This window comes from Neoarius graeffei, chromosome 4 (assembly GCF_027579695.1).
Source record: "Neoarius graeffei isolate fNeoGra1 chromosome 4, fNeoGra1.pri, whole genome shotgun sequence".
In the NCBI taxonomy this organism is placed as follows: Eukaryota; Metazoa; Chordata; class Actinopteri; order Siluriformes; family Ariidae; genus Neoarius; species Neoarius graeffei.
The window spans coordinates 67,567,676-67,692,055 of NC_083572.1; the positions used below are offsets into that span (position 1 = coordinate 67,567,676).

A 124,380-nucleotide genomic window follows, 5' to 3' on the forward strand; every position below is an offset into this window, starting at 1 on the left:
AGACTACCCGAACACAAAAAAGGTGGTTCGGGAAGAACTTGAGACCATGCTCGAAATGGGCATCGTCGAGGAGTCCCACAGTGACTGGAGCAGCCCGGTGGTCTTGGTACCCAAGGCCGACGGGTCGGTCCGGTTCTGTGTGGACTACAGAAAAGTCAACGCGATGTCTAAATTCGACGCGTACCCAATGCCTCGTATTGATGAGTTGCTCGATCGACTCGGCACTGCTCGCTTTTATTCGACGCTGGATTCGACGAAGGGATATTGGCAGATCCCCTTGACTCCACTATCCCAAGAAAAAACGGCCTTTTCCACACCGTTTGGTTTACACCAATTCATCACCCTTCCGTTTGGGCTGTTTGGGGCGCCCGCTACGTTTCAGCGGCTGATGGACAGAGTCCTCCGCCCTCACGCCACTTATGCGGCGGCTCATCTGGATGATATCATCATCTATAGTAATGACTGGCAGCGGCACCTCGAACATCTGAGGGCCGTCCTTAGGTCGCTGAGGCGAGCGGGGCTCACAGCCAACCCAAAGAAGTGTGCGATTGGGTGGGTGGAAGTACGGTATCCGGGCTTCCACTTGGGCAACGGGCAGGTGCGTCCCCAAATTAATAAGACGGCAGCAGTTGCGGCCTGCCCAAGGCCCAAGACCAAAAAGGGGGTGAGACAGTTCCTGGGGCTGGCTGGCTATTACCGTAGGTTTATACCTAATTATTCGGACGTCACCAGCCCACTGACTGATCTCACTAAAAAGGGGGCACCAGATCCGGTCCAGTGGACGGAGCAATGCCAGCGGGCTTTTTCGGAGGTAAAGGCTGCACTGTGTGGGGGGCCACTTTTACACTCCCCTGACTTTTCTCTCCCCTTTGTGTTGCAGACCGATGCGTCGGACAGAGGGCTGGGGGCGGTTTTGTCCCAGGAGGTGGAGGGGGAGGACCGCCCTGTCCTGTACATCAGCAGGAAGCTGTCAGTGCGTGAGGGGCGCTACAGCACGATAGAGAAAGAGTGTCTGGCGATCAAGTGGGAGGTCCTCGCCCTCCGTTACTACCTGCTGGGGCGCCCTTTCACCCTCTGTTTGGACCACGCGCCCCTCCAGTGGCTCCACCACATGAAAGATGCCAACACGCGGATCACCCGTTGGTATCTGGCACTCCAACCCTTCAATTTTAAGGTGGTCCACAGGCCGGGGGCGCAGATGGTCGTGGCGGACTTCCTCTCCCGTCAAGGGGGGGGGAGTCGGCTGCAGGCCGGACGGCCGCCCGGCCTGAGTCGGGCGGTGGGGGTATGTGGCAGCGGGTGCGTGGTCAAGCGCTGGTCTGTGACAGGAGGGCGGAGTCAGGGAAGGTAAGTGGCAGAATCACTACACCTGACTGCAATTAACCTGTTTGTGTGTGTCTTCCCAGTGACCGCGCCCTATTTAGGGAGGGAGAGCAGAGAAGCTGTTTCCGAACCAGACGCTGAGCGTGTGTGTCTGCAAAGTGCATACGAAATTGTTATGCTGAAAAGTGTGGCAATAAAACGTTCTGTCAAACCTGATCTCTGTCCTGCCATCCTCTGTGCTCCACCCACGAACACTGAACCGTTACAACCATGTATACCATCTGTCATCATGGGAAACGTAAGATCTCTCCCTAATAAGATGGATGAGCTAATGGCGCTAACCAGGCTGCAGAGGGAGTACCGGGAGTGTAGCCTTATGTGCTTCACAGAGACTTGGCTGAATGAACTCTCACCGGACTCACACGCCACTCTGGACGGATTTCAACTCGTGAGAGCAGACAGGAAAGCCAAGGAGAGCGGTAAGAGGAAAGGAGGGGGTATAGCGATGTTTGTGAATGACAGATGGTGTAACCCAGGGCACATCAGGGTAAAGGAGCAGTATTGCAGTAAAAACATTGAACTGCTAGTGGTTAGCATTCAGCCATATTACCTCCCGAGGGAATTCTCGCACATTATCGCGATAACTGTGTACATCCCCCCCAGCAGCCGATGCTGCTGCAGCCTGTGAGCTCTTACACACTACAGTGTCAAAGCTTCAGACATCGCACCCCCAGTCCCTGCTACTAATCTCCGGTGACTTTAATCATGCTTCCCTGTCCTCCACTCTCCCAACTTTCACTCAGTATGTGAAATGCCACACCAGAGACAAGAGAACTTTGGATTTAATGTATGTGAACACCAAGGACACATATAGTTCATCACTCCTCCCCCCGCTGGGTCGTTCTGACCACAATCTAGTTCACTTGTCCCCTACATACATACCTATGGTGAATAAACAACCACCCACCAAGTGGTATGTACGGAGCTGGTCTGAGGAGACCAATATGGCACTGAGGGACTGCTTTGACACCACGGACTGGGATGTGTTGTGTGAACCTCACGGGGATGATATTGATAGCCTGACAACCTGCATCACGGATTACATTAATTTCTGTGTTGAAAACACTGTGCCAGTCAGGAAGGTACGGTGTTTTCCCAACAATAAACCCTGGGTGACCTCTGAACTAAAAGCCCTATTAAATGAGAAGAAGAGGGTTTTTAAATCTGGCAACAAGGAGGAGATGAGGAGAGTGCAGAGGGAGCTGAAGAGAGGGATAAGGAGAGGCAAGGACAGCTAAAGGAGGAAGCTGGAGGAGCACCTCAAGGGGAGCAACACCGGAGAGGTATGGAGAGACCTGAAAACCATCTCTGGCCACACAAAGGACAGTGGGAGAGGCCCTGTATCTGGGGGCCAAGACTGGGCAAATGAGTTGAATCTCTTTTTCAATAGATTTGACTGTGCCACCCCACCCTCCCCCACTCACCATAGTCCTGACCGGTCTGTGATATCACTCCACCACCCCCCCTCATAATACCTCTGACACCAACAGCTCCCTCCTCACACCACATCACCCCCCTCAGATCCCTGCCAGACCAATCCACACATTCCACCCCCGACCTCACTCTACAGGACTCACACCTTGGCTACACCCCTCGCCTCTCCATAACAGCTGATCAGGTGTTGAAGGAGCTGAGGAGGATCAAGACAAGGAAAGCTGCTGGCCCTGATGGTATCAACTCCAGACTGCTTAAGGACTGTGCAGATCAGCTCTGTGGGATTCTTCTGTACATTTTCAACCTGAGCCTCAGTCTGGAGAAAGTTCCACTTCTGTGGAAAACATCATGTGTGGTTCCAGTTCCCAAGACTTCGCACCCCAGGGAGCTCAACCACTTTCGGCCAGTAGCTTTAACGTCTCACCTAATGAAGATCATGGAGAGGATTGTTCTCTCCCACCTCCGACACCTGGTGAACAGCGCATATTGACCGGGCATTGGTGTGGATGACGCTGTCATTTACCTGCTACACCGGTCACTTTTGCACCTGGAGGGCACTGGGAGCACTGTGAGAATCATGTTCTTTGACTTCTCCAGTGCTTTCAACACAATCCAGCCATCACTGCTTAGGGGGAAGCTGGAGGGAGCTGGTGTCGACTGCCACCTGGCTGCATGGATCATCAACTACCTCATTAACAGACCGCAGTATGTGAGGCTCCGCGACTGTGTGTCTGATGTGGTAGTCTGCAGCACAGGGGCTCCACAGGGTACAGTGCTCTCTCCTTTCCTCTTTACACTTTACACATCTGACTTCAGCTATAACATGGACAGCTGCCGCCTCCAGAAGTTCTCAGATGATACAGCCATCGTTGGACATGTGTCAGAGGGGGACGATCTGGAGTACAGAGAGGTCATCAACTTTGTCACCTGGTGCGAGCTGAACCACCTGCGCATCAACGCCAGCAAGACAAAGGAGGTGGTGATCGATTTCAGAAGGACGGTTCCTCAAATTGCACCAGTGAACATCCAGGGTTTGGACATTGAGATCGTGGAGGAGTACAAATACCTGGGTGTTCACCTCAACAACAAACTGGACTGGACTAACAACACAGATGTCCTGTACAAGAAGGGCCAAAGTCGTCTCCACCTCTTGAGAAGACTGAGGTCTTTTGGTGTGTGCAGGACACTGCTTAGGACTTTTTATGACTCTGTGGTAGCATCAGCGATTTTCTACGATGTGGTCTGCTGGGGCTGTGGAAGTTCAGAGAGGGACAGGAAGAAACTTAATAAACTGGTCAGAAGGGCTGGCTCAGTCTTGGACTGTCCTCTGGACTCCACTGAGGTGGTGGGTGAGAGGAGGATGTTAGCCAAGCTGACCTTAATCATGGATAATCCCTCTCACCCCCTACATGAGGCTGTGGGGGCTTTAAGCAGCTCTTTTAGTAGTAGACTGCTACACCCACGGTGTAAGAAGGAGAGATACCGCAGGTCATTCATACCTACTGCCGTCAGACTGTATAACACCCACAACTTGTAACGTAGCACCAATAACCTCATCTCATCTCATTATCTCTAGCCGCTTTATCCTATTCTACAGGGTCGCAGGCAAGCTGGAGCCTATCCCAGCTGACTATGGGCGAAAGGCGGGGTACACCCTGGACAAGTCGCCAGGTCATCACAGGGCTGACACATAGACACAGACAACCATTCACACTCACATTCACACCTACGGTCAATTTAGAGTCACCAGTTAACCTAACCTGCATGTCTTTGGACTGTGGGGGAAACCGGAGCACCCGGAGGAAACCCACGCGGACACGGGGAGAACATGCAAACTCCACACAGAAAGGCCCTCGCCGGCCACAGGGCTCAAACCAGGACCTTCTTGCTGTGAGGCGACAGCGCTAACCACTACACCACCGTGCCACCCGCACCAATAACCTGTTTGTCGTTATATTTGCACTACTTCACTACTACCTCTGCCATCTCTCATCGATGCAATTATTATGTGCAATAATATAGGCCTTAAACTATTTTTATGCATACTTATATATATAATTTATGTATATATGTGTATATATACAGAGTCTACCTGTAATGTACAACTTTTATGATGCCTCTCAATAAGACAATTTTTCTATACTTTTTCACGGTAGATAATGCAAATAGCCCTCTGTATTTAATCCTTCATTTGTCTAATTTTTATTTCAGTTTGATTTGTTATCTGTTTGACATTTTCTTGCTACTGTAACACGTGAATTTCCCCGATGTGGGATGAATAAAGTGAATCAAATCTAATCTAATCTGTTAACCATTTTAATACCGTAATTACGTGATAACGTTGAAGAAATTTGCAGAAAACCACCAGGTTGTTTTCTCATAAACAAACCAGCACTGACGTAGGATTCAGAAGGAGGCGTCCCGCAGATGACGTCACGAAAATCAATGTTTCCTGGGAAATTCAAATGCAAAGTTTTTTCAGAGGCATACCAATTCACCTCAAATGGCTTGATTTCAACTGAATTTTTCTGGTATTGCGCAAGGTAAAAAAATTGCAGAGAATGCAGAATGTTACAGATATTTGACCAAAGTTTAATATAAAATAGGATAATTACATTGATCTTGGTCCTGAATTTACCCTTGATATGCCCTTTAAGTACCTTGCTCAAGGGCACTTCAGCCCAAGGCCACCCCATGTTAACTTAACTGCATGTCTTTGAACTGTGGGAGAAACCGGAGCACCCGGGCATCTGGTATAAAACCTATTCCAAATCAAATATGCAGAAAAAAGATCCACTGTAGCGACCCTGAATGAACGGGAGCAGCTGAAAGAAGATATTGAACTGATAAACTGTGGAACTATTTTTGATTAATTTTGGGGATGTTTGTCTTGGCAAGCCACACCTCCCAGCACAGTAGACCATAAGAGATTAAAGCAAAATGTTCAAAGATGATGCATATTGTAAGTAGGGCTGAATGTAATACAAAGGGGTGGTGCAGTGGTTAACACTGTTGCATCATAGCAAGAACATTGTGGGTTTGGACCTCGTGGCCGACTGGGACCTTTGTGTGTGGAGTTTGCATGACTGGTGTACCCTGCCTCTCGCCCAATGTCATCTGAGATGGATGGTGGATGGATGGGCTAGTTTTATTTTGTAAATAAAGTATGCATTTATTTTATGCATATTTAATAAGACGACGCCTCATTTGCATATGTGCATTACCTATGAACCTGTCATGTGTTGCCTTAAGCTTGGTTTAAATGTGATCACCTTATATACCCACCTGATATTCCATCCATCCATTATCTGTAGCCGCTTATCCTGTTCTTCAGGGTTGCGGGCAAGCTGAAGCCTATCCCAGCTGACTATGGGTGAGAGGCGGGGTACACCCTGGACAAGTCACCAGGTTATCGCAGGGCAGACACAGAGACAAACAACCATTCACACTCACATTCACACTTACGGTCAATTTAGAGCCACCAATTAACCTAACCTGCATGTCTTTGGACTGTGGGGGAAACCAGAGCCCCACCTGATATTATGACAAGAAAAGAATCAAATTGATGCTGCCCTCAAACACCATTTGTAAGCACTGAGCTCTATATAAAATCTGGAGAGCTCATAGGCTCCTCAGAGTGACGTCAGCTGGCTGCCATCTTACCACTCGCATCGCAGAGCGGAACGGTCATTTAGACTTCTGGAAGCTACACAAAATTGGACAAGTTATTGATGTCGTTGGTGAGAAAAATTAGAAGAAAAATGCCTACATTATTCATAATTATGATAAAAGTTGCATTTTTTTTGTCACAGTGTTAGCCAAATTATATTTCTCATTGCATTTGTTCACCACATTAAAGGTTACCCCATTTGCTAAACACTGTGTGGTCTTAAAAAGAAAAAGCACCAAAACTGAATCGTTTGTGTCCAAAATGACAATGAATTATGTGACCAATAAATACTGTTAAGACATGACTGTGAGAATGAAGTGAAAATGGCAAATAACATGCGAAAATAATCCTGTTTCAACAACTGTCTGAAATAGAAAGAAGTATTATACAGCCTTTATGTTGGTATAATAATTAAAGTAAGTAAGTAAATAAAACACACACACACACACACAGGGTGTTTCAAAAAAATTGATATCATTTCACAATTTAATAATTTTGCCAATTCTCGTTCAATTGACCTCAAATTTTAACAGCATGTGTGGAAATAGGTCAAAATTTTATGTTTAATATTTTTTTGTTTTTATCCTTTTAGGTATAGAAGTGCCATTCACTGGAAAAGAAAAGGCGTTTTGTGTGTTAGAGTACACTTGAACACAGTCGAACAAGACTGTGCAGAGTGCATTTATGAGAGAATTCTCTAAAAATACACTGTTACCAGAGAAGACTGTTACCAAAGACATGCTGCAGCGTGTTTGGCAGGAGCTGGACTACTGACTTGACGTGTGCCGTATCTCAGGCGGCACGCATATTGAAAATTTGTGAAATCGTTCATGGAATCCACATACCTTTGAATTTCTCATTCACGTTTTGAGGAATAAATCTTATATTGCTCAACATTAAGCCTGTTCAGTTTCATTTGCTTAGACTATGTAGTTTCTGGGATATTTACAGTTGTATGCAAAAGTTTGGGCACCCCGGTCAAAATTGCTGTTACTGTGAACAGTTAAGCAAGTTGAAGATGAAATGATCTCCAAAAGGCATAAAGTTAAAGATGACTCATTCCCTTTATATTTTAAGCAAAAAACAATTTTTATTTTCATCTTTTACATTTTCAAAATGACAAAAAAGGAAAAGAGCCCAGAGCAAAAGTTTGAGCACCCTGCATGGTTAATACCTAGTAACACCCCCTTTGGCAAGTATCACAGCTTGTAAACACTTTTTGTAGCCAGCTAATAATCTTTCAGTTCTGACCTGGGGGATTTTCACACATTCGTCCTTGCAAAAGGCTTCAAGTTCTACAAGTTTCTTGGGCTGTCTTACATGCACTGCTCTTTTGACATCTATCCACAGATTTTCAATGATGTTTAGGTCAGGGGACTGTGAGGGCCAGGGCAAAACCTTCAGCTTGTGCCTCTTGAGGTATTCCATAGATTTTGAGGTGTGTTTTGGATCATCATCTTATTATAGGACCCATCCTCTTTTTAACTTCAACTTTTTTACAGATGGTGTGATGTTTGCTTCCAGAATTTGCTGGTATTTATTTGAATCCATGATTCCCTTGACCAGTGAAATGTGCCCTGTGCCACTGGCTGCAACACAACCCCAAAGCATGATCGATCCACACCCATGCTTCAGAGATGGAGAGGTGTTCTTTTCCTGGAATTTGGCACCCTTTTTTCTCCAAGCATACCTTTGCACATTGTGGCCAAAAAGTTCTATTTTGATTTCATCAGTCCACAGGACTTGTTTCCAAAATGCATCAGGCTTATTTAGATGTTCATGCAAACTTCAGACGCTGAATTTTGTGGCTAGGACGCAGGAAAGGTTTTCTTCTGATGACTCTCCCATGAAGGTCATATTTGTTCAGGTGTCGCTGCATAGTAGAACAGTGCACCACCACTCCAGGGTCTGCTAAATCTTTCTGAAGGTCTTTTGCAGTCAAACAGGGGTTTTTATTTGCCTTTCTAGCAATCCAATGAGCAGTTCTTTCAGAAAGTTTTCTTCATCTTCCAGACCTCACCTTGATCTCCACTGTTTCTGTTAACTGCCATTTCTTAATAATGTTACGATCTGAGGAAACAGCTACCTGAAAACACTTTGCTATGTTCTTGTAGCCTTCTCCTGCTTTGTGAGCATCAATTATTTTATTATTCAGAATGCGAGGGAGTTGCTTGGAGGAGCCTATGGCTGTTGATTTTAGGGACAAGTTTGAGGAGTCAGAGAATTTAGACAGCTTTGAAATCTGCATCATCTGACCTTTCCTAATGAAGAATTTGAACAAGCCACAGCTCAATAAGCTAATTAAGGTCTGGAACCTTGGTAAAAGTTATCTGAGAACTCAAATGTATTGGGGTGCCCAAACTTTTGCATGGTGTTCCTTTTCTTTTTTCACTCTCCAATTGTACAAAACAAAAATAATACACAAATCTTGCAGAAAACAATGAAAAGAAATGTGTCGTCTTTACCTTTATGCTTTGGGTGATCAGTTCATCTTCTGCTCACTTAACTATTCACAGTAACAGACATTTTCAGTAAGGGTGCCCAAACTTTTGCATGCCAATCTCATCTCATCTCATTATCTCTAGCCGCTTTATCCTGTTCTACAGGGTCGCAGGCAAGCTGGAGCCTATCCCAGCTGACTATGGGCGAAGGGCGGGGTACACCCTGGACAAGTCGCCAGGTCATCACAAGGCTGACACATAGACAAAGACAACCATTCACACTCACATTCACACCTACGGTCACTTTAGAGTCACCAGTTAACCTAACCTGCATGTCTTTGGACTGTGAGGGAAACCGGAGCACCTGGAGGAAACCCACGCGGACACGGAGAGAACATTCAAACTCCGCACAGAAAGGCCCTTGCCAGCCATGGGGCTCGAACCTGGACCTTCTTGCTGTGAGGTGACAGCGCTCCAGCTTGCCTGTGACCCTGTACAGCATAAGTGGCTACAGATAATATATATCTCATCTCATTTCATGATCTGTAGCCGCTTTATCCTGTTCTACAGGGTCGCAGGCAAGCTGGAGCCTATCCCAGCTGACTACGGGCGAAAGGCGGGGTACACCCTGGACAAGTCGCCAGGTCATCACAGGGCTGACACATAGACACACACAACCATTCACACCTACGGTCAATTTAGAGTCACCAGTTAACCTAACCTGCATGTCTTTGGACTGTGAGGGAAACCGGAGCACCTGGAGGAAACCCACGTGGACACGGGGAGAACATGCAAACTCTGCACAGAAAGGCCCTCGCCAGCCACGGGGCTCGAACCCGGACCTTCTTGCTGTGAGGCGACAGTGCTCCAGCTTGCCTGCGACCCTGTACAGCATAAGTGGCTACAGATTTTATATATATATATATATATATATATATATATATATATATATATATATACTAGTGCATCTCAAAAAATTTGAATATTGTGAAAAAGTTCAATATTTTCCATCAGTTATTTAAGAAAGTGAAAATGTTATATATTATAGACTCATTACATATAAACTAAAATGTTTCAAGCATTTTTCTATTTTAATTTTAATCAGTATGGCATACAGTACAAAAACTTAAAAAAAACCCATCTCAAAATATTAGAATATTTCATTTCGAGTTTGAGTAAAACAGTAGGGGCGACATGGTGGTATAGTGGTTAGCGCTGTCACCTCACAGCAAGAAGGTCTGGGTTCGAGCCCCGTGGCCGGCGAGGGCCTTTCTGTGCGGAGTTTGCATGTTCTCCCCGTGTCTGCGTGGGTTTCCTCCGGGTGCTCCGGTTTCCCCCACAGTCCAAAAACATGCAGGTTAGGTTAACTGGTGTCTTTAAATTGACCGTAGGTGTGAATGTGAGTGTGAATGGTTGTCTGTGTCTATGTGTCAGCCCTGTGATGACCTGGCGACTTGTCCAGGGTGTACCCCGCCTTTCGCCCGTAGTCAGCTGGGATAGGCTCCAGCTTGCCTGCGACCCTGTAGAACAGGATAAAGCAGCTAGAGATGATGATGAGATGAGTAAAACAGTATGAACACAGTGTATCTCTCGATCTAGTTCAGTACACACAACCACAATCATGTGGAAGACTGCTGACTTGACTGTTGTCCAGAAGATGATCACTGATGCCCTCCACAAGGAGGGTAAGCCACAAAAGGTCATTGCTGAAAAGGGTGGCTGGAAAAGGTGCACAAGCAACAGGGATGGCCGCAGTCTTGAGAGGATTGTCAAGAAAAGTTGATTCAAGAACTTGGGAGAGCTTCACAAGGAGTGGACTGAGGCTGGTGTCAGTGTATCAAGACCCATCACGAACAGACATCTTCAAGAAAGGGGATACAACTTTCACATTCCTAATATCAAGCTACTCCTGAGCCAGAGACAATGTCAGAAGTGTCTTATCTGGGCAAAGGAGAGAAAGAAATGAACTGTTGCTCAGTGGTCCAAAGTCCTCTTTTCAGATGAAAGTACATTTTGCATTTAATTTGGAAATCACAGTTCTAGAGTCTGGAGGAAGAGTGGAGAGGCACAGAATCCAAGGTGTTTGAAGCCCAGCGTGAAGTTTCCACAGTCTGTGATGATTTGGGGTGCCATGTCATCTGCTGGTGTTGGTCCACTGTATTTTATCAAGTCCAAAGTCAACACAGCCATCTACCAGAAGATTTTAGAGCACTTCATGCTTCCATCTGCTGACGAGCTTTTTGGAGATGCTGATTTCCTTTTCCAGCAGGACTTAGCACCTACCCACAGTGCCAAAACTACTACCAAATGGTTTGCTGACCATAATATTACTGTGTTTGATTGGCCAGCCAACTTGCCTGACCTGAACCCCATAGAGAATCTATGGGGTATTGTCAAGAGGAAGATGAGAAACACTCGACCCAAAAATACAGATACGCTGAAGGCCACCATCAAAGCAACCAGGGCTTCAATAACACCTCAGCAGTGCCACAGACTGATCACCTCCACGCCACACCGCATTGATACAGTAATGAATATAGAATATATGAAAGTTTACCTTTTTGAATTAAATTATGAAAAAAGGAACTTTTTCACGGTATTCTAATTTTTTGAGATGCACTAGTATATATAAAGAAGAAATATATGAAAGAGAACGGTTCACTGTATCAGAGAAAAACTGAAATAATCTCCATAAAAAAAATTATAGTCTAGTAGTAAAAAAAAAAAAAAAAGAGCCGTTCAAAAAAAAAAGAGATGTCATCTCATCGGAAAAAAAACAATAACAGTGAAGGGGAGCACGTCAGCCAAATACACGCGATGGGAGTGGTAATATGGCGGCCAGATGGCTTCACTCGTCTCTACAGCGGGGAATAGGCTATGAGTCTCCAGATTTTATAAAGAGTTCAGTGGGAATAGGCTATGAGTCTCCAGATTTTATAAAGAGTTCAGTGGGAATAGGCTATGAGTCTCCAGATTTTATAAAGAGTTCAGTGGGAATAGGCTATGAGTCTCCAGATTTTATAAAGAGTTCAGTGGGAATAGGCTATGAGTCTCCAGATTTTATAAAGAGTTCAGTGGGAACAGGCTATGAGTCTCCAGATTTTATAAAGAGTTCAGTGGGAATAGGCTATGAGTCTCCAGATTTTATAAAGAGTTCAGTGGGAATAGGCTATGAGCTCTTCGGATTTATAAAGAGTTCAGTGGGAATAGGCTATGTGCTCTTCGGATTTATAAAGAGTTCCGTGGGAATAGGCTATGTGCTCTTCGGATTTTATAAAGAGTTCAGTGGGAATAGGCTATGAGTCTCCAGATTTTATAAAGAGTTCAGTGGGAATAGGCTATGAGTCTCCAGATTTTATAAAGAGTTCAGTGGGAATAGGCTATGAGCTCTTCGGATTTATAAAGAGTTCAGTGGGAATAGGCTATGTGCTCTTCGGATTTATAAAGAGTTCCGTGGGAATAGGCTATGTGCTCTTCGGATTTTATAAAGAGTTCAGTGGGAATAGGCTATGAGCTCTTCAGATTTTTAAAAGAGTTCAGTGGGAATAGGCTATGAGCTCTTCGGATTTTATAAAGAGTTCAGTGGGAATAGGCTATGAGCTCTTCAGATTTTATAAAGAGTTCAGTGGGAACAGGCTATGAGCTCTTCAGATTTTATAAAGTGTTCAGTGGGAATAGGCTATGAATCTCCAGATTTTATAAAGATTTCAGTGGGAACAGGCTATGAGCACTTCAGATTTTATAAAGAGTTCAGTGGGAACAGGCTATGAGCCCTTCAGATTTTATAAAGAGTTCAGTGGGAACAGGCTATGAGCTCTTCAGATTTTATAAAGAGTTCAGTGGGAATAGGCTATGAGCTCTTCAGATTTTATAAATAGTTCGGTGGGAACAGGCTATGAGCTCTTCGGATTTTATAAAGAGTTCAGTGGGAACAGGCTATGAGCTCTTCAGATTTTATAAAGAGTTCAGTGGGAATAGGCTATGAGTCTCCAGATTTTATAAAGATTTCAGTGGGAACAGGCTATGAGCACTTCAGATTTTATAAAGAGTTCAGTGGGAACAGGCTATGAGCTCTTCAGATTTTATAAAGAGTTCAGTGGGAACAGGCTATGAGCTCTTCAGATTTTATAAAGAGTTCAGTGGGAATAGGCTATGAGCTCTTCGGATTTTATAAACAGTTCAGTGGGAATAGGCTATGAGCTCTTCAGATTTTATAAATAGTTCGGTGGGAACAGGCTATGAGCTCTTCGGATTTTATAAAGAGTTCAGTGGGAATAGGCTATGAGTCTTCAGATTTTATAAAGAGTTCAGTGGGAACAGGCTATGAGTCTCCAGATTTTATAAAGAGTTCAGTGGGAACAGGCTATGAGCTCTTCGGATTTTATAAAGAGTTCAGTGGGAACAGGCTATGAGCTCTTCAGATTTTATAACAAGTTCAGTGGGAATAGGCTATGAGTCTCCAGATTTTATAAAGATTTCAGTGGGAACAGGCTATGAGCACTTCAGATTTTATAAAGAGTTCAGTGGGAACAGGCTATGAACTCTTCGGATTTTATAAAGAGTTCAGTGGGAACAGGCTATGAGCTCTTCAGATTTTATAAAGAGTTCAGTGGGAACAGGCTATGAGCTCTTCAGATTTTATAAAGAGTTCAGTGGGAACAGGCTATGAGCTCTTCGGATTTTATAAAGAGTTCAGTGGGAATAGGCTATGAGTCTCCAGATTTTATAAAGAATTCAGTGGGAAACGGCTATGAGCACTTCAGATTTTATAAAGGGTTCAGTGGGAACAGGCTATGAGCTCTTCAGATTTTATAAAGAGTTCAGTGGGAATAGGCTATGAGCTCTTCGGATTTTATAAAGAGTTCAGTGGGAATAGGCTATGAGCTCTTCAGATTTTATAAAGAGTTCAGTGGGAACAGGCTATGAGCTCTTCGGATTTTATAAAGAGTTCAGTGGGCACAGGCTATGAGCTCTTCAGATTTTATAAAGAGTTCAGTGGGAACAGGCTATGAGCTCTTCGGATTTTATAAAGAGTTCAGTGGGAATAGGCTATGAGTCTTCAGATTTTATAAAGATTTCAGTGGGAACAGGCTATGAGCTCTCCAGATTTTATAAAGAGTTCAGTGGGAACAGGCTATGAGTCTCCAGATTTTATAAAGAGTTCAGTGGGAATAGGCTATGAGTCTCCAGATTTTATAAAGAGTTCAGTGGGAACAGGCTATGAGCTCTTCAGATTTTATAAAGAGTTCAGTGGGAACAGGCTATGAGCTCTTCGGATTTTATAAAGAGTTCAGTGGGAACAGGCTATGAGCTCTTCAGATTTTATAAAGAGTTCAGTGGGAACAGGCTATGAGCTCTTCGGATTTTATAAAGAGTTCAGTGGGAATAGGCTATGAGTCTTCAGATTTTATAAAGATTTCAGTGGGAACAGGCTATGAGCTCTCCAGATTTTATAAAGAGTTCAGTGGGAACAGGCTATGAGTCTCCAGATTTTATAAAGAGTTCAGTGGGAATAGGCTATGAGTCTCCAGATTTTATAAAGAGTTCAGTGGGAACAGGCTATGAGCTCTTCAGATTTTATAAAGAGTTCAGTGGGAACAGGCTATGAGCTCTTCGGATTTTATAAAGAGTTCAGTGGGAACAGGCTATGAGCTCTTCAGATTTTATAAAGATTTCAGTGGGAACAGGCTATGAGCTCTCCAGATTTTATAAAGAGTTCAGTGGGAACAGGCTATGAGTCTCCAGATTTTATAAAGAGTTCAGTGGGAATAGGCTATGAGTCTCCAGATTTTATAAAGAGTTCAGTGAGAACAGGCTATGAGCTCTTCGGATTTTATAAAGAGTTCAGTGGGAATAGGCTATGAGTCTCCAGATTTTATAAAGAGTTCAGTGGGAATAGGCTATGAGCTCTCCAGATTTTATAAAGAGTTCAGTGGGAATAGGCTATGAGCTCTCCAGATTTTATAAAGAGTTCAGTGGGAACAGGCTATGAGCTCTTCGGATTTTATAAAGAGTTCAGTGGGAATAGGCTAAGAGTCTCCAGATTTTATAAAGAGTTCAGTGGGAATAGGCTATGAGTCTCTAGATTTTATAAAGAGTTCAGTGGGAATAGGCTATGAGCTCTTCAGATTTTATAAAGAGTTCAGTGGGAACAGGCTATGAGTCTCCAGATTTTATAAAGAGTTCAGTGGGAATAGGCTATGAGCTCTTCGGATTTTATAAAGAGTTCAGTGGGAACAGGCTATGAGCTCTTTGGATTTTATAAAGAGTTCAGTGGGAACAAGCTATGAGTCTCCAGATTTTATAAAGAGTTCAGTGGGAATAAGCTATGAGCTCTTCAGATTTTATAAAGAGTTCGGTGGGAACAGGCTTTGAGCTCTTTGGATTTTATAAAGAGTTCAGTGGGAACAGGCTATGAGCTCTTCAGATTTTATAAAGAGTTCAGTGGGAACAGGCTATGAGCTCTTCAGATTTTATAAAGAGTTCAGTGGGAATAGGCTATGAGTCTCCAGATTTTATAAAGATTTCAGTGGGAACAGGCTATGAGCACTTCAGATTTTATAAAGAGTTCAGTGGGAACAGGCTATGAGCCCTTCAGATTTTATAAAGAGTTCAGTGGGAACAGGCTATGAGCTCTTCAGATTTTATAAAGAGTTCAGTGGGAACAGGCTATGAGCTCTTCAGATTTTATAAATAGTTCGGTGGGAACAGGCTATGAGCTCTTCGGATTTTATAAAGAGTTCAGTGGGAACAGGCTATGAGCTCTTCAGATTTTATAAAGAGTTCAGTGGGAACAGGCTACGAGTCTCCAGATTTTATAAAGAGTTCAGTGGGAACAGGCTATGAGCTCTTCGGATTTTATAAAGAGTTCAGTGGGAACAGGCTATGAGCTCTTCAGATTTTATAAAGAGTTCAGTGGGAACAGGCTATGAGCTCTTCAGATTTTATAAAGAGTTCAGTGGGAACAGGCTATGAGCTCTTCGGATTTTATAAAGAGTTCAGTGGGAATAGGCTATGAGCTCTTCGGATTTTATAAACAGTTCAGTGGGAATAGGCTATGAGCTCTTCAGATTTTATAAATAGTTCGGTGGGAACAGGCTATGAGCTCTTCGGATTTTATAAAGAGTTCAGTGAGAACAGGCTATGAGCTCTTCAGATTTTATAAAGAGTTCAGTGGGAACAGGCTATGAGTCTCCAGATTTTATAAAGAGTTCAGTGGGAACAGGCTATGAGCTCTTCGGATTTTATAAAGAGTTCAGTGGGAACAGGCTATGAGCTCTTCAGATTTTATAAAAAGTTCAGTGGGAACAGGCTATGAGCTCTTCGGATTTTATAAAGAGTTCAGTGGGAATAGGCTATGAGTCTCCAGATTTTATAAAGATTTCAGTGGGAATAGGCTATGAGCACTTCAGATTTTATAAAGAGTTCAGTGGGAACAGGCTATGAGTCTTCAGATTTTATAAAGAGTTCAGTGGGAACAGGCTATGAGCTCTTCAGATTTTATAAAGAGTTCAGTGGGAACAGGCTATGAGCTCTTCAGATTTTATAAAGAGTTCAGTGGGAACAGGCTATGAGCTCTTCAGATTTTATAAAGAGTTCAGTGGGAACAGGCTATGAGCTCTTCGGATTTTATAAAGAGTTCAGTGGGAATAGGCTATGAGTCTCCAGATTTTATAAAGAGTTCGGTGGGAACAGGCTTTGAGCTCTTTGGATTTTATAAAGAGTTCAGTGGGAATAGGCTATGAGCTCTCTAGATTTTATAAAGAGTTCAGTGGGAACAGGCTATGAGTCTCCAGATTTTATAAAGAGTTCAGTGGGAATAGGCTATGAGTCTCCAGATTTTATAAAGAGTTCAGTGAGAACAGGCTATGAGCTCTTCGGATTTTATAAAGAGTTCAGTGGGAATAGGCTATGAGTCTCCAGATTTTATAAAGAGTTCAGTGGGAATAGGCTATGAGCTCTTCGGATTTTATAAAGAGTTCAGTGAGAACAGGCTATGAGCTCTTCGGATTTTATAATGAGTTCAGTGGGAATAGGCTATGAGTCTCCAGATTTTATAAAGAGTTCAGTGGGAACAGGCAATGAGCTCTTCGGATTTTATAAAGAGTTCAGTGGGAATAGGCTATGAGTCTCCAGATTTTATAAAGAGTTCAGTGGGAATAGGCTATGAGTCTCCAGATTTTATAAAGAGTTCAGTGGGAACAGTCTATGAGCACTTCAGATTTTATAAAGATTTCAGTGGGAACAGGCTATGAGCTCTTCGGATTTTATAAAGAGTTCAGTGGGAACAGGCTATGAGCACTTCGGATTTTATAAAGAGTTCAGTGGGAATAGGCTATGAGCACTTCAGATTTTATAAAGAGTTCAGTGGGAATAGGCTATGAGCACTTCGGATTTTATAAAGATTTCAGTGGGAACAGGCTATGAGCTCTTCGGATTTTATAAAGATTTCAGTGTGAACAGGCTATGAGCTCTTCGGATTTTATAAAGAGTTCAGTGGGAACAGGCTATGAGCTCTTCAGATTTTATAAAGAGTTCAGTGGGAATAGGCTATGAGCTCTTCAGATTTTATAAAGAGTTCAGTGGGAATAGGCTATGAGCACTCGGATTTTATAAAGAGTTCAGTGGGAACAGGCTATGAGCTCTTCAGATTTTATAAAGAGTTCAGTGGGAACAGGCTATGAGTCTCCAGATTTTATAAAGAGTTCAGTGGGAACAGGCTATGAGTCTCCAGATTTTATAAAGAGTTCAGTGGGAACAGGCTATGAGCTCTTCAGATTTTATAAAGAGTTCAGTGGGAACAGGCTATGAGCTCTTCAGATTTTATAAAGAGTTCAGTGGGAACAGGCTATGAGCTCTTCAGATTTTATAAAGAGTTCAGTGGGAATAGGCTATGAGCTCTTCAGATTTTATAAAGAGTTCAGTGGGAATAGGCTATGAGCTCTTCAGATTTTATAAAGAGTTCAGTGGGAACAGGCTATGAGCACTTCGGATTTTATCAAGAGTTCAGTGGGAATAGGCTATGAGCTCTTCAGATTTGATGTAGAGCTCAGTCGTTGTGAGCCGTGACTTTTATCAAACATAGACCCGGAAGTAAATCTTCCTCACTGTGTCGGGCTACAGGAAGCTCACTGGAGCAGGAAGTTTTGAATGACGAGTTCAGATTTAAAGCTCGGTGGAGCCGGTAGCCTCGGTGATTGTTTGAAATTCCTGTTCATTAGCAGTTTATTACGTTGAATGTTTTAATCTCAGTTAGTTGTCCTCTTATGAAAAGAAAGACCAGAGTGGTGAATATTTCTTTAATAAGTGCGCTCAGTGTTCATACAGTAGCCAGGCTGGCTGTGCTATATGTGCTAACTATCTAGCATGGAACTGTGCGAAACTGGCCTGAGTTTCCCAAAAGCATCGCAGCTCAAAGATCATTGTTAAATGGTAGAGTGAGCAGCACAATGAACGCTCTCTCTCTCTCTCCTAGTTAAGATGCTCTTAGCTTTAAGAGGCTTTTGGGAAACCCACCCCTGAACTGTAGTGCATAAAGAAAATAGTTCATAAGTGCGCGCTAATATCTGTATCTTTACACGCTGATAGTTGGCACTGTAATAAAAGTGATGTCTGGACACAAACAGAAATGATGCTTTCTGATCATACCCTGTATTTTGCAGGACAGAAATGGCAGAAGTGTGTGTGAATGAAGGAGAGGAGGCGCTCCAGTCCCTCACTGTTACTGTAGGAGCCACTGTACCTACAGGCTTTGAACACACTGCAGCTGAGGAGGTGCAGGAAAAAATAGGAGCCAGTGCCAGAGTTAGCAAAGATCGAGGCAGAATTTATTTCGAAATAACTACGGATCATCTGCAGAAGGTTAGTGTTTCACAACTAACAGTATCAGCTTTTCAGTCCGTGGCTGGTTTTTCCCCATTAATCCTGGCCTTATTTAGCCTAGTAAACTAGACCCACCCGCCTAGTGGCCAAAAATACACTGCTCACAAAAATTAAAGGAGCACTTTAAAGAAACACATTAGATACATCAGATCTCAATATGAAGTTGGATATCTATACAAATATCGACAGGGCAATGTCTTAGGAACAAAAGGATGCAAAGTCTTTTAATGGAAATAAAAGTTTTCAGCCTACAGAGGGCTCAATTGTGTAGACACCCTAAAATCAGAGTGAAATGAAGATGTGGCAGGCTAGTCCATTTTTTCAAAAACTTAATTTCTGCAACTCAAAATGCTTTTCAGTATCTTGTGTGGCCCCCACGAGCTTGTATGCATGCTTGACAACGTCGCGGCATGCTCCTAATGAGACGACGGATGGTGTCTTGTGGCATTTCCTCCCAGATCTGTGTGAGGGCATCCCTGAGCTGTTCTACAGTCTGAGGAGCAACTTGGCGGCGCCTAATGGACCGAAACATAATGTCCCACACATGTTCTATTGGGTTTAAGTCAGGGGATCGTGAAGGCCATTCAATTGTTTCAATTCCTTCATCCTCCAGGTACTGCCTGCATACTCTTGCCACATGAGGCCGTGCATTGTCGTGCATTAGGAGGAAACCAGGACCTACTGCACCAGCATAGGGTCTGACAATGGGTTGAAGGATTTCATCTCGATACCTTATGGCAGTCAGAGAACCATTTCCTAGGCAGTAGAGGTCTGTGCGTCCCTCCATGGATATGCCCCCCCAGACTATCACTGACCCACCACCAAACCTGTCATGTTGAACGACGTTGCAGGCAGCATAACGTTCTCCTTGTCTTCTCCAGACTCTTTCACGTCTATCACAGGTGCCCAGGGTGAACCTGCTCTCGTCTGTGAAAAGTACAGGGCGCCAGTGGCGGACTTGCCAATTCTGGTGTTCTTCAGCAAATGCCAGTCGAGCTCCACGGTGCTGGGCAGTGAGCACAGGGCCCACTACAGGACGTCGGGCCCTCAGGCCACCTTCATGAAGTCTGTTCCTGATTGTTTGGGTAGAGACATTCACACCAGTGGCCCTCTGGAGGTCATTCTGTAGGGCTCGAGCAGTGCTCAGCCTGTTCCGCCTTGCACAAAGGAGCAGGTATCGGTCTTGCTGATGGCTTGAGGACCTTCTACGGCCCTGTCCAGCTCTCCGAGAATAACCACCAGTCTCCTGAAATCTCCTCCATGTTCTGGAGATTGTGCTGGGAGACACATTAAACCTTCTTGCTGCAGCACGTGTGGATGTGCCATCCTGGAGAAGTTGGACAACCTGTGCAACTTCTGTAGGGTTAAGGAATCGCCTCATACTGCCAGTAGAGATAATTACTCAAGCCAAAACCAGCACGAGTGAAAAATCAGCCAAAAAAGATCAAGAGGGAGAAACTTGAAATGACCTCCACATGTAAAACCAGTCCTGTTTTGAGGGTTTTCTGATTGTTGCCACTGTGGTGCACCTGTTGTTAATTCCATGAACACCAATACAGCTGAAAGTGATTAACGATGCCCTCAGCTGCTTAACCAACCAGAAAATTATCAGACAGGTTTAACTGATTTCATGCCAGGCCCAATAAAAAAAGTGTTCCTTTAATTTTTGTGAGCAGTGTATTTTTTGCCTGCGAGTGGGTCTAGCCTCGCACCATATCAACAAAACACCCCGGGCATCAAATCGTGCCCGCCAATCACAACGCAAGGTTTTTGTTTGGATTCTTTGGGTGGGCTTTTGCAGGAGTGACGACAAAGCTGCGCGACACTGGAGAAAGCACAACAGGGAAGATGGCTACGGGCTAGTGAACAGCGCACGTTTGACTCCGCTTTGGAATCAGTTTTAGAAGAATTAGACTTGGAGTTTTCGTTGAAACATGAGCAGGAAGAGGCTCTCCGCTCATTTCTTTTCAAGAAGGACGTTTTCGCTGTTTTGCCGACTGGCTATGGCAAAAGTCTGATCTACCAGCTGGCTCCGCTCGTAGCCAAAAGGATGGGCTAGTTTGTGCAGTACGAAGAATTAATAAACAGCTTTGAAACATTACTTTTTGATTGTTTCTTATTTTCCCATTATTTTAAATTTAAGGAAATTATTTCACCAAACACCACTAAATAAAAATAAAAACTCTCAAAAACAGTTTAAGCAAACCCTTGAAAAACACTTGAAAAAAATAAGAGTGTATGTTAAGTATGTGGTACAGACTCCAAACTTGTGGTCATTATCTCCAAACTTCTTAATATCTAGAACCTGTTTATTAATTAATACGCATTTTGAAAAATTATTTATTTCAAGGCCTCCCCCACTGCTTTCTGTTGCTCTGACTACGTCACAGTCACTGTTGCGCTGATTGGTCAGAGCGTTGGCCTATACGCACAGAGACAGTTTGAAAGACAGCGGGTTGTTCCTCCCACACCCTTCGGAAATGTCTACGAGCAAGGCCAGACTAAATATTCACATTTAGGCTACGTTTACATTAGACCGTATCTGTCTCGTTTTCTTCGCGGATGCACTGTCCGTTTACATTAAACCGCCGGGAAACGGGAATCCGCCAGCGTCCACGTATTCATTCCAGATCGTGTCAGCTCCGGTGCTGTGTAAACATTGAGAATACGCAGATACGCTGTGCTGAGCTCTAGCTGGCGTCTCATTGGACAACGTCACTGTGACATCCACCTTCCTGATTCGCTGGCGTTGGTCATGTGACGCGACTGCTGAAAAACGGAGCGGACTTCCGCCTTGTATCACCTTTCATTAAAGAGTATAAAAGTATGAAAATACTGCAAATACTGATGCAAATACTGCCCATTGTGTAGTTATGATTGTCTTTAGGCTTGCCATCCTTCCACTTGCAAGTAGTAAGTGATATGCGCTGGGATCACACACACAGCGGCTCAGTCCCGAATCACTGCTAGTGTGCTTCACTCACGCGCTGTGTGAGCTGCGCAGGACCGGAGTGCGCACCCTCCAGAGGGCACTCGCTGTTCAGGGCAGAGTGATTTGGAGCGCAGGATGCCTGCGGAGCCGAGCGTATCCGTGTATTGGCGTTGCTGTGTGCACGCAAATCGTGTATTGGTGTTGCTGTGTGCACACTAATCGTTTTAAAAACGTTAATCTGATGATCCGCTGATACGGTCTAATGTAAACATGGGCTTAGTCTGGCTTGCCAGGCTAGGCCTTATTGCTTTCGGCCAAATTCCAACTGGAACTCAAAATGCATTACTGTTGTACAACCCCAATTCCAAAAAGGTTGGGGCAAAGTACAAATTGTAAATAAAAACGGAATGCAATAATTTACAAATCTCAAAAACTGATATTGTATTCACAATAGAACATAAACAACATATCAAATGTCGAAAGTGAGACATTTTGAAATTTCATGACAGCAACACATCTCAAAAAAGTTGGGACAGGGGCAATAAGAGGCTGGAAAAGTTAAAGGTACAAAAAAGGAACAGCTGGAGGACCAAATTGCAACTCATTAGGTCAATTGGCAATAGGCAGGGGTTAAATTGGGATTGGTTATGTGGGGGGGCTCTGCCTCGTACCCGCCCCTGCCCCCGCCGCCCTGCCCCAATATACTTTTTGGAAAATAACCCTCTAATTTGATAACCATATCATATTGCACAGAGATATACACCTTATCTGTGTGTTGTAGGCCTATGTGTGTCTTGTAGTGCCCCCCTACACATTATGGCAGTTTGAATGTAGATTGGTTGGCCAATGTAACAGATTGTACAGGTTGTTGTACATTGGTTTGAAGGAAATGATTAGTGGGGGGTCTGGGGGTCCTCCCCCAGAAGTTTTTTATTATCATACATGTTATTTGCTGAATTCTGGTGCATTTTAATAAGTTGTTAGCTGACTTTACAGAGGTAGGTTGAGCAATATCATGTTAAATCTTGTCACATGCCTACAGGTGAAAAATGTGAAGGAGAAATGTTCAGTGAGAAAATTTGAAGGCTTGCACAATCTTAAACCAAAACAGTTGATTTATTTTGGAGGATAAATGTTAAATATGCCAAAACACTGTCAGTCAAATTGTCAATCAAATATATTCATGCAGTGAATGCAACCAAATACAAACAACACTATAACATTGGAAGCATTTATTATTATTGTTATTATTATGTATTCAATTATTTATTTGGCATGTGGTGCTTTTTGTATTGTCTAGAACATACATAAGATGAGCATATTATAGCAGCAAAATAGAAGCACAATCATTTGAATGCAGCATTTTGCTGCATTCAAATGATTGTGCTTCTATTTTGCTGCTATAATATGCTCATCTTATGTATGTTCTAGACAATACAAAAAGCACCACATGCCAAATAAATAATTGAATACATAATAATAACAATAATAATTACACTAATAATACACTAATAATATTAACAATAAATAATAATAAATTAACATTAAATATTAACAATAAATAATAAAACACTAATAATATTAACAATACAGTGAACATAATCATTATCATATTTTTTATTATTAAAAACAAAATATCAAATAATACTGAAGAGGGGAAAAAATAATACTGATCTAAATATGTTGTGTTTTTATTTTTAGACAGTATGTGTTTAGCAAAACACATACTGTCTAAAAATAAAAACACAACATATTTAGATCAGTATTTTTTCCCCTCTTCAGTATTATTTGATATTTTGTTTTTAATAATAAAAAATATGATAATGATTATGTTCACTGTATTGTTAATATTATTAGTAGTAGTTGTAACAGCAGTAGAAGTATGTGACTGTTTTGTAGCGTACTATCACTTCCAGGAAAAATTCTGATATGCAGGTAAAAGGGGAGACGGTGTACGGAGAAAATTATAAACAAGTCACAACGCTGAAACACAAGCCCAAAAACCCGCAAACCACGACTTCTGATTTTTTTTTAAAGCGAGCTCACAAAAAAAGAAACCCCAAAGTCGCTTATAAAAAGCGGAATTGGCAACCCACGCAGTGTTCCAGAAACCAGAATCTCTGATCGCAAGTTCTGTTCTAAATAGCTTTGACAGGTCGTCTTGTTATCAGGAAAACTATGATCTATCTCATAAACGTCATGGGTTTATTGATTAATAAAACGATATTTAATTATTCAGAACTGAAAATCGTGAAAAGGGTTTGTTGCTTTTTTTTTTTTTAAGATATTTTTTTTGGGCTTTTTTGCACCTTTATTGGATAGGACAGTGTAGAGACAGGAAATGAGCGGGAGAGAGAGAGACGGGAAGGGATCGGGAAATGACCTCGGGCCGGAATCGAACCCGGGTCGCCCGCATTCATGGTATGGCGCCTTAACCACCTGAGCCACAACGCCCCCAAAGGGTTTGTTGCTTTTGATGTGTGCGTGATCATATGCCATCCGCTCCGAGCTTATGTGCCGGGGCTCAGCCCCAGCCAGCCCCGGCCCAATTTAACCCCTGGCAATAGGTCATTAACATGACTGCGTATAAAAAGAGCATCTTGGAGTGGCAGCGGCTCTCAGAAGTAAAGATGGGAAGAGGATCACCAATCCCCCTAATTCTGCGCCGACAAATAGTGGAGCAATATCAGAAAGGAGTTCGACAGTGTAAAATTGCAAAGAGTTTGAACATATCATCATCTACAGTGCATAATATCATCAAAAGATTCAGAGAATCTGGAAGAATCTCTGTGCACAAGGGTCAAGGCCGGAAAACCAGACTGGGTGCCCGTGATCTTCAGGCCCTTAGACGGCACTGCATCACATACAGGCATGCTTCTGTATTGGAAATCACAAAATGGGCTCAGGAATATTTCCAGAGAACATTATCTGTGAACACAATTCACCGTGCCATCCGCCATTGCCAGCTAAAACTCTATAGTTCAAAGAAGAAGCCGTATCTAAACATGATCCAGAAGCGGAGACGTCTTCTCTGGGCCAAGGCTCATTTAAAATAGACTGTGGCAAAGTGGAAAACTATTCTGTGGTCAGACGGATCAAAATTTGAAGTTCTTTATGAAAATCAGGGACGCCGTGTCATTTGGACTAAAGAGGAGAAGGACGACCCAAGTTGTTATCAGTGCTCAGTTCAGAAGCCTGCATCTCTGATGGTGTGGGGTTGCATTAGTGTGTGTGGCATGGGCAGCTTACACATCTGGAAAGACACCATCAATGCTGAAAGGTATATCCAGGTTCTAGAGCAACATATGCTCCCATCCAGACGACGTCTCTTTCAGGGAAGACCTTGCATTTTCCAACATGACAATGCCAAACCACATACTGCATCAATTACAGCATCATGGCTGCGTAGAAGAAGGGTCCGGGTACTGAACTGGCCAGCCTGCAGTCCAGATCTTTCACCCATAGAAAACATTTGGCGCATCATAAAACGGAAGATATGACAAAAAAGACCTAAGACAGTTGAGCAACTAGAATCCTACATTAGACAAGAATGGGTTAACATTCCTATCCCTAAACTTGAGCAACTTGTTTCCTCAGTCTCCAGACGTTTACAGACTGTTGTAAAGAGAAAAGGGGATGTCTCACAGTGGTAAACATGGCCTTGTCCCAACTTTTTTGAGATGTGGTGTTGTCATGAAATTTAAAATCACCTAATTTTTATCTTTAAATGATACATTTTCTCAGTTTAAACATTTGATATGTCATCTATGTTCTTTTCTGAATAAAATATGGAATTTTGAAGCTTCCACATAATTGCATTCCATTTTTATTTACAATTTGTACTTTGTCCCAACTTTTTTGGAATTGGGGTTGTATATGTGCATTAAATTGACACATCTGATTGACATAACATACCAGCTGGATGTAGTTTAAAGTATAAAGTCTGTTGGTATGTACACTGGAGATCAAAATTAGAGAACAACTTATAAAAACTTGAATAATTTTGAAATAATACCATCTTCACTGCTCAACAGTTTAAGGACATTTTGTTGTGTCTATACCATGCTACAACAACACTTTTTCACAAAATGGATAACGCATTTCAACAAAAAACCTGCATTTTGCAAAAAATGCACTGATCAAAATTAGAGAACACTTTCAGGTGCCTCCCACTTAATGGTGCTAATCTAGCACATGGTGCTAATTTCCTTGATTATCAGTCAACCCCTATTTAAGTGGCATTCTAACTGCCAGTTTCATTGACTTTGCAAGATGGTGGGTCGTTCTAAAGTGACTGAAAGCCTCCGGCAGCAGGTTGTCCAGATGAAAACCAAAGGGATGACCCTATCAGCCATAGCAAGACAAGTTGATCGTTCCAAATCTGTGACTTCAAGAATATTGAATCTTTACAAAACTACAAACTCATTCAAGTCGCCCAAGAAGGCTGGTCGTCCACGGAAGACAAATGCAAGAGAGGACAGGTCACTGCGAAGGATGTCAATGGGTAATCGTTTCCATACTGCAGGTGGAATTGCTCGCCAGTTCAGTGCTGAACATGGTAAGGATCTGTCTCGCCATACAGTGGCTCGCCGTTTAAGAGCATTTGGACTGAAGGCCCACACTGCAGTGACCAAACCTCTCATTAGCAAAAAAAATCAAAAAGCTAGACTGAGCTTTGCTGAGGAGCATGTTGTGTGGACAGAGGAGAACTGGTCCAGGGTTCACTTCAGTGATGAAAGCAAATTTAATTTATTTGGGTCTGATGGGAAGCATTATGTTCGGCGACACATTGGAGAAAGACTAAACCCAAAGTGTGTAAAGAAGTCAGTGAAAGGTGGAGGAGGAAGTGTCATGGTTTGGGGCATGTTTTCTGCTGCGGGAGTTGGGCCTCTTGTACAGCTACATGGCCGAGTGAATGCAAATGTGTATCAGAACCTTCTTCAACAGCACATGGTTCCTTACTTGCGTTCATCGCCCAATCAGCCTGCAGTCTTTATGCAGGACAATGCTCCATGTCACACAGCAAAACGGGTAAAGAATTTCCTTGAAGGTGAAAACATTGAATTAATGGCATGGCCTGCCCAGAGTCCTGATCTCAACCCAATAGAGAACCTCTGGAAAATCCTTGGTGACAAAGTTATGGTCAAGAAACCCTCTACAATCACCGAACTGTGGAGGAGGCTGGAAGAAGAATGGACCAAAATCACACCAGAGCAGTGTGAGAGACTAGTGCTATCCTGTGGCCGCAGATGTGCTGAAGTCATTCACAGCAGAGGCCTGTACACTTCTTACTAATTGCTGACTGTTGTAACCTTCAGATTTTTGTTCCAGATTGTTGTTCTCTAATTTTGATCAGTGTGTTCTCTAATTTTGATCAGTGCGTTTTCTGAAAAATATTTTTTTTTGTGAAATGCCTTTAGTCATTTTGTGAAAAAAATGTTGTTGAACCATGATATGGACACAATAAAATGTCATTTAACTGTTGAGCAGTGAAGATGGTATTATTTCAAATTATTCAAGTTTTTATAAGTTGTTCTCTAATTTTGATCTCCAGTGTATTTACATAAAAAAGGGGCAGGATAGATGTCCAGTACTTGTTAGCTACATGAGCCTTTTAGCTCCAGTACAAAAGCAGAGAAGGATCAGACACTTTATATGTGCTGTGGAATCTTTAATATCGTCTCGCCCCCAAATTGTTGCCATAACCAAATGGTTTGTGTCCGACCATATTTGACCATATTTGACTTGAAATCATCTGCTATCTGATATGACAGAAATGTGTTTGTTTTGTGTGAAGACATTTACGAGGCAACTCTTTTGTGTGTCTGTTAACTGGCGTCAAGGATTAAGTCCACCGTTTATCAAACCATGTTAAACAATTTAAAGTGCTGTTTTGTGAAAATATTTACAAATATTTTCCAGGATGTGTGTTTCTTAAGGCAGAGATGTCCACAAGTACTGGCAACGGGTGGTTTTCTCCGCCTACACAGATGGTCTGTGCCGGCTACTCAATCCCAGAAAAAATTAAAAACTTGCCTTTCAATATTCAAGCGATTTATATTGTCTTCTGCTGCCCATAATTTCCTGCAAATCCAATTATTTCACCACGAAATTGTCTTCGATTCAGGTCTAACATGACTGGAAGCGACGCCATATCTGTTGATCGATTCTCGCACTCCGATTGGCTGAGCCAGATCATGTGACCACACTGTAGCAGACTACTTAGCAGTAAAGACACACTTGGTTGTTGTTGCAGACAATTTCACTCGGCTTTCACAAAATGCCACCGAAGAAGAAACTAAAACCTTCCGTGGGCCAAATAAATATAAAGTCCATGTTTTCTGCAGCTTTGTACATATAAATCATAATTAATATTTTCATATCTAAGAATTGTTATTTTCATGTCCAGAAGCTAGCCGGAGTGCCCGAGTTCCCATAGAGATGTCTGGTCCTTTAGCGAAGGCTTCATACTCAAAGTGCAAATGCAAATAACTAATTGTGTGCAAATATTTATGCTGAAATTAAAACTATACATAAAACCACACCAGAACGACATCAAGTCCATTATACACGCACCAAATAAGCTCACCATGTAGTTATGTTACAGAGCCAAAGTCTGCATTCTATCACCTAAAAAACATTTCTAAACTCAGGGGTCTCATGTCAAAACATGATCTAGAAAAACTTATTCATGCTTTCATCTCCAGTAGGGTTGATTACTGCAATAGCCTTTTCACAGGTTTTCCAAAAAAGACCATCAAACAGCTTCAACTAATCCAAAATGCAGCAGCAAGGGTTCTTACAAGAACAAAAAGGGTAGTCCATATCACTCCAATCCTAAGGTCTCTGCACTGGCTCCCAGTGAGCTATAGAATTGACTTTAAAGCACTACTTCTTCTATTTAAAACATTAAATGGGATGGGACCCAGCTACCTACTGGATATGTTTCAATTATATGCACCAACTAGGTCTCTAAGATCACAAGAGAAAAACTTGCTAGTAATACCAGCTGTCAAAACGAAGTGTGGTGAAGCAGCCTTTAGTTGCTATGCTGCTAAGCTTTGGAACCAACTTCCAGATGATATCAAAAATGCTCCTACTGTTGTTAGTTTTAAATCCAGGCTCAAGACAAAGCTGTTTTCAGATGCTTTCACTTGATTAATTTTTACCTACAGTGGTGCTTGAAAGTTTGTGAACCCTTTAGAATTGTCTATATTTCTGCATAAATATGACCTAAAACATCATCAGATTTTCACCCAAGTCCTAAAAGTAGATAAAGAGAACCCAGTTAAACAAATGAGACAAAAATATTATACTTGGTCATTTATTTATTGAGGAAAATAGTCCAATATTACATATCTGTGAGTGGCAAAAGTATGTGAACCTTTGCTTTCAGTATCTGGTGTGACCCCCTTGTGCAGCAATAACTGCAACTAAACGTTTCCGGTAGCTGTTGATCAGTCCTGCACACTGGCTTGGAGGAATTTTAGCCCATTCCTCCGTACAGAACAGCTTCAGCTCTGGGATGTTGGTGGGTTTCCTCACATGAACTGCTCGCTTTAGGTCCTTCCACAGCATTTCGATTGGATTAAGGTCAGGACTTTGACTTGGCCATTCCAAAACATTAACTTTATTCTCCTTTAACCATTCTTTGGTAGAACGACTTGTGTGCTTAGGGTCGTTGTCTTGCTGCATGACCCACCTTCTCTTGAGATTCAGTTCATGGACAGATGTCCTGCCATTTTCCTTTGGAATTCGCTGGTATAATTCAGAATTCATTGTTCCATCAATGATGGCAAGCTGTCCTGGCCCAGATGCAGCAAAACAGGCCCAAACCATGATACTACCACCACCATGTTTCACAGATGGGATAAGGTTCTTATGCTGGAATGGAGTGCTTTCCTTTCTCCAAACATAACGCTTCTCATTTAAACCAAAAATTTCTATTTTGGTCTTATCCGTCCACAGAACATTTTTCCAGTAGCCTTCTGGCTTGTCCACGTGATCTTTAGCAAACTGCAGATGAGCAGCAATGTTCATTTTGGAGAGCAGTGGCTTTCTCCTTGCAACCCTGCCATGCACACCATTGTTGTTCAGTGTTTTCCTGATGGTGGACTCATAAACATTAACATTAGCCAATGTGAGAGAGGCCTTCAGTTGCTGAAAAGTAACCCTGGGGTCCTTTGTGACCTTGCCGACTATTACACGCCTTGCTCCTGGAGTGATCTCTGTTGGTCGACCACTCCTGGGGAGGTAACAATGGTCTTGAATTTCCTCCATTTGTACACAACCTGTCTGACTGTGGATTGGTGGAGTCCAAACTCTTTAGATATGGTTTTGTAACCTTTTCCAGCCTGATTAGCATCAACAATGCTTTTTCTGAGGTCCTCAGAAATCTCCTTTTTTTCATGCCATGATACACTTCCACAAACATGTGTTGTGAAGATCAGACTTTGATAGATCCCTGTTCTTTAAATCAAACAGGGTGCCCACTCACATCTGGTTGTCATCCCATTGATTGAAAACACCTGACTCTAATTTCACCTTCAAATTAACTGCTAATCCTAGAGGTTCACATACTTTTGCCATGCACAGATATGTAATATTGGATCATTTACCTCAATAAATAAATGACCAAGTATAATATTTTTGTCTCATTTGTTTAACTGTGTTCTCTTTATCTACTTTTAGGACTTGTGTGAAAATCTGATGATGTTTTAGGTCATATTTATGCAAAAATATAGAAAATTCTAAAGGGTTCACAAACTTTCAAGCACCACTGTAAGTAATTAATTTCCTTTAACATAATTTCTTTTAATTTTGATTTTAATGATTTTACTTTCTTTATTTTAATTTCTTTTTAATCTTGGATTTTAATGATTTTACTTTTACTTTAATTCTTTGTTACTGTGATCCTCGTAGATTTTGTCTGCCGGACGATTTTTGGTGATCCTCATAGATTTTGTCTGCGGGACGATTTTATTTGGTGATCCTCGTAGATTTTGTCTGCGGGACGATTTTTGGTGATCCTCGTGGAAGAGCCATGGGAAGAGCGCGCTTTATGTGATCCTCGTAGATTTTGTCTGCGGGACGATTTTTGGTGATCCTCGTAGATTTTGTCTGCGGGACGATTTTATTTGGTGATCCTCGTAGATTTTGTCTGCGGGACGATTTTATTTGGTGATCCTCGTGGAAGAGCCACGGGAAGAGCGCGCTTTATGAGTTAAACCCATAATAATAATTAATCTCGAGGCTGATTCCTTTTTTGAACTTTATTTCATTTTATTATTTTATTTCTACTATTTTTTAATTATTATTTTTCTTTCCCAATTATTTTATGTAATTTTATTTTCTATTGTTTACTGTTCTGCTTTTACTTCTGTAAAGCACATTGAACTGCCACTGTGTATGAAATGTGCTATATAAATAAACTTGCCTTGCCTTGCCTTGCCAATTCGCATTTCTCAGTCAGAGAGTAACTGAGAAAGCCAGGCACACACACACATCTGGAGGGAATTTTCGTAAATGTTTTTGCAAGTATTTTACAGGGAAATGGTTAAGAATCCATTAGCTGCAAATGCACCAGAAAGCATGTAAATTTCACAATTTTTTGGAAGCGCATTAGCGTGCCAAAAAAAAAATAATTTGCAGCGGCTTCGCTGCTGCAAATTCCAGACCCACCTACGACTTCTTTTAGCTGCCTATTTCTGATTTTCTGGTGAACCCTGAAAGGCTATTGAAGTTACATGATTCATTATAATGTTTAACTGCATGACCTTCCATAATAGTCATAGTTTTCTGTACTCTTATTCAAGCTACAAACAAACAAATAAATAAACTCATGCAAAACTGTTTTTCCCCCCTAATCAATTTTATTAGAAAGGAATGAGCTCTGTTTCATTTTTTAGGTGCACCATTTAAAGTCTGTGGACAATCTGTTTGTCGTAGTCAAGCATTATGACAAGTATCAGTTCAAAGAAGCAAAGGTAAGCATTTCATGATTGTGATTACTGGATATTAAATGTGCTTATATGTATTAAGCAGTTTATGTCTTGAAAATATAACATTTACAAGTAATTATTGTATCTTGACTTAGGATGTGATGCCCTTCATTGATAAATACTTTTCCCAATAGGAAGAAGCTTTATTAGACCTGCAGCAGCTTGCTCCTCTGTTGCCCTGGAGCAGTGCTTTGGAGGTGTGGAACATAAATAACTCGCTGAAGAAGAAAAGGAGCCGTAGGAGAGGAGCTGCGAACCCCAAAATGAAGTCTAGCGATGCCCCTGAACCTGAGAAAGACCAAGCAGAGTCTGATGCGACACAACAAAACGAGAGGCCTGGAAATGCCTGTCCCATGCAGGAGCCCTGTCCTGAAGGAGAGCAGGACTCTGACATTCAGGCAACAGAAGCTAAGCCTCTAAAATTCCGTGTGACTTGTAATCGAGCCGGAGACAAGCACAGCTTCACTTCAAATGACGCAGCACGGGACTTTGGTGGTGCTGTGCAAGAGTTCTTTCAGTGGAAAGCAGACATGACCAGGTTTGATGTGGAAGTAAGCCTAAAAGTCCATCTGTTACACTCTGTAGTGGTCTTGTTTAGCTGATTAACAGTTGCATTCACTTGTAAGGAATGCTTGTAAATCCATATTTTCCATAAATACAGTGCTCAGCATAAATGAGTATACCCCTTTTGAAAAGTAACATTTTAAAAAATATCTCAATGAACACAAACAATTTCCAAAATATTGACAAGACAAAATTTAATATAACATCTGTATAACTCCCCTCCTAGAACTGCCACCTTATTGTGGTGGAGGGGTTTGTGTGCTTGAATGATCCTAGGAGCTATGTTGTCGGGGGCATTATGCCCCTGTCAGGATTTCCCAAGGCAGACAGGTCCTAGGTGACAGGCCAGACCAAGAGCAGTTCACCAAAACCCCTAATGGAGCAACAACCAAGGACCGAGACGTCGCCCGGTATGGCGCAGCCGGGGCCCCACCCTGGAGCCAAGCCCGGGGTTGGGGCTCGCATGCGAGCGCTTGGTGGCCGGGCCTTTGCCCATGGAGCCCGGCCGGGCTCAGCTCGAAGAGGTGACGTGGGCCCGACCTCCTGTGGGTTCACCACCCACAGAGGTAGCAGTAGAGGGCTGGTGCAGTGTGGATTGGGTGGCAGTCGAAGGCAGGGGCCTCGACGACCTGATCCCCGGACACAGCGGCTAGCTGTTGGGACATGGAATGTCACTTCGCTGGGGGGGAAGAGCCTGAGCTTGTGCGGGAGGTTGAGAGGTACCAGCTAGAGATAGTCGGGCTCACCTCCACGCACAGCTTGGGCTCTGGAACCCAGCTCCTCGAGAGGGGCTGGACTCTCCACTTCTCTGGAGTCGCCCATGGTGAGCGGCGGCGGGCTGGTGTGGGCTTGCTTATGGCTCCCCAGCTCAGCCGCCATGTGTTGGAGTTTACCCCAGTGAACGAGAGGGTCGCCTCTCTGCACCTTCGGATTGGGGAGAGGGCTCTTGCTGTTGTTTATGCCTATGGGCCGAATAGCAGTGTAGAGTATCCAGCCTTCTTGGAGTCCCTGGGAGAGGTACTGAGGGGTGCTCAGACCGGGGACTCCATTGTTCTACTGGGGGACTTCAATGCTCACATGGGCGACGACAGTGACACCTGGAGGGGCGTGGTTGGGAGGAACGGCCTCCCCGATCTGAACCCGAGTGGTGTTTTGTTATTGGACTTCTGTGCTAGTCACGGTTTGTCCATAACAAACACCATGTTCAAGCATAGGGGTGTCCATAAGTGCACGTGGCACCAGGACACCTTAGGTCGGAGGTCGATGATAGACTTTGTTGTCGTTTCATCTGATCTCCGGCCCTATGTCTTGGACACTTGGGTGAAGAGAGGGGCTGAGCTGTCAACTGATCACCACCTGGTGGTGAGTTGGATCCGCTGGCAGAGGAGGAAGCTGGACAGACCTGGCAGGCCCAAACGTATGGTGAGGGTCTGCTGGGAACGTCTGGCCGAGCACTCTTTTGGGGAGGTCTTTAACTCCCACCTCCGGGAGAGCTTTTCCCAGCTTCCGGGGGAGATGGGGGACATTGAGTCTGAGTGGACCATGTTCTCTACCTCCATTGTGGACATGGCTGTTCGGAGCTGTGGCCGCAAGGTCTCCAGTGTCTGTCGTGGCAGCAATCCCCGAACCTGGTGGTGGACACCGGAAGTAAGGGATGCCGTCAAGCTGAAGAAGGAGTCCTATCGGGCCATGTTGACCTCCAGGACTCCTGAGGCAGCTGATGGGTATTGGCAGGCCAGGCGTGCTGCAGCTCGGGCAGTTGCGGAGGCAAAAACTCGGAACTGGGAGGATTTCGGGGAGGCCACGGAGAAGGACTATCGGTCAGCCTCGAAGAAATTCTGGCAAACCGTCCGGCGCCTCAGGAGGGGGAAGCAGTACTCTGCCAACACTGTTTACAGTGCGGGGGGGGGAGCTGTTGACCTCGACTGGGGACAGTGTCGGGCGGTGGAAGGAATACTTTGAGGATCTCCTCAATCCCACCGTCATCTCTTCCATTGAGGAGACTGAGGCTGATGACTCAGAGGTGGACTCGTTCATTACCCAAGCCGAAGTCACTGAGGTGGTTTGCAAGCTCCTTGGTGGCAAGGCACCGGGGGTGGATGAGATCCACCCTGAGTATCTCAAGTCTCTGGATGTTGTGGGGCTGTCTTGGTTGACACGCCTCTGCAACATCGCGTGGCGGTCGGGGACAGTGCCTATGGAATGGCAGACTGGGGTGGTGGTCCCTCTTTTTAAGAAAGGGGACCGGAGAGTGTGCTCCAATTATAGGGGAATCACACTTCTCAGCCTCCCAGGGAAAGTTTACTCCAGGGTACTGGAGAGGAGAATTCGACCGATAGTCGAACCTCGGATCCAGGAGGAACAATGCGGTTTTCGTCCTGGTCACGGAACACTGGACCAGCTCTATACCCTTCATAGGGTGCTCGAGGGTTCATGGGAGTTTGCCCAACCAGTCCACATGTGCTTTGTGGATCTGGAGAAGGCATTCGACCGTGTCCCCCGTGGTATTCTGTGGGGGGTGCTTCGGGAGTATGGGGTTCGGGGCCCTTTGCTAAGGGCTGTCCGGTCCCTGTACGAATGGAGCAAGAGTCTGGTCCGCATTGCCGGCAGTAAGTCAGACCTGTTCCTGGTGCATATTGGACTCCGGCAGGGCTGCCCTTTGTCACCGGTTCTGTTCATAATTTTTATGGACAGAATTTCTAGGCACAGCCAGGGGCCGGAAGGAATCCTGTTTAGGAACCACAGGATTTCATCTCTGCTTTTTGCGGATAATGTTGTCCTGTTGGCTTCTTCAAACCAGGACCTCCAGCATGCACTGGGGCGGTTTGCAGTCGAGTGTGAAGCGGCTGGGATGAGAATCAGCACCTCCAAGTCCGAGGCCATGGTTCTCAACCGGAAAAGGGTGGCTTGCCCTCTTCAGGTTGGTGGAGAAGTCCTGCCTCAAGTGGAGGAGTTTAAGTATCTCGGGATCTTGTTCACGAGTGAGGGAAGGATGGAGTGTGAGATCGACAGGCGGATTGGTGCAGCCTCCGCAGTGATGCGGTCACTTTACCGGTCCGTCGTGGTGAAGAAGGAGCTGAGCCAAAAGGCGAAGCTCTCAATTTACCGGTCGATCTACGTTCCGACTCTCACCTATGGTCATGAGCTTTGGGTAATGACCGAAAGAACAAGATCGCGGATACAAGCGGCCGAAATGAGTTTTCTTCGCAGGGTGGCTGGGCGCTCCCTTAGAGATAGGGTGAGAAGCACAGTCACTCGGGAGGAGCTCGGAGTAGAGCCACTGCTCCTCCACATCGAGAGGAATCAGCTGAGGTGGCTCGGGCATCTTTTTCGGATGCCTCCTGGACGCCTCCCTGGGGAGGCGTTCCAGGCATGTCCCCCCGGGAGGAGGCCCTGGGGAAGACCCAGGACACGCTGGAGGGACTATGTCTCTTGGCTGGCCTGGGGACGCCTCGGTGTTCTTCCCGAGGAGCTGGCCGAGGTGTCTGGGGAAACGGAAGTTTGGGCTTCCATGCTTAGACTGCTGCCTCTGCGACCCGGTCCCAGATAAAGCGGATGAAGACTAGACGAAACGAGATCTGTATAACTTATAACGGGAAAAAGTAAGGTTAACTAGAAAAGCACTCGGAGAGCGCAGACCTCCACCAAGAATCCTTTTAAAAAATTCCAGGATCCAGACGGTGATCTGGATCACCGTCAAAATTTAATGGATTGTTACTTGTGCCCAGTCACACCTCTGGAAAAAATTTCAGAGCAATCCGTTCATAACTTTTTCCGTAATGTTGCTAACAGACAAACCAACAAGCAAACAAACCAATGCTACTGAAGACATAACCTCCTTGGTGGAGGTAATAATATAACTTAGATTACACATTTTTTCAGTTTTACTCAAATTAGGGTGGTGCAAAAATGAGTACACCCTACAACAAAAACTACTACATCTAGTACTTTGTATGGCCTCCATGATTTTTAATGACAGCACCAAGTCTTCTAGGCATGGAATGAACAAGTTGGCGACATTTTGCAACATCAGTCTTTTTCCCTTCTTCAACAATGACCTCTTTTAGTGACTGGATGCTGGATGGAGAGCAATGCTCAACTTATCTCTTCAGAATTCCCCATAGGTGTTCGATTGGGTTCAGATCAGGTGACATACTTGGCCACTGAATCACTTTCACCCTGTTCTTTCATTCCTTTATTCTTTCATTCCTTCATTCTTTCATTCCTTTCATTACACTTTCATTCCTCTGCAGTGTATGCCGTATTGTGTCACAGGAAATAGTCACCCCAGTTTGGCTTTCTACTTCTTTAGATAACTGCAGTGAACTTGCATGCCGATTTTCTTCAACCCTTCTCATCAGAAGACGCTCCTGTCAAGGTGTTAACTTCCGTGGACGACCTGGATGTCTCTGTGAGATGGTTGCAGTTCCATCTTTCTTAAATTTTTGTACCACTTTTGCTACAGTATTCTGACTGATAAATAAAGCTTTGCTGATCTTCTTGTAGCCTTCACCTTTGTGGTGAAAAGAAATTATTTTCTTTGGGGAATTCTGAAGAGACAAGTTGAGCATCACTCTCCATCCAGCATTCAGTCACTAAAAGAGGTCATTGTTGAAGAATGGAAAAAGATTGATGTTGCAAAATGTCGCCAATTTGTTCATTCCATGCCTAGAAGACTTGGTGCTGTCATTAAAAATCATGGAGGCCATACAAAGTACTAGATGTAGTAGTTTTTGTTGTGGGGTGTACTCATTTTTGCACCACCCTAATTTGAGTAAAACTGAAAAAATGTGTAAAGTTATATTATTAACCTTACTTTTTCCCGTTATAAGTTATACAGCTGTTATATTAAACTTTGTCTTGTCAACATTTTGGAAATTGTTTGTGTTCATTGAGATATTGTTTAAAATATTACTTTTCAAAGGGGGTGGACTCATTTACGCTGAGCACTGTACTTCCAGTGTCTTGCACAAGTATTCATCCCCCTTGGTGTTTGTCCTGTTTTGTCGCATTACAAGCTGGAACTAGACTGCATTTCCGCAGAGAAAATGCAAAGCGTGCTTGCTGAGCTGTAGCAGAACAGCTATCATGTTAGCATGCTAAAAGCTAGCATGCCAACATGCTAATGCTAACAACTAGCATGCTAACAGTTAGCATACTGACATGCTAACAGCATACTAACATGCTAAAAGCTAGCATGTTAACATGTTAATGCTAACATGCTAATAGATAACATGCTAACAGCTAGCATTCTAACATGCTAATGATTAACATGCTATTTGTTAAAATTCTCACACTTTAAGGTTAATATGCTGACAGCTATCATGCTAACAGCTAACATGCTAATGGCTAGTATGTTAACTTTTAGCATGCTAACATGCTGAGGGTGACATGCTAACAGCTAACATGCTAACAGTTAGCATGCTAACATGCTCAGGCGAACTCGCTAACAGCAAACATGCGAACTCTGCATGCTACCATGCTAATCCTAACATGTTAACAGCTCTCATGATAACATGCTAATGGTGAACATGCTAACAACTCGCGAGCTAACAGCAGGCATGATATCGTAATGGCTAACATGATAACAGCTAGCATGGTAACACGTGAATGCTTATATGCTAATTGCTATCGTGTGTCCGTGTAAGTATTCCTAATAAAGTGGCCATTGAGTTGAAGTTGATTTGCTGTCAAAGTCTCAAATGAGCAGATCCTTGCCAAATGCATCATCACCTAGAAGGGAGGAATGATTCAGTCAAGCTTCCATTGATTAGCAGCAAAATGGAGAAAAAATGGACGGATGAAAGGCAAGACAAAGACGAGTGCGGTCAGAACCGATATCGTGTGTGATGGGTGATTTGGCCTGAGGTGCCGTATGAAGTTTGGTGGATGTGTGGTGAAGTGTTAGTGAGCAAAACTCCATTCATTTGAATGGGGCCAAAATCAATGGAAGCCTATGGAGGTAAAAAGAGATGCGTGAAAACCAAGGAAAAGATGAGTGCAGGTCTCAGATGAGGGGATGGATTTGTGCGGGGACTTGGCCTGAGGCATCAAGTGAAGTTTCTTGAAGTTTGGTCACTTGGTTAAAAAAATTGATGGAGAGTGAAAGGTTTTCTCCTGAAACACCATTCATTTTCAATGGGGCCAAAAATCAATGCAAGCCTATGGAGGAAAAAGGGATGAGCAAAAAGAAAGGAAAAATATGAGTGCGGGTCAGAACCGATTGCACGTATGTGTCGGGGGAGTTGGCCTGAAGTATCACATGAGGTTTGGTGCATCTGCGATGGAGCGTGTCCGAGTAGGACAATTCGATTCATAAGCCCTCTTCATTCTCTATGGGAAAAAAAAAACAAAAGAAAAATGACAAGAACAAGAGAATGGGCGTATTGATCCAAAAGCTGTATACAAGCATACTACACCACTTCGGGCCAGACGTCTCAGAGTTGGAATGGTGTCTCTATCTCGAACGCCCTAGGAGGAGTAGTGGATCCAAAAAACGTGTCGGAATAAGGCAGAATAAGTAAACTTAAGAAGAACAATAGTGTGCTTGCCTTTGGCAAGCACACTAATTAAAATGGATTTTTGGGAGGTTAGCACCATTTGATTTACACACCACCATTTGATTCCTTACAAATGAACCTACCACTTTAAAGGTGAAAATTTTTGTTTTATTGTGACACAAACAATAATTAAGATGAAAAAAAACAGAAATCTGGAGTGTGCATAGGTATTTGCCCCCCAAAGTCAATACTTTGTAGAGCCACCTTTTGCTGCAATTACAGCTGCAAGTCTCTTGGTGTATGTCTCTATTAGCTTAGCACATCAAGCCACTGGGATTTTTGTCCATTCCTCAAGGCAAAACTGCTCCAACTCCTTCAAGTTAGATGGCTTGCGTTGGTGTACAGCAATCTTCAAGTTATGCCACAGATTCTCAATTGGATTGAGGTCTGGGCTTTGATTAGGCCATTCCAAGACATTTAAATGTTTCCCTTTTAACCACTCCAGTGTAGCTTTAGCAGTATATTTAGGGTCATTGTCCTGCTGGAATGTGAACCTTCATCCCAGTCTCAAACCTCTGGCCGATTCAAACAGGTTTTCCTCCAGAATTGCCCTGTATTTAGTGCCATCCATCTTTCCTTCAATCCTGACCAGCTTTCCTGTCCCTGCGGATGAAAAACAGCCCCACAGCATGATGCTGCCACCACCATGCTTCATTGTAGGGATGATGTTCTCAGGGTGTTAGGTTTGCGCCACATGTGGCATTTCCCATGATGGCCAAAAATATCAATTTTAGTCTCATTTGACCAGAGAATCTTCTTCCATGTGTTTGCGGAGTCTGCCACATGCTGTTGGGCAAACTCCAAACATGTTTTCTTAAGCAATGACTTTTTTCTGGCCACTTTTCCATAAAGCCCCGGTCTGTGGAGTGTACGGCTTAAAGTGGTCCTATGGATACATACTCCCATCTCCGATGGGGATCTTTGCAGCTCCTTCAGTGTTAATGCCCTCCTTGCCCGGTCTGTGAGTTTTGGTGGACAGCCTTCTCTTGTCAGGTTTGTAGTGGTGCCATATTCTTTCCATTTTGCTATAATGGATTTAATGGTGCTCCATGGGATATTCAAAGTTTGGGATATTTTTTATAACCCAACCCTGATCTATACTTCTCCACAACTTTGTCTCTGACCTGTTTGGAGGCTCCTTGGTTTGAATGTTGCTTGCTTAGTAGTGTTGCAGAGTCAGGGTCCTTCCAGAACAGGTTGATTTATACAGACATCATGTGACACTTTGATTGCACACAGGTGGATCTTAATCAACTAATTCTGTGACTTATGAAGTGAATTGGTTGGACCAGCTCTTATTTAGGGGTTTCATACGAAAGGGGGTGAATACCTATGCACACTCCAGATTTCTGTTTTTTTTTTAAATCTTAATTATTGTTTGTGTCACAATAAAACAACAATTTGCACCTTTAAATTGGTAGGCATGTTGTGTAAATCAAATGGTGCTAACCCTCCAAAAATCCATTTTAATTCCAGCTTGTAATGTGACAAAACCGGACAAACACAAAGGGGGATGAATACTTTTGCAAGACACTGTATATATTTGATAGAGTACAAAAATGTTTGAAATATTTTTGTATGATTTCATGTAAAGCCCTGTTCAAACAGGATTAGTTATACATGGGTACTACTTGATGATTTTATTCCTCTTCAGATTGGCAATGCCTGACTTGTTCTCTCTTGTCCCATTTGATGATGAAATCAGCTGTTTTCTTATCATTTGTTATCACCCACATTTTCTGAAGTATGACGCTGCTGCTCCCTGCCATTTCTCCCCGTTCTGACAATCAAAAAATCATGTTATTGGCCATTTATAATGACAGCTACAGCCTGTATAAAGCTTTACTTTATGTTCATATACTGTATCGTGATTGTGGTTTGATTTAAGTAAGGAATAAACGCGAATATAACACATTAAATTCATGGACAGTGGATCATGCTTTTTTAATCTCTTATTTTTTTTTATAGTTACATTTAATGTTGTGGAATGTCTGTGGGACAAGTTAATCGCTGTAATCACTTAGCAGATGTACTGTAAACACAACCAGCTTTTATTTTTTTCTCTCTCTTGAAGTTCGTAAAGCAAACCGACAGCAATTGCACAAGTTTTTCCTGTTCCAGAGAAACCAACAAACTTGCCCTTGATTCAACCCTACCCATCTGGATATTATCACAAAGTTGTGCAGGCATTTTATATTACAGATGTTGTCATTTGTTTCAGTTTCTGTAGTCAGTTTTGTTGAAATGTATTTTATGTCCTTCTGTGTTAGGTGCTGTTGAATATCCACAACAACGAGTTGGTGGTTGGCATTGCTCTGACAGAGGAGAGTCTGCACAGAAGAAACATCACTCACTTTGGCCCCACCACTCTGCGCTCCACCCTGGCTTATGGGATGCTAAGGTTTGACGAAAGCAATTAATGAGACGGATCACTCATCATTTAGAATCTGTTGATCCTACGAAATTGTAAATGTCTGACCTTAGATAGCAAACACTTTCCTTAAAGCTGACAACCTGGCATTTTTAGCCATCTCGGGCTGTTTCAGGTTGCCAGTGCCCTCAGTCTATTTTATTAAAACTTATGAAAAATTTATGTTAAAAAAATGTAAACGTTGCTAATAAGGGGGTAATAAAGAGATTGTTGGATGTGTTTAATATGCAGTGGTGTGAAAATTACAGGTTATATTATAGCCGTTAATGATATTTTCTCTTTTTGTTTATAGACTTTGCAAACCACAGATATCAGATGTCATAGTAGACCCCATGTGTGGCACTGGAGCCATACCTTTAGAGGCGAGTAGAACATTGAACTGCTTTTGTGAATGAATGTGTTTTATTTGCAGTATTGTTTTGCAATTCATAAGACCTCACCATTTTAAACCAGCTTGATCATCTTAGGGAGTCATTGAGTGGCCAAATTCATTCTTCCTTTCTGGAGACAACAATGACATGGCCATCGGTCGAACAGTTAATAACATCAACCACATTGTAAAGAAAAAGCAAGATGGTGGCAGGTAAGCTTGCAAACACGATCCTTTCACATGTTATTTCAAATTATATGTGAAGAAATCCATAAATTAGGTATTAGCTAATTAGCATTACCAACTGTCATGAGACAATGCAGCATACTTATGTATGCGGATGATACTGTTTTGTTTTGCTCTGGTTTAACTACGTCTATAATTGAAGGAAAGCTTAATGCTAATCTTGAGCTTGTTGGATCATGGCTTGCTGAAAACAGTGTTGTCCACACGACAACGGCAACGAGATTTTATTAAAAAAAAAATCGCGTCCACATGGGCAACGGATCAGTAAAATATCAGGTACATATGGCAACGCAACGCTTGCTGAAAACGATGCAATGCACATGCCACACCTCTACGTGCGCTGTAAGACGGTCCCATCGGAGACACCAGAACAATAGAAGAAGTAGGACGCATGCGCGTAAACCCCTTCTTCTACCCGGCGTGAAGCACTCACAGGAACAAACACACAACAAGAAGAAGAAGATGGCTGCGACTACGCGAGGAAATCATGCCTTCTGTGTGTACAAATTAGTTTTATTAGTGTGCATAGTTTTATATAACTTAATTTTCTTATTGTGTGTGAACATTTTGAAAAGCATTTTTATACAATTTATATAACTTTTTATATTGTGTGTGAACATTTTGAAAAGCAGTCTTATCCAATAAAAAAAAAAGAAATTCAAGAAATGGTTCAGTTACTTGTTTATTTAAAAGAAAAGCTGTATACAAAAGTGAATGCAATGCAGTGGTTCATACAAAACAGCGAGAGTGCTGCTTGTTCTAGTCATGTGGTTGTGACGTCATCGTAAACAAATCCGTTCTACTCATCCAGACGACTTCGCAACGGCGCCGTTGCCAGATTTTTCCACTCTGGAACCCGTTCTCAAAAAATATCGTTTTGGGGCACCCAAAACGCTGGTGCTGTGTGGACGCCATGCCAAAATGATAAACAATTTTATCAGATTCACCTGAATCCGTTGCCGTGTGGACAGGGCCTAAGTGCCACTAAAACTGAGTCTATGTTATTTGAAGCTCATATTAAACTTTCACAGGTTTCTGATTTGAATATATTATTCAGTGGTCGCTCCATTAATCACGTGTTTGAATTTAAATATCTTGGAATCATTCTTGATGAATGCCTTTCATGGAATTGCAATATCCAATATATAATATCCAGTGTTGGGAGTAATGCGTTACAAAAGTAATGAATATGCATTGCTTTTTGCAGTAACGCGGTAATGTAAGGCATTACAGAAAAAAAATTGGTAATATTTTACTCGGTACAAATGTCAGTAACGCGCGTTACAATGCATTTTTAACCTGGAATGAAGTGGTGGGGTTTTTTTTCTTTCATACAAATTCGCCAAAATCACCGCGAGATCAGCAGAGGTGAAATGTCCGCGCAAAATGTTTCACTTCCTTTTCCTTTAGGCTAGTCAGACAGAAGAGAGAGATGAGTGAACCTACAGCTGATCTAATGTCGGATAGCACATTCTCCAGATGGGCATACGCCCATTACTTTAAGTTTGTGAAAAATAAGGATATGAAGAACATCGTAGTCAAATGCACTTTGTGTGCTAAACCTAAAGAACTGCCCACTTCCCGAAATAGCACCAGTAATTTAACTAAGCTTTTACAGAGGTGTCACAGTAACATGAAGTTAGCAAGGAAGCAAGCGGAGGATGAGAGTGGCGATAAAATCACAAAGCAGCCAAAATTAACGTTCTGCCGCTCTGAGATAATTCAGCCTCAAGAGATTAGGAGACTTGTGGTGGAGTATGTTGTTGAAGATATGCTGTTTGTTTACATTTTTGTCCTGTATAACTGAGTTTTTTTTCTGGTCAGAAATCAGACTAAAGTGATTGAGCTGCCTTTCCTTCGAGGGCTAATATGCCTAAGCACTTCAATATCATTAAAAGCACTTTGATTTTGTTATTTCTAATTCTGTTTTTCGAAATGTGACTGGGTAACCTCATCTAGCTAATAGTCATTGTCTAGCTGTGATTTAAAAGGCTTGTGGGTTTTTTTCAGGCCAGTTTTATTGTAGGCTACAATTTGCCATAATATGTTCATTTTTGTCAAATTTCTGAAATGGAGTCATATCCCTTAGGCCTAATCTTTTTTTTTTTTATGAAGCATAAACTATGCTTAATGCTGTAAACTTGAAAACAATAAAAGCATAGAAATGCTAATTTTGTATCATGTCATATCTTTAGACATTATGATACAATACAGTTCAATTAATGTTAATATGAATAGGCCTAAAGTTACAGTATTTCTATCACAATTTGCCAGACTTTCACCTTTTGTCTGTTCTTGCAATGATTGTTCCTTGTATTGTGCCATGAGCCATCACTGTGGCTATTATATTCTAGTGTTTTAACCATAAGCCTAGCTCAGTCAGATACCACATCACCTTCCACTGGATGTGTGATGAGCTAATTGAGCGTCTTGAGCTACATTTAGATTGCCAAATCCATACTTCCAGTTATTTTGGTGAGAGTAACTTAAAAGTAATGCAATAGTAGTGTACGTAATGCCTTACATTTTAAATACAGTAATATTGTAATGTAACTAATTACTTTAAAATGACAGTAACAAGTAATAAATAATGCAAAACAGTTTTGAAGTAACTTGCCCAACACTGATAAAATCTAGAGCTGGCAAAAGACTAGGTATGCTGGGGTACATTAGGGATGATTTAACGTCGCATTGTGCAAATATTATTTACGGTATACGTCCTTTATTCGTCTTGTTCTTGAATACTGTGACACTGTATGGGGGTGCTGTGGTACAGGAAATGCTAAATCTTTAGAGAGACTCCAGCGGAGTCCTGCAAGGATAGTTACTCGAATAGGTGAGAGTGATAGAGCCTTAGATGTAGTTAAGTGGCATACTCTACAAAGTAGGCGGGATGATGACGTGTTCAAACTTGTTAAGGAATGTATTAATGGGAGTTCCCCACAATTTTTCAAAAATTATTTTACATTCAATAACGCTATACACAGCAGAATTACTAGACAAAGCAATATGTTACATTTACCAAGAGTAAGAACCAAGTTGGCCAAGAAATCCGTTTTTATCATGGATGTACTGTTTTTAATAGATTAAGCGTATAATTTATAGTTCATATTTTGTATTTTATACACTACTGTGTTTTGTTTGTGTAGTTTTTTTTTTTATCCCCTGCTGGCTGAAAGGCCTGAAGGGGGATTATGTCATGGCGATGTCCATCCGTCCGTCCATCCGTCCCAGGAAGGGTATTCACTTTCTGAAATCAACTCCTCTCACAATTTTTGGAGGAATTTCACGAAACTTGGCAAAATGTTTTGTTATCTATCGGTAATACACATATTGCAGTTTCGTTCAGTTCAGTCGCATTTTACCAGAGTTATGGCATAGTTGCCAGCGGGGGATATTGTGCTGTCAGAGCACGCTTGTTTTGTCTTTGTAACTAATTTGAATCTATTGCATATGTTACATATTGTGGATATTGCAATTTGTTATTGATCATAACTAGTTTCTTTTTTAGTTTCTATTTATTGTGTGTTGTATATGTGTATCATCATCACTAGTTCTGTGGACATCATCACATATGTGTACCTTTTGACAGCAGAGGCCACTGATTGGACTACCCTCTTGTTTTATTTAAGTTTAAATAATGGAGGAGAGAGATAGCTAGATATCAGATATTAGCAGAAATGTTCTGATGATCACATGACACTGTACATTTGTATAGGTCTCTAGTAGGAAAAGTAATGCTTACAATGTTCCCTGTTTTCATTCAGCACTTCTCCAGGTTTATCTATAGACACTGCACAATGGGACCTGTGCCATTTACCCTTGAGGACTAGTTCTGTGGACATCATCACCACTGACATGCCCTTTGGAAAGAGGTACAGTTCCAGTCTGTGTCAACCAAATGTGTTTTTTAGTCAATGTCTATTTCCTGTACAAACTCTATGACAGCACTCAACGTCCTTGGTGCAAAAAACCCTCAGCGTGCAGCTTTTTTTCCTGCCACGCTCAGGGCACATTTAGTTGAAAATAGTTCAACTTTTGGAACACTGCCAAGCTTGTCAGTGTCACCAATCAAATCAAGAAGGAAGCAGGACTAATGATTTTAGCACTGTCAACTTTCTTGCTCGGTTTATCTCATGCACCCAGACTCTTCTTTTCAAAGGTACACCAGTTCCCATGTTGAGAGCTGCTGCCAGTGCCAGAATGTGTTTTCAGAATGTTAGCTTTACATAACTAACATTTCTTTTTTTTTGTTATTTTTTGTAATGTAGCAAAAATAAACCCTTGAGAGAAGCACTCTGGAAGCGCTCTGCAAATGAGGTCGTGGTTGTTTCCAGTGCAAAAAAATGCATCTGGTGGACACAGACGCTTATACCATATAACCAAAGCTGTATATGGAACTTTTATATAGGTGTTTTTATGTATTTAATTTTATCTTACAAGATCACAAAACAAACACATTTTTAAGTTGTTCACATTGTGACATTGAGCTTTTTGGGAGAAAAAGATTGAAAACAAGTGTTTTTTTGCATCCTTCCTTAAAAGTTATTAAGAACAGATTTATTTGAAAAAAGTAGAACACGGGTATCCAGTCTTATCTGGAAAGAGCCAGGGTGGGTGCAGGTTTTCATTCCAGCCAAGAAGCCACACCTGTTCTACTGAAAGCCAAGATCAACTCATTGAACTGTGGGTGGTAAAAGAGAGCAACTGGACTTGCTTGAAAATTCTTGACGCTTCACCTCTCATCCGAAAGGCTTCTTCAGTTCTGTCTGACTGGTAGAGAGCATCAGGTATTTATCCTCTCATGGATGAAAAGCTCATCTAAGGCTACATCCACACGACAACGAGATTTAAAAAATATATATATCGCGTCCACATGGGCAACGGATAAGTAAAATATCAGGTACATATGGCAACGCAGCACTTGCTGAAAACGATGCAATACACATGCCACACCTCTAGGTGCGCTGTAAGACGGTCCCATCGGAGACACCACAACAATAGAAGAAGTAAGGATGCTTGCGCATAAACTATTATGCGCGAGACTTCATATTAGTCACAAAGTCAGAAAAATCTGTTCGTAAAATTACGTTATAATGACCAAATACAATGAAAAGTATTTTTCCAGTCTCACCTGTGAAAGGTAATCGACAAACGGAAGCTTGTAGTTTATTTGGGACTGTTTACATATCACATTTAACATGGCGGCGAGCGATACAAACCAAACTTTCGATCAGCTTCTCTCATATTTGTCTTGCACAAACGGCAGTAATCGTTTGGTGCCATTGTTTTCCTATTTTTGTTTTGCCTTCTCTTTCTCTTTCCTTCTCTTCTTCGCCTCTTCGTCTTCTTTGTCGTTCTAACTACGTCACCGGGTACAACTGCCATGATTGGCCATGGGCTACGTATACGCCAAACGATAGACATTCGCAACGTCCAATAAACGGCCGTTGACAATCGTAAACCACACCTCCCCTACGAGAAATTCAATAGGCGGATTCCAGACCATATTTCACTTGTGATATGGTCTGGTGTTAATGTTGTGATGTACACATTAGACAAGACGGAAGCCTGAGCATCGAGGTCTACCGGAAACCCACACACACATACCAGTACCTACTCTTTGACTCTCACCACCCACTGGAACACAAATTGGGGGTCATTAGGACCTTGCAACACAGGGCTCGGAATATCCCTACAATGATAGAGGGAAAAGAGAAGGAGCAGAATCACATCAAGAAAGCACTTCAGAACTGCAGGTATCCCAACTGGTCTTTCCTCAAGAGCAGAAAAAGGAACAGAACGGACAAGGAGGATAACAGGAACAAACGCAAGAACATTGTCATTCCCTACATTTCTGGTCTATCTGAGAAACTCAGGAGGATCTTCTACAAACACAACATTCCGGTACATTTCAGACCCAGTAACACTCTGAAGCAGAAACTGGTCCACCCTAAGGACAGAATACCCAGACACAAACAGGACAACGTAGTGTATGCCATTCAGTGCAGTGAGGAATGCATGGACCCGTATATTGGGGAGACAAAACAGCCGTTTCACAGGCGCATGGCTGAACACAGGAGAGCCAGTTCCTCAGGCCAGGACTCTGCTGTCTACCTTCATCTTCACAACAAAGGACACTCATTTCAGGATTGCAGCGTACGCATTTTAGCCAGAGAGGATCGTTGGTATGAGCGAGGAGTTAAAGAAGCCATTTTTGTCAACCTGGAACGGCCTTCACTGAACAGAGGTGGGGGTCAAATGGCCCTTTTCCACTACCCTTTTTCAGCTCACTTCAGCCCGACACGGCTCGCGTTTCGACTACCAAAAACCAGCATGACTCAGCTCGCTTCAGCCCTGCTTATCCCCTAAAACTCGCACCGTTTTGGAGTGGGGCTGAAGCGAGCCAAACCGAGCCGAGTGAGGCTGGGGGCGTGAGCAGACACTCCCCTGTGCACTGATTGGTGAGGAGGAGTGTCCTCACATGCCCTCACACTCCCCGCCAGCACGCTGGGATCTGTAAACACCGTAAACCCGGAAGAAGAATAATTACGAATTACGAGAATTTCTGAAGCCTTATGCGCCTCGCCTCATCTATACGCTCTTGCCAGTATCTGTCCGCGTTGTCGGTGACAAGCCACAGCACCAAGACCAGCAACACTAATGACTCCATGTCCTCCATGTTTATTGTTTACTCTCCGGGTCGTGAGACTACCGCTTAAAAGGTCACTGATGTCACTGTTTGCGCTGCTTAACGACATCACCTGACGTCCACCCACTTTCGCTAACTCCACCCAATGTGTCCACCCACTTCCAGCCAGCACGGTTCAGCACGGTTGTAGTCGAAATGCAACTCTAACAGCCCCGCTCAGCCCGACTCAGCACGGCACGGCTCAGCCCGACTCAGCCGCGTTTGTAGTGGAAAAGCGGCATAAGACATCATTTATCAGCCACCTATGATGCAGTCCTTGGTACACTTCCCAGACAACTGAATGCACACCAAAACCCAGCTGTTTTCAGTGACTCACAGGAGGACAGAGAGAATCAGCATTCCATTGATCACCCTAACAGGCAATCCATTGATCATCCTAACGACTCTCGAGGCCGTTCACAACCAGCCCCCAGTGACCCACACCAACAGGATGACTCAATCACTACGTTTACATGCACATAGAGAGAATCGAATTTCTGCCGTTGCTCGACTGAAATCGAAGTTCAAAATGCCATGTATACACCTTAATTCGGCTGAAATTGAACCGAACTTGATTTCTCGGAATCGAGCTACACGACCTAGTTTATGCGATTTCTGCCGAGCTATTTTGCGCATGTATACCCTATCGCGCTAGTTGTCGAGCTACTTCCGGAAGTGACGAGTGACGAGACCACAAGCGGGAAACACAACAGCCTCGGTCGGCATGACAACGAATCATGACAACGGCATGAATCTTTTCTTTTTGTGGCATTGTTTGCACTGTTAAAATTTAGCTCACTTACTGTATCACCAAATACATCTGTACAGCTGTTGCATAGCTGTGAATTGTGTACATAAGTCATTGTATTTGTGTGTGTGTGTATATATATATGTCCAACATCTGAAGAATGTCAATAAAAACAAAACAACTGAACTTTTTGTGTTTATTAAGACATAAGTTAAATTGTAAGCAAAAAAAAATATTTTTTTTGTAAGCAAAAAATGGACTTTAGAAAAATATTATTGTGCAAAATAAGTTTTCTTACAAAACAGTGGTCTGCGCCGGACAGTTTGTAGCCATAGTCTGTTAGAGCAAGCATAACAGCTTGAACACGGAACCTAGTGTTGCCAGATTGGGGGTTTTAAGTGCATTTTAGCGTATTTGAACATGTTTTGGACTGGAAAACGTCAGCAGTATCTGGCAACACTATAGCTCTTCTTCATGACTACAACCGGAAGTGTACCAACACGATGGGGCGTGTAGCGCCACATGTGGCTCGGGTGCACAATGCACCTTGCACAATAGCCCGATTTCACTTGTGCATGTAGGATTGGATTTCTCTGGCACCCCTGCTGGGACCCTTTGCTCGATTACCAACAGCAGCTCGATTTGGACGTGCATGTAAACGTAGTCAATGACACCTTAGATGAGCTTTTCATCCATGAGAGGATAAATACCTGATGCTCCCTACCAGTCAGACAGAACTGAAGAAGCCTTTCGGATGAGAGGTGAAACATCTTCAAGAATCTTCAAGCAAGTCTAGTTGCTCTCTTTTACCACCCACAGTTTACCATGACCTGGATGACTGAGAATCTTCACAGACATCAACTCATTGAAAAGATATGTCTCCTTCTTGATTGGAATGAAAACCTGCACACACACACTGGCCCTTTGCAGATAAGACCAGACACCACTGAGGCAGTGGTAGAATTTTCTTTTAACATAGGCAGTTTTTGGTGATGTTATTGATGACATGTAGTAGACACTTAAGAGGATGCTAGAAGTCTGGCATGGAAAGCTACCCTGTTAATAGCTACAACTAGTCTGCATCCATAATAGCTCATTATTCATGGATCATTATGAGGCATGTAACAATTCATGAAATTGACAATTTGATTCGATTCACAATGTTGGGTTCACGATTCGATTTTCCCAAAATATGTTTAAAAAAATAAATGAAGAAAATTTTATTACCAAAAAATGCAACATTTATTTTCCTATTCTTCATCAATTTAAATATTCCTTGTGTTAACCCCCCCCCCCCCAAAAAAAAACAAAACTTTTGTTTCATTTTCTTAATAACAAACAACAGTAATTTACACATATTTGTAAAGGTTGGAGTAAAATATAATAGCCTATTAACTAAAAATTCCTTTTATTCAAAATAAAAAAAAAATTAACAAATAGACCTTTTCTTAATAAACTTTTATGAACATTTCTACTACCTCCATTTCTGTCTCTTAACTTTACGGCAATCTGTAAAAAGAGGGCTCTGATTTCTTGTTAAATCTATTTGTACAGTCAGTCGCACAACAGCTTTTTCCCATTTTAACTCTGGTTTTTTTTTTTTGTGTGTGTGTTTTTTCATGGCATTACAGCTGTGTTACTTCAGCCTAGAGTGAAGTCACGTGCATTCCCACTGTTTAAATAATATTGGCTGGCTTTTTTTCATGGTATATCAGATATATTTAATTCAGCTGGCATGATATTTAACTCGTCTTCGACTCGTTCGATATCATGCTAGGTGAATGGAATATACTTGATATACCACCAAAAAAAGCCAGCCAATATTATTATTATTATACATACACATTCCTTTCGGGTGTTCAGCGTGTCGTTCTCTTTCAAAATTCTCTCAGCATCTTCTGTATTTAATGAACCAAACCTGGCGGCCATGTTTGTTTACAAATTGTCACCATTGCTCGCGCGTAAGTTTTACATCTCTGACGTGTGTCTTTTCCAGTTTTTCAATGTCTGTTGGTATGTTTTTCTTTTGTAAATATGCGTGAAGAATATCTCATGAAGTTTTGGTAGCCTTTCGGGTGTTCAACGCATCTTTCTCTTTCCCAGCAAACAAAGAAATACTTCTGCACATCTGCAGCAGAAAACTTTCTCATTGAATATCCACATCAACTCTGACGTGCGATGTCATGTTGTCTTGACAGCCATGCAATATCGTAAACCATATTCACCGTTCATTCTCCATTGGGTAGAGTGACGTAATACACATAGGATAAGCGATATGCTAACAATATTGCATGGTATTGAACCAAATGAATGAAACCCGCAAGAAAGGAATAGAATATGTTTTTAATTCCATCGAAAAAGTGTCCTGTATGTATAATAATGTACGCTATTTTACCCTCTGCTGTCTGAACGATTCAATTACAGCTAGGAAAAGCGAATAGATTATGCAGCCTGATTTATTTCATTGACTTGAATCGTCACAAATTTGTACTGCGAGTGCGACCTATTGTTGCACGATATATTGTTACATGCCTAGTAATGACTAGTATAATGATACTGCTGCTGTTTCAAGAAAATGTTAATATATAATCTCAGGCCAATAAATGATGATAATCTGTGGATTATTAATTATTTGTAAATGTATTGTCCTAAAAGAATGGGCTCAAGGAAGAAGAACTGGGATCTGTATCCTTCTTGTCTTCGAGAAATGGCACGGGTCTGCAGGCCAGGCACAGGACGGGCTGTATTGCTCACCCAGGACAAAAAATGCTTCACTAAGGTACGATACACGTACATGTTTGTACAGTCGAGGCCAAAATTTTTCATGGATATAGGCTAAAGACATTCAAAATCAGTGTTGCACACATTTCATGCTACCATACATTTATTTTTTTGTTAGTTAATTAGGGCAACTACTGTGTTCACCTGAAATGTCATTTTAAAGCAATTGAACAGAGACAGATTTATTTAAATTTTATTTGACTATATTGCAGGGGGCAAAAGTTTACATACACCAAGCTGACTCTCTCTTTATTTAAAGAGTCTGGAAGATTCCAGAAATCGCTGGAATTACTTTTTTAGAAACTTCGTTGTCATAAGCAGAGCCTAATCTAGGAATTTGAAAATAGGGGACAGATCCCTCACTAGTTGTAGAAACAGGGGACAGAAAATATTAACATGGGTAAAAATATCCCTCATTTGTTCCAGTTAGTGGGGACAGAAAAATAAGTAATACATTGGTAGATATTTTCAAGAGTACATCTATAAACAGAACAGTTTTATTAATGAAACTAAATACATGTAACAAACATTCATATCAGATGTTAATCTATATAATATCATAATTATGGCACTATACATATCCTTTAATACAGTGATATGAAAACCATATCAGCAAACACTTATCCACAGTTTATAGTATTGCACAAACATTATGATCAGATCTGAACTTTAAAAATGTAAAGATTTTAGATCAAAAATTATATGAAGAATTATATACTGCAAAACCTTACAAATATGACTAGTTTTCTGTTATATGACTAGGTTACTGCTTTACTATACACTACTGTTCAAAAGTTTGGGGTCACCCAGACAATTTTGTGTTTTCCATGAAAAGTCACACTTTTATTTACCACCATAAGTTGTAAAATGAATAGAAAATATAGTCAAGACATTTTTCTGGCCATTTTGAGCATTTAATCGACCCCACAAATGTGATGCTCCAGAAACTCAATCTGCTCAAAGGAAGGTCAGTTTTATAGCTTCTCTAAAGAGCTCAACTGTTTTCAGCTGTGCTAGCATGATTGTACAAGGGTTTTCTAATCATCCATTAGCCTTCTGAGGCAATGAGCAAACACATTGTACCATTAGAACACTGGAGTGAGAGTTGCTGGAAATGGGCCTCTATACACCACGGGCGATTGCGCTAAGACAACGAGGGAGGCTCAGCCTCCTCTAAAAATGACGAACATTGTGTAGGATGAATTGCGCTAGGCTTATGTTATAGCCGACCTTATAACATTGCTATTTCAGATCCAGAATCATAGAAATATATGTGCTCAACCCAACTACAGTGCGAAATCATTCCGTTATAACTTTCCCCAGTTCGCCTAATGTGTGCGTGAGTTTTTCCCCCTCGACAGCATGATGCAGCCCAGCCTCAGTGCACTTCAATGGCATTTGGGAGCTATGCGCGTTTCAATATCAAAATGCAAGACGATTATTGGACAAATACTGCGAAAACGCCCGCCCACGGAGTCTCACGGACTCCCAGCCTCAGTGGACTTCAATGGCATTTGGGAGCTATGTGCTTTTCAATATCAAAATGCAAGACGGTTATTGGACAAATACTGCGAAAATGCCCACCCACGGACTCCAAGCCTCACAGTGGGAGGGACATGGCAGTTTCCGCGAGGAGACTGGTGATTGGTGAAAGCGTCCGGATATTTTCTTTGATTGACAGCTCGTTTCAAATATAGACAGGCAGCGGTGAATTTCAGTTCAGTCCCATGCGGATTCGCAAGTGCTGTGGTGTATTGTAAGAGATCAGCTTACATTTCGATTTCATTCATTACATACGGTTTCTACCAGCTTTTTTAGTTTGTATATATTTTCATTGTAAATAAAATGTAAATATAGTGTTGTCAAGTTTGCTATCTTAGTTCCAGAAATTTCATTTATTTGAGTGACTGAACTTGAACTTGAGGGGGCTAGTCAGCTAGCAAGAAAGCTGCGCACGGATGCCAAGCATTGCTGATTTAATTTTGGCGAAGCCATTTGCCAGTCTTCCTTTCGAGGAAAAAATTAAAATTAAAGAGCAGGGTAGACCAACACCTCAAATTGACTTGGTGAAAAAGGTAGGGAATAATACTCGTTCCTTTCAGCTCTCCTGGTACAAGAAAGTGAATTGGCTAACAGCAAGTGACCCACATCAACAACAGTAAATAGGCTACTTTAGTAATATGTCATGGATGGACCAAAAATATAGAATCTATTTAAAATGTTTATGCGGAGTATATTATATTGGAATATATATTTTTCTGGATATGAATTAAACACAGCTACAATTTGGAAAACATTTTTAAACAAAAACACAGCCGAGAACATTTCACACTACAGACCTGGATTAAAGTGACGGGTTATCAAAATTGTCAATAAAACATTTCTCAGTCAAAATAAGTAAAATATAGGGAAAGTGTCATTGAATGAAATGTGTGACACCCAGCTCTATGTTTGGCTTCCCAAGGTCAGTGCTTGTGCCTATTCCAGAACACTCTGCTGTTACTGCTGAGGTTCCTGACAAAGAGCTGCTTTCAATAATGATCAATTTTTAAACAACATGCCTAAATTTTAAAATATAAAATATTAAAATATACACACACACACCCAACACCACCATCATGTATATTGGACAGTAGGCTAATGGGCCAAAAGAACCTGTTATTTCACAGTTTGTGACCCTGCCAACAATCAGCCAGATCAGAGGCAAGAGTATGGGCAAAATTGATGTTTTTTTCTTTTAAAATCTGGAAATATCGTAACCGACCAGCCTCCCCTGTTTGAAAGACTACCAGCCGCCACTGCTATACACCTATGGAGATATTGCACCAAAAACCAGACATTTGCAGCTAGAATAGTCATTTACCACATTAGCAATGTATAGAGTGTATTTCTGATTAGTTTAAAGTGATCTTCATTGAAAAGAACAGTGCTTTTCTTTCAAAAATAAGGACATTTCAAAGTGACCCCAAACTTTTGAACGGTAGTGTAAATCATGTGACTAGCCTATTTTTTACCAATTTGACCACCAGTAGTATAATGTTGCATTTCAAATATGACTAGGTTAATATTGCATATCAAATATGACTAGGTTAATATTACATCATTTGATGTAGTTAAGTCTAAAATCCACGTAGTCTTGCCACTATTAATTAATAATAAGATGAAAAATCTGACTTTCTGAATAAAATAAAATCACTACCAAATATTTAAAAATGCTATCATATTTGTTTTGTTCAGACCACCTTTCATGAAAGTGAAAAACATTAAACAATCTACCTATGTTTAAACTAGATTTTGACATAAATGACTGGAGATAATCTCAAAATTCAGACTTCCTAAAAAGTATATAATCTCTATCATTTACAATCTTACAGTACCTACAATTACACAAGAACAGATTAAATATATTTCATAATATTTTTAAATAAAACTTACATAATACCAAACATTATCAAACTAATTGTATATTGGCATTCGGAAAATAATATCAAATTCAAACTTCAAAAACCATTATCAATCAGAATCAAATGACTTAGTATGTCTTCACACTGTCATATAATTACTCTAAGATCATATTTGTACACAAACTTATATATGTCTTATATACGTATCAACTAAGCACCTTTATTATTTGAATATGATTAATAACATAATACTAAACTGAATTAAACAAATTACTCCCAAACAAAAAAAACAACAAACAAACAAAAAAAAAAACTAGCATTCACGTAGAACTTATCTTTAAACTAGTTTTTGACATAGATGACTAGAGATAATCCCAAAATTCAGACTTCCTAAACAGTATATTATCATGATAATCTCTTATTATTTACAGTAATGTTACAGTACCTACCATTATACAAGAACAGATTAAATCTATTTCATAATATCTATGTAAAACTTCTATAATACCAACCATTATCAAACTCGTATCTGCCTGGACTGTCACTTCGGTGGTAATATCGTCGACTTCGGTTTCATATTTAGTTTTCTTCTTGGTTGGTTCATCGGTAATACTTGTATCGGGTTATGTAATGTCGGCTGGATTAGTATCTGTCACTTCTGTGTCTTCGTTTTCTTTCCTTTTTTCTTTTTTTGTCCAAAGGTCTTTCAACGTGACCACACGTTTTGACATTATGTTTGGATGAGATAGAACGATATGCCATGTGCTTTTGGGTATTTTTAAAACACTTCACACGATTGGTTGAGATACACTGTCTTCCGGTTCAGTGACCAATGATATAATAGTTCACAAAACTGTTTTACCCGCTAAATAAACCATTCGGAATATTTCGGTCCTTTCCGATATTTTCCAATTGGTGTGTGAACAACGCTATATTTACCGCAGTGCTTGCTAGCTGGTGCTGACAAATTGATACGCACAAGATTCAGTAAAACGCGACTACACGCTCTCTACTTATAAATGCGCGACAAAATGAATAGATACGCGATATCACTCTCGTGCCCAAAAAGTGGATGTGGGACAGACAGATAAAAAAGCGCGTATTATCGCGTATTACGCACCCTAGATTAGGTTCTGATAAGTAGGGAGTAACACATGGCAGATTATACTGTTATTTGAAAATAGTCCACGCCAGGGTGGTGTGATATGGCACGAAGCACAAGCAAAGCTACTCCTGAAGTACATTATTTTCATATAACAGCATGGTCTGGAGTGTGTTATTCCACTTCTACCTTTTACCACAATGATTTGCCAGAGATTATAATGTTTCATTTATGAATGAACAACATGTCGCACGTTTTGACGGTTTACATCTCGTTTCGACATAACTCTGTACGTATGCGAGGCAGCCAAAGTCCATTCATTCCGATGGGAACCTCAGTGATCGCCGATGTGTTAGCAAAACAACTCCTTCTGTTTTTTTTTTGGTCCGGAATTTGTCTCATTTGAAAGATTTTAACTTTGACATTGAATTTGGGAGCGATCATACATACAGAAAGTTAGCGTTGGAAAGACGAATTTTGCATTGCAAGATAGCATTGGTAACAAAGTTAGCATTGGAAAAATGAATAGCTAAGAAGCTATTTCCTTCAATTCAGTTGCATGACAGTGTTGACTATTCTGTAATTGTATAATTAAAAAGAAGCTAATTTAGCTAGTTTAACACCTTTTGAATCTGAGTAATTTTATTTTGCTAAAGAAATATGGTTAGCCTATAGGCTACACCACTTAAATTGAAGGTAAGTAAAAGTGGGAGAGTTCATTAAACATAGTTTGAAGAGAGAATCTGCGTACTCAGACATCCTTTTGAAACGGACAAAATTTGCTTCTCACCCATGGCTGCATATGATATCATGGCATTTCAATTGCATAAATTATGCAAGTGAAGAGAATAATGCATAAATTATATGGAATTATGAACACCATACAAAATTGTGATGAAATGACGCAATATAATAATATTTAATGTTGTGAAACATCCAAGAGACGGGATAGTTCCTATGTTAAAGCTGCGATAAACAGTCATTTGCTCCTTTATCCTGAAGACTTTCCTAAGAACAAAACACTTACAACCGAGACTCCTTTGCTAAAGTTTAAATAAAACTCTCCTAAGAAAAATCTTACTGCATCAAAGACTATATATTTGATTTTGTAAAGCAACAACACATAAAAACACCAGTTTATTATTAGTTTTGTATTACGTGTAGCATCTGCCATACAATTACCTGTGTATGTTACAGCAGAAAAATAATGTATTTAATATCAATATGGAGGGGATTATAGAAAATTGCGTACGCTTTAGATTCTTTAAAGTAGCCAATGTTTACCTTAATGACTCTTTGCACACTATTGGCATTATCTTAACCAGCCTCATGAGGTCGTCACCTGGAATGCTTTTCAATTAACAGGTGCCTCGTCAAAAGTTAATTTGTGCAATTTCTTGCCGCCTTAACGAATTTGAGATCAAATAGTAAATAATAAAAATACAGTAACTAGCCCTATTTCAGGGCGGCACGGTGGTGTAGTGGTTAGCGCTGTCGCCTCACAGCAAGAAGGTCCTGGGTTCGAACCCCGGGTCCGGCGAGGGCCTTTCTGTGTGGAGTTTGCATGTTCTCCCCGTGTCCGCGTGGGTTTCCTCCGGGTGCTCCGGTTTCCCCCACAGTCCAAAGACATGCATGTTAGGTTAACTGGTGACTCTAAATTGACCGTAGGTGTGAATGTGAGTGTGAGTGGTTGTCTGTGTCTATGTGTCAGCCCTGTGATGACCTGGTGACTTGTCCAGGGTGTACCCCGCCTTTCGCCCGTAGTCAGCTGGGATAGGCTCCAGCTTGCCTGCGACCCTGTAGAAGGATAAAGCGGCTAGAGATAATGAGATGAGATGAGCCCTATTTCACAACTGTAGTGATCCATATTATTTCAAGAACCGCTCAACTAAGTAAAGAGAAACAACATCCATCATTACTTTAAGACATGAAGCAGCTTTAATGAATTAAAAAATAAAGAAAAACTTGAATTAGAAGGTGTGTCTAAACATTTCACTGGTACTGTAAAATACGACTCTTAACTATTATTTTAAAATGACCTCTTATAGAAATAACGCCAATTGACTACTTTCACATACCCATCATGCCTTGCGCCTTGGGGGGTAACCAGGGACTATATTTGTTTACTAAATCAGATAACCTCAGTCATGTCTTCGAATTCACATGGGGGGAAAAAAATCACTTTTACTGATTTAAAGCTTTATAGAATACCTAAAGAGGCTAAGCGTCGAAAAGCGCGGTTAGACAGAATTCACTGTCAAAACTTTACACCGACAGAAAACATGCGAGTGTGTTCTGCACACTTCAGTGGTGGAGTAAAGTCTGATGATCCGAGTCATGAAGCCTACAAACCCCTCTGTCTTTGTGTTTAGTCATAAAAACTGAAAAACAAGGACAAGTCAAAGAACTGAAAAGGATGACTTTATTGAAGGATTAACTCCCAAAACAAAGTGCAAATGATGCAGTGTAAATAAACTGACATGTCCTTCCCTTTTTAGTGTTTCTGTAGGTAGATCGAATGTAGTGTTTGACTCTGTAGTCCTAACAGCTTCCTCTAACAGCCCAAAGATTGCCATAATCTGGTAGCATATGAGCTCAAGGAAAATCAGAGTGAAGGAAATCAAAATCAACTTAAACTTAAAAAATAAATTTGACAGTTCTGCTGTGTTTACAGTACTTACTTGACTGAGTGAATTCCGTGCTGGTGTTCCCGTGCACGAAGCGTTTTGTGTTTTCTTATGGCTTTCTCATCATAACCAGCACCCAGGAAAAACCATTTCACTGTGGATTCTTCTATGATCAGTGTTGATCTTTCTCAGCCCTTCTGCCAATCGTTTAACTTCTACAGGTCAGTAATTGTTGGAACACCCATGCTGACAGACGAAAAACTGCTGACTGTCGAAGAAGGCTGCTGACTGTCACCCGAAGTAGAGATGTTCAAAGTGTTCGATATGATATTTACAAGTGTTTTTTTACCGATTGATTTCTCGAAGTCCACAGAAAAGGCTTTGCAGATTTCTTTAAAGGAGAACTGAAGGCAAATTTTTTATTATCAAAATTCTATTTCACTCATTTTATGAAATATAGGAATGCATTTTTGATAGCTATTTTGTCGCTGCTATAGCAAGTTATGAGTGTTTGAAATATGCTCTGTAATATATCAGTCCATGTGTCAAAGCAATGGCTGTAAACGAGATTCGTTGAGACCCATGCGAGACATCGTAGGACGGAAGTAAAACATACAGCGGAAATCAAAGTGACCAACATGGGCGTAGCTGAGGGGCGTCCTGGGGTGCCAGTGACACCCCCCTTGTCGGACCATACATTTTTTCAATAGCCGCATAAGAATGTTAGAAAAGTGTCCACTGTAATTTTTCTAAAAAAAATTTTTAAAACTAGATTGTCACCTCAGCCTCATTAGGGTTTTTATAACCTTGTATGGACTTCCTGTGGTTTGGGCACGAAAACCCAGTTTGTCAGAGTGTGTGCAGGAGAGGCAGATGTAAGTGCAGATATGTTAAATAATACACAGTGTGATATGAGCATAAAGTGCGTAAAACGTATGCAACCGGCAAACAGTCCGAAACAGCAGGCAAAGTCGTAATCGAGGAAACAGGCAGGAGGTCAATCGAGGCGCGGACAGAATATCAGAGGCAAAACTATATAAGATCAAGGGGCGAGAAACAGGAGTCGAAAAACCAGGAGGTCGACAAGGACAGGGCCAGGAAACAAGGCTCAGTAAGGCACGCTAGACGCGGCGTAATACTTCGCATCGTCCTTGCATGGGCGCAGTCCTTAAATAGCCCAAACACAGTTCATTGATTAAAGACAGGTGTTCTTTGTTAACAGCGCACTAGAAAGCATGGTCAAGCTGCAGTCTTTTTAGTTGCGAATTACAAGTATTTCCTCGTGTTAATAATTCACCATGTCAAAACAAGCGAAACTTTCCTCCTTCTTTTGACGTGAAGAGAGGTAAGCAATTTATTATATATTTTTTTCCATCAAAGTTGCATTTTGTGGCTTCGAAGCTAAGTTTTAGTGTACCGTTTCTAGAACACATCATCAAGAAAACGTGGAAGAAACAGCAATAATGGAAGAGCCGGTTTCTAAGCTACCTAAAACTAGCAATGGTAATTATTTTTTATTACATAATGCACTCAGGCTGCCAGTCAGTGTGTGACCCCCCCCTTTGAAAAATCCTAGCTACGCCCCTGCAGCATCTGCCAACATCAAGCCGGAAGTTTTGTTTGTTTTGAAAGCAATCAGGAAAGTTTGAAAAAAGTAGGCAGTAATCGTCATTTAAACTCGTTTTTGTGCAATATTTCGTTTGGAAAACGGTTTTCAAAATGGCGGCACTGACACCTGGCTGACACTTCACGTTTTGAAGTCTCGCACAAGTCTCGTGAAGATCGCACGGATAAGCGACGCCTGCCGTGGACCAAACGAACTAAATTCAACATGGCTAAAAACCGAATAGGCCGATAAGTATAATATTTAATTGCAATTAGTTGCCAATACGAGTCACGATATAAGGTTACTAAAACTGAAAACGTAATTGAATAACACGTTAATTAAGAAATAAAGTAAGTTTAAAAATGACTTCAGTTCCCCTTTAAACTTTGGTTTAGTTAGTTTTGACACTTATTTGAAGGTTTTAGGGAGATTTAAATTTGAAAGATTACTGTCGGTGTGCGATGCCGTGCTGTTTTAGTTTGTTTATATTTTGGTCCCCCCCCCAAAGCGCAAAGCATTATGGGTAATATGAAAGTAGTCAGTACCTGAACTGATTTAACACAGGAAATGTATGGCATTATGAAAAATTGCGTTTGAATGTCTTTAGCAGGTAGGTGTATGTAAACTTTTGGCCTCCGCTGTGTATGTTCCGATATTGTACAGCTATAGAGATCTTGCAGTCACGTGACCGGAAAGTACACAACCGCCATCTTGTCGGTCAAAAACACAGCCGAATACTGTTGCACTCATGTACAGAATGGATCAATTTCAACCGACGGACTACACGGCTCATTTTTCTAATGAACAGATAACTAGATATATGTCTAAAATAAACGATCTACAGATTTATGACCCTTATGGCTTACCGGACGGAGTTTTCACGACCAGATTTTGAACTGCCAGAGGTGGAATACCCGGACGTGTATAATTACCTCATTAACTTTCCCTCGCTGTTCAGTGGTGAAGCACTGCGTGCTTATAAATCTCTGGACAGTTATCTTTACAGAAATTCAGGATTTGTCAGCGACTCAGATGTGGCATCTTGTAAACAAGAATCCTCATTGGATGGGTAAGTCACTTAAGTATTGAGTATAGCACTGACCAGTCAATTATAGAATAGAATAAGGTAATTCCAAATCGTCCGTCTTGTTTACATGGATCTGGCGTTGGAGAGGTAGAGGCTTGGCAGTGGAGATTTGAGTGGCTGTTTTCTGAGCTTAGTCAGCAGGCCGGCTCTGCAGCCTCGCTTTTGCTTCCACTCCCGGCGCCGCCTCCTTCGCTTTGCTTCCGATAACAATCCACAGAGACCCCGCTGGTCTCGCTATCTCGTCCGGAATGTTGTGCATGCGATGGAAATCGCTACAAACCGTCATTTTCTGCTGGAAACCAATGTCCAGTAAGTCCATACGGTTGTAGTGGATATTGAAGTCCGGTACAGACGAACAACACGCAAAAATACACATAAAAAACGTGCACAGGTAGGGAGAGCTTGTAGCCGCAGCCGTTGTAGTAGAATTGTATATAGTAGGGTTTTCCAGAAGAAAAGGTAGAAGTAAAAGCAGAAGTAGAACCAGAAGTAGAAGTAGAAGGCGGAATATGGCGTTTGACCGACAAGATGGCGTCTGTCACAATCTGGATCGGCTGTGACGTCACATGCAAGTGCTCCATAGAGAATGAGAGAGGCTAATTTTTCATAACACCAACCACAGCAACACCAGTGTTTTAAATCAACAGAAACCTAAATGTTTAGTGTGTCATTGTAGATGAATGTCATTGTACGGTATCTGAATGTCATGCCATCATTTGCTTGTATATCTTGCTTAAAATCACTTTGCACTAACTATGAGTAAACATCAAGTAACATGAGCAGCAGTAAGGGTGTGTGTAATCATGGCGTGTGCAAACCAGTGTGTGCACTCATGTCTGTTTTTTCTACACAGGCCCTATCACGTATGGGAGGGCTGTGGAGGAAATCGCACACTGTTTGGGTAAATGTAGGAGGGCTGCATGCTGGTGTTTTTGTGCTGCGCCGCACGGCAGCACTTTTTGGTACCAACCCAGAAGATGTAAGAGAGCCTTATATGGGATGTGAGTCACAAGAAGTCAACATGGAGGAAGAGGGTCAGTTAGCCAGTACTGAATGAGTTATCGTTGTAAATGAATGTACCGTATATTATGCATGTAAAAATTTTACCCCATCAGTTTGGTCATATTTCAGTTTTAGTTCTGTTGGAGTACAAGGTTCTTTTCACATATCAGCAACACAGGATATCTGAGAATGCTTTGTTTCTAGAAATATGCATCTCTGGAAAATTACATAACGTCTTGCTCTCTGACTGGCGTGCCAGTAAGTTCAACAAATGTGTAACGACTTCCTTTCAAATCAAACAAATGTGTGTCGATTACCCACCTTTGGTCCTAGTCTTCCTGCAGAGAACACAGGAAGTGGTCTCAGGCTGAATCATTTACTTTCCCACACATCAAACGCAAGATGTTTTTTTCCCCAAGGCTCATGACATCATTCTTGGAAGACGTTTTTATCCCACAGGACGTCAACATTTGGTTTTAGTTGGTGATGCTTGGAAACACTGACTCCAAAAGTACAAAAAAAACTTCAAAAAAAAAGAGCAGTTTAAAATAGTTATGACCAGTAAATTTGCCTTGATATATTTTGCTAAAGAATTTGCTTATGAGAGAAATGTATTTCATTGTTTTCATGTAGGGTGAATTCAGATATATTGGGACAGTTTTTAATTTCAACCTTGGCTAAACCTTCTTGAGGTACAATACATGAGTGAATAAATGAATGAATGGATCATTGTCTCTCTCTGACTGCCTCCTTGCATCTCTGGCTGTCTATTTGTTGCCATTCTAGTTTGCTGACTTCACTGGAAAACTCTTAAGATTGTCCCAAATTACTTCCTATATTATTTTAGCTATTTCTGTTTCTTTTAAATACTTGATAATTTTTGGAGTTTTGTTTTCAAGTAGAGTTTTTATTTCATCCTCGGTTGGTTCAGCAACACCCTCCACCATTTTGTTTTTCCATACACATGGTATATGAACTGATATCCTAGTAGTAGAGTAGCCAATCAGAGCACATGATTGCTCATATCCAGTGAATGTGGACAGAATAAATTGGAATATCCTGGATCCACATACATATCTGGATTTGCATCAAAATCTAATCAATTGCTCCTGGCTCACCTTTCTTCAAAATTTCATCAAAATCTGTTTACGACTTTTTGAACAGACAAACAAACCGAGATGAAAACATCTCCTCCAACAAAGTTGGCGGAGGTAAAAAAGTAAGATATACTATCTGTAACTGTAGTCCTGCTCATTCATGCAATTATTCAATCAACCAATCATGTGGCAGCAACTCAGTGTATAAAAACCTGCAGATACAGTGGAAGAGCTTCAGTTCATATTCCCATCAAACACTAAAATGTGGGGGAAATGATCTTAATGAGTTTGTGGTGTTGCTGTTGGTGCCGAACAGGCTGGTTTGAGAATTTTAGAAACTGCTGATCGCCTGGGATTTTCACACACAACAGTTTCTTGAGTTTACAAGGAATGGTGTAAAACAACAAAAGAAACACAATAAATGGCAGTTCTGCAGATGGAAACACTTGGATGATGACCGAAGTAAGAGCAGAATTGCCAGACATTTTGTTTTTGAGCTAACAGGAAGGCTGTGGTAACTCAAATAGGCTCATCAAACAGTTGTGGTGAGTAGAAAAACATACAGTTAGGTCCATATATATTTGGACACTGACATAAATTGTTTTTTTTTTTACCTGTTTACTGAAACATATTCAAGTTATAGTTATATAATGGACATGGACATAAAGTCCAGACTTTCAGCTTTCATTTGAGGGTATCCACATTAAAATTTGATGAAGGGTTTAGGAGTTTCAGCTCCTTAACATGTGCCACCCTGTTTTTAAAGGGACCAAAAGTAATTGGACAATTGACTCAAAGGCTATTTCATGGGCAGGTGTGGGCAATTCCTTCATTATGTCATTCTCAATTAAGCAGATAAAAGGCCTGGAGTTGATTTGAGGTCTGGTGCTTGCATTTGGAAGATTTTGCTGTGAATAAAACATGCAGTCAAAGGAGCTCTCCATGCAGGTGAAACAAGCCATCCTTAAGCTGCGAAAACAGAAAAAACCCATCCGAGAAATTGCTACAATATTAGGAGTGGCAAAATCTACAGTTTGGTACATCCTGAGAAAGAAAGAAAGAAAGAAAGAAAGAACTGGTGAACTCATCAATGCAAAAAGACCTGAACGCCCACAGACGACAACAGTGGTGGATGATCGCAGAATAATTTCCATGGTGAAGAGAAACCCCTTCACAATAGCCAACCAAGTGAACAACACACTCCAGGAGGTAGGCATATCAATATCCAAATCTACCATAAAAAGAAGACTGCATGAAAGTAAATACAGAGGGTTCACTGCACGGTGCAAGCCACTCATAAGCCTCAAGAATAAAAAGGCTAGATTGGACTTTGCTAAAAAACATCTAAAAAAGCCAGCACAGTTCTGGAAGAACATTCTTTGGACAGATGAAACCAAGATCAACCTCTACCAGAATGATGGAAAGAAAAAAGTATGGCAAAGGCGTGGTACAGCTCATGATCCAAAGCATACCACATCATCTGTAAAACATGGTGGAGGCAGTGTGATGGCTTGGGCATGCATGGCTGCCAGTGGCACTGGGTCACTAGTGTTTATTGATGATGTGACACAGGACAGAAGCAGCCGGATGAATTCTGAGGTATTCAGAGACGTACTGTGTGCTCAAATCCAGCCAAATGCAGCCAAACTGATTGGTCGGCGTTTCATAATACAGATGGACAATGACCCAAAACATAAAGCCAAAGCAACCCAGGAGTTTATTAAAGCAAAGAAGTGGAATATTCTTGAATGGCCAAGTCAGTCACCTGATCTCAACCCAATTGAGCATGCATTTCACTTGTTAAAGACTAAACTTCAGACAGAAAGGCCCACGAACAAACAGCAACTGAAAACCGCTGCAGTAAAGGCCTGGCAGAGCATTAAAAAGGAGGAAACACAGCGTCTGGTGATGTCCATGAGTTCAAGACTTCAGGCAGTCATTGCCAACAAAGGGTTTTCAACCAAGTATTAGAAATTAACATTTTATTTACAATTATTTAATTTGTCCAATTACTTTTGAGCCCCTGAAATGAAGGGATTGTGTTTAAAAAATGCTTTAGTTCCTCACATTTTTATGCAACCATTTTGTTCAACCCACTGAATTAAAGCTGAAAGTCTGAACTTCAGCTGCATCTGAATTGTTTTGTTCAAAATTCATTGTAGTAATGTACAGAACCAAAATTAGAAAAATGTTGTCTCTGTCCAAATATTTATGGTCCTAACTGTATATGGCAAGCCGTTTAAACATTTAATAGGTAAGTTTGATTATCCGGAATTACCATTACAGATATCAACAACGTCAATCTGACTAGTCGTAATTTCACTGTGACTAGTACAAATTTTAATTGAAGATATCTATAACGTCAGTCTGACTAATCAGAACTACAGATATCTGTAATTTGGTTTTGACTAGTCACAAATGAATTACAAATAACAGCAGTGACGTCACTCAAAACGTCATTCAACTCAACTTGTCACATCCTAAATAACAATTCCAGATATCTGTAATTCAGTTTTGACTATTCCAAATAATAGTTGCAGATATCTCAAACATCATTATGACTTGTTGTGCATGATGTTGCTCATGTGAGGCTTCCCATTGGATATTGGCCCAGCAAAGCATTTGTTTTGAACCAAATCTGAAGACTTAGCAGAGGCCAAGGCGGTTGCAGTCATGGATAATACCGGGGGGGTTCACACACTGACTGGCAGCCTGAGTCACACACTGACGGGCAGTTGAAAGAAGGAGGAAAGTTTTGCTTGTTTTGACATGGGGAATTATTAACCCAAGAGGAAATACTCATAATTCGCAACTACTGCAGCTACACTGGCAGCTTGACCACTTTGTGTAAGATTGAATTTACGAAACTGAAAGGTGAAATGTTGTTCAAAATTGCCATTAAAATAAAGATGGTGAAAATGAGTACAGTACCTCTCAAAAATGCTCTTAAAACTATGGATGGTGTAGAAAGGAGGACGTCCTGTATCTTCTAACGTGAAACGTTTCCATAACATGGCCGTGTGAGATAGCTGCAGCAGCCTTTTGCAGGTACTCGACAAGCTATGGAACCAAGAGCGGTAGGTGCTTCATAATCTTCAAGATTATTTCATCTGGCAAATCAAGAACGCCTACATCGACCAAAAACAATGGTTGAACTTACTGACCATATTAATGTTTTGTGCTAATTCTATCAAACCAAACAACAGCGACCATAGCATAAGCAAACCAAGCTCACTCACTGGCAACTGCCGCTTGGGCCGGTGTTTCTTGGTCAGCTGAAGGCGATGATGCATCTTGTTTTGAGTCTGTTTTATCATAAAAAAACTGACTTAGTACTAGAATAGAACTATGAAAAATCTCATCTCATTATCTCTAGCCGCTTTATCCTGTTCTACAGGGTCGCAGGCAAGCTGGAGCCTATCCCAGCTGACTACGGGCGAAAGGCGGGGTACACCCTGGACAAGTCGCCAGGTCATCACAAGGCTGACACAGACAATCATTCACACTCACGGTCAATTTAGAGTCACTAACCTGCATGTCTTTGGACTGTGGGGGAAACCGGAGCACCCGGAGGAAACCCACGCGGACACGGGGAGAACATGCAAACTCCACACAGAAAGGCCCTCGCCGGCCACGGGGCTCGAACCCGGACCTTCTTGCTATGAGGCGACAGCACTAACCACTACACCACCGTGCCGCCCAATATGAAAAACATTTAACAAAAATAATTACAATCGCTAGTTTTAGGTAGCTTAGAAACCGGCTCTTCCATTATTGCTGTTTCTTCCACATTTTCTTGATGTTGTGTTCTAGAAACAGCACACTAAAACTTAGCTTCAAAGCCACAAAACGCAACTTTGATGAAAAAAAACAGGAAAAAAAAGAGTCTCTTCACGTTGAAAGAAGGAGGAAAGTTGCGCTTGTTTTGGCATTGTGAATTATTAACACAAGAGGAAATACTCGTAATTTGCAACTAAAAGACTGCAGCTACACTGGCAGCTTGACCATGCTTTCTAGTGCGATCGTGTTGTGCTTGCACAGAACTGGGTTTTCGCACCCAAACCACAGGAAGTCCATACAAGATTATAGAAACCCTAATGAGGCTGAGGTGACAATCTAGTTAAAAAAATTTTTTTAGAAAAATTACAGTGGGTGCTTTTCTAATATTCTTATGCGGCTATTGAAAAAAATGTATGGTCCAACAAAGGGGGGGGGGTCCACAGGCACCCCAGGACACCCCCCCGTCACGCCCCTGTAATATAGCTAGAAAATGCCATGAAATAGAAAGAGCTTATCATGTGCACAGGCTGCGGCGTTAAATCCCTGGCTGCTTTGACATGGTGGTATGGTTTTCCTGCCTCCTGCTTGCCATAGCATTGATTCTGACATAACTACAGATATCTGTGGCATCATTTTGCCTAGCTAAAACTCTAATTCAAGATATCTCTAATTATATTTTGACTAGGCAGAATAAGCATTTAATATATCTGCAATTTCAGATATCTCATCTCATTATCTCTAGCCGCTTTATCCTTCTACAGGGTCGCAGGCAAGCTGGAGCCTATCCCAGCTGACTACGGGCGAAAGGCGGGGTACACCCTGGACAAGTCGCCAGGTCATCACAGGGCTGACACATAGATACAGACAACCATTCACACTCACATTCACACCTACGGTCAATTTAGAGTCACCAGTTAACCTAACCTGCATGTCTTTGGACTGTGGGGGAAACTGGAGCACCCGGAGGAAACCCACGCGGACACGGGGAGAACATGCAAACTCCGCACAGAAAGGCCCTCGCCGGCCCCGGGGCTCGAACCCAGGACCTTCTTGCTGTGAGGCGACAGCGCTAACCACTACACCACCGTGCCGCCCCTCATTATTATTATTATTATTATTGTTGTTGTTGTTTTACTTAGAAATTTAACAGTGTTGACACAGTAATCAGGCTACCTGTCTATTTACAGAGTCGATACAAACAGCTCGAAACTGCAGTAAATTAAATAGTCACAGTGACCAGTGGGCAGATGCTGCTGGTAAAAGTAGCCTCGTCAAAGCTAATGTGAGGCTAGAAAAAGTGTTTCATCTTACAGTAAGTTGGACTGACTTTTTTAATTTCACAAATTATTGCATTTTACTTGTCTTTCATTAGTATTATCATTAATTATTAAAATTTCTGAGAGAAACATACATTATATAGCCAGTGGTTTGTGGATACCTGACAAGCTGTTGCCACAAAGTTGAAAGCACACAATTCTCTAGAATGATTGTGTACGCTGTATCATTGCAGTTTCCTTTCACTGGAACTAAGAGGCCCAAACATATTCCAGCTCTTTGCACCCCTGTGCTTTTTGCAAGGTCCATAAACTTATGGCTTACCAAATATGGTGTGGAAGAGATCAAATAGCCTGCACAGAGCCATGACCTCAACCCCACTGTACATCTCTGGACCTCCTCGCCCAACATCAGTGTCCGACCTCACTCATGCTCTTGTGGCTGAATGAGCAAATCCCCACAGCTTTAGGCCAAAATCTAGAAGAATGAAAGTTACTATAACAGCCAAAAGAGAACTAAATCTAGAATGAGAAGTTTAGTAAGCACAAGTTCATACAAGTGGTTTTTATCTTTTGTGGTGTAAAGCTGGGTACTGAATTGGTTCATTTACATACATATACATAGGGTAATTTTCACTAAATTATTTAGCCACTAAAAAAAAGGATTCGTGTGAAACTGTGTGGATACAAGTATTTTTGACCTCTCTCTCTCTCTCTCTCTCTCTCTCTCTCTTTATTTATAACTTGACCTACCTGATACTCCTTGGTTAACCTGAACTTATTTGGGAGTGTTCCACTGCTTGGCATTCTGGCTACAAACAAAGAGAAAAGCTTTACAAAATGGGTGTAATTGGTCAAATGTCTGCATAATTTTGGCCATATAGTGTACACTAGTGGCGGCACGGTGGTGTAGTGGTTAGCAATGTCGCCTCACAGCAAGAAGGTCCGGGTTCGAGCCCCGTGGCCGGCGAGGGCCTTTCTGTGTGGAGTTTGCATGTTCTCCCCGTGTCCGCATGGGTTTCCTCCGGGTGCTCCGGTTTCCCCCAAAGACATGCAGGTTAGGTTAACTGGTGACTCTAAATTGACCGTGAGTGTGAATGGTTGTCTGTGTCTATGTGTCAGCCCTGTGATGACCTGGCGACTTGTCCAGGGTGTACCCTGCCTTTCGCCCGTAGTCAGCTGGGATAGGCTCCAGCTTGCCTGCGACCCTGTAGAACAGGATAAAGCGGCTAGAGATAACGAGATGAGATGAATAAATCTGAAGCTACAATTACATTAATGGCATTTAGCAGATGCTCTTATCCAGAACAACATACAACATACCCAGAGCAGCCTGAAGAGCAGTTGGGGGTTAGGTGCCTTGCTCAAGGGCATTTCAGCCATTCCTGCTGGTCCAGGGAATCAAACCAGCAACCTTTTGGTCCCAAAGCTGTTTCTCTAATCATGAGGCCTGGCAAGTCATGAACGCTTAATAAAACATATCGACCTAGAGTTCATTTAAATAATTGTCATAGCTTATAACATGCATCTGTTATATGTATAAACACATTATGATCAAATGCTTATTTAGAAACTATAAAATTCATCAATCCATTTGCAACCAGTAAAACAATTTTCCTTGCTCCTTGGTGCAGTATGCTCATCTCATCTCATTATCTCTAGCCGCTTTATCCTTCTACAGGGTCGCAGGCAAGCTGGAGTCTATCCCAGCTGACTACGGGCGAAAGGCGGGGTACACCCTGGACAAGTCGCCAGGTCATCACAGGGCTGACACATAGACACAGACAACCATTCACACTCACATTCACACCTACGGTCAATTTAGAGTCACCAGTTAACCTAACCTGCATGTCTTTGGACTGTGGGGGAAACCGGAGCACCCGGAGGAAACCCACGCAGACACGGGGAGAACATGCAAACTCCACACAGAAAGGCCCTCGCCGGCCACGGGGCTCGAACCCGGACCTTCTTGCTGTGAGGCGACAGCGCTAACCACTACACCACCGTGCCGCCCCTCATTATTATTATTATTATTATTATTATTATTATTGTTGTTGTTTTACTTAGAAATTTAACAGTGTTGACACAGTAATCAGGCTACCTGTCTATTTACAGAGTCGATACAAACAGCTCGAAACTGCAGTAAATTAAATAGTCACAGTGACCAGTGGGTAGATGCTGCTGGTAAAAGTAGCCTCGTCAAAGCTAATGTGAGGCTAGAAAAAGTGTTTCATCTTACAGTAAGTTGGACTGACTTTTTTAATTTCACAAATTATTGCATTTTACTTGTCTTTCATTAGTATTATCATTAATTATTAAAATTTCTGAGAGAAACATACATTATATAGCCAGTGGTTTGTGGATACCTGACAAGCTGTTGCCACAAAGTTGAAAGCACACAATTCTCTAGAATGATTGTGTACGCTGTATCATTGCGGTTTCCTTTCACTGGAACTAAGAGGCCCAAACATATTCCAGCTCTTTGCACCCCTGTGCTTTTTGCAAGGTCCATAAACTTATGGCTTACCAAATATGGTGTGGAAGAGATCAAATAGCCTGCACAGAGCCATGACCTCAACCCCACTGTACATCTCTGGACCTCCTCGCCCAACATCAGTGTCCGACCTCACTCATGCTCTTGTGGCTGAATGAGCAAATCCCCACAGCTTTAGGCCAAAATCTAGAAGAATGAAAGTTACTATAACAGCCAAAAGAGAACTAAATCTAGAATGAGAAGTTTAGTAAGCACAAGTTCATACAAGTGGTTTTTATCTTTTGTGGTGTAAAGCTGGGTACTGAATTGGTTCATTTACATACATATACATAGGGTAATTTTCACTAAATTATTTAGCCACTTAAAAAAAGGATTCGTGTGAAACTGTGTGGATACAAGTATTTTTGACCTCTCTCTCTCTCTCTCTCTTTATTTATAACTTGACCTACCTGATACTCCTTGGTTAACCTGAACTTATTTGGGAGTGTTCCACTGCTTGGCATTCTGGCTACAAACAAAGAGAAAAGCTTTACAAAATGGGTGTAATTGGTCAAATGTCTGCATAATTTTGGCCATATAGTGTACACTAGTGGCGGCACGGTGGTGTAGTGGTTAGCACTGTCGCCTCACAGCAAGAAGGTCCGGGTTCGAGCCCCGTGGCCGGCGAGGGCCTTTCTGTGTGGAGTTTGCATGTTCTCCCCGTGTCCGCATGGGTTTCCTCCAGGTGCTCCGGTTTCCCCCAAAGACATGCAGGTTAGGTTAACTGGTGACTCTAAATTGACCGTGAGTGTGAATGGTTGTCTGTGTCTATGTGTCAGCCCTGTGATGACCTGGCGACTTGTCCAGGGTGTACCCTGCCTTTCGCCCGTAGTCAGCTGGGATAGGCTCCAGCTTGCCTGCGGCCCTGTAGAACAGGATAAAGCGACTAGAGATAACGAGATGAGATGAATAAATCTGAAGCTACAATTACATTAATGGCATTTAGCAGATGCTCTTATCCAGAACAACATACAACATACCCAGAGCAGCCTGAAGAGCAGTTGGGGGTTAGGTGCCTTGCTCAAGGGCATTTCAGCCATTCCTGCTGGTCCAGGGAATCAAACCAGCAACCTTTTGGTCCCAAAGCTGTTTCTCTAATCATGAGGCCTGGCAAGTCATGAACGCTTAATAAAACATATCGACCTAGAGTTCATTTAAATAATTGTCATAGCTTATAACATGCATCTGTTATATGTATAAACACATTATGATCAAATGCTTATTTAGAAACTATAAAATTCATCAATCCATTTGCAACCAGTAAAACAATTTTCCTTGCTCCTTGGTGCAGTATGCTCATCTCATCTCATTATCTCTAGCCGCTTTATCCTTCTACAGGGTCGCAGGCAAGCTGGAGTCTATCCCAGCTGACTACGGGCGAAAGGCGGGGTACACCCTGGACAAGTCGCCAGGTCATCACAGGGCTGACACATAGACACAGACAACCATTCACACTCACATTCACACCTACGGTCAATTTAGAGTCACCAGTTAACCTAACCTGCATGTCTTTGGACTGTGGGGGAAACCGGAGCACCCGGAGGAAACCCACGCGGACACGGGGAGAACATGCAAACTCCACACAGAAAGGCCCTCGCCGGCCCCGGGGCTCGAACCCAGGACCTTCTTGCTGTGAGGCGACAGCGCTAACCACTACACCACCGTGCCACCCTCAGGGGAATTGTCGTCTCCTTATTTGTCATGGCTGGCTAGTATGAGCCTTAGTGGAAAGCCCTGGGAATGCGTAAATGTCAAGTTCGATTTTAGATTTACGAACCCGAAAAAAATGTCGAAAAACCGGCGTTAAAAAAAAAAAAATTCAACCGCACAAACGGCACTCACCCGGCCGGTGGACCGGAAACAGAACATTTTTTAATAATGGCCTTAGTAATGAGTTTAAAATGGGGTTCAAACATAAGGGTGGAGTCGAAGAGAACTCCAAGGTTTTTTATAACTTGGGAAGGACTTATAGACGCACCATCAACATCAATAGCGAAACTGAAGAAGTTCTGAACCTGTCTTTTGGTACCTACTAATAAAACCTCCGTTTTGCTAGCATTAAGTTTAAGGCCGTTCTTATGCAGCCATTGCTTAAGGTCAGTGATGCAAGTCCTTAGCAGCTGAACAGAGGCTATGGAAGGGGTGATAATAATGTAGATTTGAATGTCATCAGCATAACAATGAAAGTTAAGGCCATGGTTGCGAATAATCTGGCCTATAAGAGAAACATATAATATAAAAAGAAGAGGACCAAGGACAGAACCCTGAGGCAAACCTTGAGCAACAGTAGCAGTGGATGATTTATGAACACCAATAAAGATGAACTGTTGCCTGTTTGCTAGATATGACTGAAACCAGGCTAAAGCTAAGCCAGTAATACCAAAAGAAGATACTCATTTCCAGACTATCTCATGATGTACAGCAGGGGTCTTCAATCCTATCCGCAAAGGGCCGGTGTAGCTGCAGGCTTTCATTACAGCCAAATTGGAGGCTCACTTGATTGTTGACTGGAGACGAGGGTGAAATGATTAAACAAGTGAAATCAGGTGTAGCTCCTGCTTGGTTGGAATGAAAGCCTGCAGCCACACTGGCCCTTTGATAGCATTGAAGACCCCTGATGTACAGTGTCAAGGACAGATGGCCAGCATCAGTTGAGAGCAGGAGGTCATTAACAACTCTTAAGAGAGCAGATTCAGTGCTATGCATATTGCGAAAGCCTGACTGAAGGGGTTCACAGAGATCATTATGAGCAAGGAAAGTCTGAAGCTGAGAGGCTACAACTCTCTCCATTACTTTAGCTAAGAAAGGGAGATTAGAAATGGGTCTGTAATTGGACAGTGAAAGAGGATCTAGACCAGGTTTCTTTAGTATTGGTGTAACTGAAGCAATTTTGAGGGAGGTTGGAACAGCGCCTAAAGCAAAACACTGATTAATCATATGAGCAATATAAGGGGAGATAGCAGATACACCAACGGACATGAGGTGGAGGAGGATTTAGTCATAATTTCTAATACTTCAGAAGAATCAACAGGAGAGAAAGCAGAGAGACAGCAGTCAGCTTTATGAGAAAGAGCTACTTGCAAGACAGAAGAATGAATTTCAGAATGAAAGTGTTGGTAAATACTGTAAAATTTTGTCCTTGAAAAAATCCAAAAAAGCCTGACACTGAGCAGGGGAACTGGGAGTGGTTGAGGAAGGAGGCTGAAGAAGTTTATTTATTGTATTAAACAGAGTTTTGGGTCTATAGTTGCCATTCTTAATGATGTTAGCGTAGTAAGAGGATCGGGCAGTGTTAAGAGCATCCTTATACTTTACTATGTGTTCAGAGAAGAGTGAAAGATGAATAGTAAGGCCAGTTTTCTTATAAAGGCTCTCTAGCTGCCTTCCCTTGGCCTTCATTGGCCCTTAGTTCAGAGGTGAACAAAGGAGAGGCACGATTTGCAGAGACCTGTCTAGTTTTAAGGGGAGTGAAAGTGTTGTGTTAGATATAGTATTATTGTAAATAGAAACTGTATCATCAGGAGAGGAACCTCAGCAAATTTACAAAAAGAAGAGAGAGGCAGAGAAAGAAAGCACATCAATAGAAGAAAGATTACGGAAAGAGACAGTAGAACGCAGAGGAAGTTTAGAAGAAGGCACACTGAGACAACACTCAATCAACTTGTGGTCAGTAAAACCTACATCAGAACCCGATACAGATACAATTTTTATACCAGTAGAGCAAAGCAAGTCAAGTATATGACCATGATTAGGTGTGGAAAAATGCTGAGTTAAACGAAAACATTCAAAGACAGTCAAGAGCTCATCAGTAAGGGAGCAACTAGTGTCAACATGAATGTTAAAGTCACCCAGAAGAATGATGGCAATACAGACAGATGAGGCTACAGTTAGCAGTTCATTCAGTTCAGACAGAAAAAGAGATGGCGATGATTTGGGAGATCGATAGACTAAGGCTACGTTTACACTAGACCGTATCTGTCTCGTTTTCTTCGCGGACACACTGTCCGTTTACATTAACCCCCCTGAAAAAGCGGGGAAACGGGAATCCGCCAGCGTCCACGTATTCAATCTAGATCGTATCAGCTCCGGTGCTGTGTAAACATTGAGAATACGCGAATACGCTGTGCTGAGCTCTAGCTGGCGTCTCATTGGACAACGTCACTGTGACATCCACCTTCCTGATTCGCTGGCGTTGGTCATGTGACGCGACTGCTGAAAAACGGCGCAGACTTCCGCCTTGTATCACCTTTCATTAAAGAGTATAAAAGTATGAAAATACTGCAAATACTGATGCAAATACTGCCCATTGTGTAGTTATGATTGTCTTTAGGCTTGCCATCCTTCCACTTGCAAGTAATAAGTGATATGCGCTGGGATCTCACACACAGCGGCTCAGTCCCGAATCGTGGCTTGTTCACTTCACTCGCGCGCTCTGTGAGCTGCGCAGGGCTGGAGTGCGCACCCTCCAGAGGGCACTCGCTGTTCAGGGCGGAGTGATTTGGAGCGCAGGATGCCTGCGGAGCCGAGCGTATCCGCGTATTGGTGTTGCTGTGTGCACGGCTAACGGTTTTAGTGTCAACGCGAATCGTTTTAAGAACGTTAATCTGATGATCCGCTGATTCGACGTAATGTAAACGTAGCCTAAGAGTAGCAACATCGGTGTGGGAGTGGAGATTTTCAAAGCCAGATATTTCACAAGATGTAACATCATAAAAAACAATCTCTAAGTTTCAAACCACATCGGAAAACTGCAGCTAGACCGCCACCTTTTCCTGTGAGATGTGGCTTTGTGTGTATCCAGCTGGTGAAGACATATTTAAATGTAGATAGTCCTCAGCACCACTGTGCCGCCCAGTTGACAGTTATCTCTCGGATTAAATACAAAATCTTGCTTTTAACCTATAAAGCTCTTCATGTTTAACAATTTAACAGTTTATTTATTCAGTGCAGAAAATAAAAATCTCAATGCATGTACATAACACAGGGAATGAAGTAAAAATGATAAAATAACAAATATAATAAAATTAAAAACATATGTATAAATATACAATTTAAAATGCTTGTTTAAAATACTATAATTTAAGATGTTTCTTAAAAGAGTCCAGATCATAGAATTTAATGTCAATGGGGAGGGAGTTCCATACTTGTGGAGCTGCATGAGTAAAGGCTTGGGTCCCAACCTGAGTCCTACACCTAGGGACCTTGAGGTTGCCCTGGCTGCTGGATCTTAGTGTTCGTTGTGGAGTGTAGATCTCAATAAGGTCTTTAAGGTAATTCAGTGCCAGCCCATTCAAACACTTGTTTGTCAATAATGCGATCTTAAATAAGATACGATACGAAACTGGCAGCCAATGAAGATTCTTCAAAAGTGGTGTCACGTGATCGTACTTCTGGGCACCACACACAACTCTGGCTGCACAATTCTGCAGCTTTTGTAGTTTGTTGATCACACACTTTGGGGCCCCATTTTTCTTCTCCGTGCTCTCATGGAAGGCTGTCGCATTTCTCTGCTCTCCTCTCCTCTCCTTTTTTCCTGCTTGTGCTCTTTGTTTTGTCTCGTCTGCCTATACTTTTTTTTTGAGAGACTCTCTCCGCATTGAATTTCTAAACTAAAAAAGCATGGATTTGATAAACTGGTCTCCTAACGAAATTGACACAGTTTCTGGGTTAGGGGGAACCCACCTGTCCTCCCGGAACATCTGTGGAGGACATTAGAGATATCTAGCTATTCGGAATCATGATTACCAGACTTTTGCTGATTGGATTAGGCATTGCCCTGGTATATCGAGGAAATCAGACAACGGTGACAGCTGTTCAAAGCCCCACAAAGCTGCCCGATATGATTAAAGCAGTGGGCAAAGCTGTCGGCACTCAGACTGTGGCTATAGAACTTGAACCACAACATGGTTGTCATCTTGGAGACGCTTTCGGCTTTGCAAGGAATAAGTATTTCGGAGACCAAATGGAATTGAATTGAACAGAAATGGACAGATATGGACGAGTGGTGTGGACGTGTAAAGACTGCGTCTGTTCAAAAGACCAAACAATCTCTATCTTATCGACATTCGGCTCCCTGAACAGCACCGGCCTCGATCAAGGCCGTTGCTGGGGCAACATTTCCCCCAGAAGGTCACTGCTGGGAGACACTCTCGCATTCTTTGCATTCCTTCCCCAATTTTCCACGGTCGCCGTTTTTCACCCCCAGTGTGACAAGCGGGTGCGTGACCAGCGCCGCTTGCATGGCTACAGGAGCGGACGGCTGCTTGCTTGCGCTGGGTTACCTCTACCTCCTCCCCTCCCCTCCTACCCCCTTACCCCTTCCCCCCCACCCCTGATTGCCCCCTCCTTCCCCCCTTTCCCCCCCTCAAGTCCCATGTTTTAAAGTGTACTTGTGTTATTGTGTGCTTGTGCGGAGGTTTTTAAATGCTCCCACACTGTACTCCTGATAGGAGCATAGTGGGGGGGGGGGGGGGGGGGGTTCTTTTTTCCTCATCTTTCCTCATGTTACTACTGTGTTTCTTTTTCTTTTATCCCTGTCTTCCTGTCCTGTTCCCCCTCTGTAAGGACAGGTTGATGGTCAATTTCACTGGTAACAGTGACAATAAAGGGTTCATTCATTCATTCATTCATTCATTCATACAACAGGGCATTGCAGTAATCTATGTTAGAAGTCACAAACGCGTGGACAATTTTCTCTGTGGCTGGTTTGTCCAAATATTTCCATATTTGCCTGATTCGCTTACATTGATAATGACCTTTCTGACATATATAGTTCACATGATGAGTCATTTTGAGCTGCTGGTCAAAGACCACACCAAGGTTTTTTAGTGACTGCACAGGCTTGATGTAAGAGTTTCCAACTTCAAGGTCTTGAATTGTCACTTTCGCAAGCTGTTGTGGAGTTCCAAGTATCATGAACTCAGTTTTCATGTCATTTATCTTCAACCAATGGGATAACATCCATGCCCTGACCTCGGAGATACAGGCACGAAGGCTGTCGACAGCACCTGTTGGGGTTCACCCAGAAAGAGACCCCGATTCCTTCATGAGCCACCCTCGGATCCGGGACGAATGATAGAACAAGAGAAACAGACAGGGGAACCAGAGAGTTCACATGCCAGTTTATTCGCACAGTCACTTCGTCAAAGATGAAAGATTACAAACACCTTTTATAACAAATCATAATCTCTCCAAACGGCTATTGTGTCTGTCAAATGTGTGTGTGTTTGTATGTGACCTCAGAGAGGGGTGTGTGTGTGTCTATGGGAGGGTGTGAGTGAGTGACATCATTTTGATATCTGTGTCTATGTGCTAGGTCAGCAAATCACATCTTAATTCCATATGTATGTGTGTGTGAATGAAACCTTCAATCATAAGCAAAATAATATTTCAGCAATTCAGCAATTTCATTTACGTACGTCAAAGCGCGTGAGATGTTTTTACGACAATGTTTTAAACAAAGACTATGTTTGGTCTAACAAAGAAGTGTTCTTCTCCACTGGACGAAGGTCAGGCTACACAGGAACAGTTTAAAATCACTGCCATAGTATATGCAATAGTCCAAAATAATAAAGGATCTTAAAAAGCTCTAAAATATACTATAAGTAATATATACTATAATATATACTATAAAAATATAATATAAGAGTCTTAACTCTTTGTTCAGCAATAAGGCTACCATTACATCCAACATTAAAGTGTGTGTGTGGGTCGATCTGACACTAAAACAGACCTTGGTGGGTCCTTCAGACACTTCTCTGTTCAAAATACACATTTCATAAACAAAATGTTCCCAAACAATGTCCAGCCGAGACAGAAGGTCATTTTTAACTGAACCTTAAGTTAACTCTTAATTTTGTCACCATTTTAGTAATAATACTTATAAGAATAATAAGAATAATACTTATATAACCCTAACAATCCCCCCTTTGATAATAGTATCACTATTATCAAATCCTATTATCACCTCATGATCATATATGTGATTACATCGAGAATTAATCCTGAGTTAATCTTTGCCCTTCTTGACGTATATTGGTGCTCAGAGGGCGGGCATGCCCAATCAGCCCTCGTCCCACCTCACCGGAGCTTAGAGAAACTCAAAACCTCTTAATTCCCAGATACACGCTACTTCCTTCAGAGTAATTTGTTCTAAAACAGTGAGGGGAAAAAAATGAAATTAGAAGGCATATTGACCTATAGTGAGAACAGAGTCCTGTAAGAATACAGAGTTTCAGAGCATGGAGATGTGTAATAATAGTAGAAAACGGCATCAGATGAAAGACATAACACATTCGTGTGGTGTGCGCTTGTGCAGTCCAGTTAGCGAAGTTAGTCCAGAAGATGTTGTCTCGAAGTCCAACTCGAGCGGGTAACCCTGCTCCGAGCAATGAAGTCCAGCTCGAGCGGGTAACCCTGCCCCGAGCAATGAAGTGGTCCAGAAGGCTCGGGCGGGTAGCCCTGCCCCGAGCAACAATGAAGCAGTCACGAAACCCGTGATGAGGACTGTCATGGTTGTAGTGAGGATGATTGGTTCCAAACTGGGCGCAAGATCTCTTCCCCTCTTTGTTCACTTGAGGATTCTCAGTCGAATCTGTGTAGAGCTCAGAAATAGAGAGAGAGAGAGAGAGAGAGAGAGAGAAAACTGGCCAGAGGGAGACTAGATAGGGACACAAAAAGCATTAATAGCAGCAAACTTGTTATTGTAACACAACTTTGTTATGGAGCCTTCTTCAATCGAGTGGCATGGATCCACTGTGGAAAAAGATCACTTAAAACAGCAGTAGAAGTAATGGCGACTATGTCTGCAGGCCCATTATATTGTTTTTCCAATTGTCCAAATCATTACTTTAAAAAGTCATCACACCAGCACCTGTCTCCCACGTGAAAGGGGTGTGTGGTGGAGATAATATTGTATTATTGACCTTGGTACAAATTTTATGCAACTTATCTATAAGGGCTGCAGAATACTCATCCATATGCATTTTCAAATCAGAGGTACCCGGAGCCGGAGTTCCCTTCTTCCAGGGGAAGTCTTTATTTCCAAAAATAATTTCTTGGTGTCACACGAATTTCAGCCAGAATGAATTATGGATTACAGAATCAAACCTGTGTCCTGCATGACCTTAATTAATTTGTCTTTCAATGTTCGATTAGTACGTTCTACGATACCAGAGGATTGAGGAATGTGAAAACACCAGTTTAGTTTAGAGATACTTACAAAGGTTTTGTGTGACTTTTGAGGTGAAACGGGTACCCTTGTCTGAGTCTATGGCATTTGAAACCCCATAACAATAATTATTATTATTATTGATTTCTTATTATTTTATTGTTATTTTATTGTTTGTTTTTCTTTTTTACTGTCCAGTGTTCTTAGGTACCTTGAAAGGCACTTATAAATAAAATGTATCATTATTATTATTATAACTAGGTATCAAAACGAGTAACTACCTTCGTGTTCTCTCGAGAACAGGGAAAAACTTCTACCCATTTAGAGACTTTGTCCACAATCAAGATGACAAAAATCAAATGAAAAAGAAAAAAAAAAGCGTATGTCTCATGCAGAATATCAGGCTGATATTGACTGAACACACAGAATAACCACAGAGTGATAATATTATAAATTATAAAACAAGAACCGTCTGAGGGTTTAGAACAAAAACCATCAACAAAGATCCCTAGAGGGCTGGAGCGAAGAGATCAGACCTGATACTGGTAGTATGTACGATTTTTTAGACAGACAATGTCATCCCAAGTGTCATCCCGAGAATTAAGGAGGCGTGCGAGAGCGCGACCTACATTATCAAAAGAGGATGTGACACGAACTTCGAGATTCTTAGTAGAACAGAGAATAAATAGTCATATGTTAATTTAATTATCTATTAAATTACTGATTAATTAATTTAATGGGTCTGTAAATTTTGCAACACCTGTTTAACTTGGTGTGACGAGTGCAAGATCAATGGGTGAGACAAAACCAATTTTTCCGCACCTAAAACCATCAAAGCACATGCGGAGACAGCCCCCAGACACGCAGGTAAGCCTTGAGCAACAATGTCTAATGTTTTAATGTTTTGGATAAAAACGCACAATGATGCATCCCCCCCCCCCCCCCCCCCCCCATGTTCCCCAGAGGCTGTGCCCCGGTGTCCACAGGCATAGAGGTGGAAGGGCTTGAAGTGAGCAGGTGACCCAGGGTCGGAACAAAGGGTGCTTCTGAGGGAGTGATAAGCGACCACCATAGCAATAGTCCAAAATAATAAAGGATCTTAAAAAGCTCTAAAATATACTATAAGTAATATATACTATAATATATACTATAAAAATATAATATAAGAGTCTTAACTCTTTGTTCAGCAATAAGGCTACCATTACATCCAACATTAAAGTGTGTGTGTGGGTCGATCTGACACTAAAACAGACCTTGGTGGGTCCTTCAGACACTTCTCTGTTCAAAATACACATTTCATAAACAAAATGTTCCCAAACAATGTCCAGCCGAGACAGAAGGTCATTTTTAACTGAACCTTAAGTTAACTCTTAATTTTGTCACCATTTTAATAATAATACTTATAAGAATAATAAGAATAATACTTATATAACCCTAACAGCACCGGTCTCAGATAAGTGATCTCCAGGCTTGTATGACAGATACAGCTGACGGTCATCTGCATATCCGCCAACCTGGACCACAGGCAGGTGCTTCTCGATGATGTCATACAAGGAACACAGGTATCCCAGGAAAACCACCGGACCAGCACAGCTTCCCTGGGGGATGCCATATTTCAACTTGTGATGGTCAGAGATCGCATTGTTAATGATGACACGCTGGTCCCTATCTTGTAAGTAGGACTGGAACCAGGAAAGTACGTTTCCTGAGATGTGAAACTGGCTCTGAAATATACTGGTGAGTATGTCCAAGCTGACCGTGTCAAAGGAGGCCGACAGGTCCAATAGGACCAGTAGCGTCACCTTCTGAGAGTCCATGTTGTTGATAATATCAGAGTGAATTTTTACCAACAATGTCTCCATACTATGGTACTCCTTGTATGCAGAGTTCATGCTGGAGAATCTGTCGATCTGCTTCAGGTGAGCTACATACTGTGTGAGGCCAGCCTTCTCTACTAGCTTGGACATGAATGACAAATTACTCACTGGTCTAAAATTATTGAATATAAGCTCAAGTCCCATCTTCTTAAGCAGTGGTATGATGAGTGCAATCTTCCAGTTGCTGGGGAAGACACCTTCACGCAAAGAAGTGTTCACAATATCAGTGATTGGCTGTATTAGCACATCAATTGGCAGGAGCTCAGCAACGACATCCAGAAAGCAGCCATATCAGGGAACACAAGAGGCATGTACGACGGCATCAAGAAAGCGCTGGGCCCTACCCAGAGCAAAACGGCACCCCTTAAGTCATCTACTGGAGAAATAATCTCCGACAAGCAACAACAGTTGGAGAGATGGGTGGAACACTACTCCGACCTCTACTCCAGACAGAACACGGTGACCTCCGCAGCACTAGACGCCATTGAATATCTGCCAACCATGGAAGAACTTGATGCAGAGCCAACAGTAGAAGAGCTCAGCAAGGCTGTCGATAAACTGGCCTCAGGAAAAGCCCCCGGCAGTGACGGGATTCCTCCAGACCTGCTGAAACAGTGCAAGTGTTCCCTACTGCACCCTCTTCACAAAGTTCTCTGTCAGTGCTGGAAAGAAGGAGCCGTACCGCAGGATATGCGGGATGCTAAGATCGTCACCCTCTACAAGAATAAGGGCGAGAGAAGTGATTGCAACAACTACAGAGGCATCTCCCTTCTTAGCATCGTAGGCAAAGTATTTGCTAAGGTCATCTTGACCCGACTGCAGAAGCTGGCTGAGCGTGTCTACCCGGAGTCACAGTGTTGTTTCCGCGCAGAATGGTCAACCGTAGACATGATTTTCTCCCTCCGACAACTCCAGGAGAAGTGTAGAGATGATGTTGAACACTTGACCTCTTTCTTTCACTCGACGTGCAGCTCCATCCTGGACTCCATTGCGCCTTTCAAATCCTGGCGCCCTAAAACTAAGCAACAACCTTGGCTGACAGATGTTTCCCGCACTGTCAGACGAGAGTGCAGGAGGGCGGAGCGCAGGTGGAAGAAAGACAGACTGCATGTGTCACTCGAAATTCTGAAAGAATCCTGGGCAAAATACCAGAAAACTGTCAAAACCGAGAAAAACAACTATTTTTCAGACATTGTCCAGTGAAATTGTGACAAACCCCGCATTCTGTTTAGCACCATTAACAGTGCGCTTAACCCTAAACTGCATTTAGCTCTGGACACCTCTGTAAATGCTGACCAGTTTTTAAATTTCTTTGTCTCAAAAGTTACTAACATCAGAGCTACTATTGCCCCTCCTTCCTTTGACCCCTCCATCAAAATTACATCCACTGCCACTTTGAATCAATTTGAACCAGTATCTCTGGCTAACTTAACCAAAACTATTGGCCAAATGAAAGCCTCTTCTGGTCAAACAGATGTATTACCCTCTTCTCTTCTTAAGCAAACACTTGAGTCCACAGGCCCTAGCATCTTGAACATCATGAACTGTAGCCTAACCTCAAGTTGTGTACCACAATCTTTCAAGCATGCAGTTGTACAGCCACTAATCAAAAAACCTAACTTAGACACCACAATTCTTTCAAACTACAGACCCATCTCCAAGCTTCCATTTTTATCCAAGGTCCTTGAAAAACTGGTACTCCAGCAACTGCAATCCTTTCTTGACACCTATGGCATCCTGGAACCTCTTCAGTCGGGTTTTAAAGCACTACACAGTACAGAATCAGCGTTACTCAAGGTTTTTAATGATCTTTTATTAGCTACAGACTCTGGTCACCCTGCGATTTTAATTCTACTTGATCTCACTGCTGCTTTTGATACTGTTGATCACAACATTTTAATTTCACATCTAGAACATTGTGTTGGCATCAGAGACACCGCCCTTCAATGGTTCAGATCCTTCCTTTCGAATAGAAGTTTTTCTATTTGCTTGGGAGACTCATGGTCCTCCTCTGCACATCTCTCCTGTGGTGTCCCGCAAGGTTCCATTCTTTCCCCTTTACTCTTTTCCTTGTATATGCTCCCCTTTGGCTCTATTTTTAGAAAATACAATGTTTCCTTTCACTGCTATGCCGATGACACACAAATATATATGCCCTTAAGTCACAACGACCCCCACTCTTTCAAACGTCTGCTAAACTGCCTGGAGGATATTAAAGCCTGGATGGCCCTAAATTTTTTAAATTTTAATGAGAGCAAAACTGAAATTCTAGTATTTCAGCCTAGCGCTTCCCGTGGCCGACACATTGACCTTGGCCCTCTTGGACCCTACGAGAAAGGTACTGCAAAAAACCTTGGCGTGTACTTAGATCCCCTCTTTAAAATGGAAAAACAAATAAGTATGGTTGTTAGATCTAGCTTTTATCAATTACGGCTTTTATCCAAGGTTAAACCTTTTTTATCTTTTAAAAATTTCGAAATGGTCATCCATGCATTTGTCTCCTCACGCCTGGACTATGGTAATGCTTTGTATGCTGGCATAAGCGCTACTGCCCTCTCACGCCTACAACTAGTTCAAAATGCTGCAGTCCGCCTTCTTACCAAAACAAGAAGGCGTGAGCATATTACACCGGTGCTGGCTGCCCTCCACTGGCTCCCTATACAGTATAGAATACATTTTAAGATTCTTTTATTTGTTTTTAAATCTTTACACGGGTTGGCACCATCCTACCTGGCTGATCTTTTAAAAATTCACACTCCCGCCAGAGCACTGAGGTCAGCTGACCAACTACTACTAGATGTGCCCCCCTCCAGACTAAAGAGTAGAGGGGACAGGGCCTTTGCTGTCATTGGCCCTAAACTCTGGAATGAGCTCCCTCTTCACATCCGCCTGGCCCCCTCCTTGTCTGATTTTAAAACCTACCTTAAAACACATTTCTATGCACAGGCTTTTAACTCTATAAGACCTTAGTCTCGTCTGTTTTAATATACCTAGGGCTTTTGAGGTTTTATTTTATCTATCTATGTCTGAAATCCCGCTTTTAACCCATCTTTTATTGGCAAAATTGTCATTTTGTTTTATTCTTTTAATATATTTATATTCCATGTACTGTAAATTGCCCCCCTCTTGTGCTGGTATTTTATTATTGTTCTCCTATGTGTTCTATGGTTGTTCTCAAGTCCTGTGTGTCTTTCAAGTCTTGCGTGTTTAGGGCCTTTTGTCAGCACTTTGGTCAACTGCCCTGTTGTTGTTTTTTAAAGTGCTTTATAAATAAACTTTGACTTGACTTGACTAGAGAACAGCAGATGCCCCTGTACATCTCCTTCATTGACCTCACCAAAGCCTTTGACCTGGTCAGCAGAGATGGATTTTTCAAAATCCTCCCCAAGATCGGCTGCCCACCAAAACTGCAGAGCTTGATTGAATCCTTCCACACAGACATGAAGGGAACAGTGCAGTTCAACGGCAGTTGCTCCGAGCCTTTCAGCATCAGCAGCGGCGTCAAGCAAGGCTGCGTTCTTGCCCCCACATTGTTTGGGATCTTCTTTGCCCTGCTCCTAAAGCATGCCTTCGGCTCAGCAACGGAAGGAATCTACCTCCGCACCAGATCGGACGGCAAGCTATTCAATCTCTCTCGCCTCAAAGCCAAGACAAAGGTATGCGAGATGCTGATCAGGGACATGCTATTTGCTGATGACGCTGCAGTCACCACACATACCCAGGAAGAACTACAGTCGCTGATGAGCCGTTTTTCCATGGCTTGTAAAGACTTTGGGCTGACCATCAGTTTGAAAAAAACAAATGTCCTAAGCCAGGACACTGCCACTCCACCAGCCATCACAGTAGACGACTACCAGCTTGACGTCGTCCACCAGTTCACGTACTTGGGCTCCACCATCACCGATAACCTCTCCCTGGACGTTGAGCTCGACAAGAGGATCGGGAAGGCAGCCTCTACTTTAGCCCGCCTGACAACCCGAGTGTGGACAAACCCCAGGCTGACAACCGCAACAAAGATGGCAGTGTACAACGCCTGCGTCATCAGCACCCTGCTGTACAGGAGCGAGACATGGACCACATACGCCAGACAAGAGAGGAGACTGAACGCCTTCCACCTACGAGGTCTGCGCCGCATCCTGGGCATTACCTGGCAAGACAAAGTCTCCAACTTTGAAGTTCTGACTCGAGCCGGCCTTCCCAGCATGTACACCATGCTCCAACAATGTCGCCTGCGCTGGCTTGGCCATGTGCGCCGCATGGAGGATGGGAGAATCCCAAAGGACATCCTCTACGGGGAACTGTCATCTGGGAAGAGAACCACAGGGCGCCCGAATCTGCGATTTAAAGATGTCGTGAAGAGAGACATGAAAGCCATCGACATAAACATGCAGTCCTGGGAAGACCTTGCAGCAGACCGCCCAAAGTGGAGGGGCACCCTGACCAAACAGCTCAAATCGGGTGAAAAGAACATGATGCGTGCATCAGAAGACAAGCGAGCTCGCAGAAAGGTGCGGAACAATGACAGTCAGGGAACAACCTAAAGATGCGACTTCTGCGGCAAAGAATGCCTGTCCCGGATTGGCCTTTTCAGCCACCAATGATGCTGTCCCAGACAATCAGACACATACCAAGACAAGAACTAGGATACGTCATCCATGGTCAACGCTGACCGACGGAGGCCTACATACACTGCTTCAGGAGGGCTGTGGGTATTGGATCCAGCCATGATGACTTGGTTTTGGACTTGTTGATGAGTTTCCTAACATCATCAGTGGACAACATATTAAAGTCAGTAAATTGGTAATCTCTAGGAGCACAGCTACCATAGTTGCACATGTTAGGAATATTCTCTGAGTGAATGATGTCCTCGATATCACTCATTATCTTATCAATTTTGTCAATGAAAAAACTAGAGAAATCTTCACACAGTTACTGATACACTCAGGGTACAGAGAAACTGCAGCACCCTCTGTAAGGTTCTTACTCAACTTAAACAGCTTCCGTTGGTCACTACCACATTCATGGTCTCGCCCAAGGGCGTAATTTTGTGTTCAAAGTTGGTGGGGACATTTCCAGGCACGATACTTCCCTTCAAGGGGGGTCAGGGGGCATGGTCCCCCTGGAGAAAATTTAGAAAGATCCCATTTTAAGGCTTAATTTTGATGCATTTTGAGATGCGTACTATGGCCTCACTACTTTTATGAAAACCATTTCAGGGCAGGCTGTCAATGGGTATGCAGTGAAAGGCTGGAAACATGATGGATCAAACAAATGTAGAACTGGGGGGGATCTTGCCCCAGAAAATTTTGTGAATCTTCACACATAAATAAAGCAATCTGATGCACTCTGATGGGTAAAAGGTGATAAAATACACCTACCAAATACTCTCTTGCACACTGGTTGATTGAACATACTTTACATATGAACTATATACACATTACACATTATTACTAGATTCTGTGGAAGGACTTGTGTCCTGCAGTACAACCGCTATATGAAAAAATACACAATAAACAGTATCATCTTAAAACATTCATTGCCATCTTTTTATTGTTGATTCTAGTGTCACAAAAAAACAATAGGGCCACCAACAATGCTCAGTCAAAACAGATACAAACTAAGGGGTAAGGGATAGCACATAAACAGGACTACTCAAAACTAAACCAGGACTATACACGAGCCAGGTCTAAACCAGAACTTCAATGTTTCAGCCAGGGCAAACACGGATCACATCAGGACTAAACCAAGGCTAAACCACAAACAAGAGCAAACTAAACTAGAATTAATATAATAATAAACTAGATTATACCTGGACTAAACCAGGATTACACCAGGTCTGGGAAGAAACAGGTGTAGCAGTTTCAACAAGGCACAAATTAATAATATAATCTTACATATAAAGGAAATCTAGGTGATTTTATAATCTGTGTAATTTGTGCAAACCACAAAATGTATGTGCAAGTCAAACAATTCAATTCAAATTATTACAAAATTTAAAACATTTCAAAAAGAAACGAACATCTCAACATTAGGGACGAACATCACAATAATGTAAAAAAAAGCCTCCAGTTTACAGTTATTTAAATAATAATAATAATAATTAAAAAGAAACAAAAAAATGAAACTTCCCTTGCCCTCCATGTAAGACTATGCACCACAGTATTCATTTAAAAGTACCAAACACCTTCCTTCTCCTCTCACTTACTTCCACAAACTGCTGACAAATGTCTTTAATGTTCACATTGTCCAGTTTGGTCCAATGAGTCGTTGGTTGCTACACACATAGCAGAGAGCTGCCGCCAATCAGGTTACAGCTCTCAAAACAGCAGCTAAGTGGCGGCAACAGCGGGGCTTGTCATTCATGGGATAAACCGGGAAAACAGTCGCGCGTGTCTCTAAACGTTCGGAAAAGGCGTGAAATGTTGGTGGGGACTGTCCCCTGCCCTGTCAAAGTTGGTGGGGACATGTCCCCACCTGTCCTTATTAAAGTTACGCCTGCCCCTTCCTATCTCTGTGAGCTAATTCATTTGTTCTGTCCCTCTCACTCCCTCAGATCTTCTGTCAGTGGACTTTTGATTGTCCCACATTTTAAACTGGCATCTACGGGTGGCAGATCATTCAGTGTTGCTGCTCCTAAACTTTGGAATTCATTACCACAATCGCTTCGTGACTGTTCCACCCTGTTTTCCTTCAAAGCTAACTTGAAAACTTTTCTCTTTGCCTCACACTACTCTTCCTAGTGTGGCCTTTTTTTGTGTGTGTAACTCCTGTGTAAAGCGTCCTTGGGTTTGTGAAAGGCGCTATATAAATTGAACTTATTATTATTATTATGATTATTATGATGGCACAGGGGCGGCACGGTGGTGTAGTGGTTAGCACTGTTGCCTCACAGCAAGAAGGTCCTGGGTTCAAGCCCAGCGGCTGACGGGGGCCTTTCTGTGTGGAGTTTGTATGTTGTCTGCGTCTAGTGGCCTAGTGGTTAGCGTACCCGCCTCTCGATTGGGAGATCATGAGTTCTATTCACGGTCAGGTCATACCAAAGACCATCATAAAAATGGTACCTGCTGGCAAGGCACGTTGCAATACAGATGTGAGTGGGGAGTTAAACTCTTGTGGTTACCAGAGGACTAGCTCCCCACTGTAACCCTAGCTATGCAAGAGGCCGAGGGAAATGGAGATTGGTGCCGCCACGTGGGAAGGACTTTGACTTTTTGACCCCGTGTCTGCGTGGGTTTCCTCTGGGTGCTCCGGTTTCCCCCACAGTCCAAAGACATGCAGATTAGGTTAACTGGGGGCTCTAAATTGACCGTAGGTGTGAATGTAAGTGTGAATGGTTGTTTGTCTCTATGTGTCAGCCCTGCAATAACCTGGCGACTTGTCCAGGGTGTACCCCGCGTCTCTCCCATAGTCAGCTGGGATAGGCTCCAGCTTACCTGCGACCCTGTTGGACAGGATAAGCGGCTACAGATAATGGATGGATGGATGATGATGACACAAGGGTGGCACGGTGGTGTAGTGGTTAGCACTGTTACTGCACAGCAAGAAGGTCCTGGGTTCGAGCCCAGCAGCTGATGAGGGCCTTTCTGTGTGGAGTTTGCATGTTCTGCGTGGGTTTGCTCCAGTTTCCCCTACAGTCCAAATAGGGATAGGATCCAGCTTGCCAGCGACCCTGTAGAACAGGATAAGTGGCTACAGATAATGGATGGATGATGGCACAGCACGCATTCATTTTGTGAATTCACAAAATAATCCAGTCGGTTGCTTCAAAGGCATGAGGTATTATGTGTTGTGACAATAATACAACAATGTGTTGACAGAAAATGTACTTTTAGTACATTTTTAAAAGTAAGTACTTCAGTGGGCGGCACGGTGGTGTAGTGGTTAGCACTGTCGCCTCACAGCAAGAAGGTCAGGGTTCAAGCCCCGTGGCCGGCGAGGGCCTTTCTGTGCTGAGTTTGCATGTTATCCGCGTGGGTTTCCTCCGGGTGCTCTGGTTTCCCCCACAGTCCAAAGACATGCAGGTTAGGTTAACTGGTGACTCTAAATTGACTGTAGGTGTGAATGGGTGTCTGTGTCTATGTGTCAGCCCTGTGATGACCTGGCGACTTGTCCATTAGTCAGTTGGGATAGGCTCCAGCTTGCCTGCGACCCTGTAGAACAGGATAAGTGGCTACAGATAATGGATGCATGATGGCACAGCACGCGTTCATTTTGTGAATTCACAAAATAATCCAGTCGGTTGCTTCAGAGGCATGAGGTATTATAAGCGTTGTGACAATAATACAACAATGTGTTGACAGAAAATGTACTTTTAGTACTTTTTTAAAAGTAAGTACTTCAGTGGGCGGCACGCTGGTGTAGTGGTTAGCGCTGTCGCCTCACAGCAAGAAGGTCAGGGTTCGAGCCTCGTGGCCGGCGAGGGCCTTTCTGTGCGGAGTTTGCATGTTCTCCCCGTGTCTGCGTGGGTTTCCTCTGGGTGCTCTGGTTTCCCCCACAGTCCAAAGACATGCAGGTTAGGTTAACTGGTGACTCTAAATTGACCGTAGGTGTGAATGTGAGTGTGAATGGTTGTCTGTGTCTATGTGTCAGCCCTGTGATGATCTGGTGACTTGTCCCGTAGTCAGCTGGGATAGGCTCCAGCTTGCCTGCGACCCTGTAGAACAGGATGAAGCGGCTAGACATAATGAGATGAGATGAGTACTTCAGTACTTCAACTTAAGTAAAAATTTGACTGGAGAACTTTCACTTGTATCGGGGTAACATTTGACCAGTAGGATCTTCAGTGATGAAGTTGGGTACTTTATCCACCTCTGGTCAAGTTATAGCCCACGTGATGTCCCAATACACCTGAATGCTCACGATACAGAGCCAACACCTCACTCACTGTCCCTTATGGAAGACACCTCTTGGACGCGTGTTAAACACACAGGTTGTCTTCCCTTGCTCACACGTGTGGTTGTTTTGGTAGCCGATTTGTTATCTTCATTTAAACCTATGTGCGTCAATAAAAAGAAGAGTGCATGTTAATTAAATTGACGTGTGAACACGCCTTTTGCGCGCATGCGCCCCTCCCTGGTGAGTAATCACGCGCGCTGTAAAAGCAAAACGTGCGAGTGTGTCACATCTTCCGGTCCTCTGTTTATAAGCCCGTGGCAGCAGTAGTGACGCCATTCATTCAAGCTCGTTTCTAAGTCAGCTGAAGGACCATCATGATTTGGACAATCGTTTTACTCCTCAACGGGATCCTGTTCTTTTATTTCCTTTCCAATAGGACCCGGTGAGTGATGAATCTTGTTTCCTCTTATTTGAAAAGAACTACAGTGATTAATTACACAGACTGTTTGCTAAGAAAATGAATGATTGGTTAGTATATTACATTGATAAGAGGAATTCTGAGTACACTAGTGAGAGTGGGGAGACTTGAGACATTTATAGATTGTGTGAAATTCTTTGCAGGGAACATCACATTCATATTGTATTAGAGTAGAGTAGAGTAACTTTATTGATCCCTAGAGGGAAATTAAAGTGTCAAGTAGCTTATACAAAAATACAAAAAACATATTAAGATACAGAGAGGGAAGAAATTACACTAGATCAACATTACACTAAATTACACTAAATCAACACTAAATTACTCTAATTCAACAAAGAGCAAAAACTTCTAGTATGGTGCAAAGAGAGATATTAAAGTAAAACATTAAGTGAACAAATAACAAGTAAACAAATAGCAAGTGTCAGCCATGATAGAGGGGATGCTTCTCAATTGTAACAGTAAAAAGTCCAGTGAAGAAAGTATTGCACAGTCAAAAAACCCACCCACCCACACACATCACACACACACACACACACAGGGATTACAGTGAACAAGAACAGACTTATCAGTTTTCACTGATTGAGTATTTACTACACCCTCTTACCACAACATTAATTTCCCAGCTTGTTACATATACTGCCCTTCACTTTTCCTCATCTCATCTCATTATCTCTAGCCACTTTATCCTTCTACAGGGTCGCAGGCAAGCTGGAGCCTATCCCAGCTGACTACGGGTGAAAGGCGGGGTACACCCTGACACACAGACACAGACAACCATTCACATTCACACCTACGGTCAATTTAGAGTCACCAGTTAACCTAACCTGCATGTGGGGGACTGTGGGGGAAACCGGAGCACCCGGAGGAAACCCACGCGGACACGGGGAGAACATGCAAACTCCGCACAGAAAAGCCCTCGCCGGCCACGGGGCTCGAACCCGGACCTTCTTGCTGTGAGGCGACAGCGCTAACCACTACACCACCGTGCCGCCTTCACTTTTCCTGTCATTATTATTATTATTATTATTATTATACAGGGAGACATGAGACACTGAGGGGAGAAATGGGATATAATGTTGGGAGACATGGAACAAAAACCTACACTACCGTTCAAAAGTTTGGGGTCACTTTGAAATGTCCTTATTTTTGAAAGAAAAGCACTGTTCTTTTCAATGAAGATCACTTTAAACTAATCAGAAATCCACTCTATACATTGCTAATGTGGTAAATGACTATTCTAGCTGCAAATGTCTGGTTTTTGGTGCAATATCTCCATAGGTGTATAGAGGCCCATTTCCAGCAACTCTCACTCCAGTGTTCTAATGGTACAATGTGTTTGCTCATTGCCCCAGAAGGCTAATGGATGATTAGAAAACCCTTGTACAATCATGTTAGCACAGCTGAAAACAGTTGAGCTCTTTAGAGAAGCTATAAAACTGACCTTCCTTTGAGCAGATTGAGTTTCTGGAGCATCACATTTGTGGGGTCGATTAAATGCTCAAAATGGCCAGAAAAAGGTCTTGACTATATTTTCTATTCATTTTACAACTTATGGTGGTAAATACAAGTGTGACTTTTCATGGAAAACACAAAATTGTCTGGGTGACCCCAAACTTTTGAATGGTAGTGTACATATTTAATTTATATTTATTATCAAAGCATGTAACATACTCGTATGAACACACAATGCTGGTACAGCGATAGAAAAATGTCAGTTCACCCAAAACCTGAGTAGACTAAACGGTTCCGTTCTCAATAAGGAATGAAATAAGTTTAATCCTCATGTAGGCACACTCCCACATTTTTAACATAATTTTTTTAAATATTATATTTGTAAACTACAAGAAAAAAAACATGTAACATGAACTGTCCCAAATCTGTCCATTCTGGAAAAAAATAATTAAATATTTTCCTCTAGAAATAATACTATATCTGGTAACTCAAGGCTACATACTTTAATTCCTAACAAATCCCGAATTCACCAGGATACATTACACTATAGAATGGAGATGGAGGCGAAGTAGAAAATAATACAAGTTTTGGTTGACAAAAATATTGAACTGCACATACATTACTGCATTGTGCAGCTTCGTAGCTCCAAAGGAAGTAGGTTACTCTCGGGGCAACATCTAACTTCTAATGTAATTTTAAACTTGACTGGTTGACATTAAGACTGTCCCAAGTCTCCTCACTCTCCCCTATTCCTGGTGAACAGCCCCGATCTGTCTTTTATCTGTTGTAGCCCATTATTTCAACATTCTACAACTCCTCTCTGGGGGAGAGGAGGGGTAACAGGAGGACAGAGGACGGGAAGGAGCAGTAGCCTAGCCTGACAATAAACAATACTGGAAAATGTGCAATATAATGTGCAATACCTCTTCAGTTGCCCCCCCATACTGTATCTTATTCTTTTTTTATATTTGTATATGCAAATATTTAATTTAATTTATCTAGAAGTTTTTTCTCTATTTCTATTCTCTGTTTATCCTGTAATGATGCTACTGGAATTTTAATTTCCCTGAGAGAACCCGCCCAAAGGGATCATTAAAGTTCTATCTAATCTATATCAGAATAAATACCCTGCTGCCATTTAGAAACAATAAGCCACAAGAAAACTAATGTATATTAGGGTGCATCAGTTGCCCTCACTTTCATAAAATCTGATGCATTTTTGTTTGGGTGTTCCTTTTCACCAATAAAGACATCCTGTACAATTTTTTGACCATATTCAAAAGTCTAATAGTGGCACCATGAGGTTCATTTTTTGCCAAAAAACGCTTATTTTATGTTTTCGCATAAGGTTTGAATCACAATGTTGGACTCCATTTATTGATTTCTTGTGACCCAGAGATCATGTTAAGAACCTTTGCAAGGGATTGAGAAGCATTAATGTGATTCATAATACATTTGTATTGTTTAAAAGTAGTTGAACAATGATTCAATGAACAGCTAAAACTCAAACTGTGCTTGATAATATATTTAGAATATGTACTAAAAATGTGTATCTAAGATATTTGGTATACTCTATAAGGTGCCATAATGTTTCATGAAAAGTGATTGAAATTTTGTCATAAAAGTCATAAAATAGCAGCTTTTTCCATAACTTTGAGCTCCTGGTGCCACCATTAAACTTTTGAATTTTGTCAAAATATTTCACCCAGTGTTTTCTTACCAAAAGGAACATAAAAACAAAAATGCATCATGATTGGAGGAACTTTTCATTTTTAGGGGGCAACTGATGCACCCTAATGTATATAACCAAGGATTGATTTTAATAATCAAGGCTGCAATAACAAAACATGGCATAGTAAATCAAATTCATTTAGCTACATATAGCAACACTGAACAGCTACTAATGACATGAATCCATGTGATATTTTAATATGGCTTCGAGGTTGATGCCAATATCGCAGTCAAAAGCAAAGATGAAGACACACATGGGATGAGAAACATCTGATGACTCGGTTTATGTCTGAGAAAGATCTTAACAAGTACATTATTTATTAAGAAGTTAAATTGTTCTGAATCATACTTTGCCGCTGTTACTATGGAAGCATGATTTGACAAGAAACTAGAGTTTGACTTTCATGAAGTACAAAAACAACACTGATTCATGAGAGATGGTTCTGACTTCAGGTCCAAAAGAGAACCACCTTTGGACAAAGGAGTTATCCCATGGTTGGGGCATGCGCTGGAGTTTGGAAAGGATGCTGCCAAATTTTTAACAAGAATGAAAGAAAAACATGGCGACATATTCACGGTAATGCACAAACTTTTAGTATGAAGTCCTGTTCAATCTGCCTAACTTCCCTGTCACCATTCCAGCACATCTTTTTTTTTTTTTTTTAAATACTTTTTATACCTTTTTAGTTCTTAATATGCAACCAAATGCTCTGTGTTTTGATGTAACTGCAAAACAGTTTCTCTCAATTTCATTGTATGTTACTGTGATTTTCCAGGTTCGGGTAGCTGGACGTTACGTAACTGTATTACTGGATCCCAATTCCTATGATGCTGTACTTCAGGACACAACAGCTCTAGACTTCGCACACTATGCTCAAGTGCTGATGGATCGGATTTTTAATTTGAGGCTTCCAAATTACAAACCTGACACAGAGAAGGCCATAATGAGACGGTACAGCATTAGACACATTGCATTCATTCCTGGTTCATTTTAAGTCACTCTTCTGCATAGTTCCATGCTGTTCTTTCACGTTCCCATTTTCATATTGAAACACCACTGGCTGTTATGGTTTAGCATCAAATAATACTTGTCTGCAATTCCTAATTCAGATTTTCAGTGAAATTTTCAGCTTCCAGCAATGACACAGATTTTTTTTAATGAGTCCTTAAAATACACTTCTGTGACATGAATGTAATCTATTTCGTTAAATAGTGAACATTATGATAAATCAGTGCATCTGCTCTGAGCTATATGTATTTCTCATTTGTTATAAAATTAAAATGGAGGGGAAACCCCTTTTATTTTAATTTCCATATGTCAGTATCACAGGAAAGCGTACAAGCTTAAAATGGTCCATCGTTATCTTTCTTAAACTGACTTCAGTTTAATGCCTGGCCAATTTGACATAACGCATCCATCCATCCTTCCCAGTCAGAAATTTGTTTCTGGAATAGGGTGCATCAGTTGCCCCCTAAAAATGAAAAGTTCCTCCGATCATGATGCATTTTTGTTTTTATGTTCCTTTTGGTAAGAAAACACTGGGTGAAATATTTTGACAAAATTCAAAAGTTTAATGGTGGCACCAGGAGCTCAAAGTTATGGAAAAAGCTGCTATTTTATGACTTTTATGACAAAATTTCAATCACTTTTCATGAAACATTATGGCACCTTATAGAGTATACCAAATATCTTAGATACACATTTTTAGTACATATTCTAAATATATTATCAAGAACAGTTTGAGTTTTAGCTGTTCATTGAATCATTGTTCAACTAACCCTTGCAAAGGTTCTTAACATGATCTCTGGGTCACAAGAAATCAATAAATGGAGTCCAACATTGTGATTCAAACCTTGCGCGAAAACATAAAATAAGCGTTTTTTGGCAAAAAATGAACCTCATGGTGCCACCATTAGACTTTTGAATATGGTCAAAAATTTTACAGGATGTCTTTATTGGTGAAAAGGAACACCCAAACAAAAATGCATCAGATTTTATGAAAGTGAGGGCAACTGATGCACCCTATTCTGGAAGCATTAATGGTTTAATCCTGTGTAATTGAGGACATTGCATAACATATTTGCTCACGTAAAGTGTCTGAATCATGCCCAAGAATCGATGCACTTAAAGTGAGCATGCCTAATCCAATGCATTTTTCAGTTGTCACTGTGACTCCGTGGAAAACGATTTATACCTGGAACTGATAACAATAGTCAGACAATTGGAGGTTTACGCCAACTTGCTGCTTGTATGCTGAGCAACTAAGCTACATTAAACTTGTTTATATGATCACTCATCTAAACATTTACACATTTAATAAATTATTCTGACACAAAACCATTACCACAGACCTTGGCCGCATATTGTAGATGTTAAAAATGACTGAAAAGATAAATATAAGTTTGAATAAGAATGACCGCATAGGGTGTGAATTAAAAACAAATTGTTGCTTCGTGCTGTTAATAATTCACATTGCATTGAATGAACAGCTAATATGAAATAAATGCAGCAACATGAAGTTATATGATATCTTTATGCACATTTCTCTCGAACTTAGAACTGTTAATATCGGTGTACTGTAACCTATAACTGGTATTTAGATCTCAGTTAAGATATACACCATAGACATTTAGACAAGTTTTAGGAGACACTTGTCAAACAGCTAAGGGCTTATTTGAATATTTTAAATGTCAACCGACTTAATGATGAACCAGTTGCCTAGTGAAGGAATCCCTTATTGCTTTTATGAGTTTACTGTAAGTTGCTCGGGACTCTCCCCTTGTTGTGGTATTTGTTGTGGCATGCATTGAGGGTATAGCCCATGATGTGATTCATCGTTCAACTTGCTTTCAGCATTTGTTTTCACCCAGGTAGCCTTTTTTTTTTTTTTTTTTTTTTTTTTTTTGTTATCACAAGTAACATTCAGATCTGAACAAACGCCTTATTACATCACAGGTAGTGTTTGTAGATCTGTTGGTGCTGGACATTGTAGGTTATCATGCCTTATAATGCATGAAGTGATTTCTTAACATGTTTTATCAGGTGGATTTTACTTACTAGAATTACAGAAAAACAAACAGGTGCCCCTCCAACACACATTCCTCTTTCTCTGCTCAGGGCCAGATACAAATCAGCGAACATGAGCTTGGGTGTTTTTGATGTTTTATTTTTCTTTGTGCACATTCCTCAAGTCTTTAACACTACTGTCTGCAGGCATTTCAGTGACAAGAGCCTTTTATGCTTGAACCACGTCATGGAGAAACACCTGCGAACCCTGCTAACACTGGAGACAGAGGCTCGAAACCAGTCTGACTGGAAACAAGGCGGGCTCTTTCACTTGTGCTACAGCCTGATGTTTAGGTAGAGCTCATGTTAGCTTTTAATACTGAAGTGCTCAAAGCGCAATAAACAGTTTACACACCCAGATTTTTTTCCACATTAAACTGTTTGTAAAAAGGGGACATGATGAATATCGGATGAGTTGTAAAAGAAACAAGCCATAAGACCAGAGAGTGATTAGCAATACCCCCCCCCCATTGTAAAGTCTAGTAGCTCTTTTTTTCTTTAAACTATATTTAGTTGTGCTGTTAATGTCTGCTTTAAAAGCACATGCACCATGTATCCTAACTTAAAGTAAACTGCAGGACAGAAGAACAAATCATCATTCAACCGGAAGTTCATCAGTAAATGTTTGCGACTATATTTTTTGAGAAAAAAAAAAGCTTGCTAGCTCACTAAAGAAAATTAAAAAGGTCTTCAGTTTTTCTCTTAAGTGTTCCCTGTGACAGTGTTTTTGTTATCAGAAAAAGTTCCAACCCGAATACTTACTAGAATACTGTATAGACTAGAAACTATACAAACTATGCATTTAAAGAACTGTTTATGACTTCCATAGGACTCCGGCACTTTGTAAGATCACTTTAGTCAGTTAAGGTGACGCTTTTTTTTTCCCTGTTCTCTTTCTCTTTTAGGGCTGGATATCTCACACTCTTTGGCGGAGAACAGAACAACAATTGTGCTGATGCTGCTAATGTTTATATGGAGTACCACAAATTTGACGGTCTCTTGATAAAGATGGCTCGCAGCACTTTAAAGTCTGGTCAGTTAAACTCAACTCCGTCTGTTATCGTTAAATGCCTTTATGTTGATAATATTCAATTATTCTGTAATATGTAATGTTAGATGTACGGATGTTTGTTTGTTTGCTTGTTTGTAGGATTATGATAAATGTAAAATGAGTTACATGTAAAATGATTTGGTTTAATGAATTAATTTAGAGGTTTTCTAGGATTATTATCACTGTTAAAGGCAAAGCATAACCCATTGTTTACTAATGCTTGCATGGCAACCTTGTATGAGACATAATTATGCTACGTGATGAACATGCCAAATTTCTAAGACTGTTAAGAGTTGCGTGAATTCAAAAGCGTGTCACCAAGTTCTACAAACTCCTGGGATGATGTCATCAAATATAGCCGTTTTTGTTTTGTTTCCATGGTATCTGCATCATCTTATTACAGAATATCCTGCGCTGTTGTGTGATACCAGCAGTGACACCCTATAAAGTAGAGCTATTGTATGTTAGAAAGATTTCTCCCTACAGTTATACACTCACAATGATCTCAGTACATTTATATTTATTCATTTGACAGTTGCTGAGACAAGATATAACTAAGCAGTTTTAGAGATTAAGAGCTGGACCCAACAGTGGCAGCTTGGTAGTGTTGAGATTTGAACTTTAGGACGTTGAATGAGTTTTTTGAATCAGTAGCCCACAGCCTTAACCATGGACTTGCCACTGCCCTAGACTTTATAGATTTTGTTCCTTGTTCCCGTTCACTGTCACACTGAACAGACTACACTACCGTTCAAAAGTTTGGGGTCACTTTGAAATTTCCTTATTTTTGAAAAAAAAGCACTGTTCTTTTCAATGACGATCGCTTTAAACTAATCAGAAATCCACTCTATACATTGCTAATGTGGTAAATGACTATTCTAGCTGCAAATGTCTGGTTTTTGGTGCAATATCTCCAGAGGCCCATTTCCAGCAACTATCACTCCAGTGTTCTAATGGTACAATGTGTTTGCTCATTGCCTCAGAAGGCTAATGGATGATTAGAAAACCCTTGTACAATCATGTTAGCACAGCTGAAAACAGTTGAGCTCTTTAGAGAAGCTATAAAACTGACCTTCCTTTGAGCAGATTGAGTTTCTGGAGCATCACATTTGTGGGGTCGATTAAATGCTCAAAATGGCCAGAAAAATGTCTTGACTATATTTTCTATTCATTTTACAACTTATGGTGGTAAATAAAAGTGTGACTTTTCATGGAAAACACAATTGTCTGGGTGACCCCAAACTTTTGAACGGTAGTGTATCTGTTTTAAATCTTGGCTGTGCCATTGTAGTATGCCTGATCCTCAGTCTATTATAAGGAAACAATTCAACCAGCCAAGCATTTTCTAATCTTCACCATTCCCACCCACTCAACTACGTAGCAGCCTTTCTTCAGTAAGTCTATGTCGCCTAACCAGATAGCGGTATGTCTTTTATACGACACAATATCTTTTTTTTTTTTTCTTTTTTTTTTCAACCACCTCCTCACTTGTTCCCATAGCTGTGTCATCACTGTCTCATTCACTCAGTCATCATGACACTGTTTTCATTACTAGCTAAAAACATGACCACTAAGTTTATTGACGCGTTTGGTTTGGTCACAGCATGTAGATTGTGTAGACATGCATTACATCAAGCATAAGCTGTCATTTCCAATCCAAACTATGATTCAGTTTTATTATCTCATTCACACTGTTTACTTTGTGTAGATTGTTGTGACACTGAAGGATGGAGACAGACAGGGTACATTAATAGGCCTTTTTACGTTTCATATTTCAGCTATTTTATGATTTAATTCTCTCACAGAGACACATGAACACATGCACAGGCGTGCGCGCCCACACACACACACACACACACACACAAAAAAAAACAGCTGTGCTGGATCTTGATTTCCTCCTCCTCCTGCCCCTCTCAGCTCTTTCTCTCCTCTTTTAAGCCCCTGGTCGTCACTGAAATGGAAGACACACACACACACCACCATTAATCAAACTCAGATGTAATCGCTTTGCCACTCACCTCCCTTGATCTTGCTCTCCATTTACAAACCGGCACTCGACCACGAGCCCACCTCCACACTTTGTTTCATAGAAGGCTTTAACCATTTAACTTTCTTACTTAAGCCTTTCTCTCTCTCTGTCTGTCTGTCTGTCTGTCTGTCTATAGGGGAGAAGCAGACCGCAAGCTTGGTGAAGCAGAAGTTGTGGGAGTTGCTAGCACAGGCGGGATTGAGGCAGGACTCCAGTTTGTGGCTGCAGAATTACAGGCATCACTTGCAGGCAGAGGGTGCTGATGAGGAGACACAGAGAAAGGCCATGCTACTACAGCTCTGGGCCACACAGGTCAGTGAGTAACCCTGACCCTAAATCAGTGGCGAACTGTTACTATTAGAGCTGGGACTTGAGCTCAGCCAAAACTTAGCCAGACACACCAAAAAAGCAACAGGGCAAAGGATTTTGTAAGGGATTAGCGATAGGCTGCCAGGTCACTTCATTGTGTGTAGTTGTTGATGTTGATTTTAAAAATGACTAAATTACACAGGGAAATGAATATTTAAACCCAAGTGAAAAATACTGTGGCGAGTGTGCGTAGAAGAGGAGTCTGGAGACAGAGATCTTAGTTTCTCAGTCGTGAGCCTGTGCTACTTGCTCTTGATAGCACTGGCTTGACTGCTTTATTAGCGTTTGCTAACACTACTGATGAACGCTACACCATCTGGAAGGTGACTTCACTGCTGTGCTGACTGCGCTGACTCACGGTTAAGCTCATATTGGCTTTCCAGAAGGCTGAGGGCAATACATTTTTGGTCCCTCCCACTATAAATCAAAATCTGATTGGTTAATTTATCTGTCGCTTCCGACATAAACATACAATGCCATGGCCTTCTGTCCCGGCAATGAAGTCCAAAACAATGAGTGAGCCAGCTCTAAACTCTTCTCAGCCTAGAAACAACAAACAAACAAATCTCTTTGGATAACTCTATTTTAACTTTTGTAGGACAGTAACCTTTTCTTTTGTGAAGCAAAATTGATAGAAAATGAGGCCAAACTAAAAGTAGAAGAGAATAACTATAATGAAATTATGAAGGAATGAAAGCAATTAAAGAACAAGTGTTGCCAGGCATAACAAACTTCACCCGGTAGCACTTATGATGAATATGAAGGAAGATATCGCGGAAAAAATTATTTTGACCTTTTTGGTGACCTTGATTTTGACCTTGTGTGTGAACATACTTGGCCAATAAACATGATTCTGATTCTCATTCGCACACTGTACTGCTCTCAGCCAATCAGAACACACTGTACTGCTCTCAGCCAATCAGAACACATCTGAATGAATATGAATGAAGATATAGTGAAAAAATGATTGACATTTTTGGTGACCTTGACCGGATGACCCTCAAAATGTTGGAGGTTCTATTTGAGACCAATGCCCATCTATCCTAAAAGTTTCATGAAGATTGGTCCAGCCGTTTTCCCGTAATATCATTAACAAAAAAACAGTCAAACCCCACCGAAAACAATACCTCGTCCCCTGGTGGACTCTGTCCTGGGTGAGGTAATAAAAGAAATTTTAATATAACATTTCAAATACTGATATGTTTGGGCCTTCTCTGAAGGCCTAGAAGGCCCTAACAGTTCCCCACTGCCCTAAATCTAACCACAATATGAACACAATATTTAGCATTCACAGATGAATAAGCAACCCTGATATCAGTGTAAGCCTCGTTTCACTGATGACTCAGTGTATGATATCTTTTGTATATTTTGCTGGGCTGAAGCTTAAGAACATTGAAGGCTGCACTGTGCTATTTGGCTGTACACACTCCTGAGTCTATGCAATTCCCAACACCATTTTCTGAGAATAAACAAAACAATTTATACAACCCTGATTCCAAAAAAGTTGGGACAAAGTACAAATTGTAAATAAAAACGGAATGCAATAATGTGGAAGTTTCAAAATTCCATATTTTATTCAGAATAGAACATAGATGGCATATCAAATGTTTAAACTGAGAAAATTTATCATTTAAAGAGAAAAAATAGGTGATTTTAAATTTCATGACAACAACACATCTCAAAAAAGTTGGGACAAGGCCATGTTTACCACTGTGAGACATCCCCTTTTCTCTTTACAACAGTCTGTAAACGTCTGGGGACTGAGGAGACAAGTTGCTCAAGTTTAGGGATAGGAATGTTTTTTTTTTTTTTTTTTTTTTGTAATTTAACTTTTTATTTGGTTTTCATTTATAGAAAAACATGTAATGACAAACAGTAACATAGAACAGACAGCATGGCAGTATCTACATATACTGTAGTGGCATGTCCCTTTTAACTCTAGCACCAGACCAAAAGAGAGAAAAAATATATATATATACACATACATACATACACATACACCCACATGTACATACATAAATGATAAATAAATTTAGCACCCATAGTAACATCTCTATGTCTACAACCTCCCCACAATACCATAGGCAAAGAAATAGTCCCATGACTTCTTAAGGTTCTCATTTTCATTATTGACTCTTGATAACATAACTTCATATGATACTATCTCTGACATAAGCTGTAACCATTGTCTAAATTCTGGAGGGGATGTACTTTTCCACACCCTCAAAATCAATCTTGTAGCTGTCACAGCCCCCACTTTTATCACTGTAAGGTCATATTTTGATGCTTGTGGCAGCTCTGTATGGTCCCCTAAAAGGCACAATCTAGGAGATTTCGGTATTGTCATACTCATCGCTTTCTCCATATGTTCTATGACTTTTTCCCAAAATGGCTTAACCAACTTACATTCCCAAAGTGCATGTACAAATGTTCCCGTTTCTGTATGGCATTTCCAACATAAATTATTGGCCAAAATACCCATTCTGTGTAGTTTAGAAGGTGTGAAGTAAAACCTGTGTATTAATTTATATTGAATAAACTTTCCCCTGGCCTCCCGTATACCTTTTCTTGTGTTTGCCAAGATTTTTGACCATTCCTCCTCACTAAATTCACATTGCAAGTCTTTTTCCCACACTAGTTTTAAATTATTACACAGATCTCTCGATTGCCCAATAAAGAATTTGTAGAATCCTGATGCTCTGTGTGCTGCGCATGGTAAGTCCAGAAAGTCCATGATTGGGTTTTTCTCCAGATTGAATTTACCTTTAGTAATGCAGTCTCTGATTTGTAAATATTTCCAAAAGTTTCCCTTGCGTTCCAACTGAAATTTTTGCAACAACTCTGAGAAAGGTATGAAATGTCCATCTAAGTACAAGTCACTTATTTTATGAATCCCTTTTTTGAGCCATTGTTCCCAATAAATAGTCTTTTTTCCAATCCGTATTTCGGTGTTGTGCCATGGAGAGGCATAGGGTTGTCTTAAGTGTGGTACTTTGTACATCCTGTGTATTTCTCTCCAAACTGTTTGGGAATGAGCCATTACTGGGTTACAGGGACAGGTACCCCCATCAGTCCTTGACCTATGTGAGAGAGTGTCCACAAATGTAAATGGAGCAACCAGCTCCTGCTCCATTTTTATGCAGCTTTTTCCTGTGTTCGCTCCTCTCCAGTGCTCACTCAGCATGGCCATTTCAAAAGCCAGATTGTATAACCTTACATTGGGGAGGCCTAAGCCCCCTACATCTCTAGATGACCACATTTTCTTGATGTTGATTCTGGGCCTTTTCTTATCCCAAAGAAATGTTTTTACAATGTTATCAAATGTCTTAAACAGTATTGGTGGTATATCTAAAGGTAACATCATGGAAACATAATTGAATTGTGGGGCAACAACCATTTTTATCACACTCACTTTCCCCCAAAGAGTAAGCTTTAATTTCCTCCACTTTTCTAAATTTGTTTTTATCTTCTGTAGGAGTGGTTCTATATTTAAGAGCACTATTTCCTCCAAGTTTGGAGTTAAATGAATCCCAAGGTATTTCATGCCTGTAGGCACCCATTTGAAATTAAACACAGTAATATCATTTGAGTGACATGTTCTTGATATTGGCATGCCTTCAGATTTATGCCAGTTTATTTTATATCCTGATAATTTTGAGTAAGAGTTAATGCATTCAAGTAGCACTGGTAAAGAGTCAGCCGGCTCTGCTATTACTGCCAAGATGTCGTCTGCATACATAAATAATTTGTGCTCTCTGCCACCTGCATGTGCTCCCTTAATTCTTTCTTCTGCTCTAATTGCCAGAGCCAATGGCTCTAAAGCTAAAGTGAATAAGAGGGGTGATAGGGAGCAGCCCTGTCTCGTTCCCCTTGATAGGCCAAAAAAGTTAGATATCACCCCATTTGTAAGAACAGCCGCTCTTGGATTTGAGTAGAGCACTTTAACCCAGTGGCAAAAACCAGGCCCAAATTCAAATTTAGAGAGAGCTGCCATAAGGAAGCCCCATTCTACCCGGTCAAACGCCTTCTCGGCGTCTAGTGAGAGGGCTGTAACCGGTGTAGGATTGGTGCGATTCATATGTACAAGATGCATGAGTCTTCGCATATTATCCATTGACGATCTATGCTTAATGAAGCCTACTTGGTCACCATATATGACATTAGGTAACACCCGTTCCAATCTTGATGCTAGAGTCTTAGTCAATATCTTAAGATCAACCCCAAGTAGACTCACAGGTCTAAAGTTAGTTGGTTGTGATGCATCTTTATCTTTCTTTGGGATAAGAGTGATTAGGGCATCATTGAATGTGCTGGGCAGAGAGCCCCTCTCAAATGCTTCCAGGTAAACCTTATGTAAAATAGGGGCCAGGATATCAACATATTTTTTATAATATTCAATTGGGAAGCCGTCCAATCCAGGCGACTTCCCATTTTTCATTGACTGTATGGTTGCTCTTAATTCGTCCTCTGTTAGAGGGGCATCCAGCATTGTTCTTTGCTCCTCAGAAATGTTAGGCATCTGAAGGCTTGAGAAAAACTTTTCTACTTCCTCTGTGCTAGGAGTGCAGTCAGATGTATATAATTCTTTGTAAAATTCTTCAAATACCTTATTAATTTCTATTGAGGAGGTCACTGCTCCATTTGCTCTCTTAATCATTGGGATATTGTTAGAAATGTGCTGGTGCTTTAATTGCCTGGCTAACAGTCTACCGCCCTTTTCCCCTCCTTCATAAAAAGTAGATTTCAGTCTAAATAAAGCATATTCTGCTTTTTTATTAAATATTTCATGTAACTGATATTTACAGTTACAGATGGTGTGATATATCTCCTCTGTATTATGAATTGCCAATTCTTTTTCCAGATTACATATTTCCTTTTCCAATTTTGTCACTCTCATTGCACTTTCTTTTTTAAGTTTAGAGGAATGGGCTATGATTTTCCCTCGGATGTATGCTTTTGATGCCTCCCATACAGATGATATTTGTGATGTAGATCCAATGTTGGTTTTAAAGAATAATTTAAGTTCCTCTGATAGTGTGTTGCTAAATACCTCATCCTGCAATATGCTAGTGTTTAGCCTCCATCTGCCTTTTCTACCTCTGTCCGTCTGTAAATCTATGTGTAACTCTACTGTGGCGTGGTCACTAAGAGCAATTGCTCCTATCTTACAGTCCACAACTGAGTCTATGAGAGTGTTTGATATTAGGAAGAAATCTATCCTGGAATGTGACTTATGACAGTGAGAGTAGAATGTATATTCTCTCTCACGAGGATTCACCAACCTCCAAACATCCACCAGACTCAGATCCTCTGTTAACATATATATCGCTGCTCTATCCCTTGGTGTGTGTTTACCCTTGAATCTGCTCTTATCAATCATCCCATCCATCACTTGGTTAAAATCTCCTGCTAGAATGACCTGCCCTTCCATATCTCCAATCAATGTATTTACCTCATGGAAAAAATCAGGATCCCCTTTATTAGGGGCGTATATATTACATAATATTGTCTTAACTCTGTTAACTAAGGCTTCAATACAAATTATTCTACCTTCTTGATCCTTTTTTTCCTTTATCATGACAAAGCTTAATCTCTTATTTATAAGAATCATCACTCCATTTCGTTTGCTAGAGTAAGAGCTGTGATAAACTCTTCCCACCCAATCCCTCTGAAATTTTACCGCTTCTTCCTCTGTGATGTGAGATTCTTGAATAAATGCGACATCTGTGCCCTTGGATTTTAGATAGGTTAATATTTTCCTCCTCTTAATCTGGTTGCCACATCCATTTATGTTCCATGATATTACGTTAATGTATCTGTTATCCACCATTATAACTGCGCATATGTAACTTCAGCTGTAGGTCGCCCTTCATAGATTTAACTAAGTAAACAAAAAAGTGGGACATTAACCAATGCCTTGCTTCTTCTATACCATGCTGTCTTGATGCAATAATCAAACATGAACATGCACAACGAAAGAAACCTCCCCTAGTCAGAGCAACATCGAACATCCTGGCTCTGCGTACCGTAGCCCCTCCCCACCCTGTATAAGAATTCCCCTTAACTATTTTACTCGGTCCGCGAGGCGCGTTGCTATCAGCAACACCACTGCAGTCACCCCAGACAAACCAATCATAAAAGAAATACCTTATGCTACTTTCATTTTCACACACGCTTCAAAAGTCACTTGCAGTACTCGTGGTCATCTATTCGTTTCTCTGAATGAATTCATCTGCTTCCTTCCACTCTTTGAACATTTTCTTTTGCCCCTTCCAAGTAAAGATGAGCGTAGCGGGATACGCCAATCGGTGTTTCACGTTCAGCTCCTGTAGTCGCCTTTTCACCAGTGCAAACTCCTTCCTTTTCTCTGCCAGTTCCCTTGTCAGATCCTCGAAAAAAGATAGCTTGCAACCGTCCCATTCGATTCCCCGTTTCTCCTTCGACACCTGTAGTACTTTATCTCGAGCAGAAGAGCGTAGGAAGCGTATCAAAATGGTCCTTGGTGGTTTGTCCGGATCAGGCATGGGGGCCATCGAGCGGTGTGCCCGTTCAATCTCAAATTCCTGGCCTGTTAGCCCCAGTCCATCGGACAAGATTCTTTCTACGTATTGCATTACTTTGCCTTTTTGCTCTTTATTTTCTTTCAGTCCCACCAACCTGACATTGTTTCTCCTGCTACGATTTTCGAGGTCTTCCACTCGCATCCACAGTGTCTGTATTCGTTTATCGTGTTTCTCTACGTCTTCTTCCATTTTCACGTTTGTGTCCTCTATGTCCGATATCCGTTGCTCGGCATCTCCAAGCCTACTTTGTATACTATCCACGGCATCCTTCAGCTCTTTAGTAGTCTCTTTGATGGCCGTTACATCCGCTGCTACCACCTTAAGTGTTGCGTTCATCTTTCGTATCTCTTCCATGACTTTATCACCTGTTCCTTCAGGTCTGTCGCTGTCGGCCATGTTGCTTCTAAGTGCGGGCTTGCTTCTCTTGTTTGCGCTTTGGAAAAAGTTTGCTTTGGTCGACATTTCACTACTCAGTCTTCACTTTAATGACCTATTTTGAAATATACTCCCATCTAACTATGAAAGCAGGCTATATTGAAAATATGAGCGTGTGTTAAGTTCAATTAAATGATGGTCTGTCAAGAGCTCTCTCAGCGTGCTGCCATCTTTCTCGGCGCTCCCACGTGACACTCAGGGATAGGAATGTTAACCCATTCTTGTCTAATGTAGGATTCTAGTTGCTCAACTGTCTTAGGTCTTTTTTGTCGATCTTCCGTTTTATGATACGCCAAATGTTTTCAATCTGGACTGCAGGCTGGCCAGTTCAGTACCCGGACCCTTCTTCTACGCAGCCATGATGCTGTAATTGATGCAGCATGTGGTTTGGCATTGTCATGTTGGAAAATGCAAGGTCTTCCCTGAAAGAGACGTCATCTGGATGGGAGCATATGTTGCTCTAGAACCTGGATATACCTTTCAGCATTGATGGGGTCTTTCCAGATGTGTAAGCTGCCCATGACACACGCACTAATGCAACCCCATACCATCAGAGATGCAGGCTTCTGAACTGAGCGCTGATAACAACTTGGGTCGTCCTTCTCCTCTTTAGTCCGAATGACACGGCGTCCCTGATTTCCATAACTTCAAATTTTGATTCGTCTGACCACAGAACCATTTTCCACTTTGCCACAGTCCATTTTAAATAAGCCTTGGCCCAGAGAAGACGTCTGCGCTTCTGGATCATGTTTAGATACGGCTTCTTCTTTGAACTATAGAGTTTTAGCTGGCAACGGCGGATGGCACGGTGAATTGTGTTCACAGATAATGTTCTCTGGAAATATTCCTGAGCCCATTTTGTGATTTCCAATACAGAAGCATGCCTGTATGTGATGCAGTGCCGTCTAAGGGCCCGAAGATCACGGGCACCCAGTATGGTTTTCCGGCCTTGACCCTTACGCACAGAGATTCTTCCAGATTCTCTGAATCTTTTGATGATATTATGCACTGTAGATGATGATATGTTCAAACTCTGCAATTTTACACTGTCAAACTCCTTTCTGATATTGCTCCACTATTTGTCGGCGCAGAATTAGGGGGATTGGTGATCCTCTTCCCATCTTTACTTCTGAGAGCCGCTGCCACTCCAAGATGCTCTTTTTATAACCAGTCATGTTAATGACCTATTGCCAATTGACCTAATGAGTTGCAATTTGGTCCTCCAGCTGTTCCTTTTTTGTACCTTTAACTTTTCCAGCCTCTTATTGCCCCTGTCCCAACTTTTTTGAGATGTGTTGCTGTCATGAAATTTCAAATGAGCCAATATTTGGCATGAAATTTCAAAATGTCTCACTTTCGACATTTGATCTGTTGTCTATGTTCTATTGTGAATACAATATCAGTTTTTGAGATTTGTAAATTATTGCATTCCGTTTTTATTTACAATTTGTACTTTGTCCCAACTTTTTTGGAATCGGGGTTGTATTTTTACAAAACCAAATCAGAAAAGGTTTGGATCATATGGAAAATGTAAATTTAACAAAGCAGTGATTTTCTAAATTTTACTTTGACTTGTATTTCATTGCAGACAGTATGAACCCAAGATATTCATGTTTTGTCTGGGCAACTTCATTTCATATGTTAATATACATCCTGTGTTTCAGGCCTGCAACACATTCCAAAAAAAGTTGGGACTGGGGCAATGTAGGGCTAGTAATGAAGTAAAACAATTAAATAATGATGTGATTTGAAACAGGCGATGTCAACAGGTTATTGTAATCATCATTTGGTACAAAATCGGTATCCAGGAAAGGCCTAGCCTTTGAGGATGGGCCAAGGATCTCCAGTTTGTCAACAAATGTGTGAGAAAATAATTGAAATATTTAAAAAGAACATTCGTCAAAGAAAGATATGAATGGATTTGGATATTTGACCCTCTGCGGTGCATAATATCATTAAATGATTCAAGGAGTCTGGAGGAATTTCGGTGCAGGAGAGGCAAAAGCACAAGCCTAAGTTAAATACCCGTGATCTCCGATCCCTCAGATGGTGCTGCATCAAGAACCGTCATTCATCTAAAGCTGATATAACCACATTACTTTGGATTGGATTGGATTACTTTGGCAAACCTTTGTCAAGCACTACAATTCGGAGTTACATCCAGAAATGCCAGTTAAAACTTTAAAAGTGTGCAAAACGGGAGCCTTAGGTTAACTGTGTCCAGAAATGCTGCTTCTTTGGGCTTGGAGGCATCTGAGATGTGGCCAGATGAATCAGTATTCCAGGGTTGTGTTTTTTTTTTTTTTTTTTTTTTTTTTTTTTTTGAAGAAATGGACACCGTGTGCTCCGGACCAAAGGTGAAAAGGATCATCCATACTGTTACCAGCAACAAGTCCAAAAGCCAGGGTCTGTCATAGTATGGGGTTGCATCAGTGCCCTTGGGAAATGTAACTTACACTTCTGTGATGGCAGCATTAATGCAGAAAACTTGAGATTGAGATTTTGGAGTAATGTATGCTGCCATAAGATGACCTTTTCCAGGGATATTTCAACAAGACAATGCAAAGCCACATTCTGAATTCACATTCACACATTACAAAGGCATGGCTGTGGAAGAAGAGGGTGCCTGTCCCCTTTGTCCCCAATAGAGAATGTGTGACAAAGTTTGAAGCAAAAAATATGACAATAATGACCCCGTACTGTTGCACACCTTATGACCTGTTTGCAGAAAGAATGGGACAAAATAACACCTGAAACACTTCATCACTTGGTGTCTTCAGTCGTAAATATCTGAAGTGTTGTGAGAAGGAATGGCAACATTATAAAGTGCTAAATTCTTTACTGTCCCAACTTTTTTGAGATTTGTTGCAAGAATCAACATTGAAACATGTTTATTTTGAAAAATCAGTCAAATTTATGAGGTAAAACATCAAATAATGCGCTGTTGTGTTGTTTTGAGTACAATACAGGTCACATATTATTTACAAATCATGGTTTTCAGTTTTAATTTCAATTTCAACACACCACCCCCAACCTTTTCTAATTTGGGGTTGGGTAATGTTATACATTACATCCAAAAGTGGTTAATCATGATCATATAAAATGTTTAGATTTTATCAAAATGTGTATATTTATAAAAAATACACATACAACTCAATATTTTCCAAAATAATTCATTCATAATAAATAAAGGCATGAGCTGGGAACAAGGGGCGGCACAATGGTGTAGTGGTTAGCACTATCGCCTCACAGCACAAAGGTTCTGGGCTTGAGCCCAGTAGCCGACAGGGGCCTTTCTGTGTGGAATTTGCATGTTCTCCCCGTGTCAGCGTGGGTTTTCTCTGGGTGCTCTGGTCCAAAGACATGCAGGTTAGGCTAATTGGTGGTTCTAAATTGACTGTAGGTGTGAATGTGAGTGTGAATGGTTGTTTGTCTCTGTGTCAGCCCTGTGATGATCTGGTGACTTGTCCAGGGTGTACCCCACCTCTCGCCCATAGTCAGCTGGGATAGGCTCCAGTTTGGCCGTGACCCTGTACAGGATAAGCGGCTACTGATAATGGATGAGCTGGGAACACACCCCGAGTCCACTCCCCCCCCCCCCCCCCAACACACACACACGCCACACACGCGCGCGCAAATGCAAAATTTCAGGGATAAATGCAGAGTGAACTTTATCCATCAGGGGTCACATAGTTTGCAGTGTTTTATCTTTAAGCCTGAACTATAATTATACTGTGTAAATATAACCCGAGTGATGCCGGAGTTATTTTTAGCATGCTTGACAGGGCTGTTGATGTATGTGAGCTCTTTGTTTTCCTGAATACTGTCAGACATTCTTTTCATTGTGCTTGGTTTGTAAGAAAACACCATAATATAATCCACTTTCGTGTCAGTAAGCTGTCAGTATTAAAATTCCACAGAAATGATGATGCAGATTTCATCAGTCATAAACCACACCTGGACTGAACCACGCAGAAATGACGACAAGATTATGAAACCTGAGTGCACTGCAGACCAAATGTCGTGAATGGAGCAGAAATAAAGTGTATTAGATTTCTACTAGTATGGCTGCTTCCAGTAAAACACTGAGAGCAAGAAGCGGTAGGATTGACTTTGGCAAATCAAACTCAGATTTGTCAAGACCTTTAAATGTCAAGTCAACTTTATTGTCAAATATGCTATACATGCTCGACATACAGCACAGATGAAATATCAGTCCTCTCTGACCCACGGTGCAAACAGGCAATGCAATAAATAAAAATAGAATAATTGAAAAAAAAAAACAATATAAACAGTATAAACACTCTAGATAGGAACTAGACATAGACTAAACACTCAAACAATATAAACAGTATAAATAAACAGTGTAAACACTAGATAAGAACTACACAGACAGGGCCGTAACCAGGATTTTTCAAATACCGAGGTCAAACATTGCGATACATCTTATTTGCCAAAAAAAAAAAAAAGTCCTAATATGGTGACTTTTCATATATTTTGGAAACGAGTCAAAATCACAAGCCCAACAAGATGAACATGTAGGTGAACATGTTTATTTTAACAATTTCAAAACTGCACGATCACAAAAGTATTGTGTGTGTGTGTGTGTGTGTGTGTGCGTGAGTGAGTGAGTGAGAGTTTGAGTGAGTGATGGAGTGTGAGAGTGTGAGTGAGTGTGAGTGAGAGTGTGAGTGAGTGAGAATGAGAGTGTGAGTGAGTGAGAATGAGAGTGTGAGTGAGAATGAGAGTGTGAGTGAGTGAGAATGAGAGTGTGAGTGAGTGAGAATGAGAGTGTGAGTGAGTGAGTGAGAGAGAGTGTGTGAGTGAGTGTGAGTGAGAATGAGTGAGTGAGAGAGAGTGTGAGTGAGTGAGAATGAGTGTGAGTGAGTATAGTGTGAGTGAGAATGAGTGAGTGAGAGAGTGTGAGTGAGTGAGAATGAGTGTGAGTGAGTATAGTGTGAGTGAGAATGAGTGAGAGAGTGTGAGTGAGTGAGTATAGTGTGAGTGAGAATGAGTGAGAGAGTGTGAGTGAGTGAGAATGAGAGTGTGAGTGAGTATAGTGTGAGTGAGTATAGTGTGAGTGAGTGAGAGAGTGTGAGTGAGTGAGAGAGTGTGAGTGAGAGAGTGTGAGTGAGAGAGTGTGAGTGAGAATGAGAGTGTGAGTGAGAATGAGTGAGTTAGTGTGAGTGAGAGTGACAACGCAATCTAGCCGAGCCTGAATGGACTTCAATTGCTTTTTAAAAAATATATGCCCTTTTCAATAGCAAAATACTAGACGGTTATTGGACAAAACCGACTAAAACGCCACATTCGGAGACTGAGCCTCACTGGAGATGGGAGTCAATAAGAGGGGCGGGACAAGACTTCCCGAGAGGAGGCTCATCTCCAGCTGGTGATTGGAGGAGGAGCTGTGAACGCGCCTGGGCTGCTCATGATTGACACAAAGCAGTCAGAGGTGGTACATCATGTTGTAAATAAAATGTGAACATAAGTTTGCTAAGTAGAATTCTTCATCTTATGTCAATTTTCAGATTCCACGACTAATTGACAAACTGCCTGGCTGCGGAGCCGGACCTTGATGAGAACACTTCTCAGCTCTTGTGTATCCCGCGGTGCTTAGCTGACTATCGCGAGGCTGCCGAATATGAAATGTTTCCAATGTCGGATATTTCAGCTTCGTTTAAAAATGATTATGTGGACTTTGTTTTTAGACAAACAAATGAGAACAGGGGGATGCAAGCTGAATTTAGAATTTTCCACCGATCAAAGTCAGAACGATTTTCATCATATATTAATTTCACATTTCTGAGTGAAAAAAAAAAAAAAATACCGTGGGAAAAAAAATGCCGAGGACATGACCTCGGTGTCCTCAATGGTAGTTACGGCCCTGTACACAGACTAAACAGACAATATAAACACTCTAGATATGAATTAGACGTAGACTAAACACTCATATACATACACGCACACATAAATTGGTTCAAATAACCAAACAGTTAAGGGCACTTGAGGCATAGCAGGTAAACATGAAATAAGCAGTATAAACAAACTAGCAGCTGTTAAGATGAGGTAGTGCGGAATAGTGCAAATGAGCGAGGTAACGTGAGATGTGCGGTCCCTGAGTTCAGTAGTGTGTTAATGAACGATGAGATGTGTGTGTTTGGGGGGGGAAACTGTGAGGATGACATGTCAGATGCTGAAGGGGGGTGTGCGAGCAGAATCTGTGGCAGGGGGCAGAACAGGGAGGGAGTTGAGCCTCCTGACCGCCTGGTGAAAGAAACTGTTCTTGAGGTGGGGTTTACATTAGACCGTATCAGCGGATCATCAGATTGTTTTTAAAACGATTAGTGTGCACACAGCAACGCCAATACACGATTCGCGTGCACACAGCAACACCAATACACGGATACACCTGGCTCCGCAGGCATCCTGCGCTCCAAATCACTCCGCCCTGAACAGCGAGTGCCCTCTGGAGGGTGCGCACTCCGGCCCTGCGCAGCTCACAGAGCGCGCGAGTGGAGCGCACGAGCAGTGATTTGGGACTGAGCCGCTGTGTGTGTGATCTCAGTGCATGTCGGGCATGCGCGTCACTTACCACTGGGCAAGTGGAAGGATGGCAAGCCTAAAGACAATCATAACTACACAATGGGCAGTATTTGCATCAGTATTTGCAGTATTTTCATACTTTTATACTCTTTAATGAAAGGTGATACAAGGCGGAAGTCCGCGCCGTTTTTCAGCAGTCGCGTCACATGACCAACGCCAGCGAATCAGGAAGGTGGATGTCACAGTGACGTTGTCCAATGACGACGCCAGCTAGAGCTCAGCACAGCGTATCCGCGTATTCTCAATGTTTACACAGCACCGGACCAGACACGATCTGGATTGAATACGTGGACCCTGGCGGATTCCCGTTTCCTGGCGTTTCCAGGCGTTTTAATGTAAACGGACAGTGCATCCGCGAAGAAAACGAGACAGATACGGTCTAATGTAAACTTGGCCTGAGTCTGCTGGTTTTGGCCCGGAGACTCCACAGTCTCCTCCCCGACGGCAACAGGCTGAAGAGGCTGTGAGATGGGTGGGTGGGGTCACCTGCAATCCTGATGGCTTTGCGGGTGAGGTGGGAGTTATAAATATCCATTAGAGAAGGGAGAGAGACACCAATGATCCTCTCAGCTGCTCTCACGATGCGCTGCAGAGACTTGCAGCAGGACACAGTGCAGGTGCCGTACCACACAGTGATGCAGCTGGTCAGGATGTTCTCGATGGTGCCTCTGTAGAAAGTGTGCATGATGGGGGCCGGGGCTCTTGCTCTCCTCAGTTTGCGGAGGAAGTACAGACGCTGTTGGGCTTTTTTGGCCAGTGATGCGGTGTTGTTGCTCCAGGACAGGTCTTCAGAGATGTGCACACCCAGAAACTTGGTGCTGCTCACCCTCTCCACTGCAGCACCGTCGATAGTGGAGTATGCTGGGTGTGCTCTCTCCTGAAGTCCACAACAATCTCCTTCATCTTCTCCACGTTCAGACGGAGATTGTTGTCCTTGCACCACGTGGCCAAGCGGCTCACCTCACTCCTGTAGATTGTCTCATCGCCATTGTTGATGAGACCCACCACAGTCGTGTCATCTGCAAACTTAATGAAGAGATTTGAGCTGGATGTTGGTGTGCAGTCATGGGTCAGCAGAGTGAAGAGGAGGGGGCTTAGCACACATCCTTGGGGGGGCCCCCATGTTCAGTGTGATGGTGCTGGAGGAGTTGCTGCCAACCCGTACAGTCTGTGGTCTCCCCATCAGGAAGTCCAGCAGCCAGTTGCACAGGGAGGTGTTGAGTCCCAGCTGGTCCAGTTTGTGAAGGAGCTGCTGAGGAATGATTGTGTTGAATGCTGAGCTAAAGTCTATGAACAGCATTCTGACATACGAGTCTTTTGTCTCCAGGTGGGTGAGGACTGAGTGGAGGGCAGTGGAGATGGCGTCATCGGTCGAACGGTTGGACTGATATGAAAACTGCAAAGGATCCAGGGTGGGGGGGAGGGCAAACTTGATATGCCGCATGACTAGCCACTCGAAGCACTTCATGAGGATGGGAGTGAGTGCGACAGGGCGGTAGTCATTGAAGCAGGAGGGAGACGGCTTCTTCGGGACCGGGTTGATGGTGGTTTTGAGGCACGTGGGGACAACAGCCTGGCTCAACGAGATGTTGAAGATGTCTGTAAAGACATCTGTGAGCTCCTCGGCACAGTTTCTCAGGACACGACCAGGAATGTTATCAGGACCCGGGGCTTTTCGTGCATTTGTTGTCCTGAGAGCTCTTCTCACGCTGTCTGGGGACAGCGTCAACACCTGGTCGCCGGGAGGTGGTGGGATCTTCTGTGCCGTGGCGCTGTTGTCTGCCTCAAAGCGAGCGAAGAAATCGTTCAACTGATTCAGCAGAGACGTGGAGTTGTCATAGGTCTCTGGCGAGGGCTTGTAGTCTGTGATGGTCTGAATCCCCCGCCACAGGTTCCTGGTGTCTCTGCTGTCGTTGAAATGGTCACCAATGTGTCTGGAATACTGTCTCTTGGCCACCCTGATGCCTCGTGACAGATTGGCCCTAGCTGTCCTCAGGCCCACCTCATCCCCAGCTCTGAAGGCAGCGTTCCGAGCCCACAGGAGCCTATGGACTTCCCCTGTCAGCCATGGCTTCTGATTGGCCCGAATGGAGATGGTTCTGGTGACCGTAACGTCGTCCATGCACTTCCTCATGTAGGCAGTGACGGTCTCCGTGTACTCCTGGAGATCTGTGGTGTTGTTGTAGGTGGCCGCCTGTCTGAACATGCTCCAGTCAGATATCTGTTTTGTAGCTGGTTTGGTGACTTTAATCAGCGGCCTGTATGCTGGCATTAGCATAACAGTGGAGTGATCTGAGGCACCAAGGTGGGGGAGGAGTAGGGCTTTGTAGGCATCTTTATGCATGGTGTAAACATTGTCCAGAGTATTGTTTCCATGTGTAGGAAAGTTGAAATATCAAGCAGATATTATTTCATCCACAATTATTTCTTCTTTCCTATCAGTCCTCCTTTCTCAGGTGTCTGTAGGTATAAAGACTTATATCACTCATTTCTACCACACACTCTGAGAGAAATCAAGAAAGATTAGATGTCCAATGAAAACTACACAGATTCATCCTGTCTTTTTTTCCCCCCAGTATTGCTCAGTGTGAGCGTGTGGTACAAGAAATGAGCTCCATAAATCTGAAAAGGAGATTGTGAGATTGTTTGACACATTGGCCAACTAGCCAGAGGAGAGCACTGTTGAACAATATTTCTTTATTTTCCTCTCGTTGAGTTTGTGATATGTCACTCTGCTCATGCAAGTTTAGGATTTAAATCAATGTGTGGTAGTGTACTGCTGCATTTTATATCTTTATATTATCCATTCACTTTATATACTGTATAATGTATGCTGTTTTGCTGTAGTTTCGCCAGTGCAATATGGGTGTCTGTCTTTGTCTATAATGTACAACAAACAATTCATAAATGCATTTTAGAATGGATATATTCATACCTGAATGCATTTACGATTCCACCACTGGTGATGCTGCATGATTTAAATGACTCTTCTTGTGAAAACATAAACACTTTTTTTTTTTTTTCATTTATAGTTAATACGTTGGACTAAATCGGCCTTTTCAAGCCACCTTTAATGTATTCTCTGGTCATGGTCCATTCATCCAAGTGCTAGTAAAAAAATGTGCTGACCATAGTTATGTTCGTAATTTTAACATTCTGTCTTTCATTTGCTCCCAGTGGACCTCCTTTGACATTGGTGCTGTGAAGCTAACCAGATTTGAACGCTACTATAGATCATTGTCCGAGGACATGTTCTGTTTTTGGCTCCACTTATTGCACTAGCTAATAAATGGCATACTGTGCTTATCAGATGTAAGCTTCCACTGTTATTACAAAGTGTGATTCAAATTGTATTCAGTTTTACGTAATATACCCATACACCTCAGTGTTCCACTGGTTGTGGAGGAGGCAGGCCGAAACGCAGTAATGAAAGAAAATGTTAGCGATAGTTCTAAACTGATAAAGTCAGGAGAAGAGCTGTAATTTTGCATATTGTTCTCTTCTTTCAGGGTAATGTGGGCCCTGCTGCATTCTGGCTCATGGCCTTCCTTCTGACCCACTCAGAGGCCATGAGGGCAGTGAGAAAGGAGTTTAAGAGTGTCACAGTGCCTGGAACCGACACACTCAACCTCCAGGAACCAACACCTGTGTTTGGCAAGTCTCATACTCCTCTTTCGAAAAATAGCAATAGTGTTTGTTTACTTGGTCTGTTGTGAGAAGTTTTAGTTAAATAAAATACATATCTTGTTATGTATTAAATATCTTATTCTGAAAGAACACATCACAAATGTGGTGGCTGTTAACATGTCATTGGTCGGGCATTCTCTACCATGGTATCCTTTTCAACTAATCCGGTGCATTCAGTTTCTAAAAATTACTGAAAGAAGGAAGCTGTGATACGCTAAGAAATGCAATGCCTTTCTAGCAGTGACGATAGTGCATCGTCATATCGCCCACACCACACAGCTCTAATGTGTCTCCAGGAGATTAACCTAAGGTACAGATTTAGCCTGCTCTGAAAAGAACAGTGCAAAGGAGTATTCAAGGTTTGACTCATGGAAGACCAAAGGTTGCACCAGGCAAGCATTAGAAAAGAGTCCACTCAACAAGTGTACCTTCAGCACGTTAGTATTTGTGTGTTTGTTTGTAGAAGAGTATGGTGTAGCACTACTGGATCTCACAAGGGAAATTATACAATACATTATGGTTGTAAGGTTGTGGTTAATTTATTAAATTGCTTTTCAAATGTTAATTTAGACAGTGTGCTGGAAGAGACTCTCCGCCTGACTGCTGCCCCTTTCATTACTCGGGAGGTCCTGCAGGACAAGACACTGCACATGGCAGATGGACAAGAATATGATCTGAGGAAGGGTGACCGTGTCTGTCTGCTCCCTTTCATAAGTCCACAGATGGACCCAGAAATATATACTGAACCTGAGGTACACAAAGAGTCAAACATATATAGACACACAATTATATTCCATCAACAACTTTTATTAAAGGAGAACTGAAGTCATTTTTAAACTTGCTTTATTTCTTAATTAACGTGTTATTCAATTACGTTTTCAGTTTTAGTAACCTTATATCATGACTCGTATTGGCAACTAATTGCAATTAAATATTATACTTATCGGCCTATTCAGTTTTTAGCCATGCTGAATTTAGTTCGTTTGGTCCACGGCAGGCGTCGCTTATCCACACGATCTTCACGAGATTTGTGCGAGACTTCGAAACGTGAAGTGTCAGCCAGGTGTCAGTGCTGCCATTTTGGAAACTGTTTTCCAAACGAAATATTGCACAAAAATGAGTTTAAATGACGATTACTGGCTACTTTTTTCAAACTTTCCTAATTGCTATCAAAACAAACAAAACTTCCAACTTGATTACGTCAGCATTTGAAAGAGGGCGCGCGCGTCTTTTGACAACGTTGGCAGACGTTGGTCACTTTGATTTCCGCTGTACGTTTTACTTCCGTCCTATGATGTCTCGCACAGGTCTCAACGAATCTCGTTTACAGCCATTCCTTTGACATATGGACTGATATATTACAGAGCATATTTCAAACACTCATAACTTGCTATAGCAGTGACAAAATAGCTGTCAGAAATGCATTCCTATATTTAATAAAATGAGATAAATAGAATTTTGATGATAATAAAAAATTTGCCTTCAGTTCTCCTTTAAAGTGTCAAACTTGTAGTTGGCCACAAGTAGCCTACTAATTGGGGACATGAGCTATATATAAAATATGAATAAAATCTGAAATATATACTTCTATGTACAATCTTAAATGATAAATCTTAAATGTATACACACAATAGTAACACTATTATTAAAAAAAAAAAATGCATTCCCAAAACAGCACTACACCAACCCCTTTACTAACAGTGACTACATGAATAGATACTGTGTGTGCTTTAGAATTATCGAAACTGCACTCATAATTTTCAGAAGTTCCTGAATGACCATTTTCAGCGATTTTTCAGTGTAGTTTAAAACACCCTACTGTGTCTACTTGTATCATCCAAGTCATCAAAAGTATTGTGAGCATAAATAAGGAAAAGACCATGTCCTTTCTCTCTCTTACACACACACTCCGAGTTCAGACTTTACACTTACCATGGATTACACCTTAGAAAGGTTTAACCCAGGGCATGTTAACCACAGGATTAAGGTGCCATGATAATAGAAAGAAGCTAATTGGCGGAAAAGTCACTACTGGCGTCATGACTACAATTACCCAAACAAAACTATCAGTTTGGAAAATCTCACCTGATGTCACATGAAATGACCGTACCATGGTAACCTGATTGCAGTCCTGATTGAATGAATGTGGAGCATTGTACTGTATCAAACATTAATCTCTCACACAGTCGTGAGAACATTTTTTTTTTTGTGCATGCAAATCATGATTTGCTAATCAACCATGTCTCCTCTGCTAATTTTTTTACAGAAATTCAAGTATGACCGATTTCTTAAAGCAGACGGAACAGTAAAAAAAGACTTCTTTAAAGGTGGGAGGAGGCTGAAGTATTACACCATGCCTTGGGGAGCAGGGCTCAACGGGTGCCTGGGAAAGCCATTTGCAGTTCAGTCCATCAGACAGTAAGTATCCTCGGAGACAAAATGCATCCCTCAAAGGAAGGCAAACACCTTTCAGCTTACTGACTGCACTTAAAGGATAAGGCAACTTTTGTACAGTGTGTGTAATAGGAGAAAAACATATACGTAATCAATTCCGTTAATTATTTCCATTATATATCGAACATGAAAAAATATTTTTAACTTTGAAATCATGAATTGACACAGAGGAGTCGAAGTTGGAGGAGGCAGCCATTTTGAGATTGTGGGCAACTATAAACCAATCAGAATCTTTCGTTAATGCGCCTCCCTCTGATCTGTGACGTCACTGGGCCCATGAAAACAGTGTTTACAGACAGATCACTGTGATGACAGTAAGGAGTCCCGGCAGGTGGCTTGTATTTGATTCGTTTATATCCCGACCTTGTCAGCTGTCAGGTTTATGTTCATGGACCCGGTAAGCTGGTAAATAATATTTATAAATTTTTTTCTTTACCAAATTCTAACAGAAAACGAGAGCGCCCGAAAGGGAAAACCGAGCCGAGCCGCTTCGCGCATGCGCAGTAGGCTTGGTAGGACAAATCCAAATAGGAGTCATTCAGGATTCAGCCATGTTTTTGTTCCGTGTTTTTACTCGACCAAAGTTATACAGTATTATGAGCTTTAAGTTGCATAAATAAAACCATTTGGTGAAACTTTGAAGAAGCAATTGTACTGGTTTTTTGCCTTATTACTATGAAGCACTGGAGAGTTCTTTTCAGTGGTGGGCCGCATGACGTCACGCAGTAGATCAATATGGTGGAACGCATCTTCGCTGAGCTCAGCGCAAGCCCATATTATTAAACGTTAAAAGATACTGTTATGCGGTCTGTTCTTTCTCTATAAATTCCATGATCGATTACTTTATATATTTATCTATCTATTTGTGGTGATTTTGTACAAAAGTTGCCTTTTCCTTTAAACACAGAGGGCCACAGTGATTAAACTTCACACACACACACACACACACACATGAATGTTATAAAGCAGTTATACCATATTGTAGCGGCCAATCCAGCTGTTGCACAAGCAAAGGCCATTTAAAGAGATACACAACATTCCCACTGTAGGTAAACATGTCCATGTCCCTAAGGCATGCATTTTCAAGTTTGCACTTGAGTAAAACATTTTAAAGACGTGACCATGAAAACCTACCCAGTGCTGAAACTGTTTCTATATACAGTATGTCATTCTGTCTTTCTGTGCTGTCCAGGTTTGTGTTCCTGGTTCTGTTCCATCTGGACATTGAGCTGCATGACCCTAAAGCTCAGGTGCCTGAAGTGGATGTCAGTCGCTATGGTTTTGGAATGCTACAGCCGAACAAGGAACTTCAGATCCGATACAAATGCAGAGAACATCCTTTTTCACTATAATCCACCTGTACCAATTACCCAGATAACCTATACATATTTATTTAACATTTTTCATACTTTTTACATATAACTGTACATAATTGTGTAAATATATATATATTTCAATACTCTGTATCTCACTTGAGTTTGTAATTGTATATTATCATTTCTATTTACTTACTTATCATTTCTTCCCACTCCTTTTTCTAACAATGTGTGGTGTTTTGTAATGTCTTAGCTCTTTGTTATTTTATTTTTTTAATTTCTCAATTTCTTTCTTTTGTATGTACAAATAATTACATTTTTTTTATACATGTTCGAAATAAATAAATAAATTCATTCATACTTTATGAAAAATAGTGGAAAAATACTTTTTTTTTTTATAGAAAAGGATACGGTTTTAGGCATTTTGAAGCAGGTTTGAACAAATAAAATGTAAAGTTAACTAACGACGGATTAAAAACCTTCTGCCGCGCGGGCCTCCGAGTCGCACTGGCCCCTGGTAAAACCGAAAGTTGGGACTTTGCCGTTTTAATGCCTGATGCCCATGGTAAAACTGAGCAGTGGGACTTTGCCATTTTTTCTGAACTGTGGGACTTTGCCATTTTTCCGCCCTGATGCCCATGGTAAAACATGATTCATGCATTCACAGAATTTCAAATAACGTGGAACCTTTCCTCTGACTAAGCACTCTGTATTTATAACTATAGTGTCTGGTTCTAACCATCCATAAATATTTGAGTACAGGCTACAGAGTTGATGGTTCTAATAGCTGTACTGCTTTACTACAGTGTGTCACTGTAGTGCCCTTGTAGACACTAATCCTAAAGCTGGGCTAAATAAGAACAGGACATGAGGATTCCCTGGTTAGACTGGTTAGTGACCCTTGTCCTGATTGTTCCTGACTTTATATAAATCTAAATTTCTCATTTTTGTGGATCCTGATTTATACTTATGTTCCAGATTCCAGGTTAACACAAATTGATTAAAAGTGTTATTTTTTCATAATTTGTTTTGTCAAGGTCCTTAAAACTTCTGTGTCTCAATTGTAAAGTGCTTTGGAAAAAAAAAAAGAGCATCCGTCACACACACATTCAAACACAAGAGGTCATTAACACTGCAAGACAAAATGTCTGAATCACTACAGGGTTTAATTATCAAAAATAAAGGTACCGACCTGTGCTTATCCTTTTTGCAGTTCCATCAAGTACATCTTTTCTGCCTATAGTATATATCTTTTACCTGGGAAGGTGCAGGTTGTGTACTTTTAATTAGCTTTTAGAGTAAAGTTTTAAAGGTATATTAGTTGTCCTTAAGGTTCAGTTATTCATCTATTTTCAATGCTGCTTATCCATTGTGGGTTATGGGTGAGCTGCAGCCAGTGCCAGCTGACATTGGGTGAGAGGCCGGGTACACCCTGGACAGGTTGCCAGTCTATCGCAAAACTAACACAGAGAGACAGACAGCCATTCATATTCACACCAATGGGCAATTTAGAGTAGACAGTTGTCTTTTGACTGTGAGTACCTGGAGGAAACCCATGTAGGCATGAGGAGAACATGCAAACTCCACACAGAAAGGCCCTGGTCAACCAGCAGGT

General features: G+C 41.7%; 2 protein-coding genes across 2 annotated transcripts; both read left to right on the plus strand.

The window, feature by feature from the left end:
* Window positions 1–18,053: 18,053 nt before the first annotated feature.
* On the plus strand, window positions 18,054–63,680 carry thumpd3 (THUMP domain containing 3). Its single transcript, XM_060919517.1, has 10 exons — window positions 18,054–18,121; window positions 18,596–18,789; window positions 31,651–31,728; window positions 31,878–32,294; window positions 41,138–41,268; window positions 41,591–41,660; window positions 41,766–41,881; window positions 45,682–45,789; window positions 52,009–52,132; window positions 62,814–63,680. Exons 1-10 carry the CDS (start codon window positions 18,079–18,081, stop codon window positions 63,015–63,017), a joined length of 1,485 nt encoding a protein of 494 aa, XP_060775500.1. The 5' UTR covers window positions 18,054–18,078; the 3' UTR covers window positions 63,018–63,680.
* A 28,123-nt stretch (window positions 63,681–91,803) lies between these two features.
* On the plus strand, window positions 91,804–123,035 carry LOC132885167 (prostacyclin synthase-like). Its single transcript, XM_060919518.1, has 10 exons — window positions 91,804–91,969; window positions 95,642–95,765; window positions 95,965–96,140; window positions 98,403–98,549; window positions 99,161–99,288; window positions 101,472–101,647; window positions 118,818–118,962; window positions 119,566–119,747; window positions 121,262–121,413; window positions 122,642–123,035. The coding sequence occupies exons 1-10, from the start codon at window positions 91,902–91,904 to the stop codon at window positions 122,799–122,801; spliced, it is 1,458 nt and encodes a 485-aa protein (XP_060775501.1). The 5' UTR covers window positions 91,804–91,901; the 3' UTR covers window positions 122,802–123,035.
* Window positions 123,036–124,380: the final 1,345 nt, after the last annotated feature.

Coding starts and splice junctions, on each gene's coding strand:
- thumpd3 (XM_060919517.1), top strand. CDS start 18,079: ATGACGAGTTCAGATTTAAAGCTCGGTGGAGCCGGTAGCCTCG. Junction 31,729..31,877: donor ATCAGTTCAAAGAAGCAAAG/GTAAGCATTTCA, acceptor TTTTCCCAATAG/GAAGAAGCTTTATTAGACCT. Junction 45,790..52,008: donor GACATGCCCTTTGGAAAGAG/GTACAGTTCCAG, acceptor TTGTCCTAAAAG/AATGGGCTCAAGGAAGAAGA.
- LOC132885167 (XM_060919518.1), top strand. CDS start 91,902: ATGATTTGGACAATCGTTTTACTCCTCAACGGGATCCTGTTCTTTTAT. Junction 98,550..99,160: donor TGCTACAGCCTGATGTTTAG/GTAGAGCTCATG, acceptor TTTCTCTTTTAG/GGCTGGATATCTCACACTCT. Junction 119,748..121,261: donor AAATATATACTGAACCTGAG/GTACACAAAGAG, acceptor ATTTTTTTACAG/AAATTCAAGTATGACCGATT.